The sequence below is a fragment of the Micromys minutus genome (genome assembly GCF_963924665.1).
Source record: "Micromys minutus genome assembly, chromosome: 1".
Taxonomy (NCBI): Eukaryota; Metazoa; Chordata; class Mammalia; order Rodentia; family Muridae; genus Micromys; species Micromys minutus.
The window spans coordinates 29516976-29634105 of record NC_137969.1 but is presented as its reverse complement, the minus strand read 5'-3'; the positions used below and the strand labels follow the sequence as shown (position 1 = coordinate 29634105).

At 44.4% G+C, this 117130-nt stretch overlaps 1 protein-coding gene and 1 pseudogene across 7 annotated transcripts; both read left to right on the top strand.

The window, feature by feature from the left end:
• Positions 1-20122: 20122 nt before the first annotated feature.
• Positions 20123-102210, top strand: NF2 (NF2, moesin-ezrin-radixin like (MERLIN) tumor suppressor; the record flags this gene model as incomplete). 6 transcript variants are annotated; one of them, XM_080942437.1, is made up of 17 exons in its annotated part: positions 20123-20701; positions 47682-47807; positions 49653-49775; positions 52113-52196; positions 61435-61503; positions 63262-63344; positions 66010-66085; positions 69218-69352; positions 73969-74043; positions 75124-75237; positions 78421-78543; positions 79704-79921; positions 82262-82367; positions 84594-84721; positions 86587-86752; positions 88446-88490; positions 100139-102210. In XM_080942437.1, exons 1-16 carry the CDS (start codon positions 20588-20590, stop codon positions 88479-88481), a joined length of 1776 nt encoding a protein of 591 aa, XP_080798563.1. In that variant the 5' UTR covers positions 20123-20587. The 6 variants fall into 6 exon arrangements, with proteins under 6 accessions (XP_080798563.1, XP_080798564.1, XP_080798566.1 ...); XM_080942438.1 differs by having other exon boundaries at positions 88446-88505; XM_080942440.1 differs by lacking the exon at positions 49653-49775.
• LOC308434546 (large ribosomal subunit protein eL30-like) lies at positions 56439-56932 on the top strand (annotated as a pseudogene). Its single transcript has 2 exons — positions 56439-56766; positions 56912-56932. The product of its transcript is annotated as a large ribosomal subunit protein eL30-like (transcript).
• Positions 102211-117130: the final 14920 nt, after the last annotated feature.

Here is a 117130-nt window from a genome sequence, read left to right as displayed (position 1 = left end):
TGCTGCTCCAGCGCCAGGCCTGTCCTACCTGCTGCCATGCCCCCTGCTATGATGGCCATGAACTCTAAGCCTCTGGAACCTGTGTAAACCTAAACAAACTCTTCAAATATTGACTTAGTCATGGGTTTTATCACAGCAGTAGAAAAACAACTGAGATAAACTGTGATTCTTTAACCCCTGGTTTTTTTTTGTTTTTTTTTTTGTTTTTTTTTTTTTTTGTTTGTTTTTTGTTTCTTTAATGTATGAAGTGAAGACACTGTAGCTGTCTTCAGACACACCAGAAGAAGGCATCAGATCTGATTACAGATGGTTGTGAGCCACCGTGTGGTTGCTGGGATTTGAACTCAGGACCTCTGGAAGAATAGTCAGAGCTCTTAACCACTGTGCCATATCTCCATCCCTTTCCCTTTGAGTTTTATTAAGATGCTACAATGAACACACATTATCTTGTGTGATTTATTTACAAAGGTAACTGTGCGTCAATATGATAAACAGAGCCAGAATCAGTTGTCCCAGCAGGTGGAGCCATGGAAATAAATACAGTGTTGAGGACTGTAGCCAAGACAGCAGGCTGCCAGCCTGTGGCTCTTGTGCTGTGAGGGCAAAGTAGAGCACACAAAGGGCACAGGGACACTACAGGACCTAGAGAGAGTCTCTTTATGTTAGAAGTCAGTGTAATCTCCACAGGGTCCCCAGTCCACTGCCACTCAGGTGAAACCCAGATAGTTAAACAGAGGACCATCAAATGATGACATTGCTTTTGTTACATAATGGAATATGTCCTTCCTTTAAAAATCAGGAGGCTGAGCAGAGCAGTGGTGACACACTTCAATCCCAGCACTTGGGAGGCACAGACAGGCTCTCCAGTTTACAGAGCAAGTTCCAGGACAGCCAGGGATACACACGGAAACCTTGCCTCTTAAAAACTAGAAAGGAAAAAAAAAATCAAGAGGCTGAAGAGATTTCTCAGCTCTTAATTAGATTTTTATTTACATGAGTACACTGTAGCTGTCTTCAGACACACCAGAAGTGGACATCAGATCCCATTACAGATGGTTGTGAGTCACCATGTGGTTGCTGAGATTTGAACTCAGGACCTCTGGAAGAGTAGTCAGAGCTCTTAACCGCTGAGCCATCTCTCCAGCCCCCCCCCCTTTTTTAATTAGATTTTTTATTTATAGCTCAGCTCTTGAAGAGGACCTAGGATCCAGTTTCCAGCACCTCACAACCTCTATAACTACAGTTCCAGGGGATTTGACCTCTTTTGACCTCCATGAACACTTGCAAGCATGTGATACATTAAACGCATGCAGGTACACACACATACAAATAAATAAATAATAAACGTCTCTGTGTCTGTCTCTATCTTTCTCTGTCTCTCTGCTCTGCGTTTCTCTCCAGAGTCTCATTACGTAGTCCTAGCTGGCACAGAACTTGCAATGGAGACCAAGCTGGCCACCATCAGCCTTGGTGGATTAGTAGGTTATTGAGGAAGTAGTTATGACATTGCTGTATTGTAAGACTAGGGTGTGGCTCATGAATGAGGCCTGGATTCTATCCTCAGAAGAAGGAAAGACATGTGTCGTCTTAGTTGTTTCTTGCTGTACGTTGTCCTGTGTCGACTCATGGTTCTGTAACATCCTGCCTACCAAGAAAGACCCATCAGAGGCAGCCCCTCAACCTTGAGCTTTCCAGTCTTCAGAACTATAATAAATATATTTTTTTTTTTTTTGGTTTTTCAATTACAGACCCTCAATTATTTTGTTATAGCAATGGGCAAAAAAAAATCTACAAATGAAAATGTAGAACATTTCCATTGATGGTGAAAACAATCATAAATCCTGGCCTCAAACAGGGAATGACGATTATTTCTAAGGGTCCTGTGGGTGCAAAATTCTAGAGCAAGGGGCTAATGAGGGGGGTGCTGGCCCAGGGATGCCTAAAAAGTTGCAATAGGATGTTGGTTCAGGCTATGGTTGCCCAAAGAACAAACTGAGGCTGGAGAATGCCCATCCATGGCAGGTCATAATTTAATGCTAATTCATAGCAGGTCTCAGTTCTTGCTCTAGATGGCTGTTTGAGTTTCTCTCATAAATACTGGTTTCCTCCAGACCAAAGAGAGAGTAAGCTGATACATTCAAGGACTTGGAAGTAGGTTGCATTCTGTCATTTCTGCATATCCAATTGGTTATACATTTGGCATAATCAGTGTGGGAGTGGACTGTACAAGATTGGGAATACCAGCTGGGGCTAGGGCTTAGTTAGGGTTTTACTGCTGTGAACAGACACCATGACCAAGGCAACTCTTCTAAGGACAACATTTAATGGAGCTGGTTTACAGGTTCAGAGGTTCAGTCCATTATCATCAAGGTGGGAACATGGCAGCATCCAGGCAAGCATGGTGTAGGAGGTGCTGAGAGCTCTACATCTTGTTCTGGAAGCCAACAGAAGTCTGGCTTAAAGGAAGCTAGGCTGAGGGTCTTAAAGCCCACACCCATAGTAACACACCTACTCCAACAAGGCCACACCTCCTAATGGTGCCATGCCCTAGGCCAAACATACACAAACCACCACAGCCTGAATTCCCAGCTATGAGATGGCTGAGTTGGGAGGATCTTAAGTACACAGGATGTCTGGGCCACAGAGTTTGAGGCCAGCTTGCACAATTTAGTGAGACCATACCTCAAACTAAAAAAGTTAAAAGAGGTAGAGGATATGGCTCATCAGTGGAACACTTGCCTAAGATGCAAAGAGCCGAGGTTCAACTCCTAGAACCAAGTATGTGAATGCCAACATCTAAAACAGCATCCTAAAAGGCCAAGGGCTATTGGAAACTGGTCTCAAAGAAGGTCCAGCTTGATGGTTTGAATTGGACTCAGTTTCTCAAGCTCAGCCTGAAGGTAGAACCCAGAGCAACTAGAATGCTAAGCAAGAACTTCACCCCAGTCCCCTCAACATATGTTCTACAAGCAAGCCTCCCAAGGACCTCAAATTCCTCCTGTGTCTCTAACTATCTTCCCATCATCCCCTGCTCTCTGAGGTCCCCTCCTGCCCAACCCCAAATCTGATGCCCCCCCCGTTGAGTGTGTCTCCCAACCATCCCTTCCCCCTCTGCAGGAAACAGTCCTATGCTCTTTGCCTCCTCCCCTCTTTCCCTCCCCCCCTTATCCTCTTCTTCTCTTCATTTCTTTCCAAAGCCACCTTCTTAGAATCCTCCTTCATAACTCTTTGCCAAGGCCTGTTGTCCACTCATGGAATGAAATGAGGGGACCCAGGGACAGAGACAAATGAACAGCACTGGGCAGAAAGGAGCAGGCAGGTTCATAAGTGTAAAATATGGACAAACCTGCCACCATCCATTCCCTGGGACAAATAGATCATCACTGAATAGGCTGCAGAAGAGCCAAGAGACAAATGACCCAGCTGTGGCTCTGTCACCTGATCCTTATTGATGGGCTTTTATGCTCAGGCCCAACTGCTCTCAGAGAACTGTATTCTCCAGCTCCTATAAGACCCATACAGGAGGGACAGTGACTCAAAAGCTTTTGTCTCTGCTGGGGCATGAGCCACACAACCAAGTCTCAGAAAATATGAAGTTTTTGGTCCATATGAAAATATGAATGGCGTAACTTTAACATAGCATTTATAGAAGTATATTAATCAAATCTATTTTGTATACAAGTGATAAATAATACAAACGCTCCCCCAAACTTAGGTATTGAACAATTTCAAAGCTACTGCTATGGAATGACCACGACTGTGCTTACAAACTATTGCCACAAGGTGGCACCACTTTAGTCTGGAAATGCATGCTAGCATCCTGTATCTCCTGAGTGAGACCGTTGCTGTAGTTTGGACTCCAGCATCTGCCTTTTGTGACTACTGAGCTGTCTTCTGGCCATTCACTTAGTATTAATTACTTAGTATTAGCATCATATGAGCATGAGCGGAGTAGGTATTAGAAGTGATAAAGCAAACTAGGAAAGTTTGAACAACCCACGTGATCCATGGACTTTGCGAAGGCACACAGCACTATCACAGGCAACAATGTAGCAAGTTGGCTGTGTAGATTTCAGAGTGATGTGTTTTTTACTTTGTCTTTGCATCCATTTTTATAGAAGGAAACACAGTTTTAAATTGTAAAGTTTAAGGAATCCTTAAATCTTTATGAAATATGATTTCCCCAAGCCTTCCCAGCTTATCCTGGCATACAAATGGCTCCTGCAGCCTATTTCTAGAGAGGTTCAGTCATATTGGCTGATACATCCCTACAGAAGAGATATGGCTCTCTTAACTCCAGTACCATGAAATGTGGCCTTACTTGAAAATAGTATCTTTTAAGGTTTTTTTTCAAATATTTAGTGTGTAGTGTGTGTGTGTGTGTGTGTGTGTGTGTGTGTGTGTGTGTTATGGACATGGGTGTGCCATGGCATGCAGTTGGAGGTTGGTGGACAATTTTCAGGTGTCGGTTTTCTCCCTCCACCATAGATTCTGGGAGTTGAAGCTCAGGTTATTAGGTTTTCCATGTCAAACACTTTTGCTTACTAAGCCATCAACCTTGCCTGTTTTGTTTGTTTGCTTGTTTGGGTTTTGTTGTTGTTTGCCTTGGTTTGGATTTTTATTTTCAAGACAGGGCTTCTCTGTGTATCCTTGACTATCCTGGAACTCACTCTATAGACCAAGTTGGCCTTGAACTCACAGAAATTCTCCTGCTTCTGCACCCCAAGTGCTGGAATTGAAGGGATGTAGCACCAACACCTGGCTTGGTGTGGATTTTCCTGAGAAACCATCTTTGCCATGTAACCCTGATTGACCTCAAACTGACGGTCCTCCTGCCTCAGCCTCCTGAGTGCTGAGATTACAGGTGTGTACTATCATGATTGGCTACTGAATTTAAGATCTTCTCTACCTCTACGCCCCATAGGAACTCACTCTGTAGACTGGGCTGGCCTCAAACTCACAGAGATCTGCCTGCCTCTGCATGCATCACCACCATGCGGTGAATTTGGGGTCTTAATAGGGGCAATCAAATTATTTGGAAGCTGATCCAGAATATTTGACCCAGTTCCATAGGCACCCAAGCTGACTTGCACAAACACAGACATGATCACTTATTAAAAGGTTTTTTAGGGCTGGAGAGATGGCTCAGCAGTTAAGAACACTGACTGTTCTTCCAAAGGTCCTGAGTTCAATATAGATAGATAGATAGATAGATAGATAGATAGATAGATAGATAGATAATTATAGCTATAGCTATAGATAATAGCTATAAATATACTCTTTAAAAGAACATGTAAATAAAAACAAGTTTATTAAAATGGGCCCTGTGTGGCTTGCATGGAAATGGCTCCCATAGGATATGTTTGAATACTTGGTTCCAGGTGGTGGACCTGTTCAGGAGGAATGAGGAGTTGTGTTCTTGCCAGGCAGTAGTGGCACACACTGCCCTCTGCCCTGAACTTCCCAGCCCAGGGACTAGCCTTCTCCTCCAGAGGCTCTTCCCTATATACTGCAGACCCTGGTTTGGTCTCTTAACTCTCCACCCTCTCTGCAATCCACCCCCACCCCCAAGGCAATATCCCTGACCCTGTTCTTTAGAACCAATAAAACTGCCCAAGAGCTGCCCCAAAGCAACTTGCCTTCATGCTCTGTGAAAAAAGCCAATCAAGACCCTGTCTTGGGGGGATGGGGGGAGGTCTTGGAAGAGGTATGCCACGGGGGAGAGGGGGGGTTGAGTGTTGAGATTTCAAAAGACTTGAGACACTCTTTCCCTGCCTCCTGCTCAAGGATCAAGCTCTCAGCTGTTACTGCAACATGCTCTGCCATTGTGGACTCTACCTCACTGAAACAGTAAGCTCAATTAAATGCTTTCTGTTTTATAAATTGCCTTGGTCATGGTATTTTGTCACAGCAGTAGGCATTTTAGTAAAGAGGGGGAGTCCAACTAGTGCTAGGGAAAACAGTGTGAAGAAACCCGAGAAGAGGCTTTACAAAGAAAGGAGACCTGCTGCCACAAGCCTGTCTAGGACTACAAGAAGCTGGAAAGATGAGGGAGGGTCTTTCCCATTGTTGGCAGCAGAGGAAATGCACTCTTGATTGACACCTTGGTCTCACAGCCTCCAGAGCGGTGAGACAAAGAGTCCTTCCTTTCTAGTGTGTGTGTGTGTGTGTGTGTGTGTGTGTGTGTGTGTGTGTGTATACACACTCAAGAGTGCATACCTATCACAGCACATGTGGAGGTCAGAAGGCAACCTTGGGTGTCAGCCTCTGCCTTCTAGCTTGTAGTGGGAATTCTGGTATTTTGGTGCCTTTTAGAAAACACAGAAATGTTGTAAGAGTGTGCTTTTGTTTTAATCCCAGGTGTGGGGATGTGAAGCTGCTTCGGACTGTTCATAGCAACTGACTATGATTTGCCTCGTGCTTTAGAGGAGGAATGGTTTTGCCAGCTACAGATAATTTCTGTGATTGTGTGACAACTGGGATTCTGGAAACTTTTCAGAGAATATATAAATGCTAAAGCACTGACTGGTGGTTGTAGGTTTAGGAACATTTTTTGTAGTTAGTGTTATAAAGACGACCCACAGAACACAATTCTGCTGTAATAACAAGAAGTTTTTATTCCATGTACATGGGGTTGCTCATCCTCACAGGGAAAGTCAACCACAAACTCAAAAAGCACACATCTTTTATACTTTTTTTGGTGAGGGGGTGAACTACTATTTTACCATTGGTCAGCAGTATAATTTTCAGAAAGAGGAGAGGAAGGGGGAGGAAAGGAGGAAGAAACTTTGGCAGTAAGGTTGTTGACAATTTGCATTCTCCTTGAAAATCAGTACAGGGAGGGGTAGGGGAGCTGTTTCTAAAGCAGTCATTTTTGTTTTGTCTTAACTCAGTTGGTCAGTATAGCTTGACTTGTCCACTAAAACTTTGTTTTTACATTTTCAGAACCTTGTTTATATATTTCAAAACTTTGAAGGGTTTTGTCCTTGTTTTGTTTTTCAGAATTGGGTGATTAGGGCATGAGTTAATTATGACAAGCGTCAGGACCCTATCTAGAGTTTTCTAGAAGGCCAGGTGGTTATCAGTCAGTATATTCTGGTCTTTTTTTTTTTTTTTTTTTTTTTCCTTTTCTGAGAATTACTCTGGGCAATTGTTTTTATTTGTCTGGCACAGGCCTTAGGATAGATAACTGGAAAGTCTCTGAGTCTGACTTTAACCATTTCTGTGTCTTTAGAGTCTCACAGTTTAAGAATGAGGTGTTTTGGAAAAGTCTCAGAGCCCCTAAAAACCTTGCTTTCTTTCTTTTTCTTTCTTCCTTCCTTTTCTTTCTTTTCTTTTTTCTTTTTAACATCATTAGTAACCTTGGTCAAAGAAGAAACAAAAGGAGAGAAATTAGATTCAGGGATTTTCCTATTTCCTCTCTCCCCCCTCCATCCTTGTTTCTTTTCTATCTAGTGTTAGGATTTGAAACTGGGTGGAGAAAAGGTAGGGGGGAAAGAACCCACAAAATAGCAAAGACCAACCACAGCTCTCTGTTATTTTGTACTCCATTTACTAAGCATCTCCCAAGACTCCCCAAACTTCCAGAGATTCTCCTGTCTTTACCTCAGTGTCCCTATAGGGGGGTTGGGATTTCAGATCTGAGCACTAGTGTTACCGGATTTTGGGATTCAAACTCAAGTCCTCATGCTGTATAGCAAGTATGTTACCCCACCACCACCAGTAGCCATTTTCCCCTCTTGAAACTTGTTTTTCTAGGTGACCCATTTAATGGTGCTTTGGTACAAATGGCCCTAGAAAACAAATATCAGCCTAAACCCAAAAGTATCAGTCTGCTATGAATGCCTGTAATCCCAGGACTCAGGTGCCTGAGGCAGAAAGAACTCAAATTCAAGGTCAGCCTGTTTCAAAGAGGGAGAGCAATGCCTTAAAAAACAAAGTATCTATTTATGTAACAAAGAAACAGCAGTAAATTGGGAATTAGACTTTAGCTTCTATAGACTAGGTCCTTTTCCTCCATAAGCATGCTATCCTTAAACAACTGTGGGCACAGAGCCAGGACAGGAGAAGCTGAAGAAAGAGATGATTCGCCTTCCAGGTGAGCAGGGTAGGGCAGGGCAGGACAGGGCGAGATTTCCTCATAGCTCTCAACAGCATGTAGTCAAAAAAAAAAAAAAAAAAAAAAAGGATTTTCATTTCTGAAATTTTAACATTTCCAGGTTACAGCTAAGCAAGGGTATTGCTGTATTTTCAACGATGTTTCTCTCTACCTGTCTTAGTTAGGGTTTTGCTGCTGTGATCAGACACCATGGCCAAGGCAACTCTTCTAAGAACAGCAATTAATTGGGCCTGGCTTACAGGTTCAGAGGTTGAGTCCATTATCATCAATGTGGGAGCTTGGCTATATCCAGGCAGACATGGTGCAGGAGGAGCTGAGAGTTCTACATCTTCACCAGGGCTACACCTTCTAATAGTGCACTCCCTGGGCCAAGCACATGCAAACCATCACAGTATTCCTGATCTTTCGCATGAAAGTTATCTGCAGTTTATTTTCTTTCAAACCCAGCCTCTCAGCCAGGCATGGTGAAGTAGGTGTGTCACTGTGGGCGTGGGCTTTAAGACCCTCATACTAGCTGGTAGCAGCCTCCAGATAAATGAGATTCTAGTTCAAACAAAACAAAACCCAACTCAGTGCCTCGGAGTGGCACTTTGGAGAAACATCCCCATCATCCAAAGATATGGTCAGTGAGTCAGTTCACCTCCCTGAGCCTCGAGTCGCTAGTAAGCAAGAACCTTTTTGTTTATGTGGCTTTTCTCTCCACCCCATCCTCAAAGCCATGTGACACAGCTTGCTGAAACACTGAAGCTAAGTGTGTGTTCTTAGCCTTTTGGAGGCTGAGGGAGGGGGATATTGAATTCCAACCCAGGGTGGGCTATTTGTTTAGACGCTCTTCCCAAAACTAAAACAAAATTCCAGAACATTAGAAAATAGAAGTCAAAGGCACACTGAGAGACATTTGGCAAATAATCAGTTGACTCATAAAATACAAAGAAAGACTGTAGAAGTATGAGCTGCAGGAGAAGGAGAAATAACTGATACATTCTATTCTACACTGGATCCAAGAACAGCAGAGGGACAATAATGAAAAAAAAAAAAAACTATTGCTATTGAAATAACAATAAAGTCTTTAATGAGATGAAGTGTCTCGGGGCTGGAGAGATGGCTCAGTGGTTAAGAGCACTGACTGCTCTTTCAAAAGTCCTGAGTTTAATTCCCAGCAATCACATGGTGGCTCACAACCATCTGTAAAGGGATATGATGCCCTCTTCTGGTGTGTCTGAAGACAGCTACAGTGTACTCACATAAAATAAATACGTAATCTTTTTTAAAAATGTTATTTTTTTTTTTGTAGTGCTTAGAGTTGAAGTCAGGAAATCTCATGCTAGGCAAAGACTCTACCAGTGATTGTTTTGTTTGTTTGTTTGTTTATTGTATATGAGTACACTGTAACTATCTTCAGACACACCAGAAGAGGGCATCAGATCTCATTACAGATGGCTGTGAGCCACCATGTGGTTGCTGGGATTTGAACTCAGGACCTCTGGAAGAGCAGTCAGTGCTCTTAACCACTGAGCCATCTCTCCAGCCCTACCAGTTATTGTTATAACCTGAGATTCACAAGAAAAAAAAAAAAAACAGTTCTACAACTTTGAGCCATATTTGAAGCAAGCTTTAATTAAATATTGGCTGGATGATGGGTTCTGACCAGGACCATTTGGAGTGCCTGGGAAATGGTGACAAGTTACATTTTGCAGAGGCTTCTAAAGGTGAACCCATAAGACTACTGTATTTTCCATCAGGTCCAATCAGCAGCAAGCATATATCCTGACTGACTTCCTGCCTTCATACCTCCTGCCTACACCCAATCAGGGGCAAGCGTTCATCCTGACATGTTTCCTGCCCATGTACTTCCAATTCACCTGTGATCAATCACATGTTTCCTGCCCATGTACTTCCAATTCACCTGTGATCAATCACATGTTTCCTGCCCATGTACTTCCAATTCACCTGTGAGCAATCATATCCAGTGGAGATGGGTTAAAGAAACAGGACAAACGGGAATATATTCTTTTTTAAATTTTTTATTAGATAATCTTTGTATTTACATTTGAAATGTTATCCCTTTGCCCATCCCCCCTCCCCCTCTACTTGTCTTCACAAAGGTACACTAGCTCCCAATCACCCTCTCTACCTCAGTGCCTTGGCATTCCCAGACATTGGGAAAATGTGCCCTCCCTTGACCAAAGGCCTCTTCTCACATTGATGCCCAGACACTGCTGTTCTCAGCTGCATGTGTGCAACTGGAGCCATGGGCTTCTCAAAGCGTGCTCAGTGGTTGGTGAGGAATATATTCTTAACTGCAAACGGAACCCTTAACGTGCAAAGTGTATTTTTCCTATTTTGGTCTTGCATTAAATTGCAAGATGTATTGTTCTTGTTCCTGTTGGGTCTCACTTGATTGATACACCACCCATCCAACTTTCTTTCTTTCTTCCTAACTTACCTTTCTTTCTTTTTTTCCTTCCTCCCCCCCCCTTCCTTCTTCTACATGTGTTGCTTGCCTGGGCTGCCCCTGAACACATGATCTTCCTGTCTCAGCCCTACTCCTCCCAAATGCCCATTTATAGCTGTCTGCCACTGTGGCAAACAGCTCTTTGTTTTGCTGTTTATTTTTAGAACGGGGGCTGGTACCTCATTATGTCTCCGAGGCTGGAATGCAGAGGTCATTCACAGGTCCTGTCTCACTACTGATCATGTGTATTTGACCTGCTCCGTGTGGACCTCATGGTGCGGGGTTCATTCGAGCATCCCTAGGGAATATGAATCCCCCTCCTTGTACACACCACAGCTGCCCACCGCACTAGTTCCTAGTTTGCTTTCTGTCGCTGTGATAAAGCACCGACCAAAACCAAGCTGGGGAAGAAAGGGTTCATCTTACAAGCTATAGGCAATCATCAAGGAAAACCAGTACAGAAGCTAAAGGTAGGAACTGGGAGACCAGGAAAGAATGCTGATTACTGCCTTGCTCGGTTATATAGGAGTAGTACCACCTAGAGTGGGCTGTGCCCATTCTGAACCAATCATTAATTAGGAAAATGCCCACAGATTTGCCTACAGGCTGGTCTGAAGCAGATAATTCCTCAGTTGAGTTTACCTCTTATCAGCTGACTTTAGTGTCAACTGACAAAGAGTAACTAGTATCACTGCAGTCCTTAATTCCTGGGCTCAAACAATCCTTCTGCATCCTCTGGTCTGTCTGTCTGTCTCCCCAGCTGCAGGGGGTTGATCTGGTGCTGCTGTGTATACAAATGTGAAATACTGGCCCCCAAGATCTGGTTGCCCCTACCAGCAAAGTCTCAGGCACACCAGCTTTTGTTGGGCAAACCTTGTTCCCCAAATTAATTGGTCAATAAGAGGCTAAAGCCTGTGATTGGGCAATAGCTAGGTTTTCAGTTACCTGCCTAGGGGTCACAGGTAGAGAGAAGAAGAAAGGACACAAGGGAAAGAAGAAGCCACCATGAGGGAAGATGGACTATGAGCACAGGACCAGAAGAAACATCAAGTAACAAAGGACATGTGGCTGGGATATAAGAGTAGCTCAAAACCTGCCCAATCTTGGCTATGGCTTCTAAATAAAATACCTGGATTGTGTGTCTTTATACAGGCTAGCAGGAATCCACAGCTCCTTTTATATCTATGATGCTGGGGCTTGAACCTAGCCCATCCTGCATGCTAGGCAAGTGCTTCATGTTCTCGGCCCATGTCACATGTTCTTGCAATGTCCCCAGCTGTTCTCACACTCCTGTGTTCAAGCTATCTTCCTGCGTTGGCCTCTTTAATATGGCATGCATGGCTTGCCCAGATCCAAATTCATAGTCTGTGATTCTGAGCGTTATATTGTGAGGTATGTGTCAACATTAAGGCAAGCTAAACGGACAGACAGAAAAACTACTGTTTTTGCAATGATGAAACTTAACATTGGTTTATTTGTGTGTTTATTACCTGGGTTGTATCATTTTGGCTTCTGCTTCTTAAAGACAAAACCAAAAACATTTGTTTTCTGTGAGGTGGTGCTGCACACCTTTAATCCCAGCACTTGGGAGGCAGAGGCAGACACAGACATCCGTGAGTTTGAGCCCAGTCTGGTCTACAGAGGGAGTTTCAGAGCAGCCAGGGCTACACAGAGAAACTCTGTCTCAGAAAACAAACAAACAAGAACAACAACAAAATCACAAAGTCATTAGTACGGTATAAAGTATTAGCCCAAGGAAAACAAACAAGGGGTTGGGAGCGTAGGGCTTACCCAACATGCACAAAACCCTGGATTCTGTCTCCTGGGCCACAAAAAACTGGTTGAGGTACTACAGGTCCATGATCCCAGGTTGAGAGGTGAAGGCAGGAAGATAAATTTAAGGTCATCCTCTGTCAGTTTGGGACCAGCTTGGACTAAACAAAAACAAAAATTGTCCTCCCATTCCCCCACCTGCACAAGGTTTCTCTGTGTAGTCTTGGCTGTCTTTGAACTCACAAAAATGCATGTGCCACCATTACTCTACCCAAAAGTCTTGAAGCAAGAGACTTATAGGTTTAGAAATAGAACTAGCACAATGGATAAACAATAAAGGGTTGGGGAAAAGCACCAAAAAATTAATAAGGGCAGAAAAAAGTACAGCGCAGTCAATCACAGAGTCCTGAGTTTCCTGATAGCAAGTCCAGGAAGAAAACAAGATTGTCTACATGAGTCCTGTGTAGCCCTTAGAAAAAATATAGCATAGAATATTTAATGATATGGGGATGTATTCATGACACTTAATTTTGTTTTTTACTTGTTGGTTTTGGGTTTTTTGAGACAGGGTCTTACCAAGCTTCCTTTGATTTGTGTGGTTCCTTTGGCCTTGGTTTCTCGGGTGCTGAGATTACAGGCATACAGCACCACACCCAGCTCACTCCATGTTAATGACTAGAAAAACCAGCAAATCATAAAACAATAGTTACATGAATGCCATAGACCAGTGGATTATACATGTTAAAATCTGTTTTGCTTTCTGGCCTCATCAAGTTCCTATTGCCATGTAACAAGTTGCTACAAATCCAGTGGCTTAAAACAACCTATGTTTATTTTCGTACAGCATTCATGTGTGCAGAATCCATGCCAGGCTTAGCTTAGCACCGAATTCTCAGGTTACAGGACTGCAGGCATTGTGTCAACGACACCATGGTTCTCATCAGAAGCTTAGATTGCTGTGAAACCTCAAAGTCAGGAATACAGAATTTCCCTAGCCTTTGGTTATTCCTCGGTTCCTGAGGTCACCCAGAATTCCTTGTTCTGTGGTTGTATAGTTAGTTTAAAATGTAAATATCTGCTTTCTTTCCAGCCAGCAGGAGTATGTTACTCTGTCTTCTTTTATCTTCTACTCCTAGTTCAGGGGGCTGGAGAGGTGGCTCAGAGGTTAAGAGTGCTTGCTGCTCTGTAACAGCATCCAGATTCGGTTCCCAGCACCCACGTGGAAGCTGTCAGCCCCTTGTAACTCCACTTCCAGAACTGTAACTTGGGTTACAAGTTACACTGTCTCCTTGGGTCTCCGACATAAAATAGAAATACATAAATTCTTTGTATGTTTGTTTTAAGTTCATCCAGGCTAATTTGTCTGTCCATCCATCCATCCATCCATCTACCCACCCACCCATCCATCCATCCATCTACCCACCCACCCACCCATCCATCCATCCATCCATCCATCCATCCATCCATCCATCCATTCACCCATCCATCCACCCACCCATCCATCCATCCATCCATCCATCTACCCACCCATCCATCCATCCATCCATCCATTCATCCATCCATCCATCCATCCATTCACCCATCCATCCATCCATTCACCCATCCATCCATCCATCCATCTACCCACCCATCCATCCATCCATCCATCCACCCACCCATCCATCCATCCATCCATCCATCCATCCATCCATTCACCCATCCATCCATCCATCCATCTACCCACCCACCCATCCATCCATCCATCCATCCATCCATCTATCCATCCATTCACCCATCCATCCAACCATCCATCCCACCCAACCGCCCACCACTCTTCCTTCCTTCATAAACAAATTATTGCCAGATGGTATTGGCACACACCTTTAATTTCAGCACTCAGGAGGCAGAGGCAGATGGATCTCTGAGTCCTAGGCTAGCCTGGTCTACAGAATGAGTTCCAGGACAGCCAGAACACAGAGAAACTCTGTCCTGAAAAGCAAATATATATGAATGCTTTGCCTGTGTCCATGTATTTGAACCAAGCATGTGTGCCTGGTATCCTTTGAAACCAGAAGAGGGCATCAGATCTTATTACAGTTGGTTGTGAGCCACCACCTGGTTGCTGGGATTTGAACTCAGAACCTCTGGAAAAGGAGTCAGTGCTCTTAACCACTGAGCCATCTCTCCAGCCCTGTTTCTCTTTTTTAAATATTTATTCATTCATTTATTTCTTCATTCATTCATTCGTGTGTGTGCGTGTGTGTGTGTCTGTGTGTGTGTGTGTGTGTGTGTGTAAGCCACTTTACTAGCTCCATTTTTTTTCTTTTATTTTGCTGTGGAGATGGGACTTAGCCTTATGCTTACTAGCCCAGTCCTCTACCATTGAGATACACCCCGTCTCATCTTTATTCCCTTTCCCCTCTCTTTCCTTTTCCTTACCTCTTTTTCCGAGGCAGGATCTCATATATCTCAAGTTGACCTTACGCTATGACCTTGAACTCTGATGTTCCTCTGGAATTTCGGTTACTGCTACAGGCTCATTCCATGCTGGGGACTGAACTCCTTGTGCTGCTAAAGTAGCACGTTACTAATGGAGCCATATCCTCAGCGCCTTTACTTTTACACCCCGCCCCAAAGACAGGGTTGTCCTGGAACCTGCTCTGTAGATCAAGCTAGACCTTAAAGAAAAGGTCTCACTACGTAGCCCTAGGTGGCCTGGAACTCACTATGTAGACTAGGTTGGCTTCCATCTCACAGAAATCCTCCTGCCTCTGCCTCCAAATGTAGAATCCCCTTTTTATTTTTATTTGTCTGTTTGTTTCTGTTTTGTTCCTTCCCACTCCCTTTTGGGAGACAATTTCTTGCTCTATAGTACAGGCTGGTCTCAAAGTTGATACCACAATTAGTGTCTCAACCTTTTGATTAATAGAATTACATGTGCAAACTACCCAAACCTGGTTTTAAAAGATCTTATATAGATTACTTGTAAAATGATAAATAAACCACAACATGTCATTCGACAAAAAGGCAGGCAAACAGGTCACTAGAAATACAAGCAGTGGAACATGTTAAACTCATTACATGGTTGAGGATGACCCTGAACTTGTGACTTTCCTGTTTTCACCTCCTGAGCACCAGGGTCATAGGCTGCCATAGTCCCAGGAGTTGGTGTGTGCTAGGAAGCACAGTATTAACTGAACTACATCACCCACTTCCCAAAACATACTTCTATGAATATACACTAATTGGTGTATGCCACCAATGAGCATGACCGTATCTATTTTGTTAAAGATACCTTGTTTTAAATTTTATTTTTTGCAGATTTATTTTTATTTAACGTATGGTATCAGATCCCATTACAGATGGCTGTGAGCCACCATGTGGTTGCTGGGAATTGAACTCAGGACCTCTGGAAGAGCACTCAGGGTTCTTACCCACTAAGCCAGCTCTCCAGCCCAATACTTTATATTTCGGTTTAAAAAAATTATGTGTGTAGGTGTTTTGCTTTGCATGCATGTCTGTGTGTCTGAGACCTGAGCTGGAGAGAAGACATTGGATCTTGTGGAAATGAATTTACAGACGGTTGTGAGTCAGTATATGGGCGCTGGAAAGCAAGCCAGGGTATTCTGGAAGAACAACAGTGTTTGGCTGTTGTCATTTTATGTATTTATTTTTTTTGAGACAGGGCCTCTCTATGCCCTCTATGTAGTCTTGGATATCCTAGAAATCAGCATAGCTGGCCTGGCCTTGAGAAACATATGGAGACTCTCCCACATCTACCTCTGAGTTCTTAACCTCTTTGTCCTGTCTCCAGCTTCTATTTTATTTGTTGATGTTGTTATTTGTTATTATTCTTGTTGCTCTTGTTTGAGTCAGGGTTATTTTGTGTAGCCCTGGCTGTCCTGGAACTCACAGAGATCTGCCTGCCTATGCCTCCTGAGTGCTGGGATTAAAGGCATGCACCACTACCGTCTAGACATTTTAACGTGTATGGCTGTTTTGCCTGCATGTTTATCTGACCACCACAGTTGGATGCCTTGGAATCGGAGTTACAGGTAGTTATGAGCCACCCTGTAGGTGTTGGGAATTGAACCCAGATCCTCTGCAGAAGCCAGTGCTCTTAACCACCAAACCATCTCTCTGGCCACCTTACCCATTTTATTTTTTAATAAAGTGTGTGTGTATGTGTGTGTGTGTGGTATGTGTGTGTGCACGGGTGTTAGTGCATTGATACCTGCGTAAGAATACACATGCCTGAGGAACTCAGCAGAGGGTAACAGATGCTGGATTTATAGGTTGTTGTGAGTTCCCACACTTGCAAGCTGGGAATTGAATCCAGGGCCTGTGTAAGAGCACTAAGTGTTCTTAATCACTGAGCCACCTCTCTACCCTCATTGTATCTATTTTTATTCCTGCCGCTCACTTTTATGATTCAGAACTACCTATCTTACACATGGACATCTTCCCAGGAACTTTAAGTGGAGTATTTTGCATATTAACCCTGAGCCTAGCACATAGGAGGTCTTCTATAAAAATGAACGATTACTCATCATAAACCTTCCGCTTTCTCTCCCACTGTGTGATCTCCTTCCTTTCGCTGCTCCTCAGTGTGGTCTCTGATCACTTATTTACTGGCAGCATCTGTACTCCTGGGTTATTTGTTGTCTCTGCAGGATGCCCAGGAAAGCATCCAACCTGGGTCTCCCACCTGTAGGGAAGCACTGAAGCAATAAAAATGAAGAGACTCCCACACCAAGCCCACAGCACCCTGAAGGATCATCTTGGTGGCAGCCTCTCTGGTGGGTCCAGCCAACAACTCCCCAGCCCTGGCTGGTGAGTCCCAGCCATCCTGGGATCTCTTGTAGAGGAGCAAGACTTGTGCTACAGGACAGCCCTAGCAACAGTGTCTAATAAAGACTGCAGAATTCCAATCATGTTATTTATATATTGCTTCTTAAACTTTTATGAATACAAAAATGGGTTTCACTATGACATTTTTGTACCTATAAATCCTTAGACTTTGTTCTTGTTAGCCCCATTCTCAGTTCTTTTTTTTATTAGATATTCTCTATATTTACATTTCAAATGTTATCCCCTTCCTCCCCAACTCCCATCCACCCCCACCCCCAGTTCTTATATTTTTTGAAGCTGCAACAGGGAGAATTTAGGAAGTTTACATTGTGTACTACACCAGTAAAGCCAGCAGTTCTGGTCTAGAGCAGGGCTAGGTCCCACTCCTAGCTTTGTCTCTCAAGATCTGGGTCAAGCATGAGATACTATCATGCTGGGCCTTGGTTTTGCCAGGGTCAAGCAGGGAAGAGGCAACACTTATGGAGCACTTATTGTTTAGTTAAAACACAAGCAGTTGTCTCCGTTGCACCGTGAGAGGTAGTTAGAAACAGAATTCAAGCCGGGCTGGGTGGCATGCGCCCTTGTTCTAGTACTCAGGAGATAGAGGTTGGTGGACTTCTCTGAATTTAGGGTTAGCCTGCTTTACACATTGAGTTCCTGGACAGCCGGGGCTACACAGACAGACCCTGTCCCCACCAAGCAAAACAACACACAAACTAAACAAGTCCAACAAAACAAAAACAAACTCCCCCAATCTCCGCACCCCCCCCCCAAAAAAAAGCCCAGAAGTCAAGCCAGGGCTGTAAGTAGGTTTTTGGTTTTGTTTGTTTATGGAGACAGGGGTTTTTCTGTATAACCCTGGCTGAACTGTAGCTCTGTAGACCAGGGTGGCCTCAAACTCACAGAGATCCACCTGCCTCTGCCTCCCCAGTGCTGGGATTAAAGACGTGCAGCACCGTGCTCCACCTGGGCTAGTTTTAGATCTGAAAGGCCGAGGCAGAGGACATGCATGCTTAAGCCCAGGGGTTCTAGGGCACCCCAAATAACACAGGGAGACCCTGTCTCAAAATCAAACAGACAGACAATGGTTGGAAAGTGCTTAAGAGTAAATGTTGCTTTTGCAGAGGATTCAGGTTCAGTTTCCAACACTTGTGATAGTTAATTACTGCTATTTCAGGTGGTCTGGGTGTTGGGAATCTGTAAAGCCCACCCCTCAGTTACCTGGCAATAGGTTTGCTCCACCCCAGTGACCTGACACTATAAAAGGGGCTGCTTGCCCCCTTGTCTCTCTCTTGTGCTCTTGCAGCCTTGCTCTCTCTTTTGCTGTTCCCCCTTTACCTCTCCTTTTCCCCTTCCCTTCCCCCCTCTCCCTCCATGCGCTCATGGCCAGTCTTTATTCCTCTCTTCTCTCTCTGCCTCTACTACCCTCTTAACTTTCCCATGACCCGAATAAACTCTATTCTGTACTATACCGTCGTGTGGCTGGTCCCTCAGGGGGAAGGGATTCCCAACATGCCCCCCCTCAGGGGCATCTCCCTTGCCCCAGGCCTTGCTACACCTTCATGGGCCGTATCCCCCTACTCTCTTCATCCTTTTCCTAACATTGGTGCCGAAACCCAGGATGTCATCTTTTAACAACATTGGTACCCCGTGACTTTTAACAACACTGGGACCCTCTTCTGGCATGAGTGCCAGGTAGGTTATACATGCAATGCACATATGTGCTGTAAAACATTTATACACATAAAATAAAAATTGTGGTGGTTTGAATAAACCCCATAAGCTGACATATTCGAATGCTTGGTTACCAAGGAATGGCCCTATTTGAAACAATTAGAGGGATTAGGAGGTGTGGCCTTGTTGAAGAAAGTCTATCACTAGAGGAGGGTTTTGAGGTTTCCAAAGTCCCTGGCAAACCCATTGCCTTGCTTTCTAAGCCTGCAGGTCAGGATAGAGCTAGATATCTGCTACTGCTCCAGAATCGCAAACTACCATGCTCCCCACCGTGAAGACAACGGACTAAACGTCTGAAACTGTAAAAAAGGATAAGTCCCCAATTAGATGTTTTCTTGGATAAGACTTGCTGTGGCTATGGTGTCCCTTTACAGTAGCAGTGACTGGTGAATGTATCTTTAAAACAAGTAAAAACTCAAACAACTCCCCAGAAAGTTGAAATTCTCCTAAGCATTTTATACACTTGATGGCATTAAGCTATAAGCACTACAAGTATGTAGCTTAGGGGAAAAAAAGGAGGGTATTCCCCATTCTTTGATCTACTTCTAGCCGTTTCATAGCATTCAACCTAGTATGTGCCAGACACCTTCCTAAAGCTTTCTTCATGTATTAAGCAAGCTTCAGTTCCTTAACCACTCTGTAAAGTAAAGAGAATCATGAAATCCTGTGGTAATTTTAATTCTCTTTAAAAGATGCTGAAAGATCAGGCAGGCAAGTCGGGACAACTTAAGAGGCCTCACTACGTGTTCTTAAAGTTTGAAAAATACAGGTCAGTACATGTAATTAAGTGTCAAAAAGGAATTTCGCCCGGGTGTCCCAGATGATGCTCTGGGACGACGCACTACAATACATAGGGTCTCTCGCTAACCACTACAGTACCTCGTGCGGAGCTGCCCTGGCCTCTACAGGTTTCCCGGGAAAGGTGCCGCCTGCACCTTCTCAACCAGTCTTGCTAGAGTAGGAGTATACTTTCCCGAACAAAGGCGTTCGGAGTGACCGCCTCTCCAGCCACTCAACGCTGAGAACAGACCGGCGGCCTTGGTTCAGTGTAACTTTCAATTGGTGGAGTAAACCTGGAGGAGGCGGGTCAAAGCGGAAGTCCCGCTTCCTTTGGCGTTACAGCCAATCACAGCACCTTGAAAAAAAAAGAGTTAGGGTGCATCGGTGTGTAGCGTTCTGGGAGTCCTGAGGGCGGGGCGGGGACCCGGCGGGTCGCTGAGGTGGGGGTTGGTAGAGGACGCTTCCCGAGGGCGCGCGGAGCGGAGCCGGTGACAGACACGCACGAGCGTGTGCGCTCCCAACTACTGCGCGGCCCCGCGACCCCCGTCGGTCGCTCAGAAGCCCGGCATCGGCGCCACAGCCGTCTAGGATTCCCGTCCCGAGGTGTCCCCGGTGTGCCCAGCTCGAATCTCCGAGCTCCGGGCCTCGCCTGCTCCCGCCGGCGTTCCCTCCGACCCCTTGTCGTCAGAGACTGTCCCTAACTCATCTTTTTGCACCCAGAGCCGGGTCCTCGCGGCCCATGGTGGCCGCTGGGGACCCAGGCAGCCTAAGTCTGTCTCGGGCGGGCCAGCCGGCCACCATGGTGGCCCTGAGGCCTGTGCAGCTACTCCAGGGGGGTTAATAGATCCAGAACGCGGGCCTAGGGGTGAGGGGGTCCCAGGCCAGTACCCCGCGCCATGGCCGGAGCCATCGCTTCCCGCATGAGCTTCAGCTCACTCAAGAGGAAACAGCCCAAGACATTCACGGTGCGGATCGTCACCATGGACGCCGAGATGGAGTTCAACTGCGAGGTAACCGGCCGCCAGCCCCGACGGGCAATGAGCGGAGAGCCGCGGAATTTCTGTCTGTCCGGCCGCGGCGTGCGTTCCTACCCGTGGGGTGCCCTCGTTGAGGTGACAGTCGAGGTGGAAGCTTGAGGGATTCCGTATATATCATCTGGAACCGGAAGGGGCTTTTTAGTGCCAGATCACAAGTTAAAGCTAGTGGTTGCCTTTTTTTTTTTTTTTTTTTTTTTTTTAAATTTAAAGTGGGTCTCTTGGTTTTGGCATTTCCTGAAGGCTATTTTCATTCATTTGTTATTGGAAAACACTGGAATCTTCTGTAGTAACGAACAGGTTTACAGTGTGTAGAACTCGCGCCTAAAACTCCACGGAGTTTTTCACTAGGTATTAACTGTGTACCCTAGGTCTTAAAAGTTACATCTAGTTTCAGTGGAAGTTTGTACTTTTCCCTGTTCCAAACTTAAGTTTTTGGGAAAAACTTTGAGGAAAGAGCGTCTTAAATTTACTTTCCCTAATTTCTAACATGGTGATAATAGATATCACTTGTTGAAGTGCGTGCGTATGTGTCTGTCTGTCTGTCTCTGTCTCTCTCTCTCAATCTGTGTGTGTATGTGTGTGTGTGTTTTCAGGGCCTTGTGCATGCTATGCAAGCACCCCATCACTGGGTTGTATCCACAACCCTGAACATTTGCTAAGTGTCAGACATTTACACATTTGACTCTCAAAAAACAAACAAAAAACCCAAAGCAACAACAAAAAAGAGGTGCCTGTGACACTGGAATATACTTGATTTGGATCCCTGGCCTGTTGCTTTTAAAATCCTTGGACTCTCCAAAGTAATAGAATCTTCAATTCTTGTGTGTGTGTGTGTGTGTGTGTGTGTGTTAATGCGTTGGATGGTGTTGCCACGTTATAGTAGTTTTAGAATTCAGCCTGGTTTCCAGAAAGGATCTTTAAGGTTGGGACTTCAAAATTCTTCCCTTAAGATGGAACTTAAGGGGGCTGGAGAGATGGCTCAGAGATTCAGAGCTCTGGCTGTACTTCCAGAGGTCCTGAGTTCAATTCCCAGCAACCACATGGTGGCTGGTAACCATCTGTAATGGGATCCGGTGCCCTCTTCTGGTGTGTTTGAAGACAGTGACAGTGTGTTCACATACATAAAATAAAAAGAAATGTTAAGAAAAAACCCCCAATTATTTAAAAAAAAAAAGAAGATGAAACTGAAGGTTCAGTTGATCACCAGTAGCCAATGATTTAATCAACAGTGCCTGTATAAACTCTCCATCAACTCCTGAAAGGATGAGGCTTAGAGAGCGTCCATCTGAACATGTGCTCTAGTAGTGGGTATAGAAAGTCTGCACAGTTCCTCACATGCCTTACCTGATACATTTAAAAAGATCTTGTAATATCTTGTGCCCCTATGAAAAATAGGTAAACCTCAGTGTTTTTACTCCTGTAAGGTGTGGCACTAAATTAACCTGAACCCAAAGAGGGAGTTGTGGTTCTTGAGTGTGTAGCTTCAGAAGCATGTGATTGGCCTCAGAAACAGGAGGCAGTCTTATGTGGTTGACACTTTGTCAATGAGATATAACTTTCCAGGAAGAGTATGTCAGAATTGAATTGAAGGATATTCACCTGGTATCTGATGGCAGTCAGAATTGTTTGATTGTTTGGTGGTTTGAGAGAAACCCCCAACTTTCTTATTTATATATTTATCTGTTTGTTTCTTTAACACACATTTTGGGCCATGTGCATCAACACACAGGCCACAGTTTTGTGAGAGTTCAAGTCCAGCCTGGGCTACAGAAGGTGGTAAAAGCTTTCTACAAGGTGAGGGAAAAAACCTTATCTTTTCCTTTATGCAGAGTGTCTCAAGATTTTGAACTTCAGACTGAGCTATTAGCCAGTATGATACTGACTCTCAAGCAGTTAAGTCTTGGCTACCCAGAGCTTTGATTCATGGTCAGCAGGATTGGTAGCAGTGACAGTAAGGCAGGAGCTGCCAACTTGTTTCTGCACATGGCTACATAGTCAATCATTTCAGCTTTATGGAGCTCGGGATTCTGTTGGAACTACTCAACTCTAGCTTTGCTCTTCTATAGGACAGACTTAAGTAGGGCAGTATCACACTTCACTGACATACATTTTCTGCTCCGAAACTGGTGAAAATACTTCTGAAAACTACCTTTGGAAATGGTGTAAGGGTGACTGGCAAAGGCAGCAAGAATGGGGATGTAACAAGGGGAGAGGCGGTAGTTTGAATCAAGACTGTCTGCTGCTTTCCCTTCCGGCGAGATAGAGCGGTTTTTCTACTTGTTGCTAAGGCTAAGTTCTAGGAGGTGCACTTGGATGACAGGGCCTCTATTTTCTATTCAATCCCTACTTGTGGGTCTGGATGTGGCATACTGAGATAATTTAGGACCTAACTGCTCTAGCACCAGCTTTGACTTGTGAGGTGGTTAGTTATTTGATGGTAGGGAAGGCAAGTTGCAACCTCTACCTACTGTGTTTTTCCACTAAAGACTCAATCCTAGATTTGGTGGGGAATGGGACAACTCAGAGAAGCTTGCATCATCTCCTTCCCTAGTTCTAGAATCCTGGTTCAGAGATTTTTATGTGAGGAATGGAGTGGGGCAGAACATAAAACAGAGAGTTGCTGGCTAGGGGTATAACACTGGTAGAGCACATTCAGGTAGTCCAAGAGTCAACCCCAAAACAAGCAAAACTCAGATTGTCCTAATCTTCCCCCAAAGGAAATAACTCATCTGAGAAACACAGTGGGAAAGTTCATGCCTGAAGGCAGTTTTGAGAATACTAGCTTTTAGTGAGAGAAGGTTGGATTGTTTGAAGAAATAGCCTGGATTTCATGTTTTCCAATTTGCTAGAAATTAGTAGGGAATCCTCCTTAGGTAAGCATAAATATCAAATATTTACCTCCGAAGCAGTTCGACAGAGTAACCATAATTCAGTAGGCTAGTTTGTATATGGGTTGTGCCTTAGGGCATTGTTACAAATGTTAGAAAACAAGCTACAATTACAATGTAACAGTTGGATGGTCATGGAAAGGAAATACTAAAACCATGTCGTTCAAGGTAACTGTTCAAAGCAACACCTCTCTGTGAAGAAATGTCATAGGCTTTCACAGTGTGTAGGATGAATAGATTTTCTTGAAGTCATCCAAACAATAAATAGTCACCAAACAATAAATTGTAGGACTTGATGGTAGATTTGATGGTCTCTGTCTGTAATCTTAGCACTTGCTGGAGAATGGAGAGTTCAAGGCCAGCTTGAGTTTCATAGCAAGTTTTGTCTCAAAAACGCAAGTACAGTGCTACCACTCCCCCACCAAATAAAAGCCTTCATAGGGGCACTCGAATCACTAAAATATGTTATCTGAAAGTCCAAAACATTAAAAACTATGAGATATGAGAAGAAACTCAAAAGTGATCTTTATACAGGGGAAGAGGAGGTGGGTCTGGGGAGGGAGAGTGAGCTGTTGGGGAGATTGTGTAGTCCGTAAACTGCTTGCCAAGAAAGTATGAGGATCTGAATTTTGATCCTGAACACCCAAAAGCTGTGCTGGAGGTAGCTAGTCTAACTAAATCATTGAGCTCCAGGTTCAGTGAGAGACCTTGTCACCAAAAAAAGAAAGAAAAAAAGAAAAAGAAAAAGGTGGAGAGTAATAGAGATACTTAATATTGACCTTTGGCCTCTGCGTGTCCATGTGGACTTGTGTGCTACCTGTGTACACATCTACACACACACACACACACACAAGATTTAGTAGTCATTATAAATATATTCCCATAATTTAAGGGAAGCACAGAATAGTAAAGGAAGGTACCATAATACTGCCAAATCAAAAGGAAATTCCTACAGAGGGGAATTATAAACGAGAACCTAATGAAAGTTCTATAGCTCAAAAGTACAGTAGTTGGATTAAAATACTCAGTAGAGGAACTCCAGTTATAAGTTATAAATTATGTAAATTATAAACTGTAAGAAGAAGGAAGAAAGACATTGGTGGTGGTGGCAGATGACTTTAATCCCAGTACTAGGAAGGCAGAGGCAGGCAGATTTTGAGTTCAACGCCAGCCTGGTCTACAGAGTGAGTTCTAGGACAGCCAAGCTATACAAACTCTGTCCTGAAAAACAAAACAGAAAAATAAAACAAAATAGAACGCCAACTAAGAATTCTATCTAGCAAAGTTCAGTATAGTTTGCCATTTCCGAGTGGTGAAGTAAGACAACAGACAACCAAAGCCAGGAGGTTTTATTGCCCAAGGTCATGCCTTACAGAACCTGTTAAGGGGTCCTTCAGGCTGAAGGTAGGAGACCTCAGACAGTAATTCAAATGCACATGAGAAAACAGTACAGGTAATTATATGATTATATAAGATGGTGTAAATGCACAGTTTTCTTCTTAAGTGGTTAAAAATGTTTAACTGCATATAATGTTGGGCATATAGCATGTATTGTATGTATAACACGTTGGCTAACAACACAGAAAAGATGTGTTGGAACAAAGTTATAATAGGCTAAGGAAATAACTACAGATGGAAAAAGAATTGCTGTAATAGTGAGTTGTGTGTTTGATAGGTGTATATACTAACACTACACCAGAACATTTCTGAATCACTTAAACTAGCTTAAACCCGAAGTTGATTTTGATAAGTCAAGATTATATGATAAGCTCTACAGAAACAGCTACTAAAAAGATCTAAAAATACGAATCTAGGGGTTAGAGAGATGGCTTAGTGGTAAGGATTATTCACTGCTCTTATGGAGGACCCAGGTTTGCTTCCTACACCCACATGGCAGCTTATAACCACCTGTAACTCAGTTCCTGGGCATCTGATGCCATCTTTTGGCCTCCGTGGGCATTACATGCACGTGACACACATGACACACATGATGTTTTGTCCTGAAGATTGAACCTCATGCCCAATAACAAATATTTCAATGAGTTGTTTGTTCTTTTTTGGAGAAGGAAGCAGGCCAAGGTTTCATATAGATCAGGTTGGCTTTGAACTTGGTATCTAACTGCAGCTGACCTGATTTCCTGCCTTTATTTTTCAAGTGCTGGGATTATAGACATTTGTCAACATGCCCAGCTGGAGAGATGCCTCAGTGGTTAAGACCATGTCCTGGCTGGTCACAGTGGCATATACTTTTAATCCCAATAGGCACTGTAATCTCTGGAAGCAGAAGCAGAGTCGATCCCCAAGTTTGAGACCAGTTTGGTCTACAGAATGAGTTCCAGGATAGCTAGTGAGACCCTGTCTGGAAAGCAAAAACAAACAAACAAACAAAAAACCCAGACAATATTCTACTGTAACTTAAAGACCCTTTGGGTTTTAACCCTATATCAGGGCACTCAACATCATTTGTAACTCTGGTTCTAGAGAGGTCTTATGCCCTCTAATCTTCATGGGCACTTGGACTCACATACATGTACATTCCTACATTTATACATAATTAAAAATAGTAAAAGTAATCCTTAAAAACTGATCTGCAGATAAGAAATAACCGTATGTTCAAGTAGGATGTGGTTTCTCAGCTTCAGCACTGCTGATGTTTGGACTGGATAATCTTTAGTATGGGGAAGCAGTGATGTGTACTGTAGAATTTTTTGTTTTATTTTTTGAAACTTGTTTTTTGTAACAAAAACAATCTCACAACATTTATTGTCATCTAATGATAATGTGCAAGTAAAATAAGATGAGTAAATGTCCCAGTAGAAGACATCTTTAAAAACACCAAATAGCTTTCTCAACTTTTATTATCTTCTTTTAGCATGATCCGACCCAGTTGTCTTCTGGACTTTGTTTTAGAATGAATTTCTTCTGCATCATCTAATACGAGGTTTGTGTACTCATCAAAGCCAATAACAGCCCTCTATCCACATATTCACTTGCTCATGCAGCCACACCTGAATTCGAGACCTATTCTGCAAGTATCTGAAGATAAGGTTGATGGGCTGCACTGTCACCTTCTGTACTTTCTGGCCCTGGCTGGAGGAGCATGCCATGGTGGAAGTCACAGAGACCACCACCTCAGAAGCAACTTGGAGACAGTGTTTTCTATGTAGGACTGCCTGGCCTGAAACTTACTATGTTGACTAGACTAGCCTCAAACTTGTAATGTGTGGCTTACAGGCTTAGGCTACTAGATCTACAGGCATTGTAGGATATTGATCAAGCCCTCCAGCTTTTGATCCTTTCCATATATCCATCCATCCATCCATCCATCCATCCATCCATCCATCCACCCATCTGTCTATTTATCCATCCCTAGTTGTGACAAAAAATATTTCAAACATTAAATGTCCACCCCTACCATCCCCCCACCCCCACACATTGAGACCACAGTGCAAGTCCATACAAAGGGATAGTAGTACTAACAGTCAGAGAAGCATAATAGTATAGCAACTTTTAAACTTTAATGGCCCACAAATGACATGAAGGTGGCAATTAAACCTGGGTTTCTCTGTGTAGCCCTGGCTATCCTAGAACTGCATCTGTAGAACAAGCTGACCTTGAAATCACAGAGTAAGTGCCTCTGCCTTCCTAAGTGCTGAGATCAAAGGCCTGTGCCACCACTACCTGGCTGAGAAATCTTCCTTTTTTTTTTTTTTTTTTAAAGATTTATTTATTTATTATATATAAGTACACTGTAGCTGTCTTCAGACACACCAGAAGAGGGCATCAGATCCCATTACAGATGGTTGTGAGCCACCATGTGGTTGCTGGGAATTGAACTCAGGACCTCTGGAAGAGGTGTCAATGCTCTTAACCACTGAGCCATCTCTCCAGCCCAAATGCTTATTTCTAATTAGTTTTCAGATGATGTTAATGCTGCTGGTCCAATGGCCACAATTTAAGTGGCAGAGCAGTAATAGAAGGCACATGGACTGTAAATAAGACAGATTGAAACTTCAAGTTTGGCCTTTTTCCTACCCACTTCTGCTTGGACTGTGATGTTTCCACATCAGTAAAGTGGGATCAATAATACTGGCCCTGCACACTTGCCACAAGGATGTGTGATGCTTAGTTCTCCCAGAAAGATGCAGCAGAAAGGCTATAACTGGCCTAAAGTAGGAGGCTCGTATCACTTTAGTCACTGCCCTGTTGTGTTTTTTGTTAAGTCATTGCATCTGCCTTGGACTTCAAATTATAGTGGAAACACCATTTATACATGATGTTTGAATATTTTGTTTAAAGTAATAATAGTATGTTCTGTGGTGTTAGAGAGCTTAAAGAAGCAAATAGTCTCATTCTCTGCCATGTTTTTGTGCCAAATTTACTCAAGGAGATGGCAGGTGCCTTAGGGAAAAAAGAAAGCCAGTATTTGTAGAACTCTTGGTTTTGTTAAGGTCAAATGACCTTAAAGCGACCTTCCAAGAAGGATTTTAGAACCAGTGGTAGCTGCCATGTGAGTCATGTTACCTTATGGCAATGAGTTCACGATTTTTGCTGCAGCAATGGGGTGGACTCTCTCTCTCTCTCTCTCTCTCTCTCTCTCTCTCTCTCTCTCTCTCTCTATCTACCTACCTATCTATCTATTTGCTGCATTGCACCATTGGCTTGATGCTCTAGAGGATTTTTCCACTTGAGAGATTTGATATTTGTCATCTTGAGAAAGTGGATGCTGAATGTAATTTGCCAGGAGGCTAAACAGTTATGTTATTTCTTATCTAGTCTGGGATTTTGCTCTAATAATTCAATCTATCAGGGAGATGAGTCAAATATGAAAAATTTCTCAAAATTGAGTTGTGAGAGATTCTAATTCTGTATTACATAAAAAAAAAAAGGTCTTCTCATGTTGGTTGGCATTTTAAATGTTTTTACCACAGCCAAATAGGGTTATGATCAATTGACGTCCAACATAACAGGTCATTATACCATATAACAAGTATATAAACATTATACCATATAAACAAGACATAGTTTGTCTATAATAGAACTTTCAAAGGGGAGGAAAGCAGAAGGAATAATTCTAGTATTTTTAGTATAGTCTTTATTCCTATACTTCCAAAAACATAGGCATATAACATCTGGAAATTATGATTGCTATTTTATAGGGTATATAGGATATTAGGACTGTATGTGTGTGCACTAAGAAGCCTATTACAGAACAAAGGCTCTCATCCTTTTGCCACCAATGTCCTATGGACAGTGCATTTGAATGGTCTGTGGTCTGTGGTGTGAAGGATGGAGAGGCAGGCAGCATGCTGGTTAGTGCTGCTATTTTTATGGACTTGATACCTGCCCATTAGTGGGCTGAAGGACTAGGGAATAGCAGTGACTGTTTTATGTACAGTATTCAGTGGTTTAATTCCACTTGATATAACAGGGCTTCATTTATTTATTCAAGAGAGACTGGGTTCCCACAAAGGCTAGGCAGCTGACATCACCTAATAGTGATCAAGGTCATTTTGGACATGTGTGTTATTATTTATTTTGCTTCCAGGGGGGAAGCAGGATTAGACAGGATAAATAGCTTACTTAATGTCTCAATGGAACCACAGTTGATTCAAGGAGAAGGACACACAATTGAAAGTACCAGACATATAATGTTCCAATCAACAGTGCCCTTCATGTGTGGTGGTGTCCCCATAAGCTTATAACATGGCTGGAAAATTTCTATTGCCTAGCACTTTTTTGTTTAGTTTTAGGGGTTTTTTTTTTTTTTTTTTTTTTTTTTTTTGAGATAGGGGTTCTTTGTGTAGTCCTGGCTATCCTGGAATTCACTCTGTAGACCAGGCTGACCTTGAGCTCAGATATCTGCTTGATTCTGCCTTAGCTCTGGGATTAAAGGTTTGCAATGCTGTTACTACCTGGCTTGTTTTAGGTTTCTTTTTCTTAAGATTTATTTATTTATTTATTTATTTATTTATTTATTTATTTATTTGAGTACCTATCTGCATGTATACGTACATGCCAGAAGATGGCATGGGACCCCATTATATAGTTAGCGAGCCACCATGTGGCTGCTGGGAATTGAACTTGGGACCTTTGAAAGAGCAGCCAGTCCTCTTAACCACTGAACCGTCTCTTCAGCCCCTAATTTTGTTTTTTTTTATTTTAATTAAACTTAAAACAATTACAGATGTGAAAGGGTATGTATGGAAAGCCATATGATTACTTTTGTGGACTCAGCTCTCTCCTTCCACCTTTAAATGGGTTCTAGGGATAGAACTCAGATGTCCCAAGCTGGCCTTGAACTTGCTGTGTAGCAGAGGATGACCTAGAATCACAGACTGGGAGACTTGGTCCCTGGTGCTTCTTCTGAGGAACTTGCTCCTTTACCTCTCTCTTGGACCATCTGTAAGATGGGAAGTGTCATGATTTTCTTGTAGGGAGTTATTGGGAAAATACTTAGGCCAATACCTGGTACAAAGTAAAACTATATAAGATCTTTTGAGTAAATGGAGGTATGTCCTAAACTTCTAGTAATTTCTTTGCTTCTTTTAGCCTCTCCTATACTTTGTCACATACACTTTGCTCTGAGCCCATTGGCCCAGTTACTCTCTCAACTTCTGTTCAGAGTCTCTGTAGGCCTGGAATGCCCTCCTCACTTGTTGCCTGGTACAGAGATACTAGTAATTCACTTGCTGTCCAAGCTTTCTTTTTGTGCTGGGTATCATACTACTACTAAAAGGTGGGCCTGGGATTTGAATCCAGGCAGCCAGTCTTCCAGGCCATTCTTTTCTTCACCAAGTGTGTCAGTAGGAACAGGCCAGCCCTTTCTACCAAGTATGACATTCTGTAGGAGTCTCCAAGTGGAAAGAAGGAAACTTTAGAGCCCCCACCACCACCAAAAAAAAAAAAAACCCCAAAAAAACCAAAAACGGATTTTAAGTATTTGGTAAATAGGAAAAGTGGGAATAATAGTCTATTTAAAGAACTTATTATTAAAGACAACTTATTTGTCTTTGTCATTATTTTATTTATTGAACTTGGTGTAAGATTCTATCTCAAAGCCATTTTGTGAACTTGCTAGTGGGCTTAGATTTTGTTGGCTAATGACATGACTAACACTCTCTTTGCTGTATTGCCTCGATGCCTAGTTTGTCCTTTGGATCACCTGAGCATTTTTTATAAGACAGTCTTTTTCAGTTGCCCATGATCAGCTTGGAATTCATGCTTTTGGCCTAAAGTAAAGCTTATTTTGCAACAGTTAAAGTGTTTTCTAGATGCATTTTTCACATTTTTTATGGTCAGAGTGGTTCTTCCTTGGTATTCAACCTGTCTAAAACATGTGGTGTGCCCACATAGATATCAACTGGTACCTTGTTTCTTTTTCTTTGCATATTGGGATTGGATCCCACAGCCTGCAGTACACCAGACCAGTTCTTTACCAAAAAGCTACACCCCCAGCATTGGTTTAATTTTTTTTTTTTAACTTAGAAGTTCACCATTCCTTTCCCTCCAAGTGTCTCCATTAGTTCAGTTTTAGAGGAACCCAAACTGAAATTATCAGAATACAGTAAGAAGAAGAGGACTGCAGGCACATTGAAGTGCATGGCTCCTTTCTGAGTTTCAGAGGAACTCCTATTGTGGTGAGGGAGAAAAGACATGGACAGACAGACAGACAGACAGGGAGACAGAGAGACAGAGACAGACTGAAAAACCGAGGAAAGGTACTAATTTTTCAAGGTGCTCATGATCCAGTTAGAGATAGAAGATATATATTTTTGTATATGCACATACACAACAAATATTTGGGCTTGAAATGACATTAAATCATATTAAAATGGGGATAGAAGCCATGCAGTGTGAGAGCTACTTAGGAGACTGAGGCAAGAGGATTGTTTGAACCAGGAGTTTGGGACCATCCTGGGCAACATAATGCAGGTTTGTCCTTTTAAAACAAAACATAACAACAACAAAAAAAGAAAAGCCTTTCTTAGAAACATGGATATCAGTGAGTGCCGAAAAGACAGATACATGGGTCTAATGAGTACCAAGGTCTTTCAGGGAGTTTGCTGACAAGCCGGGTTACAATTGGTCTCTGGAGGACTACACACCTTCTGTATGTGGTTCCCTGTCACTTGTATAAGATCACTGAGAGCCCTGAGCTGGGCTCTGAATATCTGGTGTCTAGGCTGAGCTCTTTTTGGGCTTGTTGAATCTCCTTCCCTAGTTGTTCATCTGAACACTAAAGGGAAGGAGTCACATTTCAAAAGCCTTCAGCGATTCTCTCTTCCCATTTTTGTGAGACAGCATTTCACTGTGTAATCTCAGCTGGCTTCTTTCTGAATTCTGTTGCTTCAACCTCTTGTGTGCTGGGATTACAGGCATATACCACAATCCCATCTTAAAACTCAGAGCTACTGACCGCTCTAGAGCTGGTGAAGCTTCTTTGGTTTGTTTCAGGATGATGTGTTCCATCCTCGTGTGTGTGCTTGTGTAGATTAGAGTCTAAATCCATATTTTAGGAATACTTTTAGCATGCAGAAAATTGTTAGTAGTTCTGGGTTCAAGAAGTAAGTTTGTTTTTATTGTGTTGGAGATGGATGGCCATAGGCAAGTACCCCTCTTCCTCTGAGTGACATCCCAGGTCTTAAACCTTAAACTGTAATGGGTTCTGAGAGGCTCAAGCTGCTTGTCTCAGTTGAGGAATCCCTGGCACCACTAGGTGGAGACAGAGGACAGATTTTTCTAACTATTCCTATAACTTACTGTTACTTTAGTATTGCTAAAGTCGGTGTTAAATCTTAGAATTGGGAGATGGCTTAGCACTGACTGCTCTTCCAGAGGTTCTGAGTTCAATTCTCAGCAACCACATGGTGGCTCACAACCATCTGTAGTGGGATCTCATGCCCTCTTCTGGTGTGTCTGAAGACAGCTACAGTGTACTCACATACATAAAATAAACAAATCTTCAAAAAACATTTAAAAAAATTTTAGAATCAGAGACAGAATGTTTAAGTTTTCTGGGTGCTGCATGGACAGGTTTGCATTCTCTGGTTTCTGTTATCCAGAAGTTTGTTTGGAGGGGAGGAATTCCGAGTTGGAACCCATGCCTACGCTGCTGGTGCTTTACTACTGAGTTTTGTCTCCAGTACTACTGAGAGGTTTTGTTTATTTGTTTGTTTAAAATTTAGTTTGGTTCTTTGTGAATGTCACAGTCATGTGCCCCAGACCTACTTATCACCCCCTCTCCTTGTACCGTCCTCTTGTAACCTCCCCTCCAACAGAGAAAGCAGATCTTGTGGAAGCTGCGGTGAATCCCACAGTATGCCCTTTAGTCCGCACTTCTTTGCTTACAGATGTTCATTGCAATAACTTGTTGGTCTGGCTTCTGCTACACTATCAATACTGGAACCTCACTGGGACTTCTCTCAGATGTACTGTTGTTGCCCTGTGTCATGGAGATCCTGCAGTTTTGGATCTGTAGGACCAGCCCTTCATGCACTCCAGCAGTTAATTTATTGATGGGGTAGATATTGGGGTGGGTTAATTCAAAGCCTTGTATCTGGACCTGAGAGGTGTCTAAGCTGGTTAACCCTCTGGCTCTCCTGCTCTTGTGTCCTCTTGTGCCAGCTCATCCTTAGTCCCCACATCCAGGGCCAGCACTACTGTGCTCAGGTGAGGTGCTGGGCTTTCCGGAGTGCGGCAGCAGCTGAGGTTCTTAAATTTGTTTTAAGTACTAGGGATAAAGCCTTGAGCATGCCTGGTAATTGCTCTTCCACTGAGCTATATCTCTAGTCCTTTATTAATTTTACTTTTTATTGGGAGGCAAGGGTGTCAATAGGGGTTGTCTGAGTTAGCCTTTAACTTATAATCTTTCTGCCTCAGCCTCCTGAATAAATATGCCATTTTGAGACTGTGCCCTAGGACTGACTTAGGAGCTATTTATTTATTTATTTATTTATTTATTTATTTATTTATTTATAATAGCCAAGAAGGAATAATCATTTAGATAATAGTCTGGGTTGGTTGTATTTGATAGTCTGCTAATTTTGCCTAATGTTGAGGCACTTTTTGCCTTGTTGAAGTTGGAGAGATGTTTCTGTGATTAGGAGTAGGTGTACTGGCTACTCTTCCAGAGGACTCCAGTTTAATTCCTAGCAGCTATCTGTGGTTCACAACCATCTGTAACTCTAATTCCAGGGGATCTGATGCTCTCCTCACAGGTTTCAGGAATACAACATGCAGGGAAAACACCCTTCACATAATTTTCTTTCTTTCTCTCTCTCTCTCTCTCTCTCTCTCTCTCTCTCTCTCTCTCTCTCTCTCTCTCTCTCTTTCTTTGTATTTTCAGGGGAGAGCCTGAATATTACACATCATGTATGTGTTTATTTATTTACTTATTTTAGTTTTTTGAGACAAGGTTTCTCTGTGTAGCCCTGGATGTCCTGGAACTCACTCTGTAGATCAGGCTGGCTTCGAACTCATAGATATCCACCTGCCTCTTATCTTCTGAGTGCTGGGATTAAAGGTATGTGCCACCACCAAAATGTTTAAAATTATATTTAATGTAAAGATATAAGCATTGCATCTTTCTTCCTGGTTTTGTTGGTGTTGTTTTGTTTTGTTTTAGACAGTCTCTAGCTCAGGCTGGCTTCAATTTCTCAGTTATCCTGTCTCAGCCTCCTGGTGAGTGTTAGGGATACAGGCATCAGCCACCGCTTCTGGCTTAGGCTTTTGTTTTATCCATACCAAACAATCCTTACTATTGTTTCTAGAGAATTGTTATTTTCAGTATGTTAAGTATTGTAATCACTGCTAATTGCATATTCTCCACAGCATGTTATTTGCTAAAATCTTACTTTTCATCAGTATTTATAATGATCATTTTTTGTTGAATTAGAGAGTTCATAAAACAGTCTATGCTTTTTTTTTTTTCCTTTTGAGAATGTGTCTCGGGGCTGGAGCATTGGCTCAGAGGTTAGGGACACTGACTGCCCTTCCAGAGGTCCTGAGTTTAATTCCCAGCAACCACATGGCGGCTCTTGACCCATCTCTTTAGCCCCTGGTTGGCTGAAATTCTTGCTCCACTTGTGATGGGATTACAGGTGTACAACACTATCCAAGCTCTATAATCACCTTTGGTTGTGAGGCATAAGGATCATACTAGCAGAGCCCTGAGTAAGAAAGTACAATACATTTCTAAGAATGTAACTAATACTTAAGAAGTATTAAGTATTAGTTACATTCTTAGAAATGATTTTAAGTTAACAGAATGGGTTGTTAAAAGTTGACAGAAAAATTACTCCAGCAATGAAAAAAGTACTGTTTGATTTATATAAAACCATCTCAAAATCATGGACTCAGAGGGTGACCACTTGATGACTGCCGAGGTTGGGCCACTGAAGAGGTGAAGTGACTCAACACAGCAGGTTGAAGTGTTTATGGCTGTTTGACAGAGCTATGATTGCTCTCATGTTGTGAGCTAACTTCCTCAGATGGATACTGTCTTCTTGGCTTTTGGAGGACAGGCTCTATCTTGCCTTTATAATACTATAATTGTTCTTTTTTGCTTTGTCATCTGTTTGTTAGCTGACTTTGAAACAAGTACATCCCCCAGCACAAAATCTGGAGGTTACAGAAAGCGTGGAGGAATTAGGAGTGAAAACACTGGCGCCTACTTAAATTAGGTCACTGAAGTCACAGGTTGGTTGTGGTGGCAGGAGAAAGGATCTGAAATACTGATCTCTTCTCTGGGCTCACTGCTGACTCAATACCCACTCTCCGTTTGGGTAGGGAAGGTGCCAGAAGCTACAATCACAAAGACCTGTTTTTTTAAAAGATGTATTTATTTAATGTATATGAGTAAGGTGTAGCTGTCCTCAGACACACCAGAAGAGGACATCCGATCCCATTACAGACGGTTGTGAGCCACCATGTGGTTTCTGGGAATTGAACTCAGAACCTTTGGAAGAGGAGTCAGTGCTCTTAACCACTGAGCCATCTCTCCAGCCCAATCACAAAGACTTTTACTCCCTAAAAACCAGTACTTATTTTGCTTTGAAAGACTAAAAACTGAACCAGAGTTTAAAACCTTCATTTTATGGCTTCCCAAAGTGCTATGATTTGTTTCTTCCTAGTAGGGCCTTTTGTTCTATGGAAAATTTTCTTTAGTTTTTTGAGGTTTAAATTTCTTTGCTAAGGTATTTTTAGAAAAAGGGAATCAGTATGTGTCACCTAAGGGGGAAATATGTTTCTTAGGCCTAGTTATGTAATTAGAATTTTAATAAAGAGTGTCATAAATTCTTGCTTCATTGCAATCATTACTTAGAAGTGTTCTACTCAGAAGTCTCATCTAGCTATCATCAGCAGCAGCAGCATCACCAGCCAACCACAGCACTTATGTCCACAGATTGTGCAGCACTTGTTCATATTTTGAGAGACTGTGTGTGTGGTGTGTGTGTGTGTGTGTGTGTGTGGTATGTGTGTGGTGTGTGTGTATGTGTGGTGTGTGTATGTGGTGTGTATGTATGTGTGGTGTGTGTGTGTGTGGTGTGTATGTATGTGTGGTGTGTGTGTGTGGTGTGTGTGTGTAGTGTGTATGTGTGTGTATGTGTGGTATGTGTGTGTATGTGTATGTATGTGTGTGTGTGGTGTGTGTATGTGTGTGGGGGGGTGTGTAGGTGTGTGTGTGTGTGTGTGTGCTGTGTGTGTGTGTGTGTGTGTGGTGATCTGTAGAACTGGAGAAAAGACGGGAATTTTGGGAGAAGATAAACTCATGTTTTCCATACTAACTCTTGCATGATTTTGGATGGATAGTGAAAAGAGTTGAATAGTTCTTAGGTCTAGAAGCATATACCTTTGCTGACTTGGGGATTTGTAGACTGAGTTATAATAAGGTAGGTAATTTGTTGAAGGAGAGAAGATACAATTGATGGAAAGCCATGAAACTAATAGTTTATATAGACTGAGCATAATAACAGAGATGATTGGAGGACTGGGAGAGGAAAATTAATTGCTGTAGTTGATTAGAGCAGAACTGACAGGGTAGGAGATTGGAAGTAGGCTTGTTTGGTTGGTTTTTGAGACAGGATTTTACTATGTAGTCCTGGTTGTCCTGGAACTTGCTTTGTAAACCAGCCTGGCCTTGAACTCACAGAGATCTGCTTGCCTCTGTCTCCTAAAGTGCTAGCTAGTATTAAAGGCATGCTCCACCACCACCAGGCTAGATGGGTGAATTTTTTAAATTATCTTTTTTTTCTGCAAAGAGAAAGTTTCAGCTTGTGATGAGGGATATTGGCTTCAGGACTGCAGAGCAGCAAAAACAAATCAGGTTTTTTGTTTTGTTCTTGTTTCTATTTGGAGGATTCCTTTTTCCCTTATGGTGAGTAGTAATGTCCACATGAAGGGGTGGATGTGCCCCTTCCTTGCAGGACCAAAATGTTTTTGCAGTTTAAATTCAAGGGACAGAAAAAAAAAAACCCTACTTTTGAGGTATAGTCTTACTCCTTTTGAATTTTTCTTTGTTTAATCAAATTTTAAAGGAATTCATTTTTCACCTATTACATAGCAAAGTTACCTCTATAAATGTTTGGGAGCAGGTTGCTGGGGATTGAGTATGCTAGGCAAAAATTATGTTGCTGTTTTGGCTGGCCTACAAATTGCTATGTAGATCAAATATGCTTTGAACTTTTGGTAATCTTCTTACCTCTACCTCACAAGATACAAGTGTATCACCTGCCCAGTCTGAGCTCTAAATGGAAATATTTGAGATCCGTGTGTGTTTTGTGTGTGTGTGTGTGTGTGTGTGTGTGTGTGTGTGTGTGTGTGTGTGAGTGAGTTCTGGCCTGAAACAAACAAACATTGTATGTATGAGACCAGGCTGGTTTCAAACTCTTAGAGATCTGCTTGTCTCTCTGCCTCCATGTGCTGACATTAATGTTGTATGCCAACATGGCTGTTGCTATCACTTTTCTTCAAAACAGATAGATAAATAAATAAATAAATGTTGTATTACAACTTGAATCTTTTATACAAACATCTTAAATCACAAGTCTTCTTTAAATTTACTCTCATAGGCCAGATATGACTACAAACGTCTGTTGTGGATAAACGTCGAGTAGAGAAATCACAGTCATCTTGAGTTTTACATTTCTGAAATAATGGCACACACGGGACACAGGCCCTGAGCCAGAGAAGCACAGTCCTTCTGTCACACTATCTGTAAGGAATCTAACCTTTCTACAGTTTTTATGGCAAATGCCAGAGCAGCTTGTGAGCTAATTGGGAGGATCTGATAAGCAAGTGAGTTCTCTGCTTCCTCTTCTCTTATTTTAAACTACTGCACCTCGGTGTAGCTGTTGATTGATGGCCCACCTCCTTATTTGTGAAAAGCCTCTATCTTGGCTCTTTCCAGTTGTAAGTTGTGTGTAAATCTAAGTTTTTCTGTGGGTTCTAATTCTTAGGCATTCACAGCTAGCATCCCAGTTGGGTTTACTTTCTTCAGGAGAATTGAAACCTTGTTTTGCTGTGGCCTAGTTTCCTCTCACCCTGCAATGTAGTATCATTGTATACAAGGAGTTTAATTGTTAGGGGCTGCAAGTGCTACCAGAGAAAACGGAAAGGCAGTGTCAAGACCGACAAAGTCAGAAAACAAATGGCAGTGTCAGGATCGCATATGACCTTGGCCAACTGGTAAGATGGTTGTTCCTGCTAATAGACTCCAATCAACGCCATGGGTTATTGGTGCCATTTGCTTCCTGTACCTGGAAAGTGCCTCATTCTAGCCATGTTCCTGCAGTGGAGGGTAAGTGTTTAGTGCTATTTACTTAAAGCATCTAAAGTTGATAAATGACAAGCACTTCACTCTTGGTAAAGCTTGTAAATCTAGCGCCTATAAAAAATAACAGGCTGACAGCACTTAGTTCTGTTTATAAAGTTCATACACATCTGTCTCTGATATAGGTGCAATATATATATCTATGATATCACACTGCAGCCTGTTAAAATAACAGGACAGCTTCCACAGGCCCTCTGCCTGAAGGGCACTGTGAGGCTAAGAGGTTTGCAGAGCATGCCTTTACCTAATGGAAGCTGGTTTTCCACTCTCTGTGCCCTTCTTTTGTTTTTTTTCTTTTTTCTTTGTTTGTTTTTTTTTCCAAACCACCCTCTTTCCTTCTGAAAAAGTAAACACTTGCCTCAGCCTATTTCCTCTTCTCTAGCTAAGACCGGGAAAGAGGCTACAGAAGTTAAATACTTCAGCCAGATGGAAAGATTGGTTTAAATGTACACTTCATAAAAACCAGAGACTGTTCTATTTTTGACAAACTGTTCAGAAAAGACTATACACCTATCTTAAAAAGAAAAAAAGCCCATAAATACCAAAGTACCAAGCACTACACAGCTTGGCTCCTTGACTTGACGAGGAGCAGTGAGGGAATAAAGGACAGGCACTACAGAAACTGCCAGGTTGCACAGCAGAGCTGGGTTACATGGGTGTGTGTGCTCTGATGGCTCTGCACTGAGCGCAGCAAACTCTGCATGTTTGTTATGTATAGCACAGGGTGGGTGGCTAGTCTTGGTGGGAAATGCCTGTATACAAGAAGCCTCAGGCTGTCAGTATCCAGGAGGAGGAAACTGTAGTTGCTAGGTTTTGCATACACTGGTCAGTCATTTTCAAACACTGGCATTTGAAATAGAGGAAGCCTCACAACCGTGGGAAGACTTTCCCAAATTCCAGTTGAACTGAGACATTGATCCTTGATAGGCATGGCCATGTCAACAATATATGTTGGTGACATGTCAGGAGTTCATCTGTCATTTACATATTCCTCAATCCAGGCTTTCTCAGCTCCCTGCATACAGGGCTGGCAACATTACTCAGTGGGTAGAGTTGCTTCATAACATGATTTTTTTTAAAGATACATTAATTTTTATTTTGTGTATATGCATATTTTGCTGGCATGTGTTGTATGTGCACTGCATGTGTATATGCTGTTCACAAAGTCAGAAAAGGGTGTCAGGATCTCTTGAATTTGGAGTTAAGGACAGTTGTGAGCTGAGCTGCCTATGGGTGCTGATAACAGAATCTGTGTCCTCTACAAGAGCAGCAAGTGTTTTTAACTGTTGAGCCATCTCTCCAGTCCTGATGATCTGAATTTGGTCTGCAGGATCCACATGGTGGAAGGAGAGAACTAAAACTCCCTCAAGCTGTCCTTTGACCTCCACATGTGTGTGTGCACTCCTTCTCCCAATAAATGTAACTTTAAAGATTATTTTTAAAGTCTGTAGGGCCATGTAGTGCCACCAAGATTTATTTGGCAGGTAAAGGTGCTTACCGCCAAGCATGATGATCTCAATTAAAAATTTTTGGGGCCCACATGGTAGAAGGAAGGAAAGAACTAAGTTTCACAAATTGTCCTCTGACCACATGTATTCTCATACGTGTGTACACAAACAAAAAATGTAAATATAGTATGATGTAAATGTAGGTCTGAAAGGCTTCGGTGTCATCAGGTATCAGAAACACTGGTTTTTTTTGCTCCATACTTCAGGCTAGCTCAGAATTTATGTCCATCTTCTAATGGACTGAGATTATAGGCTTGTGCCTCCAAACCTTGGCTAGGAATGTTTTAATAGGAAAATAAATAGGAGACAAATTCCATTCATCCTGGCTTCTATTCATGCTATTGTTATATGCATCTCTGCTTTGATCTAGTGCCCTGATACAGCCTGGTCCCAGGTCAGTTGTGCAAAATGAGAATTGTCACATGTACCAGGCCAAAGCTACATATTCAGCCCTGCATTGAACATTCAGTACTGCAGATTGGAAATCATGCTGTCATATCCTAGAAAAGTGCAGAGAACATTCCTTTACTTTGCAACAGCTTGGACCGGAGTAGACACACTGTTCCTTCAAGCTGGCATGACCTTCCTTTTGTCAGCTTTCTCCACAAGACCCAGCTCAGCCTGCATCTCCTCAGTGAAGCCCCCCTCCCTCAAGTCTCCTAGTCTTGACTTGTGTTCCCACAACACCCTGTTCTGTTAGCACTTAGCAGATTTGTTTTTCCTTATCCATTTACCTGCCTCCCCGTCAGACAGAACCTGGGACTGTGTCTTGTCCTGAAGTCATCATTTATCTCCTGTGCTGAGCACAAAGACTGGGATGTAGTGGGTGCTCAATAAATGTTGTCAAATGAGTGATGGTATGGTTAGCGTGATGAAAATTGATGGTGCCCTTTCCCATCCGTCATCCATCACTGTGGTATGAAGTGGGGCCGGGAGGCTTTCCGCAGCACAGCACTTGAGAATCAAAGGAGGGAGGCAGAGTGAGAATTAACAAGAGCTACCCCTTATTGAGTGTTTATTTGCTCTGGGCCCAGCACTGTCTTAATCTTTTTCAGTGTATGAAAGCACTTAATTCTTAGATCAATCTGCTAAGACAGGTTCTGCTTATTCTCCTTGTTAAAACATAAGGAAGTTCAATAACTTGCCCAAGGTCACACAGCAACAGCACTTGAGATAAGGCTGGTGGCAGATTAGTCACTTATCTATACCCTTTTGGCTGGTTCCTAGAAAGAAGCCCTGATATCTTGAGGTGTCCAATTTGTGTAATGATTTAACTTGCCTCCTATATGTTGTATAGTATGTTGAATAGTACCAGTTGTTTTTAATCCTTAGGATACTGGAGAAATAGTCACAGTATTTTCTAGGTTCTGTGGGTTAGATTTCAGCAGTAGAGTTAGACAGTTGTTAAAATATCTTGTTTAGATACTGGTATTTTGTTGTTTTGTTTTGTTTTACTTTGAGACAGAATCGAATTATGTAGTCTTGGCTAAATTGGAATTCACTTTGTAGACCAGACTGACCTCAGACTTATAGAGATCTGCCTACCTCTCAAGTGCTGGCACTGTTACACCCTTTCAAGTGAACTGTTAGACCCCATGCCTGTCCTTTGTTGTTTTTCTTGAGTCTTATTTTAACACTCGGGCTGACATTGAACTTAGTCCTCCTGCTTTAGCTTCTTGAGTGCTAGGATTACAGGTGTGTGCCAGTGTGTGTGTAGCTGTAGTTCTCTCTTTTTTTTCCATATTTGAGTGTGTGTGTGTGTGTGTGTGTGTGTGTGTGTGTGTGTGAGAGAGAGAGAGAGAGAGAGAGAGAGAGAGAGAGAGAGAGAGAGAGAGAGAGACCCAAGTGCAGACACACGTGCCTTCAGGCTGGCATGGCCTTTTGTTAGCCCCTTTCACCACAAGACCAGCTCATCCAGTGCGTCTCCTCAGTGAAGTCCACTTCCCTAAACTCTTTGGGCTTGAAGAAATCTCTTTTGTCTTGCCACCAGTGGGTCCTGAGAATCAAATTCAGGTGGTCAAGTTTGGTGACAGAGTGCCTTTAGCTTTAGACCATTTTACTGGCTTACTTTGGCTGTTTTGAAAATTCAGAATTATTTTCCAATAAAACTAAAATATCTTATTTCCCCTAAGGACCCTTTTTTGTTCCAACCTTTGTATAAACTGTTCTCTCTGCAACAACCTTTCTTGCTGTCTTCTTGCTCTTGGCTTCTTTTTTCCACCATGATGTCAGTTTAGATATCATTTCTGTGAAAAGGGAATTTCTTTTAGGCGTCCCAACAGTCCCTGTGTATCCCTGTCATATCAAGTGTTTCATTGTTGAAAACCTCACTGCGATGATCTTCTGATCTTGGCTGACTTCTGCTCAAAACTATAAATGTGAAGGCTTGTCTCTTGTTACCCATTGGTCCCCCGTACCTTGAGCTGTCCAACACGATATGTGTTCACTGTACATTTGGAGAAGGGATGAATATATGGACTATGATCTAAGTCTTTGAGCCTTGGGTTTTAATGTCACCTAGTCAGTCATATTAGACAGCTGCTGTAGGATGTGTCTTGTGTACTTTGTGTACTCTCCATTGGCCACTGGGGATGATGACTAATGCTGCTCCTAGTTAGAGGTGCCTACAGTCTACAGAGACTTTCAGATGACAGTGAGTCATCTGAGCATCAGCACAGTGCAGTACCAGACAGAAAAATAATCATGCTCAGGCAAGTTAACTTGTACCAAGAAAGCCAAGGCTCCCTTCTACAGCAACTTGACAACTCTACAGACCACCTCTGGCCAATAGTTTTTATTTGTACAGAAACAAAAACTCAAATAAAGAAGATAAAGGAGACCTCATGCATTTGAGAAAGAACATGTTGAAAAGCATGACCTTTTATAGGTAACATGTGGAGATTAACCAAACAGAAAACTTCTAGGTATTTTTGTTTTGATTATTACTGTTGTTTTTGAGTCTTTCTCTATAGCCAAAGCTTGCCTCTTGCCTCAATCTCTCAATTGCTAGGATTCCTGGTGTAAGCCAACATGTTTGGCAAAACAACAACAAAGAAACAAAGACCCAAAACAACAACAAAATATTTTGTTTTGGAGTGAGGTCCTATTATACTACCCTGGGTTATCTTGAACTCATGGGCTTAATTAAGCATTATTCCTGTCTAATCTGAGAATGTTTTGTTTTGTAAGTGAAGATCTTTTTAGTTTTTTTTTTTTTTTTTAATTGAAATTTATTTACTTTGTGTCTGTGTGAGAGCACATATTTGAAGATCAAAGGATGACCTGTTGTGGGGTTAGCTCTCTCCTACTGTCTTAGGCTTTTACTGCTGTAAACAGATGCCGTGACCGTGACCAAGACAACTCTTATATAGACATTCAATTGGGGCTGGCTTACAGGTTTGGAGGTTCAGTCCATTATCATCAAGGTAGGAGTGTGGTAAGTGTCCAGGCAGGCATGGTGCAGGAGTAGCTGAGAGTTCTACAACTTTATCTGAAGGTCACTAGGCTGGCTTTTAGCCAGCTAGGAGGATGGTAGTAAAGCCCACGACCACAGTGACACACCTACTCTAGCAAGGCCACACCTCCTAATAGTACCACTCTAACTCCTTAAGCCAACCTTATACAAACCATCACACCATCCCACCCACCTAGTAGACCCAAGAGAAGGAACTAGGGAGTGTAGGCTTTGTGGCCCCAGAGGGCTTGAAGCTTAAAATATCTGTAAGGCATCTCTGCTTTGCTTGCATGTGTTGTCTTTTTTTTTTTTTTTTTTTTTTTTTTTTTTTGAAACAAGGTAGACACTTGGTTGACTTGGAACTTACCATCTAGACCAGACTGGTTTTGAACTCAGAGATCTTCCTGCCTTGGCCTTCCAAGTTGGGATTAAAGGTACACACTACCAGGCCACCCACTCTCTTTAAGCAGCTTGTCTAAAACTCAGTTGCTCATCTGTTTTCCCCAGCGTGCTGCTTTTTCTTGTTCCTTCTCTTTTTTTTCCCCTGTGATACCAGGTGCTCAAGCTAGAAGTAAAAGTAAGTGTCCTTTTTGAATTTTTCTTCTTCTAGCCTGTTTAAGTGTTGGTTCTGGGCTGCCTCCTTTCCAGTCCTAGGCTATTTCTCTCCTACTGCCTTCTTGATGACAGGAGAAGTCTGCTCTGTGCTCTTGTCCAGACTGCAACTGTTCCTTCCCTGCAACAGTTCCTCACCCAGTAGAGTATAGGCATAAAGCAGATGAGTCCTCAAAGCCAAAGGCTGAAGTGAGCCACCTGCTTCTACACCAAGTGCCATTCCCACCCACACCCACCCCTGAGGCTGGCTGTCAGTTTCAGACTCATCAGATATGGTTCCTTATTAATGATCATAGTTTTTTGGTGGTGGTGGTTTTGTTACTGGTGGTGGTGATGATAGTTTTTGTTTTGTTTCATTTTTTGTTTGTTTATTAATTGGATACATTTTATTTACATTTCAAATGTTATCCCCTTTCCTGGTTCCCCCTCCACAAACCCCTTATAACATCCTCCCCCTGCTTCTATGGGGGTGTCCCCTTTCCACCCACACCCTCCAGCTGTTTTGTTGTTTTAAGATAGAGTTCCTTCCCTCCCTCAGTTCAAGTCTCTTTTGCCCTGAGTTCTCACCTCTCTCTCCCACAGACAGCCTATTTTTGTCATTGTGTAGTCTCAGTGTCTGACTCTATACTCAGGTATGCTCTATAGTTGTTTGAAAATGGCCTCTATTCTCACAGAGCAGTAAGTGAACTATATGACTCTTCTGAGAAGGGGTTCTGTTTCAGTATTTATTGTTTACTTACTGGCCCAGGTAGGGACAAAAGATTTGATGATCATTTGTGAGACTAGGGATTTGCCTACTGTATCACCATGGAAAGAAGGGCCAAATAATTGGTGACTTAGTTTACTCAGTTACACTAAGAGCATGAATTCACAGTGGGTGAATAGTGAGGCTCATTTCCAGTTCTGATAGTCTGTGATTCTTTGCACTGATGCTAAAATATAAGTATGAAAAAAAATGTAAGTAGGACATTCTGAATTGTTCTGAGAATTGTTCCTCTTCACTTTATTGCAAGCTCCATGGGGGCAAAGACATTGTCTTTTGCGTTTAATAAAAATAGGTCTGCATTTTTAAAAACAAAGAAGTAGAGGAGCACACAGGACGAGTTAATGCAGTATTATGTTAAGGTTTGCAGCTCTCCAGTATGAAGTCTCATTCACTGTCTCCTGGAAGCTTTCCTTACAGTCTCTGTTCAGTCTCTCTCTCTGTTCAGCCTGCTTGTTGACTGCCGTTGTGCCCTGGCCTGGCCATGGCTGTGAGTTATGGTGGATCAGAAGTGATACCCTGATCTTTTTGGCCCTTGGATATTTAACTTCTTCAAGTTATTGCCTGTCCTTTAGTAGCACATTATCTTGTGGCAAGGTAGGCATTTATAATTTATATACTGTGTCCTGCTTAAAATGGAGACAGGAGGACAATCAGCATCCTGAAGCTTCCAGTTTTCCAAAATAACATTTCTTTAGTTAACTCTGCTTGTAGGAATTAAGGCATTTTAAGGATTAAACCCATCTGTCCAGTTGTTAAATGGGTGTATCTGTCACCCAGCATTGTAAAAGGGGGAGAGCAGTTGGGGTTTAAAATAAAACTCATTTATTTTTCCCTGTTCTAAAGATTTATATCACTAAAGTATTCCAGGAATCTCATTATAGTCAGAGAGGGCATGGGGCTAAGGTTACAGGATAGATAGGATAAATGCCTTGCTTGGCAAAGGACCAAAGTCAGCTTGCCACTTATGTCTTGGGGTCCTACCATCTGGGTTGCTGACTGGCTGCAAACAGAGCTGGTCTCTCTGGTTGAGTACCTACAAAAGACTGTTCATTCACATCTGTTAAAAATAGACTGGAACTGGGGGTGTGGCTCAGTAGTAGGATACTTGCCTAAGATGTGCAAGACCTGAGTTTGATCCCTAGCACTTGGAGATGGGTTGGGTAGGCCAGATGGCTGTTGGGTAAAGGTGCTTACTGTACAAGGCTGTCTACCCAAATTTGCTCTCCAGAGCCACAGAAAAGTCTAAGAAGAAAACCACTTCCACCATGTTGTCCTCTGAGCTTCACATACTCACCTTGACAGACATCCCACACTAGCATCAAGGTCAACCTCTGCTTCCTCAGGAGCCATTCACCTTGTTTGTGCTTTTAATTTTACATCTTTCTATCTTTCCCTCCCTCCCTCCCTCCCTCCCTCCCTCCCTCCCTCCCTTCCTTCCTTTCTCTATATGAGTGTGTGCCATGGTATGTGGGTTGGAGGACAAGTTGGGCAGTCAATTTTCTTCCTCTACCGTATGGATTCCAAGGATTGAACTCAGGTTGTATATGGTCAGACTTGACAGCAAGAGCCCTCACTCAGAGAGCAATTTTCTGGACACCCCCTTCCCCTTAAAGCTAGATACTTACTGGGGCCTGGAGTTCCTTAGGCAAGTGAGCTACACCCCATACCCCACCTACTTCACTCTTCCAGTACAGGGACTACAAGCATGGGTCATGGGCATGGGTCACCACAGCCCACTTTCTCTATGAGTACTGGGATCAAATGTGGGTTCTCATGCTAGTGTGACAAGCACTTTACTGATTGAGCTATGTCCCTAGTGGGTAGAGGTTTTCTAACGGGGGTGGGGTGTGTGTGTGTGTGTGTGTGTGTGTGTGTGTGTGTGTGTGTGTGTGTGTGTGTGTGGAAAAGTAGCACATGCTTCTGCAGTCAGGTGATTTCATCATTCTCTTATATTTGAATCTTGGTTGATCATGCCTGTGTTTCATATGATCATAACTGTACTCAGATGTTGTTGAATGTTTTATCTGATGCATGGGGTAGTTGGAGTTGGTAACCAGCACACAGTAGCTAAGAAGTAATATAGGAAAAGCCTAGTTAACTTAAAGCCACTAGGTGGCAACATTTACTCAGCTGCCCTGCATCTTACTCTCAAAGACGTTGGCTCTCCCTTTTTCCAGCTACACCATTGAGTAGCAGAGAAAAGATTTAGCAGCGATTCTTCAAATTCTTCTGAAAGTGAGGCTATGGAATAGACATATCATAGTATATTTGTGTCTTTTCATTGTGTGGATTTGAACACTGAACATTTAGAATTGTTTTTTGTGACATGAGCAACTGCTCGGGTCTAACCAAGGATCCCGATAGAGACCTGGAATTGGCCTATCAAGTCTCTCATTGTTCTTCTGTTCTACAATTTGTGACTTTGTTACAGTTTCCATATATTTAATTTTTTTCTTAGTAATACTAGTTTTTTAAGTTAAAAATATTTACCTTTTATCAAAAGACAGAGTCACAGTTTAAAATAAAAATCAACAACAACAGCAAAAAAAAAAAATCTCAAGGGAGTTAGTGTCTTAGAAACTAGCTATCTTCCTGGGCTAATTCAGGAGGCTTGAATCTCCTAAATGAGGCTGCTTATTTACCAGGTTTCCTAAATTAGCAGCTTCAGGGATATTGAGATCTGTATGGAACTGTCCAAGGAGATATTGTGTGTGCTCTGAAGCTATTAAGCCATTAAGCTCTAATTGGTATTTTCCCACTCAAAATTATTTGGGAATTCAATGTTCATCAGCCATTTTGGTGGCAGAGGAAAGTGCTAAGAACAGTTGTGTGTGTGAGCTGATTATGATTTTTGCTCACAGCCTCCTTCCCTGTCGGTTTGTTGTATTGCAGATGAAATGGAAAGGGAAGGACCTGTTTGATTTGGTGTGCCGGACGCTGGGGCTTCGGGAAACCTGGTTCTTTGGACTGCAGTATACAATCAAGGACACGGTAGCCTGGCTCAAAATGGACAAGAAGGTTGGGCTGGAGCTTGGGGAAACCTGTGGGGGAGGCTTGTGCTTTCTGTTTTTTTGTTTGTTTCTTTTTTCCTGAGCATGTACCTCATTGTTGAGGTGTGACAAGGACATGGGAAAAGGGGGAACCAATTTTTTAAATGAAGCCATCTGTGTAGAAAACAGGTCCTATAGGTATCTCTACCCTCCACAGACTCCCAGACAGCAGGGTTCACCAGGACTAACCCTTGAGCATTATCACTACCATGTTTCTATGCTTTTTAACACTATGTCCTTCAGTTTATTGAACCACTAGTCAGGTTTTATGGATGACATTACTACTATCTTTGTATACTTCAAAACAACAACAGTTTATGTCTGTGAGAGATTTTTCTAGGGCTCATATTCTTTTGAGTTGGATTTGTTTTTTAACAAGTCTTTGAGAACATCAGGATCCAACTGACTTAAACCATTAATAAGGAATGAAGAGCCCGGGATGAAGGAGCAATGCCCTTCCTCTTCAGGATTCTCTGGGGCTTCTTAAAGACATGAAATCTAGGTTTCTAGCAAACTGAAGGTGATTTGGAAATGGATATGACTTAAGGAAACTGCCCTTTAAGGGTGTTGTATCCTCGCACAAAGACATGCCCATCCATTTTCCTGGCTACCTGACAGTGAAGACGGCAGGAGAACAGGGCCTAAGGACCCCTGATTCCCAAAGTCTGTTCATGTCTAACTCTGACCCTAAATGTTATCGCTATTAATGTTACCCCTGAAGTTATATGCATAATATGATGACCAACAAAAGTCTCTTATCTCACTAATGTTAAGTGAGGTATTCAAATTGTGTTCACAGCATGTGCACCGTGAACTCCTTAGTTCATTGCTGCTTAGAACTCCTGTTGGTTGTCAGTTTCAAATGGTCACTCTAATGATTAGAAACTCAGTGCTGCAAACAGCCAGTGTCTAGGAGGGCAACCTAGATTAGGTTTATTTTAAATCCCTTGGGGACTGTCACTGAAATTTGGGCAGGCATGTGGAGAGTTATATATCAGCAATAGCAAAGCTTTCTGTATCTTTTTATGATTCTCAGCAAAGTGAATTTTAAATCATACCTGAGTGTTAGCCAAATGGATATTAGATTGGGGGCATCAGGAGTCATAGAACCTGCTGCTCAAAGGAAATAAATTATGACACATGTTAATGGAGCCTGGTAGCATGTTTATGTCCTGAAATGAAATTCACTCTGGAGACCAGATGGTCCAAGCTTTTCAGAGGGTGGGTGGGATTGTTAGAAGATTAAAGGCAGTGGTTTACTTACTGCACCGCAAGCATTTTGTGGACATCTCTGGAAGATTCCAGGAACAAAGCATTGCCATGGTTGATATGTTTCACTTCTAGTATTCAGAACATGTAAATGATCTCACAGAGGTCTAGTTTATTGTGTTTAAGTTGTATTCCAGTGGAACCTATTAGAGTGGGCAGTAAGAAGAAAAGAATAAAAGTAGATGTTATTTCAGAAAAAAAATTCTTTTTAAATCTTCAGTGTTCCATAATAGTAATGCCCAAGATCTCTGAGTTATAGATTCTAGTTTGTAACTATTTTCTGCGGCTTTGGAAATCCTGGTGCAGCTCCGCTCACCCTGTGGGTTATTGATTGAGATCGTCCAGAACCCCCTATGTGAAGTAGATATTATATCCTGCTACGGATGGCTCTGTGAATGCTTCCAAGTGTAGAAACACAGCCGTTAGGAAGTGGGAGGAATGAAATGGGAAGGGATTTTCTACCTTCCCTGCAAAGCATGCTTTGAAGGTAGTACATGAAGAAGAGGGGCCAGCACAGCATGTCTTTTGCTCTGCAATTCTGCAGGTGTTGGATCATGATGTTTCGAAGGAAGAACCAGTTACCTTTCACTTCCTGGCCAAATTTTATCCTGAAAATGCTGAGGAGGAGCTAGTTCAAGAGATCACGCAACACTTATTTTTCTTACAGGTACACTAGCCCCTGCTATCTTTCCCTCCTATCCCCCCCCCCCCATTGTTATAAGAGAACCAGTCCAGGTATGGTTTCAGAAGCAAACCAGGTGAACCCCATGGAGTTGACCACAAACACTTCCACACTGCAGAAAATGTTCTGCCTCCAAAGAGTCCTTTGGTTCAGTAATGGAAAAAAAAAAATCTTCAGAATAGAATTGTACCCAAGCAATGAGAATTGGTGTCAGATGAAATTGCAGAGGTGTGATGATGAAGAATAGACAGTTACCCAGTATAAATCCTCCGTGAAGATGAATCCCTATTTCTTCTAGCTAACTTAAAAGTTCTCTGACATTATAAAGAAAAGCCTCAGAGGCTTAGCAAAAAGTTCCTTTAAAGTAGAAGATCTAGGTCATCGAGGCAGGACTTCTGAATGGCAGTGACTCTTGGTCTGTCCCATACCTAAGGTGTTTCAGACAGCTTGCTTTGTGCTACTCTGAGTATGTATTTCATTTACTCCTTTAAGAGTGCAAGCCTCTTAAAAATAGGCTTACTAAATATGCAGTTGGTATTCTTAAGTAAATTATTGTTCAACCAAACTGAAGAAATTAGGTGTTCCAAAATTACAGTTGACCATCAAGGAGCACAGTGAGGTGGTTTGGAAACCTTTCTTTGTCATAGCCAGAGAGCCTCTCAGTTTCATGGTTTCTTGTAGTGACTGAAACCCAAGCTGCTAATGTGCCTTAAGATGCCCTCTGTCTATGATGTAAAAGATTGTAACAGGCCATTAACTACACTGACTTTCCAGAAATATATGTATGATCTTTTTTACACAATCTTTGTACTATGGATTTTCCGTGCATTGTGTTTATGATACAGTGTGTGAAATGTAACATTATCCTCCAATTAATGTTTTGTTGGCAAAGAGAATCTTACTACACAACCAAGGCTGATCCTTTTCCCTCAGCTTTGCAAATGCTGGGATTATAGTGTATGTGCCCCCATGCCTGGCCAAATAGTTTCTTTCACCAAAGAGATCTGTGTGTGTGTTTTAGGTTAAAAGGTGGCCCTTTCAAATTGTTTTTGTGTTATAGCTGCTTTTTTATCTCTTTGTAAAGAAACTAGGAGATTTGAAGGTTTCACGGCTTCAGAACAGCTCAGCTTTCATTTATTTTCTTGGTTTTAAAGCCTGGGGAAAATTGTATGTGTGACTGAAGCCACATAAAAATTGGGGGGGGGGGGGGGAGTTGGGCAGTAGCTCTGTTGATAAAATGCTTTCCTTGTATTCATGAAGCCTTGGGTTCCAACCCCAACACTGCATATATATACAGAACATAGTGTGCTTTTAGACACAGGAGAATTTGAACTTCAGGGTCATCTTCTGTTATATAGAGAACTCTGGACAAGCGTAAGCTATGTGAGACCAAAGTACCTTAGTGTAATAGAAATGGCTTTTCTGTGAGTTCTTGAGGCAGCACCTGTCCCTCCTGTGACTTTGGCTTGATTTTCCTTCAGATTGAAATGTTAGATTGTCTTTGTGACTAAGCAAGGCAACATTTACACTGTGAATCTAGAAAGACAGTTGGCTGGCTTTGTTGGTGTACCCCTACTTCATGAAGCTTTCTTGTCCTTGTGTCTGGAACATCACACACTGCACCACTGTAAGAAATTAGGTGTAATGAGATATGTTAATTCAACATTATAGCTTAGGAATTATATTTCCTGAGCCTCATGTGTACTTAGAAGTTGAATCGATCAAATTTTATTGCTTCCTTTTTCCTTAGAGCAGCACGTTGGAAGTGATGACTTTTTTTTTTTTTACAGTCATAATTCAGTGGCCTTTGTGAGTTTTGTCTTGTATGAAGATTTGAAAGTACACTCTATCTTTGGCAGCTCTGTGAGTGCACCACAGGGGCCAGCACTGAGACAGAAAGTGCAGTGACCCTCAGCTCTTGTCATAGCCACCCTGTCAGTCAGTGCTATAATCAAACATTTTTGGGGGGTTCAGGGAGAGGGTTTTATTGTTGTTTGTTTGGTATGGTTTGGTTTTTTTGAGACAACGTTTCTTTGAGTAGTCCTGGCTGGCCTGGACTCACTGTGAAGACCAGGCTGGCCTTGAACTCAGAGATCCACCAGCCTCTGCCTCCCCACTGCTGGGATTAAAGGTGTGCACTAACACTGCCTGGCAAGCAGATCTTACTGACTTTTGTGCAGCTGTCTTACTGGTAGCTTCTTAGTAGCTGAACTCTCAACTGGTCTGCAACATTAATAAAAGTTCCCACTGTCAGAAAAATCACATAGAATACTCTGCAGCCATCCACTGTCGCCATTTCCTCTCTTTCATTTCCCCTTTCAGGTGAAGAAGCAGATTTTGGATGAAAAGGTCTACTGCCCTCCTGAGGCGTCCGTACTCTTGGCGTCATATGCTGTCCAGGCCAAGGTGGGTGCAAAGAAAGGGAAATGTGCTCTTCTTCAACATTGACTCCAAAGGATGGCTACGGTCTTCCATTTCTTTGAATTCTGGGACTTTCAGAACAACTTGCCCCCAAAAAGGAGATGTCATGAGACTTGGGCATCTTTTGTTGCTGCCTCAACGTCTGTATATTTTGTGTATGTGCATGTCTGTTGTGCACTATGTGACAAGCATATCATTCTAATGACTTACAATTCATTCTAAGTGAATTGATTTAAAAAGATGAATTTTCTGTGTAATCTCATTATGCACATGTGGCTCATTAAATTCATCACATCAGCTTCATTTTATTAGTCAGGAAAAGTGAATTTATGGTCTCTAATTATGATCAAATGAGGCCTTTAGGTCAGCAAGACCCAGATCCTTTATCCAAACTCATCTTTTCATAGACTTAGAAACCATACTTCTGGTGGGCATATTTTGTGCATGTGGCTAGATACTGCAGGAGCTGGGTCTGCTTAGCCTGCTGGGCCCAGTGACACTGTCTCATTAGCCTTAAATCATTTTCGCATAGACAGCAGACCAGGAGTTATGGGAGAGGAACATCTTTGAGTATTGGGTTTTCGTCCCATCTTATAAAGTCAGGTAGAGTTTCAGTCAGAATGTTTCATGACCTTTGCATTTCCTACCTCAATCACATTTTCAATGCAACTTCAGATCAAAGTTAGGAATGGCTTGCTTGTCATTTGGGTTGGGAAATGGGTTTTGAAATGTGTATGCTGGTCAGGCCAGTAGAAGCACAGTGAGTTTAATCATTTGATGACTCATTAGTGTCTGCTGAGTAGTCATAAGGATGGAACATGGGGCTTGATGACTGTCAGATGCAGGCACTAGAGCAATTTCTGCCCTTGGTGATTCTCCAAGGTCATTGATACCTTCACAGGTAAAGCTAGAGACAGAATCTATGGCTTTAGAATTGTATTTTATGCCTCCCTTGAAAAAGGAGTAATTGGGAAAACAGAAAATGGGCAGTGGTTCAAGTAGAGCATATGCTCCCTTTGTGCTTTGATCAAGGGTATTAGTAAGAGGAAAGCGCATCCTGTCCGTCCTGGTGGTGACGAAGCAGTCATCGTCACTTTGGTTAGATACACGTACATGCCCCAGAGTTGACCCCTTCCGGAAGGCTTTCTTCTGACTGACTCAAACTCTCAAGGGTACTGTCTCAGTCTCAAAGGTTTTGGATCACAAATTCAAAGGCCACCTGTGTGGGGGCAGAAGGGTGTGGATCATTTTTCAAGGAACCAGCAGATGTTTGCTTGAACAGATTTCACTGTAGGAAAGCCCTACTTATTTGGCTGCTGCCAATTTAGAGATGAAAGTGATTCACAGACAACATATGTGGTTCATATGGAGGCGGGTGCTCTACTTTTTCCGGTGTCAAGTTTAAGAGTCTTACAAATAAAGGTAATCTAGCTTTTAAAGTATCTGGGCTGGGTGTGGAAGTGCACACCTTTAATACTAGGCAGGCAGGCAGGTTCCTGTGAGCTCCAGACCATCAAGGGCTGTAAAGTGAGACCCTGTTTGCATTTGGGAAACTAGGGCTTACTATAAGTATGTTACTAGTTTCTCTTGGACTACTGCTTAATAGTAAGAGGATATTTAAGGTAGGCTGCCTCTTTGTTTAACAAAGTGTTCAACAGACTATACTCTGGGTAATATTTTCCTGGAAGGCATGGCTTATACAAGCTTGTTTTCCTGGTAGCAAGAATAGAGGTTAGAAGAGATGACTGATTCCCTCCCCACACACACACACACACACACATCACAGTCATTTTATATTATTTCTACACTTATGGAATGCACAGACTACTTTTTGTTTGTCTTTGCTTTCATGGCAGGGGACTGAACCCAAAGCCTTACACATGTCAGGCAAGCGCTTTGCTGTATAGTTACTGCCCCTTCATGAACAGTAAAGCAGACTGGGAGGGAGGGAGAGCCAGGCTGGAAACCTAGGGGCCTGGGCTGCCTGACCCAGCACTTTGTTCCTGCCCCTCACTGTCTTGTGAGGGGTGTGGGGGTCAGTTATTAACTTTCACTAAATTCTAGTTTTGTTTTCAAGATAAAGCAACTTTTTCTGAACTTCAGTAAGCCATACTGTCTCCTTCTCTTATGTACAGTTTATTTCCTTCCCAATGTTTATGAAACAGAAAGAAACTATAGAAATATGGAGGAGAACTGGATGGAGCTCACTAACACATGGAATGTAATTATGTGCAGATGCATTCATTACAGTATTTCAGCTGTTGGAATGATATAGACACACTTAACCTCAAACCATAAAGGAACCGTTCACTTCGAGGTATAAATACAAATATATTTAATCACATGGTTCAGTTCACAAGAACCACATTTCTTTGTTCAAGTTTGAGTTATGCTAGAATCAAAAGAATGAACCAGTCACATGACAAATGAAACAATCTTGTAATTTTTAAGCCACCTGTTGGATATAAACAATTTAGTGTTTCAAATGTGTTTTCCTTTCTTTCTGAAATGTTTGTACTGAAAATTACTAGGCTATAATAGGATATGAATCTTGCTGCTTGTAGAATCTTAACATTCAGAAGGAAGAAAAGAACACTGGAAGATAAAGTTGGAGAGGTGGCTCAGCAGTTAAGAGTGCTTACTGTTCTTGAATCAGACCTGTTTGCTTTTCAACATCTACAGCTCACAACTGCCTGTGACCCCAATTCAGAAGGATCCAGTGCCCTTTTCTGATCTCTGAGGGAGGGTTCCTGCGTACATATGGCGTACATATACTCACAAAGGCTCACACATACACATAAGTTAAAGATGAAGGAATCTGGCCAGGCATTGTGGTGCACGTCTTTAATCCCACCACTCAGGAGACAAATATAGGAGTCACTCTAAGTATTCTAAGGCCTGCCTGATTCACTTACCCAGTTCCAGGACAGCCAGGACTGTCTTAAAACAAAGCAAAAAAACAATGGGACTCTAAAGTATCAAGAACAGTAGCTTTTGAGTTATGAATATGCAATTCAGCTAAGAAATTGAGTGCATATTAAAGCACAGTGAAAGAGCTGAAGATGAAAGCTCTTAGGGAGCAAATCATGAAAGGTCTTTAGCATTAGCTGATAGATGTGCTGAACCAGCACAGGGTTTATGTTTTGACAGAACCTTGGTAGCTATATAATGAACAGTTTGATCAGTGCCCAATGTGATGGCACACACCTTTAATCCTGGCACTTGGGAGGTAGATGTAGATGGGTCTCTGTGAGTTTAAGGCCAGCCTGGTCTACATAGCAAATTTCAGGCAAGTCAAGTCTATAGAGCGAGACAACTCTAGAAACAGTGAGAGAGATATATCTATTAAAAAGTGATCATTTTAGTCAGAGACTATGAGATTCATGCCCCAGATAGTGGTTGTATATAGGAGGGGACTAACTGAAAAATGTCTATGACGGTATGGTGGTGCATGCCTTTAATTTAAGCACTTGGGAGGCAGAGGCAGGTAGATCTGAGTTCTAGGCCAGCCTGGTCTACAGAGTAAGTCCCAGGGCTACACAGAGAAACCCTGTTTTGAGCACCACCCCTTCTCCTGCCCAAAATTGTCCAGGAGGGGACAGGACATGCCTTTTAATAGAGTACTTGCCCAGCATGCACTAACCCTGGGTTTTATCCCTAGCAGCATGTAAATGCAGAATGGTGGTATATGTGTGGAGGCCCAGAGGCAGCAGTGTTAGGAGTTCAAAGCCCTCCTCTGTTATATAAGCAAGCTTGAGTTGAAGGCCAGCTTGCATGGTATGAGATTCTGTTGGATGCAAGCTTGGTGACACATGTCTTTAATCTCAGCATTTGGGAAGCAGACTCCATCTCTCTGAGTTCAAGACCTGCCCACCTGATCTACATAGTGAATTCCAGGCCAGCCAGAGCTACATAGTGGGACTCTGTCTCCAGAGCCCAGTAAATTTCATATATGTAACATTTTCTTCAAGCACTATATAAATTCCCTGTAGAAGTGTGTTCCAATCTAACTTCCAACAGCAGTATATAAGTACTTGGTTTTGTACATTCTTTGCAACAATAGATACAATCATTTTAAAGTTTTGCTGACCTGTTTAAAAAAATAGGCTTTTAATAAAATTACATAGTTTTGCTATGGGACTAAGAATCTCAGGGATTACCTTCTCGCTCCCCGGCCATCTTGGCGGCTGATCTTGTTTGGGGTTGTTCTGCACATAAGGCAAGAAGATGGTGGCGGCAAAGAAGACAAAAAAGTCTCTGGAGTTGATCAACTCTAGGCTCCAGCTTGTTATGAAAAATGGAAAGTACGTGCTGGGGTACAAGCAGACTCTGAAGACGATCAGACAAGGCAAAGCTGTTGGTTATCCTCGCCAACAACTGCCCGGCTCTGAGGAAATCTGAAATAGAACACTCCGCCATGTTGGCTAACACTGGTGCCCCTCACTACAGTGGCAATACTATTGAATTGGGCACAGCGTGTGGGAAATACTACAGAGTGTGCAGTGGCCATCACTGACCAGGTGACTCTGACATTATTAGAAGCTGGAACAGACTGGTGAGAAGTAAACAGAGTTTTCCCTTAATACAGCTTTGCCAGAGCTCCTTCTGGGGAAAAAAAAAAAGAAGAATTTCAGGGATTAACTGGTTGTCTGCTCATCTTTCCTGTGCAGTGACTGTTCATGACTTGCTCTTCTTTCTAGGGTGATTTTGTCTTTTTCTGATTGATTTATAGGAGCTCATCTATAGTAATAGCAACCTTTTGTCAGCAAAACTAATCACTACTGTGCCATCCTCTCTTCTCTAGCACTTTTATGGATTTCTGTTTATAGGTTTAAATTCTCGATTTCTATGGAATTTAGTGACTATGTAGTTGGAATCTATTTTACATAGATGGATAGAAAGAAAGAAGAAAACCTATTCAGAACATTTGGTCTAAGTTTTCGTTTAATGTACAGAGAGGAGTTTGGTACTATCCAGAAAGACACTCCTTTTAACTTTTCAAGTGGTTAGGCCTAGCTCCTTGGGAGTCTGAGGCAGGAGAATTGCATAAGCCAGGAATTTGAGACTAGCCTAGACAACATAGGAGATACCCGCCCACCTAACAAATAGAAAAATAGAAAAGAAAAAAAGAAAGAAAGAAATAACTTACAGGGTTGGGTAAATGATTTTTAACTGGAGGTCAGACTCGGTCAATAAACACTCTGCCCCTGAGCTCTATTCATAGCCCCAAAGCAGCAAAAGGCAAGTTTTAAAGATTGCCTCATGAAAGAATTTGATCTTTATAGAAATGTAATTGTATATTTGTGTGTGTGTTATTGTGTGTGTGTGTGTGTGTGTGTGTGTGTGTGTGTGTGTGTACACGCACGTGCTACCATAGCATGCATATGGAGGCCAGAAGACTACTTACAGGAGTCAGTCCTCTCCTTCTACCTTATGTGTCCTGGGGATGGAACTCAGGTCATCAGACTTGACAACAGCACATTGACTTGCTGTGGCATCTCACAGGCCCATTTGTTTTGTGGGGTTGTTGTTATTGTTGTAGTTTGTTGGTTTGGTTTGGTTTCTTGGAGACAGGGTTTCTGTGTAGCTCTGGCTGTCCCAGAGATCACTCTGTAGACAGGCTGACCTTGAACTCAGAGAGTCTCCTGCCTCTGCCTCCTGAGTACTGGGAAAGGCATGCACCACAACCACCTGGATTTTATATATATCTATATATATTTTTTTAAATTACATTTATTTATTTTTGTTTGGCAGGAGCAGGTGTGGGGTGGTGTGGATGTAGAGGTCTGAGGACAACCTTCATGGGTTAGTTCTTTCACATTATCCTGGGCTCCTGGGCTGGAAACCTGGCTATTAAGCTTGGCAGCAAGTGCCTTTAACCACTGAGCTTATATTGCCAACCCAACAATATTTTTAATTTTTTCTGCATTTGAGTGTTTTGCTTGGATATACATCTGTGTACCATGTGCGTGCACTGTTTAAGGATGCCAGAAGAGAGCATCGGATACCCTGCAGCTAGAGGTCCATACAGTTGTATATAACTACAGTCTACCCCACCACTCTCAAGAATTTTATCTTGTCAGTTTCCCAAAGTGATTGATATTTGCTTAGCTTGTTTTAGTTTTAAAATTTGAACATGGTTCTCTTGCATGCTAAGCTACATCACTGATCAGCCTTCCCCTTCTTGAATTAAAAAAAAAAATTTTTTAAATTTTATGTCCATTGGTGTTTTGTTTTGTCTGTATTTATGTCTGTGTGAGGGTGTCAGATCTTGGAGTTACAGACAGTTGTGAGCTGCCAAGAACACTGGAAGAACAGTCAGTGTTCTTAACCACTGAGCCATCTTTCCAGCCACAACTTCCCTTCTCAAATTTAAATTCAGGTGATTTATAAGGGGCAGTATAAGACCAGGTTTTGTGGCCTCTGAAATGTAGGCAATTTAGGGTTAGGGTTTTTTGTTTTGTTTGTTGTGTTTTTTAATGTGGGAATGCTGAAGGCTGACTAGAACATTAAGCACAGGCCCACACAGCAGGAGCGCTTTGAAACCCCAGCTTTCTTACTTACTTTCAAAGTTAATTCCTCTTGGTCTAATCAGAATGTTTCTGTTACATAAAAAGATGAGGAATAGTCATTTCCATCTCTAGAGTGGTATAGTTTTCTTTTGTATTTACTGCCGCGACGCCAGCATTTTCCCTCTTTGTTTTTTAAATAGACATTTAATTTAAATAGACATCAAGGTAGCTTTAATGTTGGGAGAGAAGTTGGCCCAGTGAAGAAGCTCTTTGAGCAGAATCTCCACTGCCTCTGCATTGCTCAGATGTAATATATTTGATCAGGGGAGTAGCTGGGAGCTTGGTATAATTTAATAATGGGGGTCATTAATCTTGCAAGCCTTTGAGCCCTGAATTTACAACTTTAACTTTGCATATCTGCTTGCTTTTCCGTTAAAATTTGGTTATCGAGTGTTGAAAGGCTTGCAAATCTAACTAGCATGGCTCTCAGTCCTAACGTGTGAAGTCCTCAGTAACACAAGACACCATAGTGCTCAGCCTGACTTTCCAGGATCCAGCACCGCCTGCCCCAGGTGCTTGCCTAGGTTCCTTTACTGTGTGACCCTTGCTTTACAGGTGAGGAGCTGCGGCTTAAGAGGTGCCTCGCGGCAGCACTCTAGAGCTTTCTCTCCAGTGCTCTCTCATTTAAGAAAGAACTTACGCTTGGGAAGATTTGATCTATTTTATTTCATTTTATTTTGAGACAGGGTTTCTCTGTGACAATCTCTGGCTGTCTTGGAACTCTGTAGGCCAGGCTGTCTCTAACTCAGATCCGCCTGCCTCTGCCTCCAAAGTGCTGGGATTAAAGGCATGTGCCACCACCATCTGGCTCTTTTACATTTAAAGAAAATATTTTATTTTCTACGAATGTTTTGCCATGGTGTTTATGCATGCATTGTATGTATGTCTGGTGCCCACAGAGGCCAGAATAGGGTGCTGGCTTCCCTAGAACTATAGGCTCCCAGAATCCGCACGGTGGCTCACAGTCATACCCCAGCTACTCCCCTGATCAAATATGTTACATCTGAGCAATGCAGATGTAGTCGAGATTTTGCTGAAAGAGCTTCTTCTCTGGACCAATTCTTCTTCCAACATTAAAACTACCTTGATGCCTGTTTTTAAAACAAAGGGGAGTGATCCAGGTTCAGTTTTCAGCACCCACTAGGAGGTTCATCACCTCCTCAGACACCAGGCACACATGTGGTGTATAGATGCACATGCCTGCAAAGCACTCATACACATAAAACAATCCTAGTTCCAGGAACTCTGATGTCTTCTGGCCTTCAAGGGCACCAGGCACACGTGTGGGACATAGACATACATGCAGGTGAAACACTCATACACATAAAACTAAAATTTTAATTAAAGAAAAGAGGTGGTTCATTGGGTAACAGCACTTGCTATTCTTGCAAAGGATCCAGGTTGTATTGCCAGCACCCACATTGGAGCTCCATCACCTCCTCGGGCACCAGCACACATGTGGTGCACAGATGTACTAGCAGGCAAAACATATACATAAAATATTTTTAAAAATCTAAACATTTTTTTTAATTAGGAAAAGAAAAGAGAGATAAGCCACTGGGCTGCTGGGATGGCTCAGTAGGTAAAGGCACTTACTGCCAAACTTTACAATCTAAGCTGGATCCCTGAACTCACTTGGTGCAAGGAAACCACTTATTCCACGTAAGCACTGTGGCATGTTCCACCCTCAAATAAAGAAGTAAATGTAGAAAAGAAACATTGACTGCTGACTGATGAGAGATAGGCTTTGTGCTTAGGTGCTATTTAGTTTTCTGTCTCTCTTGCCTATTTATTTTTATTTTACTTTGAGGCAGGGTCTTACTATATAGCCTCTAACTCATAGCTGCCTCTGCCTCCCGAGGGCTGGGACTAAAGGTGTACACTACCATGCCTAACCCACAGTCTCTCTTTATCTAAGACTTTAAGTGTGATAGGCAAGTGCTGTCCTACAGAGCCATGTCCCAGCCCATTTAATTTTGGGTGCTTCTCTGATCGACGTCTTCTAGGAAAGAAAGGAATATTGTTTTTTAAAAATCAGACAATAGAGTTGTTGCCTTGGAGGAGTAACGTAGATTGCTGGCCCCTGCTCTACAGCTTTGGCTGTATCAGTTAACCTTTTATTTTGTTTGTTTCTTTGTGCAGTAGGAATAGCAATGTTGATATCGGAGCTTTCCAAAACAAGTTTCAGAGCCTTGAGCAAAAGTTATTAAAAAAATATTGCTTGCATTATCCCTGGTCCCACCTTGCAATTGGCTCCAATTACCAGCTACTTAGAGGCATTTGTAGGTAAGGCTCTTATCATACTTGCTAATCACAACTTTCACAGTTGTGTTTTGTTGTTCCCTTTACAAAGCTAGTGTGTGGAAGCAGCCGCTTTCTTTGAGAGTTAGGAAACAGACTACATTTCCATACAAATGTCACATTCCTATTAGCACATCACCCATCCATCCCTTATGGGATTTCGCAACTCTGCTCATAGATGTAATCAGCTTTGTATTTTCTTTCAAGGATAACAAACTGGCAAGGTTGAAATCTTGTCATCGGAATTGAATTGCTTCCTGGAACTGGGAGGAGAGACCAACTGAATTGAGCCTTGATCAGAAATGGCAGTCCTTAGAACCTCAGTCACCCACTCTTTCTTTTCTTTCCAGTATGGCGACTATGACCCCTCTGTGCACAAGCGAGGCTTTTTAGCCCAAGAGGAATTGCTTCCGAAAAGGGTAAGAAATCAAATTCTCTATTTGGGGAAAATATGGCATATGTTGCTGAAGGAAAGCCATTGATGATTTGAAGAGTGCACATTTGCAGAAATCGTCAGAATCTTGAGAATAGAGTGTGGAATCTTAGCTAAGCATATTTACTGTGTGTGTGTGTGTGTGTGTGAATGTGTACATGCTTTTACTCATGCAGAGCTAAAGCTTGGTTCCAGGTGTATACCTCTATTGTTCTTTCCCTATTATCTTGAGACAGGGTTTCTTGACTGGAGACTCTCATTTAGGCTAGGCTGGCCAGCTAATGACCGTTTAAAATCTGCCTGTCTCTATCCCAGAGTGCTGTGGTTACAGTCATGTGTACAGGCATGCCTGAGCTTTCTTTTTCCCCAGTGTTTTTATTATTTGAGAATATATATATATATTATATATTATATAATGTCCATATAATATATAATATATCTTTTTTAATTTTGTTTTTTGAGGTAGGGTTTCTCCATGTAACCCAAGCTGGCCTTGAACTCTCAAAGATCCACCTGCATCTGCTTTTTGGGTGTGCACCACCATTACCATTACACAGCTTGTTTCTCCTCCTCCATCTTCTTCCAGGTCCTCTCCTATCTCCTTACCTACCATGTTCTTTCTTTCTCTTAAATAACAACAAAAGTAATGGATTCTGATTTTTATTTATTTATTTTATTTATTTATTTTTTTGCCACTTCTGAGTCTGCTGCCTGTGGTGTGGTTGATACAGCCAGTGGTCATTCCACCTGAAAAAGTTTGATTTTTCCTCTCTCAAGAGCTATCAATTCCTAATAGCTTCTTCATGTCTCTCGGTACTGGTGATCTAAACTGAAGCTCCCATGTTTGCAGAGCAAGTACTGAGCTTTCTCTCTAGCCCCTGTTTTGAGACGGGTTCTTGCTCTATAGTCTAAGCTAGCTCTGAACTCACTGCCCTCTGACCTCAGTCCCTGGTACTAGAACTAGTACGCACATAGTGTTCACATCTGAACTCTCAGTATTCGAGGGGCAGAGGCAAGAGGATCATGGGGTGAAAGCCAGGCTGAGCTACAGAGTGAGGTTTGGTCTCGAAACAACAAAATAACAAGGGTTTGTAGAGTTAATGTTGAAATGCCAGTTGGTTGTGGCATAGATATTGTTCTGACAATTTCTGAAGATGGTTAAGTGGCATTGGTCTAAGGGAGCCATAAGATTGTGTGTCCATTCTTCAATACTATTTTTGTGTGTCCATTGTACAAAACTGAGCTATTTGGGGTGGAGAAGTTGAGGTTGGGAAGGGCCTTTTAATCATCTGTCTTGTTGAATGTATTCGTTAGACACGGAGCAGCCTTTGGCTGCTTCCTACCTTACAGCCCCACTTATCATCTGTCACTGGGTAATAAGGCTTTCCCCACCCTCCCTGCCCCTCTCTGCCCTTTGATGACTTCTGTGCAGTCAGTAAAAGGCCAGTGAGTAAGCATTGCTCTACTGTCGGGGTGGTCCCTGAAATGAACAGCCCCAGCAGCAAGAGGGGACACTCCTAGCCCAGGAGTGTCCTTAGGCTTGAGGAATCCTGCAGTTCGAAGGTTGATCTTCTAGTGGGATGGTGCTTGTTGACACACCCACCTCTGTGTGTGACTCTCCCTGCATACAGCTTTTTAAAAATAGCTCTGTTGTTTTGTAAAAATGAACCATAATTATAAAAATGGCAAACAATACCCAGACATGCTTTGCATGTGGGTTTTTCTTTTGCTGTCTTTTTGGTAGGTGATAAATCTCTATCAGATGACTCCGGAAATGTGGGAGGAGAGAATTACTGCTTGGTATGCGGAGCACAGGGGCAGAGCCAGGTGAGGCTGCTTCATCTTTGGTTTATATTTCTTCCTGCCTCCACCCCTACCCTTAAAAAACTATAAACTAGGGCATGCTTTTGGACAGAATGCAGACCTGAAGTATATAAAAGGAGAAGCAAGAGCTGGAATAATGTTGCTCTCCAGTTTGTGTGCATCTTTATTTTAGTGTGTTGCTTAGAAAAAAACAACAACAAAACCAATGGGCACGGGACAGTTTGGACATGTCGCTCAGTGGTAGAGTGCTTGCCTAGCATGTGTAAGACCCTGCATTGAAACCCGGGATGCTCAAACCCAGTGCACTCATTGGCAGTTAACACTCTGTCTGAAGCCCTTTGTTTTTGCATTCAGGCATGTGTTGGGGGCACTTAGAATACCTCATGCTTTCTCCTTTCACAGAAAGCTCAGCATGCAGTCTCATGTTGTCCCACAGTTGTACAAATCCAGAGGGTGGATTCTTGGGAGAGAGTTGGTAGTAAAAGGAAATGTCAGAAATGTTAATAGAATGTTCCCACCACCCTGTGTTTTTAGTCAATCTACAACTTTACTAAATTAAAATTAAAACACAAGTTGGGTGGTAGTGGCACATACCTTTTGTCAGAGAACTCAAAAGGCAGAGGTAGGTAGGTGTTCTCTGTGAGTTCCAGGTCAGCCTGGTCTACAGAGCGAATTCCAGGACAGCCAGGGCTACACAAAGGAACCCTGTCTCAAAAAAAAAAAAAAAAAAAAAAAAAAAAAATTAAAATATTTAAAAGTGTAGCTTGTTCTAAGTATTCCCTTGGTAGCTTTAGATATTGATCATTTTTGCACTAGGCACCCTACCCTATCCTTCAAATCAGCTTCCTGCTATAGTTTTCCTTAAGATTTACTTTGTGTATATGGATGTTTTTCCTACGTGTATGTCTGTGTACCATGTGCATGCCTGGTGCCTGAGGAGGGCACTGGAATGGTTGTGGGGCACTACGTGGGTACTAGGAATTACCCAAGTCCTCTAGAAGAGCAGTCAGTGCTCTTAACCACTGAGCCATTTCTCCAGCTCCTGTGTCTTTATTTTTTGTTCATACCCACAAAGTGGACAGATCATGAGTGTACTGCTTGATTATTTACCACAAAATGGTAAAGAAGAAATAGACCATAAATTTTCAGTTTTCTTCCTCCCCAAAGATAACAGTTTACCAATTTCTTCCTTTTTTTTTTTTTTTTTTTTTTTTTTTTTGAGTCATTATGTAGCTCTTACAGTCCTGGACTGACTGTATTCCCCAGGCTGGCCTTCACCACAGAAGTCCACTTACCTCTGCTCAGTGCTGGGTTTAAAGGCTTGTATAACCATGCCTGACCCAGTTCCCCCGATTTCTAATTAGTGTTTCCATAGATTAGTGTGTTGCCCATTGATTTTCTCTCTCTCTCTCTCTCTCTCTCTCTCTCTCTCTCTCTCTCTCCCTCTCTCTCTCTCCCTCCTTCCCATTGTGATATTACTATTTTGTAGTTCTGAGGATTAAATATAAGGTCTCTCACATGCTAAGCAAGTAACCGTTCTATCACTGAGCTATACACATAAGTCACCATCACCCAAGTTAAGCTTTAGATAAACAAAACCAATTTCAGTTTTTAGTGCCACCTTTTCCTCAAGTTCATCTTGTGAAATTTGAGTACATGGCATGTAGCACTATTTTTCTTATTTTCATGACTTTTTGACTGTGCAGAATTTCAATATATTAGCAGAACAGATTATCCCTTCTACTGTTGAAGGACTCTTAGCTTGTTGGGTTGTTTCTTGGTTTTTGTTGTTATAGGTAATGTCGAACAGTTTCCAAAGTAATTGAATCAATTTGCATCAGCAGTGTGTGTGATTTCTGGTCTTCCCACCTGCTTGCCAACACTTGGCATTCTCTCAGGTTGAATTTTTTAAATACATTTGAGAATGTTTTGAGATGAGAGAGAGGACAAGGACAAGGTCACAGGGAAGCTTGAGTTAAATTACTTCAATACTGTTACCTCTCAGAGAGTTTTCTGCAAGTCACTGCTGTGTTTTGAGCTTGCTTTAAGCTTGACTTAGAGCACAGAAGTGTTCACCTACTGGCCTGGGTTTTATGGCTTGGATAGGTCTTGCCTTAACCTTTAACAGTAACCCAAGAGATAAAACCAGGAAAGTAGGTGCTGTCAGCTAGCTTCTAGAAAAGCTTCTTCATTATTGAAGCCTCTAGGTTAAGAAAGTCCATAGAAGTAAGGCAGTGACTTAATTCATTTGAAGCCAAAAAGAATGCACAGTGGCTTTGGTTTTTCTTTTTACCAATGCTAGGGATGGAACCTAGAGTTTTGCACATGCTAAGTGAGTGCTGTACTACTGAGCTATACTCCCAGCCCCCACGGTCTTTCTTTCTTTTTTAAATCACTTGAGACAGATGTCACTATTTACCAAGGCCGGAGTGTGAAATTGAAGCCAAGAGTCAATGTAATGAGTCTGTTTTCTTGTTTTCACGGCAATGGGAGATTCTGCTTGTGTTTAATAGACTCTGGGTTGAGAAAAGTGTTGCTGGTCTGTTTCATCTTCTGCAGGTCTCATCTATCTCACCATAGGCATACACAGAATATTTGGCCTGGCAAGTGTCTGTCCTTCCTCCTTGTCACTTAGCCCTAATAATGGTGTCTTTCATTCTCCTCACAGGGATGAAGCTGAAATGGAGTATTTGAAGATAGCTCAGGACCTGGAGATGTATGGTGTGAACTACTTTACAATCCGGGTGTGTTGACCCCTTCCCAAGTTCCCTGGCTATCAGAAAGACTAAGCAGAGGCCACACAGGCAGATGGGTTACTTCCTCATCCCAGGGTAGTTAGAGTCTTTTATGGTTCAGTAGTAAAGAAGAAAGGAGGAAGACAGGGGTCAAGAGCCTAGTTTTTCATTTGGGGCTTCAAATTAGATCAGAGGTAATTAAGTGTCAGTGGTACCCCAAGGGACTAAGGCCTGGTTCTCTTCTCAGTAGAGACCTGTTGGAATGCTGGCCTTGTAATGTTTGATTATTCTGCCCTCTTGGGAGATCCAGGGAGCACCTGGATATAATGTCTTTCCCTGGGGCCCACTGAAAGTAAGGCTGCTTTTAGAGATTCCTAATTTGTTTGGGTGGAACTCTTGTTCTCACTGTGAGGCTAATTAGTTTTCTATTCAGACCATTAATGGTCTCCAGGCCTCTGGGAACCACCAGTACCTCTGCAGAGAAAGGCATTTGTGTTCTGTTCAGGTGGGGCCCCAGAGCATGTTTTTCTCTTGTTGGGGGATTTGGCTGCCGGTTGCAGCATATTTATGGCTTCTTCCAAAGAAGCACGTTCGAGGAGCGCAGGCTTTTCTTCATTGGTGGATGAGTGGATGTTAAGTAGATGTTAAAAGGTCAGTTGCAGCATCCCCCTTTACCATCTCGGGTACTCTTTCACTTTTTTGGGTTCCTACTGTCTTATGTTAACTTTGAGTAAATTGAATTAAGCATGACTCCAGTATTCTAGGATAGCTTTCTACTTAATTTGTTTCCTAAATACAGGTTTTTGTAGACTATATATATGTGTGTGTGTGTGTGTGTGTGTGTGTGTGTGTGTGTGTGTGTGTGTGTGTGTGTATAGTCAACAGGGCACACTGAAATGTGCCATAATAAGCAAGTGCCTAAAAGGTATTTTATTTGCAGCAGGACCCGAGTTCAGTTCCCAGCTCCAGTTTGGGAGGCTCATGGCTGCCTGAAATGTCAGCTTTAGAGGGATCTGATGCCTCTGGCCTCTGAGGGCACTTGCACTTATGTGCACATACATAGAAATACAGAACTAAAAATCCATAATAATAAAAACAAGTCTTTAAAAAAGAGAGAGAGAACGCAGACTGTGTCTCACGTTTCATGAGAGCCAGTGAGGAGTAGATAGGCGATTGCTGCCAGGCTTGCCGTGCTGGGTTCAGTCCATGGGGTTCACATGGTGGAAAGAGAGAACTCTTGTTCTTACTCTGATGCACACTGTCCTGTGAGCTTCACGTGTGTGCTGTGGCATAAGCTTGCATTCATGCAACACACACAGATTAGTAAATATTAAATAAATAATTAAAAGTTTTATTACTTTGAATTTGACATGTTTCTTTGTTAGACTAGTGCATTTCTGTGGTTTTGTCAACCCAATCAACTTCTCTTGCCCACCACCAACATTGTTTAAATGAAAAAAGCATTTGCGATCTTTAGAAAATGAATTTCTTGGGTTAGCAGTGGTAAAACACACTTTTAATCTCAGTACTCAGGAGGCAGAAAATCTGTCTATTTGTGGTGGTGGGCAGAGGACAACATGCTAGAGTTATTTTCTTCTACCAAGTGGGTCCTGGGGTCAGACTGAGGTCAGGTTATCAGATACATCAGTAAGCATGTTGATTCTCTAAGCCATCTCAGCAGTCCAAAGCCAGCTTCTTATCATGGAATATTTCTGTATTAGATGAGCATTTACTAGTTTCTGGATGTTTTTTTATGTTGAATAATAGACAAAGATATTTTAGTGACTTCATGTTAGACATCTTAAATTCTGTCATTAACTAGGGAAGATAAATGATTAATACAGTTTATTTTAACTGATAGATACTTGTACATGTTAGTGGAATACCATGTGATTAAAACAATTTCGGAGGTGTTGTTTGTGCTACCATCTCTAGTCTCTAAAAGTGTCAGTCATAACGAGAGTAGAATGTGGAATCCTTTCTATTTTTATTTAAGCTAAATTATCAGAAACACAAGGAAATACCTTATTTTCCATAACCAGCTATATAGATGTGAGAATACAAGCCTCACTTACTTCTGTCAGCACGTCAGTTTTAAAGGCTTTGCAGACAAACAGAACACTTCCTGGCTGGGTAGTAGCGCCTAATTTCAGGTGTTAGAAGGAGCAGAGAGATTTATCTTCAAGTGCTCGCCTCCCCCTCTAACTCCTGCTGTTAGATTGGTACTTCTAGTCACAGCCCAAGCACCATCTCAGTTTGCAGATCTGCTCTCTTTCCCTTGAGTCTCAATATCCTTGTTGTCAGCAAGGGGTAGGGAGCTGTAGTGTCCTTGTACGTGGGAGGAGTTTCAGCTCCCCAGCCTGTGAGACCAGGTAATGGCTCCACAGCTGGTCAGTAGCATGGGACACATGCACTGAGACTCTGGCTGAAATATCTGTTGACCAGGACTGTCCTCAGAGGTGTAGCATTCATATAGTTAACCGATGTTTTAAACAACTTCATTGAAGTGTAATTTGTATATTTTTATTTCTTCTGATGTTCAGTTATCGAGCATTTGAAACATATGGGAAAATAAAGTTTTTAGTGCATTCCATCTATACCCATCACCAAGCTGCTGCAGTTAATATAACATCGGGGCATTATATGGTAAAGCTACGTGGAGCTGCATTTTAACCTAAAATAAGACCTAAACATTTCTTCTAGAAACCCACCAAATTTCTCGTGTGTAATGATGAAGATCAAATCCAGGGTCTTTTACATACCAGACAATATCTCAACCATTTCCTATAATGAGAGAAACGTTCAAATGTGTGGGTTTTGGCTCTCCCTTTGATAATCTGGTTATTTAACTAGTACTCCCAACATTTAAATTACCATTTCTTCAGCCACCAAGCCAGTGACAGAAGTCTGAATCCATAGTGATACTCGCAGGGGACACAACAATCACAAAAATAGTATTGTTTTGCCTTCGCTTCCCCAAATCCAGGAGCTGAAAGCCTCCTGGGGTTACAAGGGAGCCATGATTTCTGTTGGGACTTGTTGAAACTTGTCAGATATAACAGTGTGTGCCAGATTCTCTCGAAAGTTGAGTAAAATCCCCAGCCAGATCCTGACAACAGCTGTTCTTTGTTGGCTCTGCAGAATAAAAAGGGCACAGAGTTGCTGCTTGGAGTGGATGCTCTTGGGCTTCATATCTATGACCCTGAGAACAGGCTGACCCCCAAGATCTCCTTCCCATGGAATGAAATCCGAAACATCTCCTACAGCGACAAGGAGGTAGGACATGTTCTGTACCACAGGCGCCATTTATGGTGCTGGAGTCCTGCAAAAGGGTCCATTTCCATTTCTCCTTTGCCAAAGCTTCCAAGCCAGACCGTCTCCTTGTTGGTGAAGTCCTTTAATTCCCAGGCTTTAGAACTCTGGTTGTTAAAGTACTTACAGAAAGTTTTGACATCCTTTTTTCTAAGAGCATGGCTAAACCCTACTATTGACTAACAAGAGCGTGAGCAGCTCAACCTGTCAGGGCTAAGCCCCAGAGAACAGAAAGAAAGGAAGAAAGAGAAACATTTCCTGATTATTTGGCTTTCTGTTTCTTTTGTATTTTAAGTATGGTCTGTATTAAGCTTCTTTGTACTGTGTTTGGTGCATGTAGTGGAAAAGTGTGCGTGTGTGCCTGCATGTAAAAAAAATTGGGGGGGGGTGAGGGAGTTGCTTTTTTTGTTTTGCTTTCTAACTGGGCTTCACTATGTAGTCCTGGCCAGCCTTGGACTTGCTATATAGACCAGGCCAGCCTTCAGCTCTGCTTCCTTAACGCTGGGATTAAAGGCATATACCACCATGCCAGGCTGATAGCTATATATTTATAAGGGGTGTATTAGTCAAGTTTCTCTAAAGACACACCTGGTGGGATGGATGTATATATTAAAGGAGTATTAATTAGATTGGCTTACCACATGAAGTCCAAGTGCTCCAACAATGTCCGTCTCACACTGGAGAATAGAATGAAGAATCCAGGAATGTCCAATCCACAAAGCTGTATTTAAGGACTGGAAGATTCTTGAAGAGCAGCTGCTGTTTAGTCTGTGTTGTAACCCCAGTGAAGTTGGTTCTAATGTTGGTGAAGGAATGTTATAGCAACAGGATAGATAAACTTCCTACCAAGAGTAAAAGAATACATGCCAGCAAAAGCAAACTCGCCTTCTGTGTCCTTTTATGTGGGCTACTAGAAAATATGGCCCAGATTTAGGCTTCATAATCTGATTAAGAAAACCCCTCCTGGCTAGAGAGATGGCTCAGTAGTTAAGAGCACTGGCTGCTCTTCCAGAGGTTCTGAGTTCAATTCCCAGCAACCACATAATGACTCACAACCGTCTGTAATGGGATCTGATGCGCTCTTCTGGTGTGTCTGAAGACAGCTACAGTGTGTTCACATTCATTAAGTAAATCTTAAGAAAAGAAAGCCCCTCATAGGAATACCAGGAAGCTTGGGTTTTAATTGATTCCAGATACAATCAAATTGACAACCAAGATTAGCTATTAGTGGATATTTCTCTCAGTAATGACATGAATGAAGATTAGCAGGCTGCCATATTTCTAAGGGTTAGAGAATATAAAGTTTGAGGAACTTAAATAACATTTCTTGGGTTAAAATATTTCTGTGTGGTTCAAAATGGCCTATATTTCTACCTCAGCCTCCTAAATTCTGGGATTACAGGCATGAGCCACTGTGCCCAGAGTGGATTCACATATTTCCATATAAGATGACAACATTCTCCAAATGCAGTGGTTCTGTTTTATGTATTAATTCTGTTTATCTTTACTAGATGGTACTGGGGAAACCCAGAGCCTTGAGACAGTGTTCTCTGTGTAACAGCCCTGACTGTCTAGGAACTCACTCTGTAGCCATGCTGGCTTTGAACTCACAGAGACCCACCTGTCTTTGTTTCCTGAGTGCTGGGATTAAAGGTGTATACCACCATGCCCGGCTTAAAGAAATTATTGGACTTTGTGCCAGGCAAAGATAGAGCAAACAGATGTAGAAAATGCAGTATTAGCTCTCAAGGAAACCTGGTTCAGAGTGACTTGGCTGCTCTAATACGTAAGTACAGTGTGGGCTGGTGAGATGGCTCCGAGTAACGGCACTTGCTATCAGGCCTACTGACCTGAGTTCAGTCCCTAAGACCCTCGTGTTGGAGAAGTAGAGAATGGCGTCCTACAGGTTGTACTCTGACCTTACATGTAGGCCACACTGAGGTCTTGTGTCCTATGAGTGATGTAACAAGGACTGGGAGCTGGGTGCCTGATGCCAGGGCTCCTGCTTATCAGAGTGGTCCAGAGGCTGGACCCTAAGAACACAAGGCACCAGGCAGAAGGAGACAAGCCTGGATGGTGAATAACAGTGATGGTTCATGGTGCCTGCAGGTTTAGAGCATATTTCCTGGTTGGTTGGTTTGGTTTTTGTTTTTCTTTTTTAGCAACTCAAGGGAAATACTAGTTTTCAATCTTGTTTAAATTACTCAACTTTGCTTGTTGAGGCAAATTGAACTTGCCTCTTCCTCTTCCTTCTCTTCCTCCTCTTTCCTCTCTCTCTGTCTCTCTTGACAGGGTCTTGCTGCATGACCTCCTGTCTCAGTTTTTAAATGCTGGGGTTACAGGTGTGCATCTTCACACCAAACTCAAAATGGGCTTTGCTTGTTTTACATTTATTTATTTACTTACTTACTGGAGGAAGGGGTGTAGCATGTGCCAGGGTGGGTGTGTAGAGGTGAGGGGGACAATTTGTAGAAGTCTTTTCTCTCCTTATACTGTGTTGGTCCCAGGGATCAAATTCACTTTTAAAGGATTGGTAACAGTCATCTTAACCTCCTGAGCTGTTTGCCGGGCCAATTGCATGTCTTAATCCTAGGCATTCTGGCTGTTGGTTTTTATAGCTGAGTATCCTTGGAAGTGAGCATTAGGTAGTTCTTTTCAAGTTCTTAAATTGGAAACTCCACATGACTTGACGCAGTGTGTGTGTCACAGTGTAACTAGTGTTTCACCTCCCAATCCCACAAAGGCTGTTCTCTACATATCACACATTCGCACACTAAAGGTTTAAATATGTGTTTTTCAGAGATCTCAAGGATTAAGGTCCCCTAGTGTGTTCTGACACAGCAAACTAATGTGCTTTCTCTAGGAGGAAGGTACAATCATGCCCATCACATCAGTACCTTATATGGCAAGCAGACCCCAAGCCACCTTAGCATTGCCATAACGGGAAGTAGCTTTGGGAGTTCTCTATGGCAGTCGTCCTGTTGAAGCAGAAGTGTTCGTTCATTTTAAGTTGACTGATTCTTCTTGGTGAACAGCCTGTGGTTTCCATACTACTTGTGGCTTCTTACTGACAACTCTAGGGTTCAGTAGCAAGGCCAGAAATAAACTTATGAAACTCAAAAGTAATATTCCACACCAGAGAAATACTATGACTAAATTTAACTTGACCCAAATTAAAACTAAGAATTTTATTTTTTTAATTTACTTTTGATCCTATGTGTGCTCATTTCTCATTGAAAAATATAAAGATGTAAAGAAATACCCAAGAATCTTCCTTCCCCTGTAAGTTTATTTGCTAAGCAACTCACTCTTTTTGTTTTTGTTTTGTTTTATATGTTGTGGTTCTTAGGATGGAAGCCACATACAGGCAAGAGTTGTACTTCTGGGTTAACCTTTTTTTCCCCCCCTGCTTTGCTGGGGGTAGCCATACAATTCTTTCTTGGGAATGTATATACATTTTTACAATGTTTGTAGCATATGCTAATTGTACAAAGTAATGGGTGTCATTATGACATTTTCATATGTGCATATAAAATGCTTTGATCTAGATATGCTTGTTACATTTTGTTTTTGAAGTGGGTCTTGCTATGCTTTCCTGGCTGGCCTGGAAATTTATATAGAACAGGATGGCTTTGAACTTGTGATCCTCCTCTTTCTGCCTCCTACCAGTATTACGGGTATGTGTTACCGTATCCAGCTTAGAGACATTTCCTGAGGCATCCCTGTAGTCTAGGATCATTCTGGTCTCCCCGGTGATTAGAGTAGCAGCTGCCCTATTTGTGCTTAGGTTTCTCTTGCTACATTGTCACTTGCGCTTCATTTTGAACTATAAATTTCTCTTCTACAGCAGTCCCTTTTTCTTCACGCTATTCCTTCTCTTAATGTCTCTGACCACTGACCATGTTCAGAAAGCCACAGAAACTTGCTATGTTGTGTCACATCAATTTAAGCTCTCTGACTTATTTTATTCTTCACCACCTATCAGCCTTCCTGTTTATTCCTTCTGTATCATTTCAATTACTAAAGAGCTAATAAGGTCAATATCCCTGTTTCCTTCCCCTCTCACCATCCTCTCTTCTTCTTACTTTTCAGTGCTAGAGATACTATTACTATTCTTATTACTTGCCCTGTCTAGAATACCCCTCCTCTATATCTTTAGCTATTCTGCCATTTAGTTCTAAGACCTCCCATTTGGGATAGGTCTGCTCTAAACCTGTAGGGTGTTTGTGACATGTCCCACCAATGAGACTCATATATGGTGTTATCTCTTGAGTACCTGGCTGTTGCTGGACTGAGTCCTACTAGACTGTGAGCTCTATGAAGGCAAGAAGCTTTGCAGTATGGCCTCCAGAGCAGGCGCGTCCTGGGCTCTAACTTCAGGTCTCTACTGACCTTTCCTCACAGCTGCCTAAGAATGGTTAGGTCATAAACTTCTGCAGCCCTAAACTTGATGCCCTGTGTGCCTCTAACTCACCCAGATTTCATTCCTGGCACCAGGAATCCAGGACTGGAAGCTGTGTGGTTGCTACTTTTGTGGATTTTCAGTTGGTGTCACAAGAAACTGTACTTCTTTTTTTCAGTTTACCATTAAACCACTGGATAAGAAAATTGATGTCTTCAAATTTAACTCCTCGAAGCTTCGTGTTAATAAGCTGGTAAGTAGAAATTCTGGTTTTCATGACAGAGTACTAACTTTTCTGAGAAACTGAATGATTTTGTGTGTGTGTGTATGTGTGTAATTTGCCCTCTTTTAAAAAACCTCTCTATCAGGGAATCTGTCTGTTCCTAGTTTCTTTTGCTAAGAGGTATATTTGACTTGGTAAATATTTTTCTCTTTAGTTTAACCTACAGAGTTAACCTCTTTCTTTGTTTCTTCCTTCCTTCCTTCCTTCCTTTCTTTTCTTCCTTCCTTCCTTCCTTTCTTTCTTTCTTGTGAGGGGCTAGGAGTGAATATAAAATCTAGGACTTTGTGCATGCCAGGATACATTCTACCGCTGACGTATATCTGAGCCCTCCACTTGCCATATTGATTTGCATTTTATAATTTCTAATGGAGTCACATCTTTATAATTTGTTGATCAAATCTAATTTCCTGTTCATTTAAATTCTTGTTTCATGTCTTTTGACCATTTTCCTCTTTTGTTGGTTGGTTGTTTTCTTTATTATCATTGTCTTTCCTTATAAGGTTCATTTTCCTTCTATATGATGTCATGACAAATAATTTTTATTTTTCACATCGACACATTAAAAACCCATCATTTGTTTCTCTGTATTTTTTTTTTTGTTGACAACCCTTTTTTTTCCTGATTAGAAAAAAATACTCTTTCTAAATAAAAGTTACCTTTGAAACTAGAGTCAGCTTTTGGCATGAGGGGAGAGCGCCAGTTTATTTCTTTCCACAGGAATAACCTGTGACTGCACCCAACTTCCTCATTGGTCTTTCTGTCCTCTTGATCTGCCTTGCCATACTTTGACGTAGGAGACTGTGGTACATGTGAGTGACTAATGGTGGCTTCTCCTCACTTGTGATTTTTATCTCCTGGATTATCTGAGGTGCTTGTACAGATTTCCAGAGCAGAGAGCATTAGGAACCGTCGGCAAGGGTTTTGTGTTTTATTCCATTTTTTTGTCTTCCTCCCCCAGGTTTACAGAATCCAAGATGCTATGGCATTGTGGGCTGGTAGACAGCAAAGAAAACTTGCATGCTTAATATGTTTCTATTTCCTTGGCCACAGATTCTTCAGCTATGTATTGGGAACCATGACCTATTTATGAGGAGAAGGAAAGCTGACTCTTTAGAAGTGCAGCAGATGAAAACCCAGGCCAGGGAAGAGAAGGCTAGAAAGCAAGTGAGTAAGGTCTTGTTTGTTTCATTTAGCTTGTGTATATATGTTTTTGTGCACTTGATTTTGGAGGCCACATGTCAACCTTGGGCATCATTCTCAAAAGCCATCTACTCTGTCTTTTGAGGCAGGGTGTCTCAGTGGACCAGGGACTCAGTGATTAATTTAAACTAGCCCTAGGGCTCTGTCTGTCTCTACCTCCCCAGTGTGCTGCCATGCCTGGCCTTTTTTGTAGATGCTAGGGATCAAACTTGAGCACTCATGTTTGCCTAGCAGGAGCTTTTATTAACTGAGATTTCTTCGAGTCTCTAGTTTGTTTGTTTGGGACACATTATTACTATGTAGTTCTGCCTGGCCTGGTACACTCTGCAGAGTTTAGTTTTCTTGCCTCAGGCTCTAATTCAGGGATCACTGACAGGTACCATCATTCCCAGCTAAGATTTTAGGACAAACAAGGTGGCAAGTCTGACATTGTTCGTTTGAGAACTGAAAGATGGAATGAGAACCGACTCCACAGAGTTGTCTCCTGACATCCACCCCTGTGCCATAGGACATGTGGCACACACTTCATACACTTCCTCATACACATGACAATAATGAATAGTAATAATTAAACCTCGTTTTAACTGACACTGCTTTTGGTTGGTCTTAACCTACAAGATAAGGGATGGATGTTGTCAGCTAGACTATTATGGTAATAGATGTGCCTGCTCTTATTTCATTCCTGTTCGATTTTTTTATTAGCTAATGCCCGGATAGTGGGATGTCAGTTATAGAAATAAGCACGTGGGCTGGTGAGATGGCTCAGTGGGTAAAGGTTTGCTAGCAAACCTGACAATCTGAGTTTGATACCCAGAGTCAGGTAGAAGGAGAAAACTGACTTCTGCAAGTTGTCCTCTGACTGCCACATGCATACTTAAAAACACAAATAAATAAACAAACATAATAACAATTTTAAGGGAAATTCATACTAAGTTTTAGTTTTAACGTATCTTAAAATAAAAAACAAAAACCAAGATCATTTCCGTACTTCAGGTGTGATCATCAGACTTAGGACAAGGTAGTCAGGCATGGTTTTGTCTCTCTGTCTGTCTAGCTGTCTTTCTTTATTGTCAGTCTCCTCTGCTGGTCAGTGCCCTTCCTAATTAGATGGTGATAGAATACGGGACAGCATTTCAGTGCGTGCTGTGGAATGCTAAGTAGGCTCCCAGCTGCAGTTCCTCACTGCAGGTCGACCTGGGTACACATGGCTCGCCCTCTGCAGGGGGTGCTGTAGCACCTATCAGCAGACTGGACTGGCTGGATCATTGTTTTCTGCTCACAGACCTCCTCTGCTCATTGAAATCCACAGCTGATTTGAGCCTTGCTACTGTGAATATGAATTGTGGTTTGGGATGAACTGTTTGATAGAGTAGCTACAGCTGCGGTTGGTTCCCCTCAGGACTTGAAAGCTCATAGGTGTAATAATTAGTCTGTGTGGTATTCTCTGATTTGTGAACCACAGAGAGCCTGGCTCCCAGCCCCAGACTTTATAGAGAAATGCCCAATTTGGGCCAGTGAGCAATGAGCTTGCTCTCTGTTTACCAGCAGTTTGCTCCTTAGGATGCTTTAAGGGTAATAGGTTCTATTGAACAAAAATGTGCTACTGAGCTAGGATGGTGTGTAGTGACATCTTTAAGAAGCATACTCTTGGGGGCTGGAGAGATGGCTCAGTGGTTAAGAGCACTGACTGTTCTTCCAGAGGTCCTGAGTTCAAATCCCAGCAACCACATGGTAGCTCACAACCATCTGTAATGAGATCTGATGTCCTCTTCTTGTGTATCTGAAGACAGCTGCAATATGCTCATAAACATAAAATAAATAATAATTCTTAAAAAAAAGAAAGAAAAAGGGTTGACTTGACTTGACTAGATTCTTAAGGAAAGTTTAGATACTCTAAAGGTATCAAGGAGAGTGATGGCCCCTGAGCCCTAGAAGATCATAGTGCAAATGCCACCCAATGGAGCATGGTGACCTTGCAGCTAAATCTTTCATTTAGTATGTGACTCAGTTTTCTTATCTGTCAAGTGGAGCTAGTGATGCCTCTTTCTAGAGAACAGATTGTACTCGAAAATCCTCGTAAGTCATAGCCTGATTTAAAAACAGGAAGTCCTTCATTATTATGTGAAGGTGTCATGAAAAGTACAAGCCTGGGAACTGGTTCTTTTTTTTTTTCTCCAAAAGGAGAATGGAAATGGAAATTGTATTTTAGTGGAAATTGAAGAACAGGTTACTGACCTGTTCACTAAGGTCAAGAGAAACCAAAGAACTTTATTGCTTGTCAATTTTGTATGATTCTTTCAATTAAAATGTGCTGAGAGACTTCATATTTAGAAAGGGCAGCCTTATAGACCCCAGAGTTTAGATAAGATTGAAGCACAAAGGAGTAATTAAACATAACTTTGTTATCTAAGGCAGAAAATAGTACATTGGTCACTTCTGGCTTCTGCCTTCTGAACTCAGTGTCTGGAGTCACAGGGGACTGTAGTGTCTTTAGTCTGGTCCTCTTATTAAGCTTGGCAAGTGGCCCAATTAACACTGTGATCCAGAAGGCTGGGGGTGGCAGTAGAGGCTTTGTACTGTTTCTGTGTAAGGATGGATCTGTGTTCCTATGCGAGTTGCCTCCGAATAGGGCTGTACAAGACTGTGCAAGGCCACTGTAGCTTCCTGCTGTGAAAGTCTATGTGCTGTCATTCCCTATAAGCAGAGGGAGAAACAGTGGTACTGTGGATGAAACTGTGTGAAGGGGCTGTGGAGACTGGAAATGTCAAGGTGTGGTTCATCTGAACAGATGAGAGAGCTGTTTTTTTCTGGACCCTTGTTTTGGGGAGGAAGAATCTATATGGAGAACTGCCAGTCATGGGGCAGAGCTCTGTGAGAGTCCCAAATGACAGAGCACTGTAAGATTATATCATGTGCAAGAATGGTCTTTTCTCTACAAATGGTGACTGAGTTTGGATTGTGTTGTTTGTATTTCCACTGGAATTTATTTGTACAGCTTTTAGTTCTGCAGTTAGTTTACGACAGAGGGCCACAGACAACAAGAATGTCCTAAAGTGAAGACACAAGAAAGGTGGAGAGAGGGGCTCCAGAACCTGGCCATTCTTGGGTTTCTGGAACACTGACTCAAACCTGTCCTTTTGTTCCTAGATGGAGCGGCAGCGGCTGGCCCGAGAAAAGCAGATGCGGGAGGAGGCCGAGCGAACGAGAGATGAGTTAGAAAGGAGGCTCCTGCAGATGAAAGAAGAAGCAACGATGGCCAATGAAGCTCTGGTGATTTCCAAGGATTAGGCCTCCTATGGATCAGGAATTTATTTCAGTTTTTAAAACATCAGTGCCTTCTCCTTTTATAAAGTTGAGGATATGTTTATTTGTAGCCAAACTCCACTTTCAAAACTGAGTTACCTTTGAATCAGGGATTCTTGCCTTGGCCCTACCAACCTAATCTGGAAGTAGTCCTCTGCTTCGAAGGACGTAGTGTCCCTGTCTATCTGCTAGCTAGCGGCCAGGAGTATGTTCCAACCTCAAAAGTGTCCTAGGACTGGGATGTAGCTCAGGGCAGAGCTCTTTGTAACAGGCCCTAGGCTCTCTGTTCTTATTTATCTTTATGTATTCAATTACGCATAGGGATAAGTAGGAAGAGACAGGTTTCAGATATCCCAGACTTGACTTTGAACTCATTATATAGTCAAGGATAAGCTTGAACTCTTGATCCTCCCTGCCTCATTTACAAGTGATGGGATAAAAGGCATACCTGCCATGCCCAGCCTACCGGGATTCTCTAGCACTGCAAGAAAATAGTCTCCAGACATTTTCACAGGAGTGGGTAGTGGGGAGCATTACACCTCTGCTTTTGAATCACTGACATAGAGGGACAGAACAGAATTGAATATTCCCTCACAAGCATAACTTCAGCTGCAATGCATTCTGTACATTGATGCCATTGTCTTTTTTCCATGGTGGAGCCTGCAGGGCACTGCTGAGTAGTTGGAGTGTGTTGTCAGACAGACTGGGAGTCTCTCAGTGGGAATGCACAGGGAGAGGACTCAGAGTTCAAGAGCACTGGCTGCGCTTCCATAGAATCCAAGTTTAATTTCCAGTGCACACATGGCAGCTCACTGCCTTCTGTAACTCCATCCCCAGGAGATCCAATGGCCTCTTCTGCCTTCTAAAGTTACTGCATCTGCATGTGCAGGTGCACAAACATTTATGCAGGCAAAATACCTATATACATAAAAATAAAAGTTAAAAATAAATAAATAAATAAGACCATGCTTAGGCTTTACGTAGGTGCTGGGGATTTAAACCAGGTTTTGTTGTGCTGTGCAGGGAGGCCAGATTTGGCGAGATAAGCAAGCATACTGCCTGAGACTACTCTCCCCACACGGAGAGAGGCGTGGAGCCTACACTGTATGAAACACTTTCCTTTCCAGATGCGGTCTGAGGAAACAGCTGACCTGTTAGCTGAAAAGGCTCAGATCACAGAAGAGGAGGCCAAGCTTCTGGCACAAAAGGCTGCAGAGGCTGAGCAAGAAATGCAGCGAATCAAGGCCACAGCCATTCGGACTGAGGAGGAGAAGCGCCTGATGGAGCAGAAGGTGCTGGAGGCTGAAGTGCTGGCATTGAAGATGGCTGAGGAGTCAGAGAGGAGGTGAATGGCTGGTTGTCGTGGGCACTGAGACCTGGTAAAGGGTTGTTGTCTGGTTTCAATCCTACTGGAGCTGGTTGTAGTATCTTCAAGCTTCTCTATTTTGGGAAAGGACTACAAGACATCTTCCTTGACAGGCTGGTGGGATTGGACCTGGGAGTGCGGGGGCATAGAATATAGTTTTCTCTTTCCCAGAGAATCTTTTTGTTATGCCTCTACAACATACGCTTGTCCTTCTAATAATGAAGTTTGTATAAAAAGTGTTTAAGCCTATTCATAGACTGCTGTTAGCCAGAGAGGAAAAGAGGCTCTCTCTCTCTCTCTCTCTCTCTCTCTCTCTCTCTCAAGATTTACTTATTTATTGTATATAAATACACTGTAACTGTTTTCAGACACACCAGAAAGAAGAGGGCATCAAATCCCATTACAGATGGTTGTGAGTCACCATGTGGTTGCTGGTATTTGAACTCAGAACCTCTGGAAGAGCAAGGCTTTTTTACGTTAAAAAAAAGTATGTGATGGTAAGGTGGCTCCTGCAGAGATAGCTCAGAGGTTAAAAGCATTGGCTACTCTTCGCAGAATATGAGATGGAGTTCCTAGCAGCCACATATGTAATTCCAGTTCGAGGGATGTAACCTCTTCTCTGGCTTCCTTGGGCACTAGGTTTGCACATGGTACACAAACATACATGCAGGCAGAATACCAGGAAAGGTAATTTTTTAAAGGAGGAAGTGAGAGCAGGGAGATAGCCTAAGCAGCAAAGTGCCTGCTGCACAAGTATGAAAACCTGGTTTTGTGTCCCCAGCACCCATGTAAAACCTAAGCATGGTGGCATGTATCTGTAGCCTCAACACAGGAGTTGGGAGTGAAAGGAAAGGTAGGGGGATCTGTGAACCTCACTAGCCAACAAGTCTAGTTGAATTAATGTGCACACATTTAGTGAGAGACCTTCACTGAGGTATAGACCAGTAGAGGATTTCACCCCACATTGACCTCTGCCCCGGCTCACACCCACATAAATGAGTATCTCACACTCACATAAATATGTAACACACACACACACACACACACACACACACACACACACCAGCTTGGTTCTTTTCCCTTTTGATGTAGATCAGTGACAACTATTTACTTCAAAGGAAAGCTAAGTACCCATTTCTCTGTGGTTTTTCAGGTAGTTAGTGGAGCAGGGCAGCTGTGTTTTTTGACCAGGTTGCCTCAGCTTGTAGCCAAGTTGAAGGATAGAACTGTTGTCTGTACTCTTTGGACTATTCTGAATTCTTCTAGTCCTGCAACCTTCCAATAAATACTGGCACATTTCCCTGCAGCATCTGGCTCTATTGATTTAGAGCACTTGAATTTGGTTCTTAACTACTAAGGTACATTCACTACAGTTTTTCTCACCACTTTTTGCATGTCATTCTGAGAATATGGTTTCTTGATGACTGCCCACTTCAGGCCCCTTTCTGTGTCTGGGTTACATTTCTAGGCTAGACCTCTGGACAAGCTTGACATTTTACTCCTAACCCACAGAGCAGGGTTCTGCACCAAGGCACAGATGCCTTCGGTCATGGCACTCCTTCCTGCTCAAGGAAAGTGGTACTTGGCCTACAAGTGTTTTACTGGGGGTACGTTCATTCATGTTCTGCCCTTTGTGGCCCTGTGTAAGGCTCACAATGCCCTCAGTGTAGGGCTTGTGATTCTTTTTGCCCACCCAGAAACAAGCAGAGTACCTCTGGGTCCTACCCACTCTTCCTCTCCACCCATTTTTGTTGTTGTTGTTGTTGTTTGTTTTGAGAATGGGTGTTACTATATATTCTTGGCTGGCCTGGACTCAGTATGTAGACTAGGGTGCCCTTAAACTCAGTGATCTATTTGTCTCTGCCTTCTAGTACTAGATGAAAGGCATTGGTTACCACACTTGTCATTTTTTGTTTGTTTGTTTGTTATTTCAGATTGCATCTGCCTGTGTTGCCCAGGCTGACCTCTGACTCCTTGGCTTAAGTGATTCCCCTGCCTCAGCCTCTGGGTAGCTGGCACCACAGGCACAAACTATTGCACATTGCTGGCTTGCAGAACTGCCACTGTGGTTGTTTCTCACCAATGATCCCCATTGGTAATCTTCTAGCTTTACCGTTGAGATAGGTTCTCAGGAATACTGTTCTTACTGTAGAAGTTCTGGCTTCCTGTAACTGCCTCTGTTACGGTGTCCTTACTTGCCTTTTTCAGTGCCATGTACAGGGTTAATTCGGGTCCTTGCTCTGGACTAAATTAAGTGCCTCCTCATCTCTCTGTCCCCTTCTGTGGAGCTGACTTTTTTTTTTTTTTCTTTCTTTGCAGGGCCAAGGAGGCTGATCAGTTAAAGCAAGACTTGCAGGAAGCCCGAGAAGCAGAGCGAAGAGCCAAGCAGAAGCTCTTAGAAATCGCCACCAAGCCCACATATCCAGTGAGCCTGGGCTCAGTCTGCCAGCTTTTGGCTGCTTTGGTCTTGAAACTTTCCTAAGCCTCCAACCTTTTAATTTACCTCACAGTGCCTTTGGAGTAACAAAGCAAATTTAGGGCCTGGATAGGACCCTCCTGATCTGCCATTTAAAAGCCTTAGGCTGAATAGTCAGTTACTTCTCTTGTTACTTAGATAACAGACCATAAGGCCCTTTCCAGCTTTCTTTACGACTATGCTGTTCTCTTGAATTTGATGTCTAGCCCCCTGCTGCCAAGCTAACTGTAATCTCCAGTTGTTGGTATATACTATATGCTACAGTGTAGTTCACCTCATAGTGAATTACTGCTCTTCCAGAACCAGCTGTCAACCTCAGTTTTAGGACAGGGAGGGTGACTTGTACTAAGTTGGGTCACAGGATAAGTAGACATTGCTCCCCTACCTGTCTTTTGTACATTCCACCCTGCAGAGTTTTTGCTCACCTGTTTTCTATCTGTATACTGTCATCAACTAGAAATCTTTATTCTGGCAGCTAGTAACAGGTGCCCAGATCACAACCCAACCTTGGAGGCATGGCTGACTTCTGCAGAGGAACAGGATTCCCTGCTGGGCAAGGAAGAGAGAATGGAATACTCTAGTCAAGGACATAACGTATTCACACCTCAGATACATAACTCATTCACACATATGCTACACATACTGCATAGTTGTGAACATTTATACACATGGTACATTAACATATAGCACAGGTACATTGAGGACACAGACATAGAGCCCAGAATTTGAGTTGGGGGAATGCAAGAGGTTTGCTCTTGCCATGTGTCCTTGTTATTTATTTCTGGGTAATAGATAACCCCCAACACCACTATTTGTCTCTTGGGCATGCTGTGTTAATCAGGCTCATGTCTTCTCTCATGGTCTCTCAGATGGGGACAGCTGGGGCTGTGGTAGTCCGAGCGCTCACCTGGGCTCTGTACCTGACATGCACGTGTCTAAAACAAACAGCTATTAGAGCAAACTTTATAAATTGCTCTTATTTTGCACTTTCACTTAGCAATGTGTTGCAGAGGAAAACACTCAACTCCTTAATCATACATATTATGTTATATGGGTGGATTGTAATTCAGTTCACCAATCCCTATAGACGGATATTTAGTGTGGTCTGTAGCAGTTTTGAACACAATTGCACTGAACACATACTGTGTCACACACGTGTGACAGTTTTCATAGAATCTGTTCTCATAGAACTGTGAGGTCAGATACTCAGTTGTGACACTTGCCAAAGAGGGTGTGTCAGGTTCTGCTCTCATTAAAGGGTAACAGCTAGTGTTCTTTTTCTGAAGTATGAGGTAAATAGATCTGCCTAAATTATAACTGCCCAGCTTGAGCCATGTAGTGAGGTCCCATCTCACAAAAAAACAAGAAACAGAGGCTAGGGCTGGGGATGTAGCTAAGCAGTGGAGTGTTTACCTAATGTGCACATCCCTAGTACCACAGAAAATGACAGGGAAGGAAGAAGAGAGAGGAGAGTATCAGGGAGGCAGGATCACATGCTAAGTATGTGGAGTAGTAAGCAGTTCTGTTTATGGCATAACAGGACAGATAATGAGGGACACTAAAGAGGTAGATAGGGGCCGTAGGTTAGGTGACCTTTGTTCTGTGTGAGAGGGTCCTGAAAACAAGTCAGCTGATTTTACCTTTCAAGCACTCGTCTGGCTTCTGAATCTAAGCCCTTACCATCCTAGCAAAGCCTTCCTGGTCCAAAGCCAGTCTCTTACCCGCCATCTCACAGGGCACTTAGGTGCCCAGAGTTTCTTGTTGGGCCCTCTCTACCTGCCTACCATCAAGCCTCTTGCCTGGTTGGCTCATTCGCTGATCCCCAAGGAAGCAATACCCTAGTAGATCCCTCTAACCTCCTAAGCCTCTGTTCCTTCTCTGGCTCATGTTCATCTTATTTAAACTGAAGATTTGCAAACAAATCTGCTTCCTGGACAAGGAATTCTGTCTTTCTCTGTGTCTCCAACTCCTAGCCCAGTGCCTAAATGAGTTTCCTAAATGAAAAGCTGAGTAAAAGTTTGTGTTTGATTCAAGGAACCATAGAAATGATGAGATTTGAGGAGAGAAGGTGACTTGTCTGTGGTTGTTTTGGGACCACTTACCTAGCAGTATTGACTGTAGAGGGCTCTGTCCTGTGTAATTTAAACATCTTAACAGGAGCTTTCACACCAACAGCCCATGAACCCAGTCCCAGCACCACTGCCTCCTGACATACCAAGCTTCGACATTATTGGTGACAGCTTGTCATTCGACTTCAAGGATACGGATATGAAGAGACTTTCCATGGAGATAGAGAAAGAAAAGTATGTACCCTCTGTGGCCTGCTGGGGCAGTCAGGAACATGAGTGGGTGGACACAGCAGCAGCCAGTCATTACCCCTGCAAAGGTTAGCTTTGTTGTCACCCACTAGAGAACAAAGTTCCTAATTAAAATTTAAAGACAACAGATCAAAACAACAGTCAGGGTCCCATGATAAAACTAACACTTGATTAAGATGGTGGCCTGGAATTTATAATGTTTGAAACCTTGATTGAAAGATAGGACTGGGTTGTATTGAGTCCAGAGTTAGACTGTTGTCTGCATAATACTAAACTATAGTTTTCTTCTGGTCATGTTCTTTCTTCTGCAGTGGTTCTAGAATAAAGGTAAAGAGAGAACAAAAATTGCTAGGCTGAGCAAAGCTAGGGGCCAGGGGAGACCAGTTACCCTATGCTGGCAACCCTGAGTGGAGCTTCACCCAGCCAGACCACAGCCACTTCTGTCAAGTGCTCTCCCTTCTCTTTGTGGTCAGCAGAAGTGGATCAGAGATGGAGAGGAGACCCACTGAAAACAAAATCTTAAGTAAGATCACTCATTTCTTAAGTCAGAAGTAAATTGGCAGATGGCAGAGATCACAGTGACACTGTGGATTGACACCTGTGTGTCATAGCTTTTTAGTGTTTGTCTCATTCACACTAATTAACAAATATCCCCAGTGGCATCAAAAGCAGGTTTTAAGAACTGGGAATACAGCTTAGTTCATAGAGTATTTGTCCAACATACACAAAGCCCTGGGCTCAGGCTCTAGTATAGTGTAAGTCAGGCATGGTGGGATACACAAGTAACCTTAGTGCTCAGGAAGTAGAGGTAGGAGGATTTCAAGATTATCTTTAGCTACATAGCAGATTCAAGTCTGGCCAGGACTGCAGTGAGGCCCCATCTCCAAAAACCATTTCAGTGTTCCAGTTATATAAAAGAGAATAGACTTGGTTTGATGAGATCATCCAGCATCACATAGCTCATGAGAAACAGAACAAGGATTGAAACCCCTTCCCCACTATGGTACTCCAGAATAGCTCTCTGGAGGCCAGCATGAACCATTGTGAACCAGGTTAACTTCCTTTGATCCTTGATACTAAGAGAACAGCTAAGAAGCTGGTGATCCAGACCTATGGCTTTCAGTATCCATCCGAGCTCCTTTGTCATTGTCCAGATGTACATGTTTATGTGGTTGTGATCAGCATAAGGCCACATCCTGTTCTGGGTCTTGGTTTTTTATAGTTTGTATTTTCTTACTGTCTCAGTATGTTTGGCTATTATAACGAAATACTAGAGTCTGGAAAGCTTATAAACAACAGAAATTTACTACTTACAGTTTTCTGTTCATGCTCTTGTAGTTAAACATTTTAACCTCTTCAGGTAAAAATGGAGATCTATTTCTTCCTAATGTTGGCTGAGTGAATGTCTCCCATCTTTTTCTGATGGTTTCAGAGTAAGTGGGAGAGAAGATGTGGCTACTGGCAGAGATCCTTTGATTTACTGCTTTACTAAGGGTAGGAGTGGAAGCATACCTGGGGCTCAGGAGGCTTGTGTGGTGTGATTTCTCATACAGAACCAAAAGCACTCTGTGGCAGGGTTATTTGTAGAGCTCTCTGAAAGTTTATACAGGGCTTTCTTCCTGACCAGCTGACCAGGGGCCCTGTAATCATTATCCTGATTGTACTGATGGGGAAAGAGATTCAGCAGTTAGTGGACAGCCTAAGCTCCCTTGGCTTCTGAGTGGCCAAGGTCGGGAATGAAGCTTAGGCTTCAGTTCCTGGCTGCCACTCTGAACAGCTTGTAAGTTCCGGCTCATCTCTTCCTGCCTCAGTGTCTGCCCAGCCGTGATGCTTGTGTCTTTTTGCCACAGAGTGGAGTACATGGAGAAGAGCAAGCATCTGCAAGAGCAGCTCAATGAACTCAAGACAGAAATTGAGGCCTTGAAACTCAAAGAGAGAGAGACAGCCTTGGACATCCTACACAATGAGAACTCAGACAGAGGTGGCACCAGTAGCAAGCATAATACCATCAAAAAGGTACCTGGAGTCTCTTGGGCTTTGCTGAACAGGACACTTATTAGTGAAATGTGAGATTGCCATCTAGTTTCCTCAAGAGCCCAGTCATTAAACTGCTGCCTGTTGTCTTAGTTAAGGGAACTTTACAACTTCTGACAGAAAGAATTTAATCTGCCAATGACTATGATGGAAGTAGAACTTATGTAAAATGCTCTGATGAGATGAATCTTTGTTTGAGGATGGATTTGGATTTATCATTGAGCACTAAAGTGGCTCTGTCTTAAAAGCCAAGGGGACTTACGCCCAAGAAGCTACCTCACTTAATGAGAACTCAAAGTGAATTAGAGGCTGTTGAATGTGGCCCCTTCCAGTCTTTTGTTTAAGACCATATTCTGAATCTCTAACTCTAACTACTTAAAGGAAAGTATATAGGAGAATCTTAATATTTAAAAAGATAAAACTTATTTATGAGGCTCACAGAGTCTCATTTTTCTCTCCTGATATTTAGAGTTCTCACCTTTTTAGAGGTTTAGAAGTTACTAAGTACTTATTATCAGCTCAAGAATGTACATATCTCTTATTTGGGCAAAGCAGAAAGATTTTCTAGGAAGTGAAGACTGTGCTTTTAGCTGATTCCCCCTATAAAACAGGAGTTATAGGGCTGGAGATGGCTCAGCGATTAAGACTGCTCTTCCAGAGGTCCTGAGTTCAATTCCCAGCAACCACATGGTGGCTCACAACCATCTGCAATAGGTTCTGATGCCCTCTTCTGGTGTGTCTGAAGACAGCTACAGTGTGGTCATATACATCAAATAAATAATATTTTTAAAAAACTGAGGTTATAAAGGGATTAGATTGGCAGCACGCAGTGGTAACGCTAGCATTCAGGAGGCAGAGTCAGGAAGATTGCAAGTTATAAGGCCAGGCTGGGCTACAGAATAAGACCCTGACTCATTTTCCTTGAGATTGGTTGGTAGCTTATATGGTTACGTTTCACTCTTTATTCTGCTCTATAAAGCAGTCTTCAGCTCAAGGACTGTCTGTTTTCAGTGATTAAGTTGTCACTGAGCATCCTAAGAAGCCTAAGTCTCCCTGCCATCTCTGATCTATAGTTGGGAGCTCTACTTCTGCTTAGCATTTTGCAGTGGACACCAAGTGGAGAAAGCTTCACCGAACTCCACACCTTCTTCCCTCTGGCTCCTATTGCCTTCTGGGTTTCTTGTTTCAAACAAAATTATTAAATGTCAAAGGGGAGCTTAATACCAAACATGGGGAGTCACAGAACTCAGGGGGAGGAAGCAGGAGGATTAAAAGTCATTTTTGGCTGCAACGAAAATTCATGTCCAGCATGTGTTACATAAGACCCTGTATCATAAAGGGGGTGGAAGAGTTGGGGGTAAAAAGGAGGCTTTTAAACTAAAACATGATTGGGCTAGTGAGCCACTCAGCCCTGAGGGAATGACTTTAGCCCCCTCATCCTGCCTCCTTGTCACCTGGCATCCTGAGCAGTCTCCTGTGCCACTGCTGCTGTGGTGAATTGGGCTCTCAGCTACAAACGCCTTGAGTGCTGAAAACCAGAGAGGCCAGTGTTCAAGCTGTTTCACAGTACATAAGGTCACTTGTCTCAATTTCTGAGCATTTTGCAAATGGCACATGTGGCATTTTGATTTCACAGGGTATGTCTTTGTTTTTTCATTTTATTTTGCTCATTTAGCCTCAAGCCCAAGGCAGAAGACCTATCTGCATTTGAGTCCTCAAAGTAGGTTATTCCCAGGTATTCTGTCTGTGGTGATGGTCCTACCGTCTGTGATACTAACCCATGCATGAGCTTGCCTGTCTCTGTCCTCGGGCCACTCAGAGCCCTCCCGAGGGCAGGTGAAGCCTGGGGCCTGGCCACAGCATGCTTTGAGGGTGAGAGCAGGCACCCACCCTGGGGCCCAGACTAGCCTCCAGGGCCTAGAAGGCTGCCTCATTCTGAAGAGCATGTCATGGGGCTACAGGACCAGTTGCTTCCTTTTCAGTCAAATCTATCTCAGCCCTTTGTCTTGGTGGTGTACTCCTTTGATAGATAACTCTACCATGGAAGTGGGGTTGGTTCTGATGCTTTTAAGACTGATGTTTCTTGTACAAGATCACTCCTACCCTGTAGTGGTGTGCTCTGCAAACTTATCACAGCTGGTGGCTTCTGGGCGTGGGTCACAAATTCTCATCTTTCCTTAAGCTTCCCAATCTCTGCACACCCCTTTTCTTTCCTAGGGCAGCAAACAGAACACTGGTGTATCTTTAAGCCAGTTGCAGTGAGTTGGCTGTCCCATGGCTGCTCTAAAGGCCACTTTGGCTTCTGTCCCCTACCGCATGGAAGGAGCTGTGCATGGACAAGCTCGTCTGCAACTGTCCCATTGCAGATACCAGGAGATGAGTTAGCAGCATTTGTGTTGAGTCAATTAAAGCATTACAGATTATTCTCTCAATATGCCTAGGCAGTAGAAGATTATCATGCCTAATATTAAAATGTTACCCTCCTTCCATTCCTGCCTGGTCCCCAGTCATACCCAGTAAGTATGCCTCTTTTGACAGGTATAGGCTTAGCATCCTCACTGCAGTCAAGTAAAGAACTCTGAACTCTCTGCCTAGGACATTTCTATTTGCTCATTGTCCCAGCAAAGGAGGTTAGCTGTTAAGTCCCAGGTAGATCTCTCACCAGGTGAATGAGAGATCACAGAGGCCCCAGGGACCCATGACGGGAACACTAATTTTGACTGTCATTTGAGCCTGGCTGAGTGAATAGACTTAGATTTTTTCAGCTTTGTCTTAGGGTTTCTATTCCTGCACAAAACAGCATGACCAAGAAGCAAGTTGGGGAGGAAAGGGTTTATTCAGCTTACACTTCCACATTGCTGTTCATCACCAAAGGAAGTCAGGACTGGAACTCAAGCAGGTCAGGAAGCAGGAGCTGATGCGGAGGCCATGGAGGGATGTTACTTACTGGCTTGCTTCCCCTGGTTTTGTTCACCCTGCTTTCTTATAGAACCCAGGTCCACCAGCCCACAGATGGCACCACCCACAATGGGCTGGGCCCTCCCACTTGATCACTAGTTAAGAAAATGTCTTACAGCTGGATCTCATGGAGGCATTTCCTCAAGGGAGGCTCCTTTCTCTGTGATTACTGTGTGTGTGTGATATAGAATTCTTCAGGGTCCTAAGTTGGATCATCAGTCCTTATATCAGTTGTTATAGACAAAGGAAGTTTCCTTTTTAGTCAACTTCATATTGTTTCTAGACATATAGTCATAGCCCCATAATGGCATATGCCCAATGACAGATTGAGTGCACAGTGGTGGGGCTTTTAAGTTTGTATTACCCAGTGGCATCACAGCCATCTTGGTCTATGATTTTCCCTTAGTGATAAGATCATCTACCAACACACCTCTCACGGCATGGCCCAATCAGCAAGTAGTTAGTGACTGTATTTGGAAATACTTGTTTGGTCATTCATACGCTCACTTACTCATGTGAGTGCCTTAATGTGACAGTAAGTTGTTTTCAAAACAGGTTTCTTAGGCTGTTTAATTAATAAGAATTCTGATAACCAAGAGTTACTAAAAGCAAGGACTTATTTTTCAATATGATACAAGTTCTCCTCAGCAATTTTAGGCTAAATACTGGTGAGTTTTCCTGTACAGGAAGTCTGAGGAATGTTTCATTTTCCTAGTGGTCAATGCTCACAACTGATGGTTACCTACCTGTGTAGAGGTGTCTCTCAAGTCATTCCCACTACTGTCTGAATCAATGCTGTCCCTTGATCAAAGCAGAAAAGTGTCCCTTCTGGCTTTGGAAGTATGTGTACCTAGATGTCAAGGGAGGGCCTCCATTTTGACACTGGGGATGAGAGATTGCTTAGAGAGGGTTTCTGTTGCTGTGAATAAACATCATGATCATGTCAACTCGTAGGAGGCATTTAATTGGGGCTTGCTTATGCTCAGAGGTTTAGTTTAGTTCATAATCATTGTGGCAAGAAGCAGGGTAGCACACAGGCAGGCTTGGTGTCTGAGAGGTAGCGAGTTATACAATCAGCAGACAGCACTGGGCTTGGCTTGAGCATTTAAAACTCTAAAGCCCAACCCCAGTGACGCACCTACTCCAACAAGGCCACACCTCCTAATGCCTGATTCTCTGTGGAATTGGAGTTACAGGTGGTTGTAAGGCACCATTTGGGTGCTAGAAATTGAACCCTGATTCCCTGGCAAAACCGCCAGTACTCTTGATCACTGAGACATCTCTTTAGCCCCTGATTTTTTTTTTTTTCCTTTTTTTTTAAGAGACAAAAATCTTTAGCTAGGTGGTGATGACACACACCTTTAATCCCAGCACTTGGGAGGCAGGGGCAGGGAGATCTGTGAATTCAAGGACAGTCTGATCTACCGAGCAAGTTTCAGGACAGCCAGGGCTACAAAAGAGAAACCCTGTGTCAAAAAACTGGGTGGTGGTGGGGGGAGACACCGCATAAATCCAAACTTTTACCTGTAAAAAATTTAAAGAGACTGAGACAGGAGAATCACGAGTTCAAGGACAGCATCAGTAACAGCAGAATGAGGAAAGGGATAATGGAAGAGTGCTCCCTAGCATGCATGAGGCCCTGCAGTCAGAGATCAGAAACATAATCTTCTGCCACGTGCAATGCCACAGACCTTTCATCCCAGGCAGGCAGATCTTTGTGTTTCAGGCCAGCTGAAATACTGAGCAAGTGTTAGGACTTGGTTAGAACTATACAGTGAGACCCTTGAACCAATCCTCCTCCCTCTCCTCTTCCTCCCTCCTACTCCCTCTTCTTCCTCCTCCTCTTCTTCCTCCTCTATTAATCTTCCACATCTTCCTCCCCCTCCTCTTTCTCTTTCTCCTCTTTCTCATTCTCTTCTTCTTCCTCCTCTCTCCCATCCCCAGGATTGTTGTGAGGTTAAATGAGGGCAGTCACATGAGGCACTTAGTGCACAGTGAGGGTTTAACGACATGAAAAGGAACATCTGCTTGTGGACCAGTGATGAGGGAGGAAGGAGGAATCATGGTGCATGACCACACTTAAGCCTACAACTGGTGGTGAGCAGTAGGTGTATTGAGTGATGTGATGGAGGTGAAAAAACAGCTTTTCTGGCTCCTTCTCCAGTTGGCTTTTGGGCCTGCATGGTTGTGTTTTTTTTCCTTCTCCTACTGACCTGGTATCCCTGCATTTCCCACTTCATTCAATTGATAATCAGTGTAACCATGATGTTCTGGTGACAGTGGTAGCTAGGTGTGAGTTAGGTCAGCCATCATACTCTAGAGGTAAAAACATCTTGGAACAGGCACACTTCAGGACCATCCTGCCATTCTCTCAAGGTTCTTTAATTGTGCCTTTTTATTTTATATGCATTGGTGTTTGGGTTCCGTGTATATCTGTGTGAGGCATAAGATCCCCTCGAACTGGAGTTACAGGCAGTTGTGAGCTGCCATCTGGGTGCTAAGAGTTGAACCAGGTCCTCTGGAGGAGCAGTCACCACTCTATTGAGAGGCATCTCTCCAGAACTCTCTCAGCACTGTTAGTTCAGTCTCCTAATCTGGAGTTGATCCAAGACCTAGCAAACAATTATTTTTGTGCCCATAACCTCCAATGGAGCAGAGGACTTCAAAGGAGATGGATGGAAGAGAAATTACAAAGTTGTGGAGCTGAGAAAGAAAGGTTACTTCATTTGTATATGGTTTGACTGCATTTCCCACTGTGGAGGAGCAGGAAAGGCAGAGCTTTGACGTTTATGGAGAGCCCCGCTACCTCTCCTGGATCAGGAAGTCAGAAAGTCTAATGTCATCTTCAATTTCTGCAGAGTCCCCTTGGAGATTCAGGGCTTGTGAAATGAAATAGAACACTTCAGGCACCTGGAAAAGTGATAAATCACAGGGAGAAACTGAATATTTGTGAAAGGTATCTCCTTCAATTAAAACAAGTAACCAGGTCCTCTCTGGTTACCTCTGGTGTACATAGCCAGTCTCCCAGATTGCTGCTAAGAAGTTTAATGCACTGTTTATATACCTAGTCTTCATTGTAAACCAACCTGTGGGCTGAGTGACCCTGATTGCTTTAGAAATCAGGCATTATCTGGTACATCCTCAGTCCTGACATAAAAATGGCTCCTCAGATTCCGGGATCATCCTTTATCGCAGTCAGGGAAGAGGGAGAGAGAAGTGGGGTGGGAGCAGCAGTGAGGCCAGATGTGAGCGTAGAACATCCAGAAGTAACTGCATTGTGCAAGGACTATTTCAGCTCCCCACTCTGTGGAAGCACACCGAAGGCCTGAAGAGCTGGTCTGCTTTGTTGTTCTGTTTTTTGAAACAGGGTTTCTCTACATAGCCCTGTCTGTCTTGGAACTCACTCTGTAGGCTGGCTTCAACCTCACAGAGATCCACCTGCCTCTGCCTCCTGAGTGCTGGGGTTAAAGTCATGCACCACCACTCCCAGCCTGAGAGCTGTTTTGTTTTTTTTTTTTTTAACTATATATAAGTACACTATAGCTATCCTCAGATACACTAGAAGAGAGCATCAGATCTCATTACAGATGGTTGTGAGCTACAATGTGGTTGCTGGGATTTGAACTCTCAGAACCTCTGGAAGTCAGTGCTCTTAACCATTGAGCCATCTCTTAAAAGAGCTCCTCGTTGGGCTGGAGTGATGACTCAGCATTTAAGAGCACTGACTACTGTTTCAGAGAACCCCAATTTGGTTTTGAACACCTACATGGTGGCTCAAAAACATCTGTACCCCAGTTCCAGAAGACCTGCCATCCTTTTTTTTTTTACTTCTTTGGGCACCAAGCACCTATGTAGTACATAGACACACTTATAGGCTAAACATTCGTATATGTAAAGTAAGAGTTAAAAAGAGAGTCCTTTTCTTGGTCGCCATTCTGTGGGCTCACTCCTAAAAGCCATTTCTAACACATGAGTTTCCAGGGGTCCTGTGACTGCTGAGGGCTCTGGTTTTCTTGTTTGTTTCTGGTAGGTCCAGATAGAAGGGCCAGCTAGCCACTGTCTTAAGACTACAGGGTTAGAAAGCTTTACTCTGTAAAGGAGTTTGCTTTGGGAAGTGTTGAGCCTACAAGCCCTGCCTTGTGGGCTAGATGTTTTATGACTATTTGAAAGTGCCTATAGCCATTATTGGGCCTTATTTGATGCAGTAAAACATTCCATTTGGCCCCTTGGCTCTGAAGATATGTTTCGTTTCAGCACAGCGCTCCCAGGGCACCTGATTTGTTGCTGCAACAGTGGGAGGGAAAAGCTGGGATGCAAACTCATTCTGCGGCTCTGGGTTCTGTTCTTATGAGCCTTGCTATGATTTCTCTTTGGAGATTGGCAATTTAAAAGTAGCATCAGTATATCTGGACCTCTTTCTTAAGGCTCTTGCCCAGAGTGCGGGGTAGATCACATTTAGCCTCCACCTGCCCAGTGAGGTGAATCAGGCCGATGAGTTCATTTGTTAGGAGGAAGAAAGTAGCAATAGGCCCTTCCAGTATCCTAGGGCAGCAGAGATACAGGCAGACATTTCCAGGCACGTTGCTGCTGCTTTAGGTCCCTAAGGGTTAATGCAGACCAATTCCCCAGGGATTTTCTGGGCAAATTTCTCCATAAAGGAATTTGATTTGTTGATTAGGATGGATGTGGTCTTTTATTTCACTTCTGTTTAGGGGTGAGCATGTGGACAGCTCTTTGTACACATCATGAAGAGAGCATTTGGGTGTAAGACATTACTATCGAGACTGCAGAAAGCTTAATGTGCCCAGTTTACAGTGGTGCCCTCCCTTTGTTGGCACTTCCACCTTGGTTTTGTGGGGCCTAGGAAGGGGAATGAATGTTCATCACACCCCAAAGATCATGCTGAATTTGCTGGTGCTGGCTCTGTCACCTTTCTGCTCCAGAGTCTACTTGTTCTCTGCAGATCCTCGTGCCAGAGAATCTGCGTGTCCTTTTCTATCTCCGCCCTCCCCCGCTCCTTCGTTTTCAATATGTAGTGGCGAAGAGGAAGTATAACATGATTTTAGGGCTTGCATTTCAATTCCACTGCACTTTTATGGGACGAGCTGAGTCTCAGCACTGGGAGTTATTAGGTTAGTATCTAAAATGGATTCGGCACGATGGGTCTTATTATTTAAAATGAATTAGACAGACCCCTCCCACCTGCATCTTCTCCCTGGGGATAAGTGGATTGAGGCGAGTCCCCCAGAGACTAGTTTAAGGAATCCTGGTGCCCTGATTAGTTTTGTTCTTTCAGCTTAATTGTAGAGCTTCCTTTCTCCCCACTGATAGCCGAAGTGGCTCTGTCCTGTCTGCCTCTCCACTCCCTTTTGCATTAGGACAAGATTGTCACAATACAGCCTTGTGAATCAATTTTCTTTCTGTGCTGATGAAAGTGTAATTCATTCTTAATCAAGCAGCCTTGCTGCTGCAGGCTTCGTGCTGGAATACATTTAGTTACCCTCCTGTCACTCTGGGAAATGGTTCCCCAAAAGGCCATCTACCATCTTGCAATGGGTTTTCCATCAGGGGGCACACTTGGAGTCAGTGTTGGAAGAACCCTAATAGTTAGAATCCAGTATCCTAGGCCATCAGATGGCAACACTTCTAGACTGTTGTCTGCAAGCCCTGGAGCTGTTGCACAGGAGCATTTTGATGGCGTTCATGTCTTACGGTGAACAGGAGACAGCTTTGTCCACAGATCCATGTAGAGAGAGGTGAGAGGAAACCAGCTGTCCATTTTGAAGGTGGGAAAAGTCAGTCTTTTGTTGTTTTTGTTTGAGACAGGGTGGCCTCAGACTCAAAGATCTTTCTGTCTCTGCCTTTCTGGTGCTGGTATTTAAAGGTTAGCACCAGCATATCTGGCCAATCTATTTTTTTTTTTTCCTTATATTTAGTGGATTCGCAGTGATGGGACTTGAACATGCTAGACAAGTGCTTTACCACTAACCCAGCCCCAATCTTTTTTTTTTTTTTTTTCAGGACAGTGTCTGCATTACCCAGGCTAACCTTGAACTTACTATTTAGAATGCACTGTCTCAGCCTCCTGAATGCTAGAATTACAGGCATGTGCCAATGTGCCTGCCTTAGCTTCTTGTCCTTTGTTCATTTGTTTGGGTTTGGTTTGATTTATTTGGTATTTGAAGTAGGGTCTTGCTGTGTAGTTTTGGCTGGCCTGGTACTCTGTAGGCCAGCCTGGCCTCAAGCCTGACGTAATATGCCTGTCTCTACCTCCCAAGTGCTGGTAATACAGGTGTGCATGCCTATCCTTTTATGGAGTCAGATGTATCTCCCAAATCCAGACTTGTTTAGATTTGATGGTTTGTCCATTTTTGTCATTTAACGAAGTTTGGGGAGCAGAGGGGGCCTCGCTTTGCTAAGTGGCTCCATCCTCCCTTTCTTCAGTCTGGTCATTTGTGGATAGGAGGGAAAGGGTTCTTCCAGGAGCTGTCTATATATATTGAAGTGAGAAGGGAAGATCAGAGGCCCATATGATTAAAACAAAGCCACATAGATCTGCTGCAGAGAAAGAAAAGGAAGTTGGTCTCTTCAAATTGGAATTGGATTAGTGACAGACTCGAACAGCCGGTTCAGTCAAGAGAGAAGTTAATTCCTCCTGTATTATTCACAGGGCTCATTCTAATCAGATGTGAAGAGACATCTGGAAGAGAGCAGCAGGTCAGCCTAGTGCCTAGTGAGGAGGCTGCTTGTTGTTTTAGTCATCTTTAGGGAGGGAGCTGGCACGAGCACATTGGGTTGGGCACTTTAAGTAGGTTCCTCGTGGTTTCTAGCCTTCCCAAAGGAGCAAGGCCTGATTGCCCAGATGCCTGTGTTGACCTTGTCTGGATCCAGTGTGAGTTTTGAAGGTCTCTGCACAGCAGAGTGGTCACTAGTCAGCATGAGCTCAGCTAGTTTGTTCATAGATTCAAGGAGGGACACCAGACCTAGGCAGGCCCCAGAATTGACCCAGCATGGAACATGGGACTGGGTGGCATATCCATATCATAAGCATTCCAGTCTCCCTGTGTGATGAAATACAGGGCTCTCCTTGTCCAGTCTGGTCTCCCAGGTATCTTAGTGGTATGAGCCACATTAAAGGGGTCTGCCTCCACAGCCACAGGGAACATATTTAACTCTGGGACACTACACCCCACATTCAAATGATGCATCTCCACATCTAAAAGCACACGTGAATGCTTTATTTGGGATTCTACACCCCACATATAAGGGATCCACTTCCATGGCCAAAGAATACACATGAATGCTATGGCCCCATAGTGACTGGGGTTTTTGGTTGGATGATTTTTCAAGACAGGGTTTCTCTGTACAGCCCTGGCTGTCCTGGTGGGAACTCAACTCTGTAGAACAGACTGGCCTCAAACTCAGGGATCTGCCTGACTCTGCCTCCCAAGTGCTGAGATCAAAGGTGTGTGCTCCCATCCCCCACACCTTCAGCTGAGGCTGGAATCTTAGTGGAATTGGTTCCATAGCACTCTCTGTATCTTACAGAGGTATTGCTGTGCTGTGTGCAGAGATCCAGTCCCGTCATGGGCAACAGGACAGCCCAGGTGTTCTTGTAGGCTCGTGGATATGAGACTCTCATAAGAAACCCAGGAATTTTGACTGGTATTATGAAGAGCTCACCGTGTTCCACTTTTTCTGAGGCTGGGCGCCTCCTGCTTGAAGCTCTAAGTATGGAAACCAGCCTTCTGGAAGGATCCTTGCCTATATCAGAGACAGCTGGTGGAAATAGATCTGGTGGGTCAGCTTGCTCACAGTGCCTAGCTAGGAGCACAGTCAACAGAAACAAGTGGCAGTGCCCATGACAAGAGCTTCTTGGGCTCTGGAATGCCTCCTTCATGGGGCTCAGCAGGTGCCTTGAGTGCATACTAAAAAAAGAGGCTCAAGGCTTCTCCCTGAATACCCTTGAATCACTGTCTGCCTCCCTCCTGCATGAGCTCTGCCCTCCAGTCCTGCCGGAAGGAGGGCATTTGATGTCTTAAGATAAAGGATACTGCTGAGGGAGCAGTCAGAGGTGGCCACTGGAAGCATTCCAGCAGTGGGAAGTGAGCACACACTATAAATTCCTCAGACTTTGGGTTTCCTGATGGAATTAGAAGTGCCAAGAACTGCATGGTAAGGGCTGAAGGTGGGGTAGTCTGTCAGGCCTCCCTTTAAACCGGGTGGTGACCAATAGGAGGCTCTCAGCTGCCCTATACAGTGGACTTATGAGCCTTGAGACCCTTGAAATGCCACTCTTCCTGCATGATCTCATAGTGTTGGCTGTGCTCTCTGCCTGAACTTCCTCTGCACTGACAGACCCCGTTCTGATGAGAGAAGTCATCTTGCCCTGCAGTGCAGCACTGGCGGGATTCTGGGAGGAGCATCTTCCCTCCAAGAGTGCTTTGCACCCTAGCAAGCTCATGCTTGAGTACCTGGAATCAGATGCTGCCAAAGCCCTCCCCAAGCACCTTGAGGGGACAGCAGCATGCTTGGGTAGTGGATCCAGGAATTCTTGGAGCCAACACTGTTAAACAGGCAAGAGACTTTCAGAGGCCCCCACTTCCCGGGCGTCCTGCCTGGGGAAGTAGCCAGGCCTCTCAGGGCAGTGCCTATCCTGACTCAGAGGCTGGCACAGTGCATGGCCCTTCTGCCTGAATCTGACCTACCCAGGACATGCTCTGCTTCCCCTATGTGGGGTTTAATGCCACCAAAAGGGTCCTCAGCATGAACCAAGTAGGTACTGAGCATTTTCTTTGCCACCCTGTGAGAAAGTGCTTTATCACCCTGTGTTACAGTGGTGCTAACTGTAGCGCTGTGCTAACATTTCACTGAAAGTGGCTATGGGTATTTCCTGCCCTGCCAAGAAACCCTTATCCCAAGAAACCTCCTGGGGTTGTCCCAGAATTGTGGGACACCTTTTGATTCCAGTCCTTCCCAGAGAGGATTTTTGTCCTAGTTCTCTGGCACCATCTTCTCTTTTACTGTCCTGGTCCCCATTATCACAAGGCACACCCCAACTGGCCCCTCTCTGCTGGCACTGCAGCAGAGACCCAGCCAAATGCAGTTCCCGTCTGGAGGGTGTTTGCCTCAGCAAAGAAAAGCTCTCCATTCCTGGCAGAACCAGGCTTCCATGGAGCTTCTGGAATCGGTTCTGCTGAAGAAAACAGCTCAGATGCCTCCTTGCATTCAGCTTGTTAGTCGGGAACTTCAAGGCCAAAAGATTTGGCAGGATTTAAAGAGTCGGCTCTCAAGCTGTCTCGTTTTGAGCACACTAATGCTGCCTGTCTTTTGATGGTAAAGTGGGTTCACAGTCTCCCTCTCCTGCCCTTTGTAGAGCTTTGGTAAGTACTGCAGACCCTTCGGAATCAGAAACTACCGAAGGACCAGACCGGCTAGCCTGTCCCATTGCTTTCCCTCAGAGGAGTGATGTTCAGAGATGGCCACACAGTGAGCTAGGATGGAAACAGTCAGCATCATTCTCCCATTGAGCTACACTTGTGCCCCTTTCTTATTTGATCCACTCAATAAACACAATCTATTCTCACACTCAGAGCCAAGCACTAAGGTGAACGTTTTGGGGGATGAAGATGGACAGTGTGCAGTTGCTGACACACGCTCTTTTCTGGGAAGGCCTGGGGCTGCATCAAGAACATATAATCTTGCCCCAAGGGTGCCAGTTCAGCAACAGCTTGAAATGGGTGCCTATGCCATATGCTTCTGTCTGAGGAGAGGCTGGGAGGCAGCCCAAGTCAGGGACTTAGGCATATCTGCCTCTGCTCCCTTCTCCATTTTCCCACCCAGACCTCCTTTCTCCTGAGATGTGTCAGGTACTGCCCAGTACCCTCTCCTGCCTGAGTCTGTCATGCATAGAAGAGACAGCTTCCAGGCCATGTGCGAGTCTGCTTTGGAGTCACCCAGAGTAGGACCAGAGAGAGCAAACTTCCCATCTGATCCAGGCCATGCTGCATTGCCCTAGCTGTAAGAACTGTGAGGCTTGTGATGCCAAACCTGGGTCTCAGCCCAGAGAGCTGATACAGTACAGAGCCCAGTGGGATTTGCCGTTTGAGAGCCAAAAGAAACAGGGGAGCCACAGACTTGACTCCCTCTGGGCAAAGGCTACGTGATAGACGTGTTTCTGCTGACATGCATCTGTCTGCCAGCCATCCTTTCTGGCATGTCACCAGTCATTTTGCATTTGAATCCTGGGATAAATCTGGACCCTTATCTGGGCTTGACCACCAGTATCTTGAACATCTATTATATGGGTTTCTCTGTCACTCCAAGCCACCATTGAGGTCATTCCCTGCATCAAGACGGGCTGTGCTGTGAGACCCCATGCCCTTTCAGCTTCTTCTCTTCTTTCTACAGCTCACTCTGCAGAGCGCCAAGTCCCGAGTGGCCTTCTTTGAAGAACTCTAGGTAACCCGACCACCTCCTGCCACATCTGCTGCTCTTGACACCGACAGGATGGGCCTGACCCCAAAGGAGCCATCAGTTCTCTATCTCTCTAAGAAATATTTGTTCTGCATGGGCTGCCATCCTTCCTGCACCCCAGGCACTGTGGTGTGTTTCTGTGCATGCTGCTGACTTTGGTTTGGGAAGCAGATATGAATCCAGTGTGGAGGCTGTCTGAAATCTACCATGCTGGTGCTCCCCAATCCCCGACTGGGTGCTGGGATGGGCCTTTCATCATAGTAAGGACCTGGCACAGCGTAGAAGCATGGACTGGCTTAGCTCAGGACCAGCAATGATGGCTCCCTAGCCAGGCTCACCTGAGGCAGTGTTGTAGCTGTCTGACTGGCAGAAAACAGGTAGGACAGCTGTGGCCAGGAAGAGGCTTAAGATAAAAGCTGCTAGGAGACAGTGCACATGAGTCCCTTCAGTCTTAGCCACCTGCCTGTGGTGGGCCAGGAGCTTCCTGGTCACATTCCCATGAGTGCCTGGGAACCCAGCTGTGACCAGGACTTCCATCCATCTCCTCCCACTCAGCACTTGAAACTCCAGAGCCCTGCTGCCCATCCATCCTCTTCTAGTTCTCTCCAGTACCTAGGCCCCTCTGTCATTGTCCTTGTCTTCCCTGGGGGGCTCAGCAGTGTCCTTTTTTTGTCCCTCCTTTCCAAAGCCCGACATGGGTATCAGGCCACCCACAGTCAGTCACACAGGCTAACACTACTGATTACCTCCATGCTGGGCAAATGCATTCCACGTGGCTTGCACACTCCATGGGTTGGGCCAATCAGATCCTGTTAAGTCCTAACAGCAGGTGATAAACCTCAATCCACAAACAGATGTATTAAGACAACTGAGCTGAGGGGCTTAGCAATGGAATGTTCCACAGTACAGTTTGTTTTTGAGAACCTGAAGAACACTGCCTTGTTCCCACCAGCTGGCTGTTACTAGGCCACATTGCCATAAGCAGCCTCCCAAGTGTCACCTCAGCATCTTTGGACACCTGGGATAGGACTCTAGTCTGGAACCTAAGGCTGAGCAGTCCTCTGGACTAGACACCCCAGTTTTTGCCAAGTTTTCTCTGGCCCGAAACTTCTCTCTGATTTCCTTCCTCTCTGTATATTTGATCTAACAATGGCTGTGTGACACAGAACAATGATGCTTACTGATTTATAAACATTACGCCAGGCCTTGTTTTTTTAACTTATGCTTTATATTTCAAATTTGGGAAATGTCAAGCAGCATAACCATGTGGGAGCCCTGGTATTTGAGGAGTGGTGGGTGTAACCATGTCTTGGAAGGTGGGACCCAAACTCCACTCAGTCAAGGAAGAGGATTGAGGCCCCAGAATGTCTCCAGCCTGCTTTTGAGTCTGTAGCCGGGTTCTTTCCCGGAGACAATTTTAGAGTCAAAGATGTCTGAAGTCCAAAGTGAGCTCCAACCCTGGCTATTTCTAGTTTCAGTGGTTCTTGCAATATGGACAGGGGTACCCTGATAATGAAACAGTAAGTCACTCTCAGTGCAGGACACTGAGGTCTTGCTGGTGGCCTGTGGCTGGTCATATGCCCTGAGGTAATACCTGAGCCACCACAGCACTCTGACGGGAGGTCACTGCCAAGCCTCGCTAGACAACACCAGTGGGCTTACATAACACTATACCAGTTACTGCTTTATCATCTTTTAGACAGGTTTCTCATACTTCCAAAAAGCCCAGAGGCTGACACCAGCAACAGTAACCAACTGTTCTTGCCAACAGGGCCAGAGCCTCAAAGCCCCTAGTGTAAGCAGCCTTTACAAAGGACCCAGCCTCTCCTAGGTGCCTTGAGGCCAAGCCAGTGCCCATGGGTTTCCATTCCTCTGTTCTATTATCAAACAGCTCTTCCTTTGAGGCTCAAGTTACTCCTGTCAGGGCCAGAACATGAAGCTGTTTTTTGTTTGGGGTTGGGGTGATTATAATTTAAATGATTGTTTTAATAAAAACTCTAAGCTGCTATAGTCTGTCATTGCTATCTTTTTTTGAGCTTTATTATTTTTTGTATATTTCGTATGCATGCGTACTGTGGACACGCCTGTTGCCTGCAGAAGTCAGAAGAAGATGTCAGATCTGGAACCGGACTTTCAGATGGTTGTGTCTTACCAAAACAATGGAGCTGTATCCCCAGTCCTCCATTTGTATTAGATGGCATAGATTGCTAGTTCTAACATCTAGAAGTAGCCTGGTTTCCTGAACAGTCAAATGAGGGAAACCACTCTGTAAACAGGTCATTTTAGGCCGTTGAAGTCAGTATTTTTACCTGACTTTCAAAAAACACTCCAATAGCCCAGAGTGCTCCCTGACAGTACTGCCTGGTACTTTGGTTGTTCTGAAACGCCGTGTGGTCCAGGCTAGCCCATCTCCTGTCCCCGGTGCTGGATGGCAGGCGTGCACCACTGCCTGCCATGCTCTGCCTTGCGTCTTGCTGTGGACTCTGCACTGTGTTTTTATTCTTGCCTGTGGCATCGGTAGCAGTTAGATCCTGATGCTTCCTTGTGGCATTCGAGTCCTAGTCCCATGCTGTCCACTGCTGTCATTGTGGCCTCCCTCCAGTACTTCCTCCTCTGCCTTGGGCTTCTTGAGTAGGGAGCACCTGGCAGCTGTCCCACTGGACTGTGTGCCCCACAAGCCTTCATGGGGAGAATCAGATTGGGAGTCACCCACATGTAATGAGAGCTGGGAGCCCAAGTCTAGAAGGGGAGAAGGTACCGGCAGAAAATTGCTACAGCCTTGTCTGATCTAATCCCTTGCAGTCCAGAGAAGAGAAAGTCAACTGCCTTCACTCCTGTCTCCCTACAGACAGCCCAGACATCCTCTCAGTGAGAGGGCTCTCCCGCCCCTCCCTGCCATGTGGGGCTCCCTGGCAGCCTGTCATTACTGCATTATGACAGGATCCTGAGGCTGCAGTCCCAGCCCTGTAGGGAGAAAGCTTCTTCTGCCATCAATGTAGTGGCAGGGCAGTGGGAGCAAATTATGGGAGCGTTTATCAGCACAGCAAGGTCTCTGTCTGACTCAGAGAGGATTCCTGCTGCTCCTCTCCTGTTTCCCCCGGATGCCCATTTCTCATTGGAATAGTGACCCCAGAATAGCACCTGGCCTGCTGCTGCTGGGTAGACTTCAGGGCTGCCTGAGAACCCTGAGGTAGGAGCCAGCCTACACTTATCAGCTCCGCCCAGCCAGAGCACTGCCCTTACCTGGGCCAGGGTCACTTCTGTAAAAGTGGTTGGCAATGATTCTTTTAGAGGCACCTGGGGAGGTGAAGAATGGAAACAGAACCCTAAAGCCATGAGAGGGCTCAGTGGATAAAGGCACTCGCTTTAAAATTCCGTCCCACGCCCCAAGAGGTGGTAGGTAGAAGGAGCCCACTCCCATAAGTTGTTCTCTGCTCTCTACCCAAGCATCACAGCCTGAGCATGCCAGCCCCCGATAAATGTGCAATAAAGAAAAATTTAAGGTATTCCGAAACAAAAAAGTTTAAGTATTTCAATTTCCCAGGAAAATGTACAGGCTTGTAACCGTGGCAACTACACGAAGAAACAATGCTTTTGTTCATGTTTTCAAACAGGCTCTCCCTCTATTCCGGGGTGGCCTTGAACTCTAGAAATTCCTGCTGCCTCACCTCCCAAGTGCTGAGATAGCAGATTATCATTGGAATCTGGATTGCTTTGTTTTGTTTGCTGAGATAGTTTTCTCTATGTAGCTTCTGTTGTCCTGAACTTACTCTGTAGATCAAGCTCACAGAGATCCCCCTGCCTCTGCCTCCCAGGTGCTAGGATTAAAGGCGTGCACCATCATTGCCGGGCTGAGATCTTCCTTTATCCCAGGGACAAATCTGGCAGAAGAGCTCAAAGCCCTTCACTCCCAACCCAGAAGGCCTGGAGTCCCACACCTGCTCAGCCACTTACTAGCTATTAAAACCTCGGCAAGAACCTAGCTTTGAGTTCTGGTGCTGTCCATGGGACTTGTAACAGTTTATGGAGATGCATGATGCCCAGAGGCTCTAAGCACAGGACCTAGATGTGGTCACTCCATGGTGCCTTCTGGAGAGCTGAGGCAGGAGGAAGCAGAGAAAAGAGGCAGGATGACCCTGAGGGAGCCTACCCACTGCCCCGTGTGGGCCCCACCCCACCCACCTGCACCCTGAGCTTAATGACCTTGCATCTGGCCTGTTTGTCCTCGATGTTTGCCCAGTGCCAGCCGCAGAGCCCACAAGATGATAGATAGCCCGGACCGGGGCTGCCTGAGAAGGATGTTACTCTACCACATTAACGCTCTTCACTTGGGTCAATAATTTACTGGAGGCTCAGGACAGAAGAGGCTCTGGATGGACTGTGCTCAGCTCTGCAGATGGGGCTCTCAACCCTGTCCATGGCACCTAGGTTGAAAGAAGCATGCAGCAGACACTGGAAGGGGTGGCAGTGACCTAATTTTCTCTTATTGGGCATAAGGGAATCGTCTCCACAGAGCCTTGCCCATTTCCAATATAAATAATGTAATTCTTCCCCCTCCCCCATTGGGGAGGAAGGGGCAGCCTTTGATCTGAAGGAATTAAATCAGTAAACAAAAGCAGAGGCTGTGGAGGTGTCTTGTGACAGGTACCTGCTGTGCCATCTACCCTCAGAGTCAAATTCACATGGACACCAGGTCAGCACAGATTGGCTGGCTCCAAGTTTCTCTTTAGCTGAATCCAGGTAACACCCTCTGGGATTCCTGACTCTCCCCTCTGGGAGCTACAACGTTGAATGGGGCCACCCCACCCTTTGCTCTTCAGACGTTTCAGTGGAGTGACGCTCTAGGAAGCCCGCACGAAAGGCTTGACTGCTTGGTGTACGGCTTAGTCCAGGCCTGAGGCCACAGAAGGGCTGCAGGCTGGGAGGAAAGGCTGATATAGAGAAAAAGCCCCAGGAAGCTGCTGCAGGCTGGGCTCTGGTCTCTGCAGCTCTCTGCTTTAGACTTGAGTAAATCTTGTCTCCTGTCTGGCCTCCTGACCCTTGACTGTACACAGTCAACTTTGCACAAGAACTCTGGGGTCCCCTAACATTCAGTTCCACAGACTGATTCTCCTGGGTGCTGTCGGAAGAGTGTCACCATTTGGGGAACTAAAAAAATAAAGGAGATAGACTAGACTAGAATACCCATCTCACCCCAGTGTCTCTCCTAGCCCTGCACTCTTTCGGCACAGCTTGGGCAGGGGGCATTAGTGGTCGTCCAGATCAGTGGAGGCTCCAAGGCAGAAGCTTGGCATTGCCACTGCAGACTTTCCCAGTGTCCTGCCTCTTGAATCCCAGCTCCTGTCAGTCAGGACAGAGGATGGGGGTGGCAGGAGCTGAGCTTCAGCCAGGCCTGCTATGACACTCGCTCTGCTTTGAAATCCATGGGGGACCACGCCCGATCCCCCTCCTCCCTCCTCCCGGCCTTCAGCTCCTAGGCTGAGATCCCCAGTTCCCTAGGCTGAATCTATTAAGTCCTTCATATTAACCAGCGAAGGGGGAAACAGTCCTCTTTCATCTTAAGCGAATGAATTTGCATTAACACCTGGGGAGTTGTGTTTGCCTTGAGAAAGCCCATTGCTATTCTGGGCTGCACACTACAGCTCGGAGTTAGTTGCAGCGGTCTATTCTTTTACTAACACACCTTTTCTCTCCTCCCTCCTCTTTTCCCATGGAAGGGGGTGAGTGGCAGGGGATCCCAGGGTTCCCCATTCCACGGGGGAAGGTCCCTGGATGCCAAGAATGACAGGCAGGGAGCAGTTCCCGGTGGAGCTGTGTCTTCCTGGGGGAGACAGCTGAGCACAGCCCTCTCTCTGAGATCCTGGTGCAGCTTTACCAGTAACATTCAGCAGGTTCTGGATAGTCGGGGTGCCTTAAGGAGAAATTGAGAAGGGAAAGGAAGAGAGTTGGGATGGGGGGTGGTAGGGAGGGTGCTCACTGGTCTGAGCCCTCCAGAAAGGTCTCCATGTGGAAGTTACAGCTTTCTTGAGGGATCAGACTGGCTATTGAATGTCAGCCCCAAGGCTACTGCTTCTGGCATATGCGTAAGAAATGTTGGGTCTGGGACAGGTATGAGTTGGGCAGAGCTTTGCAGGTTTTAAACTTGGTGACTGGTTTTCAAGAAAAGAAAGGGGGTACAGTGAGGAGTGAACCCCCTTTTTAACAAATTTTAAATTTTTTATTTTGTTTTTTTGTTTGTTTGGGGTGTTTTTTTTTTTTGTTTGTTTGTTTTTTTTGTTTTTGAGACAAGGTTTCTTTGAGTAGCCCTGGCTGTCCTGGAACTTGCTCTGTAGACTAGGCTGGCCTGGAACTCACGAGGATCCAACTGCCTCTGCTGAGACTAAAGGCATGCACCGCCAGCAGCCAGCAGTCTCCCCTCTACTTTTATCTGAGATGGGTTGTCTTGTGCCTCCAGATCTTCAGGGAGCCCCATTTGCCCCTGCAGCTTCCCTAACCAGGTTAAGCCAATGAGCCATGGAAAAGCAACATCCCGACTTCAGAGCAAACTTCACAATCCCCCAAGATAAGGACCAGAAGGCTGATCTGGGATTTACTGGAGTAGGGACCGGGTGGAAGGCTAGAATCCACAAGGACCATGTGAGGATGGCCTGGCCCACAGAGCTGTCCACATCTGAGTCACGTCTGAGCTCACTACAGGGGCTTCCTGGGGCCACCAGGGGCTTCCTGGTTCCAAGCCAAGCCTGCTATGTGAGAACATAAGACCTGAGGCCTGCTGCCGTGCCACTTAGATGGGAGCTATTCTCTCCTTGGATCGTTACCAAAAGTAACAGCGAAAGGTAGGAAGGTGTGACCCCAGAGAGCTCCACGTGGCTCTGCTTCCCTTTCAGGAGCCCTGGGCAGCTGGGGCCCCTTTGAAACCTCCACAAGGTGAAGAAAGAGACAAATGTGGTCAACGGAGAACCAGCTTAGAGCTTGACTTGTGGGCTCAGGATTATGGCTGATGCTTGAGAGTAATAGAGGATGCAGCCACTCTGTCCACAGGGACCCTGGCCTTCCATCCCAATTCCCAAGGCATCCTCAGCCCCTGCTGGCAGTGGGCCACCCCCGTCGTCCGCAGCTGGGCCATTGCCAGGCATGTCTGCTGCTCTCCAGTGACATTTACCAGCTGAGAAGTGGCCACCCAGACGTGAAATCAGTGTGGCCTGGAGCTAACTCACTTCATTAGAGTCTCTCTGCTCTGCTGGCTGAACAGCACAGCCCCTCCCAGGGCTCCCACAGCTCCTCGCCACCCAGTTGCCACCAGAGCCTCCTCCCCATTCAAGCACAGTACCTGTGTTCACAGGTCAGGACCAGTGTCTCCTAGACACCTGGTCTGATGAGGCCTGAGGCATGTCAGCGTAATGACAATAGCAGCCTGTGGCACTTTTAAACTTTTTTGGGGGGAGGGGCTAGTATCTCATATATCCCAGGCTGATGACAAGGGGACGACCTCAAAATCCTCATCTCATCTCTGCCTCTACTGTGCCAGGATTACAGAGTCACACCGTTCCATGCTTGAAACATCATCATCATTATTATTATTATCGTTATTATCAGTGTGTGTATGTCTGTGTGTGTGTGTGTGTGTGTGTGTGTGAGAGAGAGAGAGAGAGAGATATGCAAGGGCGTGCCCATCCATGGTATATGTGGGTTCTGAGAATCAAACACATTATCAAGCATACATAGCAAGCACTTTTACCCACTCCCTTGCTGCCTGCCTCTGCACTATGACAGGGTCTCTCTATATAGCCCTGGCTGTCTTAGAACTCACTATGTAAACCAGGCTGGCCTTGAACTCACAGAGATCTGCCAGCCTCTGCCTTCCAATGCTAGGCTCATGGTCATGTGTCACCACCCTAAGCAGCGTCTCTACTCTGCAGCAGGCCTTGACCCTCACAGCAGCCCCCGGAGCAGCCTGGACACTATGAACACCACAGCCCGCTGAGATGCAGCAATGCCTGCTTAGGTCCTCGCATGAAGCATCATGGGAGACCCCAGAAGGGCCAATTTGTGTTCTGCTCATTTGTGTGATAGGGTAGAGAAAAGGCTCAGGGCCTGTATGGCTTCTCGTGGCTGAGCTTTGAGCCTTACCACCTCCCATACCTGGGTTCATACTGTCCTTAGCCTCACAGGAAAACCGCTCTATCCCCAGGAGTCCTTTCCCTGACCTACCCAACAATCCTCAGCAGGGTGGGACAAGGTCAGGATGACCTGCACTGTCCATCGGATGGAGGGACAGTCCCAGTCCTGCCCCACCTCTGCAGCAGGGGAATGGAACACAGTTGTAAGGCCAAATGTAGCTCTCCTCTCTAGCTGCAGGATCACCCGAAAGTCCTGTCCTCTCTTTGGGCTTGGGTTTGCTCATCTGGAAACAAGAACCATCAATGTCTTCCATGGTTGAACAAATGAAATAAGGGCCATGAAGCAGGCAGTGACTCCTGGTGCTGAGCAATGCCCATGACTGCCAGGGGGCACCCGTAACCGCCAGGGACCTGCTGCCTTACCCAGCCCCTTTGCCCAGGTGGAGCACACATTGGGAGAATGGTATCTATTGGCTGGGTGAGTCCTGCCTGACGGAATGATCTCGGGCTGGAGCCTCATTCAGCAGGTGAGACACAGGCTCAGAGAGGATCCTTTCCATAACCAGAAGGCAACCAGAAGGCCGGCGAAGAGACAAGAGTTTTCATGAAAATAGGCATGGGCACTGGGAGAGGCCACAGCATCATGTTCCCCCAGGCCAGCTGGTCAGCCAGCTGAGCTGTGATCACCAAGGGCCTGGTCAACATACTGACCCTCCCCCAGCCTCCCTGACAGGAAAGGCATTCATCATCTCCTTCCCCCTAGTGGCCTACACAATTAGTCCTGCCTGGTTCCACTGCCTGCGCTGGAAGACACCTCTTCCTCCTCTAGCCTGGAGTCATGACCTAGCCTGAGCACAGTCTGTAATCTTATCTTCAGAGACTCCCTGAGGGTCAGACAAGTCTGTCTTGGACCTGTCATTCAAATACTCATTGGTCCGACCCTAAATTTCCTCTAGGTCTCAGTTTCCCCTTTATGCCGAAATCCTGAGTGCCTGTTCACCTCCTACAGGGGACAGCATGATGGATGGGATCCCACAAGGGGCTGGATAGACACGCCCACACGCCTGCCACCTACTGTGGGTGATGAATCTTCTCTTCCCCCTCCCCCTCAGGGGCTCAGCTCCATCTGGTCAGGCACAGTGCCAGGCTGATGGATGGGCTGCCCACCAGGCCACCCTCATTGCCACTGCCACCTGCACTCACCGAGCTACACTGGGGCATAGGAGATGGGGCAGGAGGGCAGGCCTGCAGCTGCCCATTCAATCATTCAACAAACACATACTTGTCCAGGACCTACTGTGTGCTGGAACACAGTACTAAGCCTAACCAAGGAGGACATCAGCTGTCACCTCTCCCACGGTGACTAAAGTGGCCAGGAGACAGAGGTGCCTATGAAAGCCTTTCTGACCTCAGGAGGTGATGAGAAGTCCTTGGGGTGAGACAGGAAGTGACAAGAATGAGAGTGTGCTGGTGAGAAGGGGCGGAGCTCAGGACTGGAATCAACCTCGGTCCTGCCAGGAACTCTACCAGTCCTGTTCTAGAGATGCAACAGGCTTGGAAACGGAAAAGGACTTGCCCAAGGTCACAGCTATGCAGAATTGGACTGGAAATGAACGCTCTTAGTTCCTCAGGCCCCTAAGTTCCAGCCTCATCTGCCTCAGCCTAGACAGACTCGAGCGTCAGGACAGCCCCCACCAGTCCAGCACCTTGTCACTTGTGGAAACAGCTGCCCTCCTCGTGCCACCACTGACAGGAGCCAGGCAAGAAATATCACATCATTAAAATGACAAATCCCTTCACTAACTGAACCAGAAGGCCTGCCGCCCAGCCTCACATCCCTTAGCCCCCTCGTCCCCCGCCCCACACTCATCTCCTCTCCCAGATGTCAGTCCAGCAGGAGAGCCTGCGCAGGGTGCAGCCTGAGGTGCTCATGACCATCGCTCTGTCCCTGAGGTGACCTTGGGTCCCCAGCCCTGACTCATGGAAGGAAGTGGTATTTAAGACCTCTGTGTAACAAGAAGCCAGGAGGGACTGGGGTGCCATTCCACAAGTGAGAAAGCAGGCCCTGGAAAGGGAAGCCTCCAAGTAAGGTGTCTCCTCTGCAAAGGTGGTCTCAGGCAGGGGACTCAAGCAACCCTGCCCGACTCTAATGTTAAGCCTTCTTGCAGGGCCCATTCATAGAAACAGTCCTGACTCCTTCCTTGGCTCCTGCAGGTATGTCTGTGCACCACGTCTGCCAGTACCCATGGAGACTAGAAGAGGGTACCAGATCCCCTGGAACTGGAGTGATAGACAGTTGTGAGCCACCATGCGGGTTCTGGGAATTGAACCTGGGTCCTCTGGAGAAGCAGTCCGTGTCCTTCATAGATGAGTCATTTTCCTAGCCCTCATGAGGTTCTAATCTAGTGCGGAGGGCAGAGCAGGGCTCACTTCCCTAGACTCCTACACAGGATCCAAACAACCTGAGCCAGGCTTCTGCCCTCACTTTCCCTATCTGACAACAGGGACTGGTCTTTTCCATCTTGTCTGGGGCTGTTTGAACAGTGCTTAATGCATGTTAAGTGTGGAGGACCCATCCGGATGTGAATGCTGTGTACACACTCACACTAGTACACATGTCCACATGTATCTGCACCTGTTCTACCAACACTGGGGTTCTTGAGATCCAGATGTGAAGTCATTCATGCACATACGCATCTTTGTGTGCACTCTCAAACACAAAGTCGTTCTGTGTCACTTGACTCCATCTGTGTACACCTATGTCACATGTCCACAGCTATTAGAGGTCCCACATAGTGTCCAGAATTCTCTGGGGAGCAGGATAAGGGAGCAGGTGGCAGGAGGCACTGCCTGGCCCCGAAAGCAGCCTGGGTTCCCAGAATGACCCCCCTCCTCATCCCTCTCCAGGCCCTGCCTGCAAGGACACACCGTCCGCCTGATGTCCTGGTCTCCTTGGATGCAGACAGAGCGCAGAGGCGTCTGGCGCATCCCGACTCGGTCACAGCAGCTGCACTGCCCCCAGCCCCCTTCTCTGTACCCAGTGCTGCCCTGATTGTCCCTTATCCCTGCTGAGCAGCAAAGGCAGCTGGAATTTACTACCCAGGGATACGTGAGGAGAGGGCTCCTTTCAAAACCCACCACAAGGGAGTCTCCTAAGGTTTGGTCCTGACCTTGCCAAGTCCTAAGTTTTTTCCCATTTGAAAGATGGGTGGGAGGGTACTAGATGCTACCCAGGCCTGATTCTCCATAGGCCACAGGAGGGGTTCAGACTTGGAGGTGTAGACAAGAAGGCAGAGTCTTAGGGACCAAGACTTGGAGTGTTGAATTGCAGCAGGCCTGAGTCTGGGGGGCGTCTCTCAATGGACAGTCCATGCTGACTCCTCATGGTTGCTTGTTGGCCATTTTATAGATGAGAAATTGAGACCAAAGAATCCCCCCACAACTCTGACTCCCTGCGCTGCCCCACATTGAAGACTAGCACATGGGCACCATGCCCAAGACAGTCCCTGCCTCCCATCTTGCTCTGGGTCATGGAGGTGACGTTCCCGGAATGGTTTCTCAAGAGCCAGGCGCCTGCCTCCTACTGCTCACAGCACCTGGCTCAGAGCCTGCTCCCCGGCACTGTTCATTCATCTGCTGTCTCTTCCTGGCAGGGCAGTGGGTCGTACATCACCTGGCCAGGCTGAAGAAGCCAGACCAGGCAGGTGGGCACGGTGTTGCCGGGCACAGCACTACTCACCGGCACTCACGGGGCATTCAGCTGCTATGGTCCCTTTCTGTAACCTAGGGTATAGTGTCTGCCAAGGAGGAGCCACATCCAGAGTTGGCAGCGTGTGAGGGGAGGTATAAGATGATGGCTGCCCCATTTGGCAGGACAGGATTTTATCTTTGCAGCCCCTACCTCCAGAGTCATTTGATGACACAGGACGCTGGGGCACCACCTTCTGCTTTTTGTTTTGAGGCTGAGGGGTGGGAGCAGGATCAGCCAGGAACAGATGCCAGGCAGGAGCACCTTCTAACCACTGCCCTGTCTCCATCAGACTCTAGCCCTCAACCCCAAGTCCCCTCAACATGACTTCACCTCCCAGAGACACTTCTGCAAGCAGCCTACAGTCCTTCATTCATCCTATTACAGAGGTGAACAAAACACACACCAGACAAGAAAGGTGCGGGTGTGTGCTGTGGGCCACACTATAGATGCTTTTTATTGTCGGGATGAGGACAAGAACCATCGTCTGTCTGTTTGGTTGGTCGATTAGTTTAAAGCAAAGGGAGCCAGAGAAAACCCGTTGGAAAGGTGACTTCTGGGACTGGAAAGATGGCTCAGCAACTAAAGAGACTTGCTGTTCTTCCAGAGGACCCAAGTCTGATTCCCAGTAATTACACATGTAACTCAGATCCATGAGAGCTGATGTCCTCTCTTCTGGCCTCTGAAGGCACCGGCACACTTATGGTGCACATACCCAAACACATATATAAATTCAAAAGTTTAAAAATCTTTGAAAAGGAGTGGGGAAGAAAGAAAAGTGCTATTTGAATTAAGGCTTGAAAGAGTAAGCCGTAAGGATTCTGAGGGGACAGCATTTCAGGCAGGTGACAAGGGCTGCAAAGGCCCCAAGTCTGGGAGTGCCATGAACTCTGTCATGAACAGGTCAGGATCAGGTGAGGCTGCTAGAGGAAGTGAGAGGAAAGAGGTGGCCTTGGGGACACATCGATTCTTCATGGAATAACAGGCTATGGGCAGCTGAGAGCTTGAGGCAGCTGTAGGCTGGGGACCAGTGGGTGGGGCCTGGAGACAGAGGCTCCTTTCTGGGTCTTCCCTGCCCCCCCCTGTTAGTTAACCCAGCAAATATTTGTTGAGTACAGGTTACGTGTGTGTGTGTGTGTGTGTGTGTGTGTGTGTGTGTGTGTGTGTGTTTTCAAAGGAATGTCCCCTTTCTATTCCCCCAAGGCTGTCCCATGAGGCTGGGCCAGGAGCCAGGTCCCCCATAATACCTTGCATACACCCTGGAAGGTCAGCCCTCGTGGTTCACATGCGTGTATGAAAACCGACCACATGTTTGGTATCCAGGGCTGGTCAGCATGTGTCGCACATATGTATGGGAAGTTGGTCATCAAGCATACATAAGGGTGTGTCTTCCACTGGAAACAAGAGAGCAGACATAAGAGCCCTTCCTCTTCTAGAGTCTTCCTTTGGGGGTGAATGGATAGTACACACAGGTCACACCGGCCCTGGGGTCCTTTCCTTCTGTAGCTGGTCCTGTGAACTGGAGGACATAAACGGTGTCCCTCTGCTCCTACAGACCTGGGCTATGGGCTTCGTGGGGACCCCTCAAGTGGCCCTTTGCAAGAATCCTTGCCTCCCAACATGATGGGCAAAGCCATGGCCAGCCCCCACCCCTACTCAGACACCTAGGGCCACACCCCAGCATGGAAAAAGAGCACTGACCCAGCTATGGCCTGGTAAGAAGGGCTGTCTGCCATGCCCTGCCCCCAGCCCCACACGCCCCCCTCCAGTTCACCCTGACCCCCTACAGCTTCTCTAATTACGCAGCCATAAAGCACAAATCTCTAACGATCCAATTAGTAACGCCATTGCTGCCCTGTCCAGGATTAATTACCAGTTAAACTGCAGCTGGTTATCGTCACTTAGGCTCAACATGATGGGGTGCTGTGGGCCGTGAGGGACAGAGACCTGGCTTGGCTCTGGAAGTATTTTACCCAACACCTCCAATGCCTCCATCTAGCCTAGTCCCCTAACCCCAGGATTATAACCTAACATCGCACAGATCTGGTGGTGGCCGGGGCCGAGGGACCCTAAGCCCAGCCTCTCGTGAGGCCATGCTCCTACCGTCAGGTCTCCTGCACTCACAGACTGATCAAATCGTTTCTCTTTTACATGCTGGGCTGATGCCAAGCTACTTTCTGTAACCAGGCCATGGCTTCCCGTCTCCATCTTGACCCCACTGCTTCTGTTCTGACGCCCTTTGACCTCTTTCTCTGCCCTCAGGTTTGCATCTGTCTCCTTCCCAGGGGACAGAGGTGTCCATTTAGGGCCCTTGGTGCTTTGTGTGAAAGCAAGAGATGTCTGCACACAGAAGCAGAGTCCAGGAACTTGCTGGCCACTTCCTCTGGGCAGAGAGCCCTATCCCTGGAGGTATGCAGACTGCATCCAGCCATTTGGAGGCAGGTCTACCTGAGGTCCCTGACACAGAAGACTGCCCAGGAGATATTTATGCTGTCCGAGACCCCAGGATCAATCCCTTCATATCTTATTCTTTCTGGGAAAGGGGGAGGTACCCAGACTCTTAGTGCTCCAATGGCTGACCGACCTGTAGATGCTGGACACCTCTAAGCTGTAGAGCCTCAGCTCGCAGGTCCACGCATCTCAGTGCCAGAATAAGCTTTAGAATGGAAGAGTAGAGGGTCACAGGGTCCTAGTCTTTCTCTGGCCAGAAGAGCTAACTCCACTGACCCATCACCCCCATGGCTGTGGCGCCTGCTTGATCTAACCTGGGCCTTACGACAGTTGGCTGCACTTAGTACATCAGACTGAGACAGGAGTCTGGAAGGTCAGAGCCGTTAGCATCCACCCTGGGCCTTCATCTCTCTACATACAACCATCTCACAGGACAGGGATCCAGAGCAAAAGTCAGGCTCAGGCTGGTGGCACCATGGGTTGCCCTTCCCTCTGTGCAAAGTCCTGATTCCCACGCAGCCTCACAGCCTGTAGACCAATCAGGCCCCAGCCAGAGTCTCCCACTTTTCAGAGGGGAAGACTGAGGCCTGAAGCTGGCAGGGACAGGGTCCCTGCTGTTTTCTAGGCAAGACCCCTCAAACTCTTCTACTTCTGCTTAACCCACTTTCCCCTCCAGCCTTCTTTCTAGGCACTTGTTCTCATCCTAGCTGTCTTTTGGAGGCTCCCGTTTAAAGTTTGCCCAGTGCAAGCAGTGTTTCTCAGGATAAGGGCCTGTGTGCCTGAATGTGTGTCTGTGGGCTAGGTGTCTGTGGTTACTGATGACTAGCCTTGCCCAGAGGGTCAGAAGGGTCTCCTTCTGTGTTTGTGATCACAACCCTCTGTCATTCAGCTTGTTTCCGCATAGCTAGGTGAGGTCTCTCCTAGGTTCTCCGGGAACCAGAGAATAGGCTTAGAAGCTCTAGAGCTAGCGGCAGTGGCATCAGGAATCCTCACCTTCATTACTCAGCAGATCTTCCTGGCAGTCTGTGTGTGTTGGTAGCATGGGCCTATTTCACAAGACGGGAAACTGAGGCCAGGACAGTTGCCACCATCAAACACAAAGCTAGTGAAGCCTGTAGTCACCCTGATCCTGCACCTCTTCTGGGGTCTTTTTCCATATTCAAAGTCATGCTTGGTTCCATCACCTTCAGGAGCCAGGCCCTGAAGGCTCAGAAGGCTGCCCATACAGGACAGGGACAGAGCCAAAGGGGCCCATAGTTTCCAGACTGCACCCTCTCCTGGCCCAGCCTGAGTCTGCAAGCCTATAAATGCCATTACTCATCAACTGAGCGCCTGGACAGTGAATATTATACTCACCTCCAGATACCGTCCCCACTGGGTTCTTTGAACAATTTTGTTCTCTAGCCAAGGAGCAGAGACTCCTCCTCTCCCCAACCTGCGCCTCTCTACTGCATAGCTTCTGTCTTGTCAGGCCTCTTGGCTCTGGCAACACTGTAGTCCATGGCCCAGGCATGAACTTTGTGCCTACCCTCTTCTCAGTTTGTCTTCCTCCGGTCCTCTGGTCCAGACTGTCTAGCTCGGCTAACTCACTATGTTCAGCGCTGGGCCAGCCTAAGCTCTGCTGGGCGCTCTCCCTGGTGCTGAATGTTGGTGTTCAGGAGACCGAGGGTATGGGGAGGGCCGGTCCAGCCAGGGAATGAACTCTCTTGTGTTATCTTGAGAACAGAGCGAGAAGGAAGGACCTTGGTTTTAGGCAGGACAGGAACTCTGCTGGTCTTGGGAGGAAGGGCTCAGTCTCTGGACTTGGTAAACGCCTGTCCCTGAGATCCCCAGGAAGGCCTGGGGCCCAAGCGTCTCCTGGTGGGCACCCAAAGAGTGTTGTGTGATGGCAGTAGCACCTTCCCCAGATGGGGGAGTGACAGACATAATTCACACCTTGGGATGGCACCATCTGCTCCCTTGATGTGCAGAGGAGAGGACAGGACTGCTGTGCGGCAGGGCAGGTGGGTAACTGTCACTCACTGAGTGTTCTTATTCATTTTACAGGTGTTCCTGTCTTCCACCAAAGCCCAGCCCAGCTCCATGCCACACCTGAGGTGTGCAGCCGCAGAACCTGCCTTCTAAAGCTAAGAGTGATCTCTAACCACCTCTATCCACAGCCGACTTCTCCTGCTTGATGAGATAAGAGCCACCATGTTCTTGTCCCCACACATTTGACGTACAGAACCTGACCTGCACTTAATTGTGCTCCCATTTAATAAACAAGTAAGTTAAGGCTCGGGGAGGACACAGCACCAGAGGACGAAGGAGGTTGACTGGTTCCTAGAGGCAGCCGGGATCCCATAGACTAGAAGAAGGGGGAGGGCCAGCATGTCCTAGAGCTTGGCCTGAGGAGTTCCTGCCTCTGCTGTGGGCCCCAACTCTGGGTCCTCCTCGAATGGCTCTGCAACTGGACTTGAGCTGTACAGCTCCATCAGCAGGCTCATTCCTGTCTGTGAGCGGGAACAGGACACCGAGGGGAGGGACCAGGCAGGCTGCGTGCACAGCCCATGTATGTTCTGTGTCCCCAGCCTGTGGGCTAAGCAGGAGAGGTATAGCTGCTAGTAT